The following is a 144179-nucleotide window of genomic DNA, read 5'->3' as shown; positions in this document are numbered from 1 at the left end:
CATTTGCTTTTCTCCTGTTTGGAACAAGTCCCTTTGGTTTGTTCTTTTTCACCCACACTTAAATCCTATTTCTGTCTCCTCACCCATTAAGCACAAATGCCCTTAAAATATTATTCACCAAACAATTGGAGTTTTTTAAAAAGTGCATTTCTTTAATAATATTCATCATCATCATCATGGCTTTCTCCCTGCATGAAACCAGCTGTGGAAGACTTTTACTGGCCTTCTCTCATCTGCTTAATATGCCAACCACTCATGTGTCCATTCCAGGGGTCAGCAAAAAAATTCAGCAGGTGGCCGGTCCACTGTCCCTCAGACCTTGTGGGGGGCCGGACTATATTTTGGAAAAAAATAATGAACGAATTCCTATGCCCCACAAATAACCCAGAGATGCATTTTAAATAAAAGGGCACATTCTACTCATGTAAAAACACACTGATTCCCAGACCATTCGTGGGCCGAATTGAGAAGGCGATTGGGCCGGATCTGGGCCCCAGGACTTAGTTTGCCTACCCATGGTCCAGTCAATGCCTCAAAATCGGCTTCTCAGCAGTGACTACTGGCTTTATTGTAAGACTGTCATCACACATGTACTTATTTGTAACTAAATTTACGTGGCAAACGAGTGTAAATCACTAGTCTGCTTTGAGTGCCACTTTTTACAAAGTGTGAATATCCATATGAAACACAGATGGTGAAAACACAGGGATGAGTGTACATTTTGCCACACACCGACCTTACAGTTTTACAGTGCCTGTATTAAAAAGGTAATTTGTATGTAGTCCACAGAAAGCTCAAGTTACCATAATGCCTTTTTATTGCACTCATGTGCATACCCTTTAAAAGTTCAAGTACAGTCGTACCTTCCAAGGTGCGGCTTCCGATTGGCTGTAGGAAACTCCTGCAGCCAATCCGAAGCTGCCCCTGATGTTCGGCTTCCAAAGAACATTTGCAAACCAGAACACTCACTTCCGAGTTTGTGGAATTCAGGAGCCAAAACGTACGAGTGCCAAGGCACTTGGCTTCCAAGATAAGGGGTTATCCAATTTTATTCTGACTCTGTGAGGTTAGGCTGAGAATGACTTCCCCCCAGTAATCATGCAACACTCTACAGTGGTACCTCAGGTTACATATGTTTCATGTTACAGACTCCGCTAATCCAGAAATAGTACCTTGGGTTAAGAACTTTGCTTCAGGATGAGAACAGAAATTGTGCTCCAGTGGCGCATCAGCAGCGGGAGGCCCCATTAGCTAAAGTGGTGCTTCAGGTTAAGAACAGTTTCAGGTTAAGTACCGACCTCCGGAACGAATTAAGTACTTAACCCGAGGTACCACTGTACTCACTATAACATACTGCCTCTACTTTATCACTGTTTTGTGGCCAAACATTCAAGTGGAAAGCAAACCAGACAGTTTCATCATATAGTAGTTCACACATTAAATGACTAATTTTCAATGTGTTATCTCTTTGTAATATATTCATCCCTTCACACCTTTCCACTCCCTACAATATAATTTGATAGGGTTTTGATGAACAGCTGCACTGCATTTATAGTGCCACACACTTCAACATGTTTTTTTCTCTATGTCTACTTTTGTTCCTCTTGGCCTGAAATAGGCTGTGTATTTCTCCTCCTATGATTACAATTGGCATAATTAAAACTGGTGTGGTGTTCCTTAGACCTTTAGAACATGGTGACACCCTCTATGCCAGCACTTAGAATAGTTATCTGCCTTGCTCCTCTTACAAGCATACATATGTATGCACTCCTTCTGATTTTCTGCTGGGATGATGCTATAATTTGAAAATTCATTTAAGTGATCAAATCTTTGGAACCACTAGCACCAAGAAAAAAACATGTTTTTAAGAAATTTGATTCTTAAAAGCTAAATCCCACATTGAAGTATTTCAAGTTGTTTGATATTTCATATTTGTTCAGTTAGAATTTTAATCATATGTTAGTTTACCAAAATGGTTTAAGATAACAATTTTGTAACATGGGGTATTCTTCAACCTTGTGATGCACAGCTTAAGAGAAAACATTTTAAAATTGCCTTTTAAAAACTGCCCTTCCCTTGCAAATGCACATTTGTGCAAATTTTAGATCAGGGCTATGCTGAAAGGAAAAATACTTTTTGCAATGAAATTGCATAGGTGCCATGGGGAGACCAAAACTCTGTTGGGCAGAGCCATCCTGTGTAATTGCTCTAATGCTAAAATTATTTCTATTCATATCTTTGCTGTGAAAAAGAACAAGGGGCCCCTCATAAGCTACAGAGCCCAATCAATAGCAAAATGCATAAATAGACAGAGGTGTCAGGGAGGATCATGGCTGCCTAAATGGCTGTGGCCTCTTCATTGTTTATTCTCCAGTGTTTAAATTCACTTCATTTCTGAGTCAAAGGTCAATCTGAAACTCCTTGTATTTATTTTCCCAGTGAATTGGAGTAATCTAAATGCCCTGGTATTTCAAAGTGATGAATTATGTTAATGCACATTTGCAAACAATGTTTTAGACCTTATCAGAGGTGAACTTTGAAGGAATATCCATGTAAAGGTGAGAATATTCTTCCTATAAGGATTAGGATACAGTGGCTGCCATTGAATATTCAGAATCTGAACCATGAAAAAGGGGGAAAGTCGTATGCAAATCGTTCCTAGTTGACCCAGGGATAGGACCAGCTAATGCCATTTTGACACCCTAGGTGCAGTTTATATATATTTAAAAATATCTGCTTCCCTCCTTAGCATTGTCATATCTGGGCACATAGCATGTGCTGTCACAGCCTCCCACATATCATAATCCAGTCCAAGCCACAAGTGTAGTTTGTAATCAGAGAATGGGAAATAACCTCCAAGCACAGCAATCAGCTCTAGAGAGTGAGCCAAGCCACAGATCACTGGAGAAGTCACAGATAATGCAATTCCCATCACTACTGGCCATTGTACATTGTACATCTGACTGGATATTGACTCAAGCAACATCTGGAGGGCACCAGGTTGGGGACAGCTGCTTTAAAAAGACTGGCCAAAAGCTTTTTTGAAGCCTGCCTCTAAAAGGATGTTGTCACATAGCAGCTTCCCCTTATTGTGCGTGGTGCTGTCATCTAAACTATTCCAAATCTGATCCTGCCAACGACGCAGGGAAGCTGGGCTATCGGTTTCAGCAAATCCCATCACTCCACCAAGCTCTTTCTCTTCTTGTTTTGCATTTCCTTGGCATTGAAGCTGATTTGATGATGATGATGATTATTATTATTATTAAAATTTATATATCACTCTACACCCAAAGGTCTGCTGGGGCATCAGTGCAAAGGCTACTTCCCCACCCCTCCAGTCCAGACATCTCTGTAGCCAAATAATGTGTGCTTTAAATTAAATACGTTCATCATCTAAATTTACCAAGTGTTTGCATTGCACCCATCTATAGAAATGTTGATCCAGACAGAGCTTTGGGTTTTAGCCTCCCATATGAGCTGGGGGGCGGGCAGGGGGCTGCGTAGACTAGGGCCTCCACGTTATATAAATAGGAAGTGCCACGGAACAAGTTTATGCCAATCATTTGGAGAGGATTCATAAATATAGAGCCCTTTTTCTGTGATAAATATAAGCACTCTCAGTTAAACAATTACCCAAGTGTCAGGCAAAAATGAGTAAATTGTCGATCAATCTTCTTAGAAGCCCTCATCCCTCTGGGCACAAGGGGGGGGGAGCCAAAATTGTCTGTGAGGGGCTCCCAGCTAAATATGCCACATTCCACTAACTTTTATGTTCTACAAATAACGTGTCAAAAACAGCTCTGGGACCAAACGAGAGCAGGAGACAGCAGAGGAAGGAGACCACAAATGTTAGAACTTGGTGACAGCCCAAAACTGAAGCCAAGTATAGGTCTGTTAACTGCTGCAGCCCTCTCAAACACAGGGCCCTGGGGGTGTATTACAAGGCGCGGGTCTCCCTTTATGTGGCTGGAGCGACAGTTAGGTTTCTGGCATTGACTTCAAGTCAAAGAGCATCAGCCTGTTATTACATGAGCAGTAAGGTAAGCTATGACTCAAGTGTCTGGACCAACAGGTATTAATCATCTGCATTACACATGGTGAGTAACTGACTCAAAGAAACAACCTGGCTGGGGGTGGGGGGGCATAAAGCTTCAGGAAACCTCACTGGGTCTGGATTCCCAAAGTGGAAACATCTTTTTATGTCTCCTGAAGAAGTTGCTAAATATGGTGCCTGAAGGAAAGTTTGCACAAGAAAGAAAGGTCGACTGGATGTGTTCTCTATGATAATGGGGGTGAATGCAAAGGTGACCCAGTGATCTAACTGTTCGCAGTGGACACGCCGCTGTGTCAGGAGCTGGTTGTTGAAAGTTCCTGCAGAGAATTTTGTCACACATCTGAGCAGAATCTAGAGAAGCAGAGGATTGCTCTCCCACCCTTTTCTACACTGCCTGGTTCTCCAGGGTTGAAGCACCAGCCCATTTTTCCCAGCCCTGCTTGGAGATGGTGAGGATTGAGCATTGCATCTTCAGCAGATGCTCTTCCACTGAGCTACCGTTCTGTTGTGAGAACTGTTCCTGGGACAATCTGTCTCAATGTGGTGCCCTACAGATGTTACTGGACTACAGCTCCCTTCATCCCTGAAGGGATGTGTTTGCTGAAGCAGATGGGACTGGTAGCTCTACATTGGCTATCTCTGATCTACTTGGACACCCACAATATGCCATGCCAATACAAATAATTTCCCCCTCTTCCACAGTGCAGTGATAGAGTAACATGGGAGTAAGGTTAGTAACATATTGAAACGGTCCAGGTGCCCAAGTTCTGTTCAAAGGCAGGACTCCTCTGGCACAATGCTCAGAGCTCACCTTACCACTTTCATCATGGATGTGATGATTCATATCTGATTCATCCAGGGTGGGGCACAACTAATTAACATTTGTAAAATACCTTGTGGAAAAGGTGCTATAGATGAGCACACTATTATTATTTCATTAGTCAGAGCTTTGTCATTTGGCTCCTCCTAGGCAGCCCTGAAACAATTTCATTCCCCACATATCTTCTTCATTTATATCCGGAGACACCTCTTTGCTTGTGGCCTCTGAGGTTTCGCAGTGAGCCTCTAGCTCCACTGCTTCTGCTTGCAGTCTTGACTCGTGGAGCAGCAGCAGCAGCAGCAGCAAGGGATATTAATAGAATCCTGAAGATTCTTAGTGGTAGAACGGCCAACATTCGCTTTGGCATCCCTACAAGTCTCACTTATTTTTCTTAAATAATCAGACCATGGCTTTTCCATGGCTTCATTTTTCTACTCGCATATTCCCCAAAGAAGGAAAGAGGAGGATTCCAGAGCTCTGAATAAGGATGCATCATTAGGACAGGAAAATATTTAACCGTTTATGAATTTTCTGCTCCCCTCTATGGATGTTGAGCTATGCACACCGTGTGGTACAGCTGACTGGACCTGTTTCTGCAGTGTTTTGCCATCCATATCCATATACATATACATATACATACAGTAGGGGGGATGCGGGTGGCGCTGTGGGTCAAACCACAGAGCCTAGGACTTGCCGATCAGAAGGTTGGCAGTTTGAATCCCCATGACGGGGTGAGCTCCTGTTGCTCGGTTCCTGCTCCTGCCAACCTAGCAGTTCGAAGCACATCAAAGTGCAAGTAGATAAATAGGTACTGCTCCAGCAGGAAGGTAAACGGCGTTTCCATGCGCTGCTCTGGTTCGCCAGAAGCGGCTTAGTCATGCTGGCCACATGACCTGGAAGCTGTACGCCGGCTCCCTCAGCCAATAAAGCGAGATGAGCGCCGCAACCCCAGAGTCGGCCACGACTGGACCTAATTGTCAGTGGTCCCTTTACCTTTACATACAGTAGTTCAACAAAACAGAAATGTAATGTTGGCTCGCAAGTGGTCATTCTTCAATCACATTTTGTCTAAATGCTGGAACGAAGGGTTGCTGGCGGCATCTTCCTTTGCTTAGCCCTTGATCCTGGTTTGGTTTGGGCGACTACCTTGCATTACATAGGAGGGCCTCTGTCCCAAGTGTCAGTGAGATTATGTGCACAAGGTGTATGGTGTGGTGGTGTTGGGGGGTTATTTCCAGTGTGCAAGAGTCAGTTCCAAGAGTCATAGGAACATAGGAGTCTGTCTTATACTGAGTCAAATCACTGGTTCATCTAGTTCAACATTATCTACACTGATTGGGTGCTGCTCTCCAGAGTTTCAGGCAGGATCCTGCACCAGCTCTACCTGTAGCCTCCAGCAACTGAACTTGGGACCTTCTGCAGGCACAGCAGATATCCTACTGCCGAGCTATTCGTCAGCTGAGCCACTCATCCTGAAGGGATAGAATTAACCCAGAAGGTTCAGCCATTGTTGCCTTTATTGTTAATTGAAGTGATTAATACCAGAAGATAGTGGATATGCCAGAGTGCTGGTGGATAGTGGCAGAGGTGCCAAATCATTTCAACGATACCATGGACCTGACCCCAATGTCCTATGTCATATTTCATTTCCAGAAAGCAATAATAGCATTCCTTGGAAATGTGTCAAGTACTTTTTTACTGGCCAAGTGATCCAGCTAGCTGACTGTCATGGTTGCCAACAAACCAATGAACAAATTTAGTTCTACAGATTTTTTGGGGGGTGGGGGGGTGTCCAGGACACTACTTGCTAGACAGGAGAGATGAAAGCTAGTTCCCTGACCTCTGCCCAGTTTTCCTGTCCCCAAATATATATTTATTTTGCACATGCTCACTTACTTGGCCTGTGTAGCCTGCGGCTTGGTTTGGCTCACTTTCTTGAATGATCTTCAGATGGCCTTTGGGATTGGATTCAGTGTCAGCTTTCTCCATCTGTAAAACATAGTCAAATTTTGGGCCATGTCTTCTTTGAATTTAATCTTCACAAAGAAGAACATAATAGATGAGTTTGTCGCCTTGTGAGGAAACACCCTGAAAGCACATGGGAATGGTACCTAGAATATTCCTTGTCTGATACAAACAAGTTAATAACAGACTTACTGGCCATATTCCTCTTTGTTTTGCAAGATGGCACTCCCATTTTAATGCTAATTTATATTTTAAGTTTCGTTATATTTTGTAGCATACAGTATTTTTACCTTGTATGTTTTATCCTTTGCATTATATTAAAAGCCCTAAACAGCTTTGGTCCTGTATACTTGAAGGAGCGTCTCCACCCCCATCATTCAGCCTGGACACTGAGGTCCAGTGCTGAGGGCCTTCTGGCGGTTCCCTCGGTGCAATAAATGAGGTTACAGGGAACCAGGCAGAGGGCCTTTTCGGTAGTGGCGCCCGCCCTGTGGAATGCCCTCCTATCAGATGTCAAGGAAATAAATAACTATCTGACTTTTAGAAGACGTCTGTAGGCAGCCCTGTTTAGGGTAGTTTTTAATGTTTGAAGTCTTATTCTGTTTTAGTCCTCTGTTGGGAGCCGCCCAGAGTAGCTGGGAAAACCCAGCCAGATGGGTGGGGTATAAAGAAAATAATTATTATTATTATTATTATTATTATTATTATTATTATTATTATTATTTATTTGTTTCAATGCACATGCTTTTATTCTTCATATGCTTTGTTTTGGTGGGTCTGTGAACATATAATACATGGTGATGATGAACAGGCCAATGTCTTCTAAATGTTTCATCTTTTAGTAAAACGCTGCAAAATGTGCAATTTGTGGGTGTGATTTAATGTGCCTGGACTAATCCGCTTGAGTTATCTGCTTTTTACATACTCCTACCCTTTGGTTTGTGCTTAGAACGATTGCAGGCTGGGTTGCATAGAATTCTTTTGGCCTGGTACCATGTCTGGATGGTATTGCTTAGTGTCTGGGAGCTTGTAAACACATGCAGTCAATGTGCGTCTTAAGATGACTAGAACATGTTCTGTGGGCTCTGCCCTTCATTGCTGGGCCCTACCCTGGACCTGACCCATTTACTTATAGGTCACCTCCCTTTGCTCTACTGGTTTCCACCTCCTTGCCCTACCAGCCTATTGACTATTGTTAACCTTATACATGCATGACCATCGGGTGGCTCTTTTATTTAAAACAACAACGAGATGTCAAAATGCACTCATTCATTTGTATTCATCATACATATTTGCTATTTGAATTCTGAGCCTTTCAGAAGTCTGTTGCTGGGTTTGTCAAAGTCTGCACATGCACAGATACTTGTGACGTCCAGAAATTACCTTAAAAAAATGGATGTGGGGAATGTCTAGTTCCTAAATGAAGAACATATGAACACATGGATCAGACCACAGAATGTCATCCTTACTTGGGCCTCGTGGCAGAAAGACAGTGATGTCTTCCTTACGTGAAAGATACATCAAGGACCAGGATATAGAGATTTCCCATCCAAACATTGCCTTTTCTGCTGCATAGGACTAGGAAATGTACCAGGGACATACGCCTATGCCATGCCCAGGGGGTTCCAAGTAATTTACCAGAAGAAGAAGAAGAAGAAGAAGAAGAAGAAGAAGAAGAAGAAGAAAGAAAGAAAGAAAGAAAGAAAGAAAGAAAGAAAGAAAGATGTTGCCTATGACCCATTTGCAAATTAGAAGAAGAAGAAGAGTTTGGATTTGATATCCCGCTTTATCACTACCCGAAGGAGTCTCAAAGCGGCTAACATTCTCCTTTCCCTTCCTCCCTCACAACAAATACTCTGTGAGGTGAGTGGGGCTGAGAGAAGTGTGACTGGCCCAAGGTCACCCAGCAGCTGCATGTGGAGGAGCAGGGAAGTGAACCCGGTTCACCAGATTACAAGTCCATCGCTCTTAACCACTACACCACACTGGCTCTCAGGGCCCCTGTCTGAGTGCCGCAACCCCAGAGTCGGCCATGACTGGACCTAATGGTCAGGGGTCCCTTTACCCTTACCTGGCCTAATTTAATCTCTCACTTTAAGATGAGAAAAGGGAAGATTAACATTGTGACCCTACTACTGTGATAGTGCTGTCCCACCCAGCAGAGCTTAATTCATTGTCACCTGTGTGACAGACACACACACACACAGAGAGAGAGAGAGAGAGAGAGAGAGAGAGAGAGAAGTGGGGGCTCATACTGGCTCTTGGTTTTACATAAATCTGCCGCTAGAAGGATGCTGTGCTCAATTGAAAACATTTTCATTTTTTTCCCTTTCATTTGATCTTTCTGCAACATACTTTTCATATTAATCTTGGCATTTCTCTCCCATCTGGTTTCAACTTTTGATTAGAAACTTGAAGTTCAACTTTAGCACTTTGAGACAGAGAAATGGGGATCCTAAAACAATTAACCCCTTCAGCAGTTTATTCAACAGTGTTCCCAAAATATTTGACAGGAATATGTGACCATGACGTGTATGTGTGTGCAAAGCCAACTGAAAAGAATAATTTATTGAACACAGAGAAGGGGGGTAGTGATGGCATTGCAACTTATTGACCCCATTGCTGAGGACAGGAACAAAAATAATTGGACAATAATAATTGTGCAACACCATTGCCAGGAGAGAATGTACAGAAAAGTGGCACAAGCAAGTGACATGCATAGCGTGGCTGCCAGATTTTGACAAAAGTGGCATTTGGGGGCACTTCCAGATAGGCTGTTTATAAGCACAAAATGTGGGTGTTATTCTGCACTTTCCAGTGCTATTATCCTGCCACTTTTCTAACCGCAAGAAGTCTGATAAGAAAAGCGATGGAAAATTACCCTGAAAATATGTGATAACAATCACTCGCTGGCAATGTCAAACACATCAGATTGAATGCTCAGTAAACAGGCAACATTGTATAACTTCCATGCACATGTTCTGTGAGCGTATCAGCAAAAATGCTCACAGCCAATCTTGGAAGTAACTTGAGGTGAGTTTGAGGGTCTTGATGAGCAAAACAGCTTAAGAATTTTAAACAAAGATAAAGGAATTGAATAAGTTTAGAGGTCAGGAATAGGCCAAGATGTTTTCTGGCCTGAAGTGGAGTATCAAATGCTTCTCACCTACGCCCACTCCAAGATCAAGGCAGCCCAATTATTTTGACACCTGATGCAGAAAATCCCTACAAGTAAAAGTACAATTTTTAGAAAAACAGTTAAAGGTTTAGCAATTTGTTGCCTTTCATAACACACAAAATCAGCTGCTTGAGGCACCCACTTCACTCTGCCTAACAGTAGGGGCAGCCCTGTTAATGATATTGAGGAAGAGGTGGGTCACATAGATGCAAATTTCGCCTACAGTGAAATTTTTCATTAATTTGGATCCTCCTTTCTTTAGGTGGGAGGAGGATACCCAAAGGAACTTTCAATAGGAGTTAAAGGATTTTCAATGCAAGTAGTGAAATTTTTTAATGGGCTTTCGGACATCTCTGGCATAACACACAAGATGCCATGCTGAAACAAGATGTGCTCTAATAGAAGAGGAGCAGGGAAGAGATATGAGCGCACAAGTCACGTTTGATTACCAGGGTACCATTAATGCTGCTTAACAAAGACAGAGGGCCTTCTCGGTAGTGGCTCCCGCCCTGTGGAATGCCCTCCCATCAGATGTCAAGGAAATGAACAACTATCTGACTTTTAGAAGACATCTGAAGGCAGCCCTGTTTAGGGAGGCTTTCAATGTCTGATGTTGTATTGCTTTTTTTTTTATTAGTATTATAATTAATTCTGTTGAGAGTCACCCAGAGTGACTAGGGAAACCCAGCTAGTTGGGCGGGGTATATATACTGTCATACCTCATGTTACGTTTGCTTCAGGTTGAACGTTTTCAGATTGCATCCCGCAGCGACCCGGAAGTACTGGAAAGGGTTACTTCCGGGTTTTGCCACTCGCGCATGCGCAGACGCACAAAATGACGTCATGTGCATGCACAGAAGTGGTGAATTGCGACCTGCGTGGACGTGCAGACATGGGTTGTGTTCCTTTCAGGTTGCGAACGGGCCTTCGGAACAGATCCCGTTCGCAACCAGAGGTACCACTATAATAAATTATTATTATTATTATCAGCAGCAGCAGCATTTTAGGAGTTGGGGATGCTAGAAACGAAAGCCTACAGCTCTGTGCTCTAGCTGGTGGAAAGTTCTCAAAGGAAATCTACAGAATGGATGGTGGCAGGAGCAAATGTCCAGACTGCCATCTGTAGGAGCCCGCCACTGTTTCCCAGAACCACCCTAAGAATAATGCTATGTGGGGCTATCGTGGCAAAATGGATGAGCAATTCTGATGCCCTGTATAGCTACCCTCCCCTTAGGGATAGGCCATGGTTCAGTGTTAGAGTACCCACATCATCCCTAGGAAGGGCTAGGACAGGGGTAAGCAAACTAAGGGTCGTGGGCAGGATGTGGCCCAATCGCCTTCTCAATCTAGCCCACGGACGGTCTGGAAATCAGCGTGTTTTTACATGAGTAGAATGTGTGCTTTTATTTAAAATGCATCTCTGGGTTATTTGTGGGGCATAGGAATTCATTCATATATTTTTTTCCAAAATATAGTCCGCCCCACCACATGGTCTGAGGGACGGTGGACCGGCCCACGGCTGAAAAAGGTTGCTGACCCCTAGGCTAGGAAAACACAGCTGGAAACCCTGGTAGCCACTGTTATTCCCTATAGACAATGCTGAGCTAGATGGACCAACGGCCTCAGCATACGGCTGCTTCTTTTTATGCCCTTGACATCTGAAAAGCCACCCAAATGCCTCTCCATATTTGGCTCAACCCTACTGTTAACAGTGGCCGCATGTGGTGAGCAGCAGCCAAAATGGCATTTGAGGGGTAGCAAACAACACTACATAGCTCCACACATACAGGCTTGTCATAAGTTCATCTAGCAGGAAGTTCCATCTATTTGGGGTTTCCTGTTCAGGTTGGGACTTTGTCTGGACAACAACTGTATTCCTGGCTCTGGTGCTTTCTGGCTCCCTCCAGCCTTGGGTTGTTACTTCTTCTAGCTTGACCCCAGTGCAATTCCTGGCTCCCAGCCCCTGGCTCCAACATTGACAGCTGCTTACAGCTCACCCATGGCAGCCTTTTCAATCAACATAAATATGAACCGGGGTTCTAGAAACTAAACTGTTGCTCCAGGTGACTCCCAAACTACAGGAGCCAGAAATCCATTGATTGTTTAGGTTTGAGATCAAGTGGGCAGATTCCCCAGGGGCCAAATCCAAGCCTTCCAACAGCAGAAGGTGTCCCAAGGTGAAACATATCAAGCATACCAATGCTGCAAGCCGAAGGCTGCAAGCAAACGAAAAGTATGCTTGAATACTTCCATGTGCACAGATGCAAACCCCGGCACAAAATGTGTGCCCAATTAGCTTCCCTATGCAAAAGAGAATTTGTGGATGTAGCTTGATTTGTGAGGGGGCAGGAGCTCTGCTTATATGGAAGAGACTCTCCATATATGGCTCAAATAATCAGGTGCCCTGAAGGAAAGATTGTTGACAAGAGAAAAAGACTATAAGCATTAGTTAAGCAAACAAGAAAACAAACACAATAAGCCAAAAAGAGACATACAGGGTGCTTCCGGACTGTCACTATTTTCAGATGGAATTAAATCACATTCCAGCAAATTCAGCTTGCATAATTTATGCTGATTTGGGGGTCTTGTGCAACAAACCTACTTCCTCCCTGAAGCCAGACTTCTTTCAATAAGGAAAGTGACTGGAAAGTGTGGGATAACACTTGTTTGGTGTAATTATGCCCTCATCTGCACCATGCATTTAAAGTACAGTGGTACCCAGAGATTTTTTCTTTTAAAAAATGTTTAGGGGTACTCACATTTTTGGAATACTTCCCCTCAATGAGGCCAAACTTAGATTCATAAAATGTTTAGGGGTATGTGTCCCCCCAGAAAAAAGCGCTGGTGGTACCTTGGTTTTCCAATGCAATCCATTCCGGAAGACTGTTCAAGTTCTGAAACATTCGAAAACCGAAAACTCAACAGCCAACAGCTGTTCTTGCCTCAGGATCTTGCACTCAGCAGAAACCACGTGGCATGTTCAACTTCCGAGGTGTGTTCGAAAACCGAAGCATTTACTTCCAGGTTTACAGTGTTTGAAAACCAAAATGTTCGTTAATGGAGACATTCAAAAACCGAGGTACTACAGTACTGCTATACTACTTTTACTGTCATGGCTTCTCGCAAATAATTATGGGACCTGTAGTTTGTTAAGGGGGCAAAGAATTGTTAGGAGACCCCTGTTCCTCTCACAAAGCTACATTTTCCAGAGTGGTTTAACAATCAATCCCTCTTCTCAGAGGATTCTGGGAATTGTAGTCCTGTGAGGTGAACAGGGGTGTCCTAACATCTCTCAACACCCTTAAACTACAGTTCCCAGGATTCTCCAAGAGAAGCCATGGCAGTAATAGTGGTATAATAGTGCTTTACATGTATGGTGCAGATGTGGCCATCATTTAACCTCCCTGCAGACAAATCAGAAGGATGCTCAATAAACAGCCAACATCATCTAACCATAATCTGCAAACTTGTAAAACAAATTGGGATAACTGCTCAACACACAGGTTATGTGGAAGAGGGACCCGGTTTCCACATTATGGTAGGGTACAGTACTGAAAGAGGGAACCACCCTGATACAACCATTAGCACAAATAAACATGAACGCACAATTTAAAAGGAAGTCTGTAGTGACACTTAGTCCCACTGAATCTGGTTGGATTTTCTTCTGAATGAACTTCCATGGGACCGAACTGGACGTCTCACTGATTTCTGTAGGATTTTGTTGGAATCGGTTTTGGGTTTTTTCCAGTGACATGGGGACTTGTCCCTTCGTAAGTCCAAGTGACCCTTTGCTTTCCCCCTCTGTATACATTCTTGTCTGGGTCAGCTGAGTGACGCTTTCTTCAATACGGCTCTTTGAAACTTGTGTTTACTTGCGGCGCTCGCAACATAAAGAACGGAGACACATGTAGGACACATGCGGGAAGTATGCGGCAATAATCTCATGTTTATAATCTTGAGTGAAGGATGGCAAAGCTGAAAGCTGGTTTGATCCAGTTCCAAATCCATTTCCTGCACTCACATTTAAACTAAAGGCAAGGAGGAAAAGGCTTTGGCAGTTTGGGTACTTCCAGAAAAAGCAGGAAATTCTCAATCGTGTGTGTGTTTACAGTAAAATAAATTTAAAAAGTAGAGTTTTTATCCATGCAACATCTCTGGAGGAAGTTTTTTCTTGATCATTGAGCACATTCAGTTTTGATCTCCCCACCTTTAACCCTTCATTTTTAGCTCCCACTTCCACGGCATAAGCATCATGCTCAGGACATCTCTGATAATAAATGTCACCAACAGGTCCCCCTTTGCCTTCCCATGAAGTTTTGCAAAAATAAAATCTATTTTAAAACTTTTTTATGGGGTGGCAGTTCCCATACCGCAACAAGCAAGAGAGCACCAACATTCCCCTTAAAACAGCTGGGGGAGGGAGGACAAACAAAAACCACCCCTTCTCCTATTTCATGGACCTTAATTCACTTGCTTTCTTTGGCTTGATTCAGTCTTTCAGTGTTCCCTTATCATGACTAGTGGGGTGCTCTTCAGATATTTTTGGACTACCATTCCCACCATCCCTGACCACCAGCTGTGTGGGCTGGGGCTGATGAGAATTGTAGTCCAAAACCTCTGGGAGGGCATCAGTTTCAAGAAGATTGTTCTAAAGGTAGCCAAAAACACCACTACCTAGGAGCTGCTGTTTGTTCAGGGACACACACAATAAACCTAAATATACTAATGTCATGTTGATTTGGTAGTAAATAGTACGCAGAAGCTTATGCATTGCAGGTGTGAAATAGCTGTATACCGGCATATGTGTAGGTGCACAGCAATTTCAGTCTAAACCAATTCAGACTCGATTTTCAAAGAGGTTAAAATTGTTCAAGGTGTTAAAATCCTTTTTGTCAAGTCTGGCACTAATGCACAGCTTCCTGTCTTAGCTGAATACCATCTGCTTGTCGGAGGCCTCTGGTGACAATGAATACAAAATGCTGGGCTTGCCCACATTATGAGTTTGCCATGGGTCAGTGCTGAGCCGAGGCCGATTTAACTAGCAGCTGACCTGTGCCATCAATATTGAAAACATCTGGGAATCAGTGTAGGAGTCCTGGGAGGTTGTGGGTCAGTCTGTACCCTTTGAATAGGAATCAAATGTTCCTACTATAAACTTCATATAAATCTGTGGAGTCCTGCACATGAATTAGCCCCATGTCTGGTCTTTCCTCTGATGCCTTTCAGGATCCTGCCTCCTGCTATTTGTAAAGCTTATGACACCCTAGTGTTTTCTCTAAAACTTCGATCTAGGTTCTGATATCTAGCTCTTCATATTCATGGGTTTCCCCTCCCCCTTGCATTTCCTTCCTGCATCAAGATGTCTCCCTTTAAATGGCACTTGTCATGGTCTGATTGGAATCAACCGTGCTCTCCCCTTCACCTCCCGAATACTAAGCTGCTTCCCTCCAAGGTCAGCCTCAACAGGAGGCCTCCACTGCTTTCTTGTTTGCAAACACTGCTTCTCTGGGTTTCTTTTTCCTCCCAAGACTTGCACGTTGACTCAGAAGTCAATCCCACTATTTCAGTGGGGCTTATGGTGCAGACCATTCTAACTTTAGCATCAATATGCCCTCCTGGGGGTAATCACAGTGGCCTCCTCTGACTTTTACCAGAGCTTATCCAACATGGCGGCTTTGTATGTCTCCTGCTCTCCTTCCCTTGACCCCAATTTATGGTTTCTCCGGTTACAATTTTTTTGAGAAGGTTCTAAGGTGGCCATGTGGCCTCATTTTCAGAGGGCTGTCCTCTGTTTGAAGGGTTGTAATGCTGCACACAGCTAAATTCTGTAGACATCAGTGAAATGTAAGCAGCCCAACTTGTGCAATGGGACTTCCAGCTTCTCTCCTTTGCCTTCCAGCTCCTCCATGTGAGGAGGAGCTGCTGAGGGAGACAAAGCCTCATGCAAGAAAAGACACACACACACCCCTGTCGTGCTATAATGCACCTCCTCCATAATCTTACAACCCTTGTTGGAAACAAATCCTTCACATGATACCCACCACCTGTAGAAGAGAGTGCCCAATCCTGTAGACATAGTATTGAATGTTTAAAGAAAATGTAGCAAGTGAGTGTATTGCTCAAATGTGTCATTTTCAGAGCAAAAGAGTTTGGTCAAGAAGTGGGACTTTCCACACAGCTTCAGATTTACGGCCCGATCCTATGTTGGTTGGTAACTCGGTGCTCATCCAGACTTGCCCTGGCCCCACCACTTCCCCCCCAGGGAAACCCTATCATTACCCCTGAATCAGAGAAAACATTATTCGGGTTTTTCTCCAGATTGACATTTGATCCAATTTATTGCTAAACAGCAGGTTTTCCTGGGAGGAATGGAGAGCAAAACTGCTCAGACCTGTGCCTAGAAATAGCAGGACAAGCGGGAAACCACTCAGACCCAAGCTTTCTAGGCACAGGACAAACAGAAGGGTGTATGAGCTCTCTCTTGTAAACTTCACAGAAATCAATGACAATTGTTCCAAGGTTTGTTTGCAGAGCATCACAGCAAATATCTTTGTAAAGGGAGCCTGCAACACACAAATATCATTCAGTGGGACACCTCTTGAATGAAATTCTTATGGTATTGCTTCTGACTTAAGCAAAGAGGCTTATGGTTCCTCTGACCTTTCCAACTGGATGCAACAGAATCCAGAAGAAAGCATCAGTAATGTGTCTGTAAAAATGAGAGAGAGCCTCTCAAACACAGCACAAGAGGCTTCTTACTCTAAGGGTCTGCTAATATATGAGAAGCCATGTAGCAGAATTATTTAATCACATCGACAGAGGAAATGCATATAGAAAAGCATAGCCTGCGGCTCTCTGTCAACGGTTAAAAGTCAGAAGCTGTTAGAGCAAAATCAAACAGTAAATCCTCAGTTAGTTTAGAATAATTATTTTTACCCTGTGCAATGGAATGCTGAGGATTAAGTTAATTGCTTTGACTGCTAATGACAAGAAGCCAAAGGGAGGCCTGCAAAGGCTCTCTACTTAAGAACTTGCATCTAGGGATAGAATTCTCTGAAAAAATTCAACATTGAGCTCATCTGCATGAATTCCTCCCCCCCCCCCCCTAATTCCCATCTCAGTGGTAAGTGAGAGCCCCCACCCCAACCAGCTCCACTAAAAATAAACTTCTATTATATATTCTTTGCATTATTGTGCTTATTAGATGCACATAAACTCCCAATTTCTGAAGTTTCCAGTAAATAAACACACAACAAATACAACAAAGGATATGTGTATAAAAACATGCATGTATTAATGTACTTATATATAGTTATGCTTCAGGAACAGAGCACAGAATGGCACTTGAATCATTTAAGCATATTATACATATAATTTTTTTCAAAGAACCCTGCATATAATTAGTTGGGTGTTTGTTTTTTTAAAAAAAGGAAAAACAGATGATGCACATGTGTTGTTAACAAAAGCAGGTGCTCAGTACAAGAGACGATTGATGGGGAGCACAGCTTAGTAGGGTCAGAACTGCCAAATTCTGTGTATAAATCCATTTAAAATTGTTTCCTCCTCCATCCCTGCTTGGCACAGCAAGAGTATATTCACAATCATTTATCCACAGACTTTGTCTATCTTATCGTTTCTCTTTCTATGCCCCTCACTGAGAAGGCAGCCCCTTCTGGACCTTTTCACATGATATTCACCCATCTTGCAACTTTCTGTCTGGAACTGGGGGCTGGGAAATGTTTTCAAAGCCCACAGTTCTTGCCTAGACAGTCCAGTTCCAGGGATCTGCTTGAGCATTTTGAATCCATGATGCATGGACAACTTCATTATTTCTTTATTTATTATTAAATGCATATTACATCTTAGTTACCATACAATTTCAGCACTATACACAACATACATTATATTATATATACGGATTCCCCACATCTATACCCAACTCACCATTTACCCAAATACCCATGTGACTTCCTTCACCCACATGCATAATATCCTTTTTGTTACCTTAAAACTCTAACATCGTGTTCATAATTGTTCATCTCATTGATCAATCCTCTGTTTTAAAATCATTGCATCTTAGCTTAATGAACTCAATCAGTACTTAACCAGAAATTTCTATTGAAGTAATTTTGTACAATATATTCTTCAACAGACTTCCATTCTTTTCTTAATTTTTGTTTTGATTGTGTTCTAATTGATGTTGTCATCTTGGCTAATTCAATATATTCACAAAATTTAATTTGCCACTCTGCCATTGAGGGAGTCTCCTCACTCTTCCAAGTTTTGGCCACCAGTACTCTAGCTGCCACAGATGCATGGACAACTTCACTTGCCCCTGCCATTCCACACAGCTGATAGGGAGAAGAACAGAAGCTGTACAGGATTTGCCTTTCCCTTGGGCATTTCCCACATGCCTAGCTATGTGCTGCTGCAATGCTGGATGGTGAAGCTGAAAGTATATTTGTATGAAAGAGTTCTGCAACTCAAACCAAGCCTCTGGTGCAGGCAGGCAATCGTTCATTTGGCCAGAATGTGACCTCAGTACTTCTGGCTTCCCTTAACCTCTCCATCTGCCAGAACAGGCCTGGAAAGCCAATATCCTGCAGAACTGTTAATGTAAAGTGCCACTTCCATTAGCAGGAATCACAGGTTTATCCAACATGACTGCTACAACAAGTGCAGGATCAGCCTCCTCCAAATCTGCTTCAACATAACCAAAGGGTCCCTACAACATACAGCACCTGTTTTTCTGCCCAGTGCACTTGTAGCATTTCCAGTTGTTGCTTTTTCTAGGAACAGTTTGACAATTTTTTCCTTTCCAAAGCTCCTCTTGACTCAAATGGGCTGCTTTATGTCATGAGAAGACAGATTCTCCCTCTCATTTGCATGAAGAGGCCTAGCAACTGAACCTCCTACGCTCTTCTTTCTCCTCTGTCTTCTCTGTTACTCCTAGGGCTAGATTAGCAAGTATGTGAGTTAAGTTCCAGAGCAGGATTTCAGCCAAATGGGGCCCATTCAGTGGCACTTTGATCTAGCAGTTTCCCAGCATGGGCCTATCTTGCTCTTTGTTCAAAGCTCCTTTAAAGACTGAGATCATAGTGGACACCTCATCACAGCACAGGGGACCTGCTGCAACAACAAAACTTTGAACACTGGTTCCTTGCCTAACGCATCAAGTCAGAAGATTAAAAAGGCAGGAAATGATTTGGCAGTGGGTATGCATAGCTGCATTAGTATGGGAATATGTCAAAAGACAAAAACTGTGGGTTTTGTGGTTCAGAAACTTCCGAGGGGCCCTGGAATATGGTTTCATTTAGCCCCTTGTCCCATGACCTGTCTTCTGGCCCTGGTTATATTCAAAACAGGTCACACATTTCCTTTGCCTGGCCAAAGGGGGTCATCATCTGCTCTCAGTTTAGCACGTTGCTGCATTGTGTATCATTAGTCAGATTGTGTTTTTTCCCAGGTCTCTGACACGAAACTGCACAATATTTTCTGGCTTACTCTCAGAAAATCCAGCAGTTTGGACTTCCCCTGGAAAATAGTCAAAGGCAATGGAAATCCTGCGAAGTGCAATCTTAGAAATGCAGAAGGGCTGAAGGAACAGCAAGATGGCAGAAGACCAGAGCTGCTACTCACTCATCAAAGATCCCACTTTCCACAGCAACCTTTCCCAACCTGGTGCCCACCACCAATGTTTTAGACTAGAACTCACATCAGACCCATTCAGCTTGTGAATGAAAACATGTACAGGGCACGTGGTTGAGGAAGCCTAGACCACACTCCATTCAGTGTCACGAGACTTTCTGCTGTTTCCTTATAAAAATTGCATACACTAATATACAGGCAAATTTAGAAATAATGGCGGTAAAGGTTAAGGTAAAGGGACAGCTGACCATTAGGTCCAGTTGTGGCCGACTCTGGGGTTGCGGCGCTCATCTTGCTTTATTGGTTGAGGGAGCCGGCATACAGCTTCCGGGTCATGTGGCCAGCATGACTAAGCCGCTTCTGGCAAACTGGAGCAGCGCACGGAAACGCCGTTTACCTTCCAGCTGGAAGGTACTTATTTATCTACTTGCACTTTGACGTGCTTTCGAACTCCTAGGTGGGCAGGAGCAGGGACCGAGCAACGGGAGCTCACCTTGTCACAGGGATTCGAACCGCCGACCTTCTGATCGGCAAGTCCTAGGTCTTACCCACAGCGCCACCCGCGTCCCAATAACAGCTGTGATTTAACTTAAAATGCAATGAATCTCACTATATTGGAAAGGCTGAGACCAGGTGCTCTGTGCTTCTGCTTAGTTTGCTGTGACATTTAGAATAGAAAGGGGCTGATGGGCGAGTGGTATACTCTTGCAGTGGGAAAGTCTGCTACACCCCAAGGTTTTGTTGGAATAAGCAACCATCTTTTATTAAGACCTGCTGAGCTGAAAGAGAAGACAAAGCTGTTAAAGCATTAACGTACCAGTATATAGGAACAGAAAGCTAAGTGGTCTTCCTTAGTTGTGAGTCCTTGCTTCAACTGTCATGAGCAATGGTTGGTATTTCTAGAGCCACATTCACACCATATAGTTAAAGCACTATGATACCACTCTAAACAGTCTTCGCTTCTTCCATAGTGTTGTTAAGGGTATAATGAGCTGGTAGAAGAACCCCTATGCCCCTCCCAAAGCTACAAATACCTGAATGGTTTAGCAATCAATCCCTTTTCACAGGGAACCCTGGAAACTGTAGCTCTGAGAGGGGGACAAGGGTCTACTAACAACTATCAGGACCCTTAAAAAGCTACAACTCCCATAATTCTTTGGGGGATTCTTGACTGCTTTAAGTTATATCATAGTGCTTTAAATATATGGTGAGATTGTGGCCTAAGTAAAGGTCCAGTTCAATCTGTGTCTCTCTTCCTCGAGAGGAAACAAAGAACCTACTCAGCAACAGGTTTCTTGTTCTAAACAAAAGCCACCACCATTCATAGTGAATGGACTCCTGTGAGCAGGACTCTCCTATAAATTGATCAGAAACCTAGGAGCTGAGCTTGTTTGTTTTATAGAGAGCACATAAGAATGAATGTCTCCCCACACCTGGGTTCCAGCATTGTCCCAAGGTGGACAGAGTCAGAAAGCTCACAGGTCTCTCCACTGGGGTGGAGGGAGCCCTCAGCACCCTCTTCTCCACATCCCAGCCTGAGAACATGGTTCTCTTGCCACCATCTGGCTCTAGCATTGATTCTCCAGCAGCTTATCCTGTGCCACAACACAAAAGAGCATATGAGCATTATAAGCTTGTTGGGCCTTTAAAGATTGCAGACAGTTTACCAGAGAGGTGCTGCCACTGGAAGGAATGGCCCTGCCAGCCTTAAGCCTTCTGCTCCTTTGTTGAGATAGCATCTTCCATAGCGGGGCTTTGGTCTGACTCGACCTGACTGAAGCAGCTCCACTTATTGCTTCCGCTTCCTCTACAAGCCCCAGCAGAGGTTCTGACATTCCCATCTCATTGGCAGTTGCCAGAAGTGTTTAACTAGGAGGATACGTAGCCTAAGCCTGCTCTTGGTTTCATGTGATGTATGTTACTTTGAACTGTTTTGAAGAAGTGGTGTAGAAGAATTGTAAAACAAGTAGAGTCCACAGCCTTTGTCCACTAGTAGGTGGGTGTGGGTGGCACTGTGGGTTAAACCACAGAGCCTAGGATTTGCCGATCAGAAGGTCAGAGGTTCGAATCCCTGCGACGGGGTGAGCTCCTGTTGCTCAGTCCCTGCTCCTGCCAACCTAGCAGTTCGAAAGCATGTCAAAGTGCAAGTAGATAAATAGGCACCGCTCCGGTGGGAAGGTAAACGGCATTTCCGTGCGCTGCTCTGGTTCGCCAGAAGCGGCTTAGTCATGCTGGCCACATGACCCAGAAGTTGTACGCCGGCTCCCTCGGCCACTAAAGCGAGATGAGCACCGCAACCCCAGAGTCGACCACAACTGGACCTAATGGTCAGAGGTCCCTTTACCTTTACCTTTAGGTGGCATCCTACAAATGACTATGACTCACTAGGTTGCTTTTGTCTTGGTTTAGCTGGGTGGTGGGGTTTTAAGAATACATCGCTTGATGTCCTGGTAGGAATACCTGCTCATAGGTGCCAACTTTTCTGCCGCAGCAGCTTGCCAGGCGCCTCCCTGAAGCTTCTTGTACTTTCACCTCGGTGGTGTAGAGAGTCTGCCACAATGAGCTCCCACTTGTCATTTCCTCTCTGTGGTCAGTGCCAGCTCAGTGCTCTGCCTGAGTCTTCCCTGCTGCACAGCCTGGCTGTGGCTTCTGGGGGTGATTGCTAGCATTCAATTTTACATTCCATTGGCACAATAATGGATTTCACTGCAAGAACTCACATGACCTGATGAGTTCATCAACCTCTGTGGCCTACAGGGCTTTCCCCTGCTGTTTCCAGATTTACACATCGTGAAAACATAATACTCTTCGCCGCCTTCTCAGGAGAGGATCCTGCAACTGGAAGCATGAATCATTTTTATTTTATTGTATTGCAACATTATCATTCCTCAGACTTTACCTTTTTTTCCCCTAATGAAAGGGAAATTTAGCCAAGTCAGATAATAATTCCAATGGGCTGCATAAATTGTCCCTGATTGTGCCAATTCTGTTTTCTTTATTTCGTGTATCATATTATATGCCCCATCAGATGTGCTATTGATGTCCTAAGTGTTTCAAGCAGCGACATACTGTGTTTTATTGGTGGTCTGATGAACAGAATTTCTCAGCATTGCAAGGAATTGGGATTTACTAACAAGTGTTTGAAATCTAAAAGCATCTGATCTGACATTAATGGAACACTGACCTCAAGTTGGTGCAGCTGCTCTGCAGTGCCCTGTCCCAACACCTTAATAAGATTTTTATTAGAGCAGTAAATTTTAAGCAGCTGCACCAAATTCCACAATCCTCACTTGTAGGAGTGCCATTTTCTGATGAGATAGGAATCTGAAGCCCACAAGACTAATGGTTTACGAGTCCAAAGTACAGCCTGTATCTTTCCTTTTCTTAAATGTGGGTAGTTTGTTGCCTAAAGACTTCTGTATTTTGGACAGCTTCAGAAGTGGCTCCAGTCCTTCCTGGAACTTGCACAAAGAAAGCGACCTCAAATGAGCATGTTCTGAGTTTGATCTCTAAGGGCAAGGCCCTGAGCAGGGTAGAGAGTTCACCTGCTGCTGCTGCATTCCTCAAACTAGAACTCATCATGCAAGGAAATGCCCAAGTTGCTGGCTGTTCTTGCCTTTCTGCAGAACAGAATCCAAGACTGCAAGTCATAACTGGTGAAATATCAGAGGAAGATGGGCTCTGCCAAGGAGCAAACTACTCTGGCCCTTCTTCCAGTTGCCTGTGTTTATCCAGCCCCTCCTAACAGCATGGTGTTTCATGAATCTGTATGAGTGTCTCCTGTTCTTTCCTTGCCCAAAAGTTCTGAAGTGGCCAGTTTACTTCCCAAAATGTGTACAAGCAGGAAAATAGACACCAATACATTCTTCACATATGACAGTTGTACTTGGTTTGTACGCCATTTCCAATACAAAAAAACCCCTGCATGAAGCTATCCTCTAAAGAACCTGCCCACTCCCTGTGAGAGATGGACCAGAGTGCACTGGCAAAGCAAATGTTGTGTTCAGAATCTCCCAGATTTGATCCTTGGCATCTCCAGTCAATAGGATCAAACAGCAGGAGAGGGGAAAGTCCTCTGTCTAGGACCCTGGAGAGCTACTGCCAGGAATTTGGGCTTCCACTCCCATCACCCCTGGCCATTGACCATGCTGGATGGGGCTGATGGGATGTGTAGTTCAAAACATCTGGAGGCACCAAGTTGGGGACGCTAGAGTAGATTATGCTGAGCTAGACGGACAAGTATTCTGAGCTAGTATAAGGCAGCTTCCTATATCTGAGTCCTAGGAGGCACCTATGGCAGTAGCCAGAAAGGCTGAACCAAGGAGTGTTTTCCTAGAGCATGGGTCTTGGAAACATAAAATGCTAACGTGAAAGCCTTATGTCTCATTGTCCAACTGGCAAGCAAAATGGGCAATGAATTAGAAACAGTTGCGGAACACAGGTTTATGTCTGCCATCACGGGAAGGAACATATTATTGGAAAAGGAGCCAGTCCTATGATGCTGTCTGGCTGTAACTTGGGTCCATTCTTCTGTGAAGCTTGCTTTAGTGATGTATTAATATCATCTGTTTGAAATGAATTTTGAATTGTGCTGCATGGTTCCATCTGGCTTCAGCCACTCCTTAACATCATTCTGCAACATCAAAAAAGCCGGGCGCAGGAATGCCAAACAGACACTTCACCGCTGAAGTCCACTCCAAGATTCCAGTGCCTGGGGATAAGGCCCCAGTGCCAACTTTATTCTGAACCCTAAAGGTGCACCAGGCTCAGCCTTCAACTGCAGAAAGATGAGGTCCAGGCCACAAGAAGTTCCATTCAGTCTACCAGATAGCATCTCAAGCTCTGCAAAACCTGTTCCTGCCTTTAGCAGATGGGGGATAATGGCCTATGGGCTCTTTCAAAGAAAAACAGCTACCTAAACAAGAAGAATATAATCACAGAGCTAGATGGGACCACAAAGTGCATCCAATCCAACCCCCTGCCAATGCAGCAAATCTACTGCTTACACAGCATCCCTGTTAGATGTTTTTAAGCAGAGGACAGATGGCCACCTAACAAAGAAGAGCCCACCACTTTCGGGGACAGTTTATTCTAACACAGCTTGTACCACCAGAGAATTTTTGGTAATCTTTCTTGTCATTTGAACCCATTGGTTGCCCTCAGGAGCAACTGAGAACAAATCTTTTCCAATATGGCAGCCCTCTAGATATTTGGAGGTGAGTGACATATTTCCTCTTAATTGTCTTTTCTCCAAACTGAAGATCCAACTCCTTCAGCCTTTCCAGTCAGTATTTTGCAGGAGAGATTCAAGCACTTTGTGCCCCAGTACAACACTTTAAAAGAAATGAGCTTTCAGCAGTTAGGAAGGTGACAGGGAAATACACTGAAAAGTGCCGAATGAATGATCAATGGGAAGACATAAATACCCTGCAAGCAAATCAGATGAATGCCAACTAAATGCTTCTTGCTCTGCAAACAAATCAGAATGAATGCTCAATATTTACAAAAAGTGGTTTTGTTTTATAATATATGTAGCTAACAAAGATCATGATTGAAATACCTCCCCTATCCAATCTATGTTCTCTATGGAAGGATATGTTGTGATAATCTGTAATCATTTTATTGTACTGGAAGCCCAAACTATATTTTACAACCTGGTTACTATTTTAAATTGTGTGATGCAACACTTAGAGATGTATAAATCTCATTATTTTCTGATCAGGGCAATGTCCCTTTTTTGGAAATACCTGTATTACTTTACTAGTCAATCACTAATGTTTGTACATTCTTTTCATTTAAATTTATATATTGTATACAATTTAATGTATGTTATTTCTTCTTATATATTACAAAAAATAATAATAAAATTTTTAAGTAAAAGAATGAATACTCAACATATATTACCTAGCATCCGTGTAAGTTTTGTACAAGCAAATAAGGATAAATGCTCAAACAGTTCCTTGGGAGTTCTTAATACCAAATATCATGTCTCTGAGCAAGATGAAAAGTTCCTTTAGGTAGTACTCATGACATCGTTAAAGGTCATTGGATGTTTGCAGAAATGTTTAAACAAACAAATCCATGCCCAAGCAGAAACCTTATGTATAAGCAGTGAGAATGAAATACCCGCAAAGCATAGAAGCCAATACTACCCACTTATTTTAATTTTTAGGGGGGAAACTGAAGTGGGGCGTTTCTCAGCTTTCATTCTCTCCAACTGTAGCTTAGTCAGTCAAGACAGAATGGTTTGTCCTCCCACTCATTGGGTTAGCAATCTAAACAACATTTGGATGTTGAACATTTGGGAGAATTGCCAGTTTCTTGATTTGATGGGTGTCTCTAAAAATGCAATCCTATACAACTTTACCAGGGAGAAAGTTTGATTCAATGGGACTTACTCTCAGTAGACATGTATAGGATTGTACCACGAGGGAATTTTGCCAAACTGGGAGAAGGATCCTAATTTGGATGCTGAACTCACAATAGGTACTGAATGAAATGTAAATAGCTATTCTTTAAGAAGATAGAATAGAGAGATCCACAGCTAGGGCACAGTATTAGACATGGAATGTAGCACAGCCTCTAAACTTGCTCAGGGTTTTAGTTACAGTTGCTGCAGATTTTCACCTAAAGGGAAACATCACAACCAAGTGAGGAGTCTTATGAGAAAAGCTAAAAGTATTTGCAAATGTTTGCAAATATGAATGTCAAATATCTGCTGAATATTCTGCATGTATATGAATGTCCACAGAACATCTGGTGAATATTTGACATCTAGTTTCACAGGGTAGGTTTGTAAAGAGCCAGCCTTCAAGAGTCTCCTCCAATGCCTCTTATCTGAATACAGCTCAAGTGCCCTCTAGTGGGATTTATCTAAGCATCATTTGCTCATCTTTTTAGAGAGGCAATTGAAATGAGTTTGTGCATTTCTGGAAAATGAGCTAGGCAAATAAAATTAATGTGCCCCAAACCCTCCACAAGAGGATTTCAGAGGAGAGAAAGCACTTGGCAAACCGATCAAACTGTTTACTCTCTGTCCAAGGACCTTACAGCTTAAACATACCTATATTATATAGTTTAAGACAAGGGTGTGCAGAAGGTAGTTTGGAATCTACTGGCGAATCGCTAGGTGATCTGCCATAGATTGGCAAGGGCTTCTGTCTCCCAGTTATTTAAGAACAGCAACAACAAAATAACTCATCCCATCTAACTCAGCTGCTGAAATGAAGAATGCTTACACACGCACAGTTACTTTGCTTCATACAGATTCAAGCTATGCAGGATAAAATTAAAGTGTCCAACTGCCATGTGAATCAATTCAAAGACTCAAAAGATAGCAAGCTTCTATCTATCTAAACACTGGCATACATTAAATAGCTATTGAGTAGCATCTCCCATTCTCCCCTCACTGGAAGACAGATACCTGTACATTTTGACATGCAGATTAAAGCATCTCAGACTTAAAATGAAAATTTGGCCACTTCATCCCCTTTTATGGCATCTCTCACCGCTTGCTTCTTCCTTCAACCTTGTGATAAATTAATTTCTCTCTCCCCTCCCTCCGCCTCTCATACAGTCATGCAGAACGTGCTGGTAGCTTTGTACAGCCAGTTTTTGTACCTGGAGCTCAATGGCAGACAATCGGCCAGGAAAATTTGAAATTGACCTAGGAATAAAAACTATTCATGTCTGCTGACTCTTTAAGAACAAAGGCAAAACTATGTGGCTTTAAAAATAATCAATATATTTCATGTTTAGATGAATATAACCCCAAGGACTCCAAATGGTGTGCCCTCTATTACTGATGGCAGAGGGGAAGATCCTTGCCCCCTCCTGCATCTCTATTGCCTATGCTTTGGGGGGGTGTCGGGGGCGGGGGGGCGGTCTTCCTTCAATTCTAGCATAAGAGCTTTCACAGGCAGTTCCCTTTCCCATCATTCTGAGTATTGTTCATGCAGTACAAATCTTGGATTTTGAGCTGGAAGGCCTCTGTTCAAATTCTGATGGAAAAGTAAATTTGTTTCCATCAAATCATTCCATCTCACCCCATTTCTTCCTCTGCAAGTAGCGATGACCTACTGCACTGGGCTGTTATGAAGACGAATGCACCAGTGTGGTTTTTTCCTGTGGTTACAAATGTTCCAGAATCAATCAATTAAACTGAAAAATATTTTATGCTAGTAACAGTGTTACGTGATACAACTGGGACCTGCAAAAAAATGTTATGGTGTGGAGAGCTCCTGTTCAGGATGCTAGCCAGCCATGCCCTTTTCCAAAATATTCCATCCCTTTCCTACCTCCCAGTTTTCTGATCTCCACCCCTGGCAGTCAGTCCATATTCAGTGCCCAGTGAGTTAGCTCACTCATCACCAAGCTGTTACCTCACCCGCTTTTAGGGTCCCCCCCCCCAGTTTTTCCAAACCTTCACATTTCTCCAAGTCTGCTGACATCTCCTCCTTGAGCATGGATGGGACACTTTTAAGCTTCTTAAGGAGCCACACTTGTAAAATATGCTTGCTATTTGTACATCACCACCACCAGTTATTTATATGCTGCCCATCTGACTGGGTTCCCCAAGCCACTCTGGGTGCCTTCCAACAAATTAACACACATTATGACAACATAAAAAACTTCCCTGAACAGGGCTGCCTTTAGATGTCTTCTATAAGTCAGATAGTTGCATATTTCCTTGACATCTGATGGGAGGGTGCTCCACAGGGTGGGTGCCACTACTAACAAGGCCCTCTGCCTGGTTCCCTGTAACCTCACACCTTTCAGTGAAGGAACTGCCAGAAGGCCCTCAGAGCTAGATCTCAGTGTCCGGGCTGAATAATGGGGGTAGAGATGCTCCTTCATGTATACAGGGCCAAATAGGATTTGTTTTGTGTTTCTGTTGCTAAAGTTTCTCTCATTTAATAAATAATAATATTAATGTGAGGAAGGGAGAGTTGTTGGTTTGTTTTTGCCTTACGTATTTTGTACTGTCATTTTGTATTTTTCTGTTATGAACCACACTGGGATCTTTGGATGAAGGGCAGTATCCAAATTTAGAAGAAGAAGAAGAAGAAGAAGAAGAAGAAGAAGAAGAAGAAGAAGAAACCACCCTTCTGCCTTGAAGTCTTCTTTGGGATGCCTTATAAATGCCTTCTTTTGAAGGCCACAATGTTCAGCTTAATGGCTGATACATTAGAATACTCTTTGCCAATCTGTTGCCTTCCGGAGGTTTTAGGCTACAACTCCTATAAGCTCCAGCTAGGCATGAGGGAGAAATTGAAATTAGTTCACATTTAATATTACCTAATTCAAACTTTCCAACACAATATGTGAAACCCACCATTTGTCAAAACTGGTCTGTAGAAAGGACTCATGTATTGAAAACAGAGACACTGTATGTACTTTTGCTACCCAAGAAAATCTTTTAATAACATTTTAAAAAAAAATCTGCACTTCTTACTTCTGCAGTGCAGTTCTCCAGCCAAATGATGTGTAGAAAAATGCATATATTGGGATTGTGAAAATAGCATACAAAAAGCAAAAATCCCAGACCAAAATGTACATGCAGTATTAGGAGAAATTCACGCTAAAATGCCAATGAGTTTTCTTGAGGACTTTCTTTGAAAAAGTAATCGTTTCAAAGTGAAAGGGAGAACTGAAGAGTGGGAAAATAAGAAGCCAAGTCAAAAACTGTCCAAAACTGACAGATGCAACTATCCCTAGTCCCAGGCAGTGCAGCTGTATGTGCTCATGGAAACTGTAGTCCAAAACATTTTGAGGGCCCCAGGATGTCTAAAGTTGCACTAGAAGTCTTTTAATTTGCCGTTGATGCAGTCCTAGATGATACCTTAGGTGCCTCACCTCTTTGGTCTCTTGCCAAAAATGAGACTATTGTGGAATGGCAACAATAATCTTCTGCTCCCACCCCAACCACATTGCTGTCCCTGCCATCTATGGACTCCCCTTACAATGTGAAGCAGCTCAAAAACATCTCAAAGAACACAGGCTGAGTGTAGCACATGTGTTTCTCTTCTAAAACATTTACATCCAAAAACCCATTTTCCTGAAAACAGTTTTAGTGCAAGTTATTTTTGTGAGGCAAAAGAGTACCTTAACGATTTCAAGAATTACTTCAAAAAGATGCTTGGGCTGGGGTGGGTGAGATTCCAGAACTTTACTATCTTAGATACTCTCTTGCACCTGAATTTAAATTTCTTTCTTTGTTTTAAAAAATGTACATCCCAGCTTTCTTGGGCTCATGAACCACTCCAGGTGACTGACAACAATTTAAAGTGCAGGCTACAAAAAATGCCCATAAAACAAAACAAAATAAATACAATAAAAAATACAGAAGATACAGAACATTAAGAAAGCAATAGAGATAAAAATGATGTTCACAGCTGAAACATAGCAGACAAAAGTCTTTGCCAGCAACATGTTGTTGTTTAGTCGTTTAGTCGTGTCCGACTCCTCGTGACCCCATGGACCAGAGCACGCCAGGCACTCCTGTCTTCCACTGCCTCCTGCAGTTTGGTCAAACTCATGCTGGTAGCTTCGTGAACACTATCCAACCATCTCATCCTCTGTTGTCCCCTTCTCCTTGTGCCCTCCATCTTTCCCAACATCAGGGTCTTTTCCAGGGAGTCTTCTCTTCTCATGAGGTGGGCAAAGTATTGGTGCCTCGGCTTCAGGATCTGTCCTTCCAGTGAGCACTCAGGCTTGATTTCCTTCAGAATGGAGAAGTTTGATCTTCTTGCAGTCCATGGGACTCTCAAGAGTCTCCTCCAGCACCATAATAATCAAATACAAAGCAGGGTTGGCCTGTGCAACATGGTCTGTCATCAGTTGCATATACATGTACAGAGATATGCAGCAACCTTCCCCAAAGTCAGGGCCAGCCCATCAAAGGTAGCCTCACATAGAGCACATTGCTGTAATGCAAGTGGGTGATAACCAGAGGATAAAGTGGCACCTAAAGTAGTTTGTTTCACCCTGTTGCAAGACAGGACTGATTTTGCATTTCCCATGGGAATGAATGCTCAATATTTACAGGGTCAGTGAAGCTCATGCTCGGAACATTGATGGCCCCTGTGAGAACAGGAAGCTCAACTAGATGGGCTACCCTTCTTATGGCCGTGAAGACCAGGAAACAAAACCAGCCAGGAAAGGTATTTATTGCAGCTACAGCTTTGCCCCAAAGTATTCAGGAAGTTTGCCAACTAGGTCTCATTGGCAAAGGATTTCCTTATTTTCAAACCCCATGCCCTCTTCCAGAACATTATCACTCTATAAAACCCTTTTTCCCCCTCCCCAGAACCCTGCAGTTCCACAACACTTATTTCCAAAACTAATCTACCATCCACCAAGAGGAAGCTTCTTTACCAGCCACTATATATATGTACACTATATCTCTGACCAAATTTAACTTACGTGTCTGTAAGCAAGGCAAATGCATGCCATTACAGAGAGTTCCCATGCAAAAGGAAGTCAGTCTCTAAATCACCGACATTAGACTTTCATCTGAAGTCACATTAAGAGTGCAATTGCTTTACACGTTGCCAAAAATACTTGGTTTTGTTGTAGAGTGAGGTCCTTCCAGGGGAAACAGAACAGACATCTTGAACTTCTACAATAACCCACCAAAAGCTGGAGACCATATGCATGTGGGATGAGGAGCGTTTGGGCTGCATCTGGGTTTTTTATGTGCATTTCTCTTTCTTGCCAGTGCCTCTACTTAACAAGGCATATGCCATGGATGACACCATTCCTTTGGAGGGAGGTAGTGTGGTATAGTGGTTAGAGCATTGGACTAGGACCTGGGAGACCAGAGGTCAGAACCCCACTAGGTGACCTTGGGTCAGTCACTGCCTCTCAGCCTAACCTACCTCACAGGGTTGTTGTGGGGATTAAATGAGGAAGGGAGAAAGCCATGTAGGCTCATTGGAGGAAAAAGTATGATGTAAATGCAATAAATAAATAATAGTTGCTATTTAAAAAGTTCTACCTCCAGTTAATATTCCGCCTCCACTGACATCATGCGTCTGAATACCAGTTGCTGGGAATCACAGTAAGCAGAGCAAGTCGAGTGTTGTTGTGCTCATGTCCTGCTTGCGGCTTTCAGACACCACCTGGTTGGCCACTGTGGAACAAGTGGGCCATTGGCCTAATCCCAGCAGGCTTCTGACTGAGAAATCACCAAAGATCTTTGGACACTGTTATGTACTGAGTTGAATAGGATCCAAAATGCAGCAGTCTTATTGGTCCTAGAACAATAGGATTCAGAATGCAGGTGGAAGTAAATCTACAACCTGATTGGCCTACAGGAGAACCCCAGAATTAGCCAATCATGTGTGGTCCATTGTGTAAATAATGTATACAAAGCAGATATTTTGGGGGAACATTCATTCCTCCTCACCACTATGAGCTGAATAAGAGCCTGAAATCCACTCTCGACTCCGAGTATATTTCAGACACCAAGCTGAAGGTTAAGAAATATCCTTCTTAAACCTGAGAAATAGCTCAGTCAATAGAGCATGAGACTTAATCTCAGAGCCGTGGGTTTGAGCCCCATGTTGGGTGAAAGATTCCTGCATTGCAGGGGGATAGATGAGACAATCCTCATGGTCCCTTCCAACTCTAAGATTCTATATATTGTTAGGTGTGTATAAGAATCTATTTTGGCTCACACGTATCTCTTTGATTTGATCAAAGTCAACTAGATGCATATCAGCAAAAATGCGGGAGTTGACCTAGGTTTTTGGAGAGTGAAGGATTCCATAGAATCATAGAGTTGGAAGAGACCACAAGGGCCATCGAGTCCAACCCCCTGCCAAGCAGGAAACACCATCAGAGCACTCCTGACATATGGTTGTCAAGCCTCTGCTTAAAGACCTCCAAAGAAGGAGACTCCACCACACTCCTTGGCAGCAAATTCCACTGTCGAACAGCTCTTACTGTCAGGAAGTTCTTCCTAATGTTTAGGTGGAATCTTCTTTCTTGTAGTTTGGATCCATTGCTCCGTGTCCGCTTCTCTGGAGCAGCAGAAAACAACCTTTCTCCCTCCTCTATATGACATCCTTTTATATATTTGAACATATGCCATAGGCATCCTCCTCCTGTCATTAATTCCTATAAAGCTTGTATTCATGCGTTTTATAAATTCATATATCACTCTCCAGTAACTGATTATCTGGGTAGTTCATAAAATAAAAATAATATAACAAAGCCATCAGTAAAACAGCAAGAGAAAATAGTAGCCATAAAAAATAAAAAAACTCCTCAGATGTTAAAAAGCCAGGCAGAATAAAATGGTCCCAACTGAGGCAGCTTTCCCCATCTTGGTGTCCTCCAGATGTTTTGGACTATAGTTCATATCATAACTGACCACTGGTCACACTGGCTGCAGCTTCACTCCAGCTACATCTGGAGGGCATCAGGTTCAGGAAAGCTGCAAGAGACATTGGCATAGGTGCCAAGTGAGTCTCTCTATTTACTATCAGAGTTACAATGCATCAGTAGGGCAGGGGGGTGGGGGAGAGAGAAATGGAATCTGTTTGGTCTGAAACAGAGGAAATCTGGAAAGGGATTCAAACATTAGTTTCTGGTCTACCCATGCCTTGTCTATACAGTTTCCAGATCTCCCTGCAAGCAGCCTTCCAGGCAATTCCTTCTGCAGCCTTCGTCTAGGGATCGGCCTTAGTAATGAAAGTGCTCAGTGGCACTGAGTCAGACTCTCCACAGTGGAGCAGTTTGTGATGATCCAGGATGACAACACTTGACTTACCAGAACAAGAAGTTTCCCAGAAAATGGGAAAAAATGAGGAATTTACTGTAAGCTCATGAAACTAGGCTATTTGAAAAAATAATATTGGCTTTCACTTTCTCATACACACCTCACTGCTCAATCTCTCTTTTTTTCATTAACCCTCGTGTTTGTGATTTGGCAGGTATATTTACCTGTCAAATCAGGTTAGCCATATATTTGATGAAATGGATTGTAGTCCACTAAAGCTTATGCCATTGTAAATTTTTTAGCTGCCTCAAGACTCCCTGTAAGAGAACCTTGACCAACCATTCCCAAATAGAACCCCTCTCACATTCTTCCCCAAAGCACACAGATTCATAAGAGAATGGAAACAGATGAAGAGAACAATGGTGCTAGAATGGAATCAAATTGTGTCAGGATGTCTCTTTCTTCTCACAAATGCAGTCTTTATTTTCTTTTCTTTTTTTGCCAATAATTTTTATTAATTTTCCAATACAAATTTATAGTCTTTGTTTTCTAAGGGTGCAACAGTTGTCCTTGGGATGCCCTTGCCATGTACCCTTAATCATTTTGGCAAGGGCTCATCAATTTACTTTTAAAGAGACCAGTCTTACTGAAGCACAGGGAGTTGACACAGAGGAAATACAGAAGACATCTAGGAAGGACGAATGACTATGGATCCAGGGATAGACTAAAGGGAGATAGTTCAAATTTGAAGTTGTCAAACAATAGTCAAGGCTACAACCTCACTTTAGGTGTTCCACCATACTTTTAAATACAGAAGCAAAATAAACACTGAACTTGATCAAGGCTAAAGTTGACAAACATTACACATTGGTCACAAAACAGACACACCCGTCGCATTATTAAAATCTGAGTTACGTATGTTGACCAGCCCTCACAATTTTCAAGTCTACAGGGGGAAAAGTTTGAGAATGGCTGATGGGCTTCTGTGTTTTTTCCTTTTTTTGCCATTGGGCACCATGAAGCATGGAACATTTCCTTGACACTATTAAACAAAAGAATGTTTCAGCTAGTTCATACTAGCAGTAGCCTCGGTTGGAAAGGAAGCTGATGATGAATACAAGAAACATGTAACTACAGAAGATGACGGTCATGAACAAGATGCAAAGATATACTGTATTTTTCCATGTATAAGACATGGGGGGGGGGTTAACCAAAAAAAATAGGTTTAAAATTGGGGCTTGCTTTATACCCGGGTAGTGCTGAAGGGTGTTTTCATTTGGAGTCCCCAAAAATAGGGGGCATCTTATACATAGGGGCATCTTATACACGGAAAAATACATAAAAATTGAGCTCAAATTTCAGCCCTACTTTTTACTGAGGCTTAAGGTAGGTTAGACCCAAAGCAGAGCCCTCAAGAACTGTAATTCCTGCATGCAGGCCTATGCAGAGCTTGTCTGAAGCCCAGGGTGGGAGTCTTGTTAAAATGAGCTATAAACTGAAACCAGAAAGAAGCTGGTCCCTGGAGGGGGTGGTCAGCTTAGCCCTCTGAGGCCCAGGGCAAGGATATCAGGCTGTCGCCCACCCTGCACAGGCCTGCATGCATGAGTTACCTTAGGACCTAAACCAAGGATGGGAAACCTGCGGCCCTTCATATGTTGATGGATCTAAACTCCCATTGGTCCCAGGTGGCATGAGCAATGGTCAGGGATGATGGGATTTGTAGTTCAGCAACATCTGGAGGGCCACAGGTTACTCAGACTGCATATGTTTAATACTACCAACACTACTGCAACTAGTCCAGGCACCATGTTCCTTGGCCAAAATGGTCAGCGGTGGATGGTACAAAGACTGTCTCTTTGATAAGGGGTTGTTGTTATTTAGTTGTTTAGTCGTGTCCGACTCTTCGTGACCCCATGGACCAGAGCACGCCAGGCACTCCTGTCTTCCACTGCCTCCCACAGTTTGATCAAACTCATGCTGGTAGCTTCGAGAACACTATCCAACCATCTCATCCTCTGTCGTCCCCTTCTCCTTGTGCCCTCCATCTTTCCCAGCATCAGGGTCTTTTCCAGGGAGTCTTCTCTTCTTATGAGTTGATAAGGGGTAGCCAAGCCAATAGCTAGACTCTGCTGGACTGTTAACCTGTACTTTCCTTCCTACCAGTTCTCAGCCTCTCTCCTGCCTTCTTTTTCAACCCTCCTAAAACTTCTCTCTGCATTTGTAAACCTCCCTGTCTTGGACAAACTCCCTGAAACTCAACCCTGTCCTGAACCCTATAAATAAATAACACTGCTGAGTTGTACAGACTGACACCACCTCTCTAATCAGAGCCATTTCTTGAAGCAATCAACCCCCATGACATTAAAAACCATTTCTAGACACACCTGCACTAAGCACCACACATACACACACTCTTCTGATGAAGTAAACAAGAAATGGTTACTAGTAGCAATGCTCCCCCTCCTTGATCAGGAAATTAAAGACATTCCTTGTACACCTGGCATACCCAGCTCTCCTTCAACCAGGGCCAGCCTGAGGTAGGACTTTGTAGCAAAAACACACTGCCCAGCCCAAAATGTAGCAAGTAGGAAAGTCCTCCTAACCCAAACAATGGCTTGATAGGCACACTTTTGTGCCTCAGAAGCAGGAAACAGTGGAGGAAGAACATCCAACTTGATGCTTTGGAAGGGCAAGGAATGGCCAAACAAGCAAGGAGGATCAGTGGCAGAAGAAAGTGGCAAAGAGATGCCCAAGGACATTCAGGGATGGGTTTATGGCATGGTTAACTGAGCACAGAGCTAGACTAGATGACTCTAGGACTCTAGGAGTCATTTCCAACTCTCTGATTCTATGTTTCTAAGGAGGTTTCTAAGGAGGGCTAGTTGCTCAGCAAGGCCACACCTCCGAGCAATCAGGGTTCAGGGTTGTTGGTCCAAGAGGACAAAGCAGGCAATGTGCTCCTTGCACAGTGGCAGGGCCTCACTGAATTCCAGCTGAGAAGTGACAACAGCAGGAGAGGGCAATCCACATGTCATTTGTAGCTTTTCTTGAAGCACCTGATAGGTGTATGTGTGAGCACAATAGACGTTTGGTTAGATCAAACAGAACTGCCTTTAACTTCTATTACAGCAAGCAATTAGGCAACGGGACTACAATATTGTGTGCATTGGACTGGACCAATCCAATCCAGTGTGTTTGTTCTCCCTCACAGGAAGGCTTCAAGCAGCAGTTGAACAGTCATCTCTTTCCTGTTTTGAGCAGGGGAGTTGGACTAGATGGCACCCTCCAACTCTTAAGTGCCTGCAGTATTGCAAGGGATTCTGGGAAGGAGGTCTTAGCAAGCCACAACACAGCCAAGGAAATGGATGGGTGGAAGAGCAATGAGATGCAACAGCCCCAGAATCCATTGAATTGATGGGCGGATTGGCAATGACCAACTCCAAGATCCAGTGAATGGGCACAACTTAACAATTTTGGTAACGTTGGCGAAAAAATTCAGAGTGTTGGAGGACAAGCCATCTCTCTGTTCAATTGTTTTGCAAAAGATGTGCACCCAATAAAACCTGAGGACTGACCTTTGAGCCCAAGCTTTGAGCCCATGGTTGGGTGTCACAATCTGTAGTTTTTGCCCAAGAGAGCAGATCTCCAGTGGAATTACTCCTCACCACATCACACGTCACCACAGTGTGTTATGTAAATAAAGTGAAAGAAGGGAAAGTATGCCATCCCTTTCCCTGCTGGGTTCTCCCATTACACATTCCAACCTCAGAGCTTTTTTTAAAGACCACAGAAATGCATACTTTAAAACCTGTCTAGTAAACTTCCTTGACACTTTGGATTTAGTCACTTTCTCTCCTCACACTGCCCCTTGGAAGAATTTCTACTCTGGAGAGTACCTCTAGCCTAGACAACGGGTGATTCAAGGTCTTCTGGGGTTGCTATGCTGACAGGATGAAACGAACCCGAACTGGTCACAGGAATAACCCTGTTTGGACTTAAGGAAATGCCTTGGGAGGTATCCAGCATCAGATGGTTCTGCTGTTGAGTAATAAGACTATAATTCTCAACAGATTTGTAGTAAAGGTGCAAATGTGTCCATGACACTAGCTAGTAACCATTAGTGTCTGCTTTTCCACTCATAAATCTCTTAATTGCTGTGTGGAAGTCATAGCTGTTCGCTGGCTTCCAAAAAGGGAAGGACAGATTCTGAATAGTGATTCTTACAAGGCTAGACATAAAGTAGTCAAAGAGCAGTCACAGAACACGCACAGAACCTGGTGTCCTCCAGATGTTGTTGGACTCTAACTCCCATCAGCCTAAACCAGCATGGCCAATGTTCAGGAGTGATGGCAGTTGTAGTCCAAAGCATCAGAAGACATGGGATTGGGAACGCCAATTTATAGCTTATAGTGAGGATGGGCACAATATAGATTGGGATCTACTGGTGGATTTCTGGGCAATCAGCAATAGATCTGCAAGAGTTTGTGGCTCCTAATGGTTTAAACCAGTGGTTCTCAAAGGGTGTGGTGTGCCACACCAGTGTGGCAGGAGAGGATGGCAAGCATGGAGGGACATTTCAGTGTAGCGTAGCATAGCATATGCATATACATATACACATACAGAGAGAGAGAGAACCAGAAGCAGAATCCACACCTCTCTTCAAGAGCATTGGCTATTCTTCTACAGCTCTCCATAACATTGTTGTGAACTGGGATTTTCAACTCAGACAAATATGTAAGATCAGAAAAGAGAAAGGATTATTTGTGCTGGTGAGGAGATGGGAGTTTGTCTCAAATTAGACCTAATAGGTATGAATTACCCAGCAAAAGCAAGCTCACGCATCTCATTGAGTTTGTATACGTACTTAAGGTACATATGTAAGAGGCTCATTTACAATTCCATTTAGGGAATTATTCATGTTTTTATGTAGCTGCATTGCTACATAAATGACTATATTATAAAGTAGTGGTGTTCTATGTTATAAATCAAGCACTGCTAGGAGTTGTTTCTTTTTGTGTTCCAGTGTGTTTCTTATCAATTAAAAATTCAGTGTTACACAAACAAATTTTTATTCTCCCAGAGAACAGAAGTTTGAGAACCACGACTTTAAACAGCAGCAACTCATTTTCTTTCTAAATAAGGCCTCTCAAAATTTTAATTAAGGAAGCTTGGAGGTGAAAACCTGGAGTGGGTTTTTGTAAGAAAACTGACTTTTTGTACTAAAAATAATTCCTGTACTGGGCATGTGCTCAGAGGTATTCTGTTCCGTAATTATCTGTGTTCCAAATCTACTATTTGACACCCACTGGCCTAGCTATTATTTTTTCATTTCTATACTACTTTATATTTATGGACAAAATCTTGAGTGGCTTACAACACACTGAAACATCAAATAAAACAATCCAGAATGAAACATTACTAAACAAAGCCAAATATAAAGTATACATTCTAAGCAACACCATTAACAGGAAATTAAAATATTATCTTGAGCATTTCAAAACAAAACATTACTAAAGGAAGTCAAATATAAAATGCCCATTTCAAACAGCACAATTGTCAGGAGAATAAAATATCTGCTGCTTCTTCTGCCAACCCTGCTCATGGTGGACAATGGCTGTGGAAGCTGAGACTCAATGACCTGGGTCTGCACTTTTGCATGACCTTTTTTAATTGGCAGGTTCTTCTACCAGGGCAGCTGGATTTTATGGTTCAAGTAACAGAAAAAATAGATCCTGGAAGCCTGAAGTCTGCCCTCCTCTGGCCTAGAGGTAATTCCATCCTTTCAATATTGTCATTGCTTTCAATATGCAATAGGCTCCTTACAGAGGTCTTGTTTGCTTTGTGACACAGCAGTGGTGAATCAGCTCATAATAGTCGAGAAGATGACAAACATGTTGTCCTCGTTGTTCCATTGCCCTTTAATGATGGCTAAAATATAATGTTGGCTTGCCACTAAGGACAGTCCAAGCTATTCATGAGTTCCCACAAAGGGAAAAGCTTGCCATTTCTAGCTTCTGTGTGATCTTGATGGCTAGCACTTTGACTAATCACAGTCCGAGTTAATTTTCTTGGCTGAAAATAAAATATGTGGTAAAAAACTTGTACAATCATACATTTCGCCAGAGAAGCCTTCCCCAACCGGGTGACCTCTAGATGCTTTGGACTGTTTGGTGCTGTGCTGGCTGGGGCTGATAGAAATTATAATCCAAAACATCTGGAGGTTGGGGAAGACTGCTCTAGTGAAAACACATTAGAGAAAAGGGCAAAGGTTCTTGGGCATGTTCCAGCATGTGTTATCTGGACTTGATGGCAGTATCTACTGTATCTTTTGGGAAATCGATTGTGCTTCTGTGTGTTTGTTCTCTATGTGTTCAGATGCCTATTGAGAGACCATCACCAAACTCAGCAGAAGGGTTCCCAAGGTGAGGACAGTGGTATTCATAGATGTTTGGATGCTGGATGCCATTTTGAATCGAGATGAAGGACTGAAAAATCACTTTGGCATGACTTCGCCCATTTTCTGACAGGTTCGGCTTGTTTTTTGAAATATCATTGCTAAATTGGGCACGAGGGTTCCTGAGGTGGTGGTCTAGGTCAACATTTGGGTTATAGGTTCCATGATGTACATTAGCTATAGTAACTAGGTGGAACTTCTGGGGGAGGGAATTCAACGTTGCACTATCATGATCATTCCATGAGTACAAACATTTCTGCCTGCCAGATGAAATAATCTCCCAATGAAGGAGAGCCTCTTGCAGAAGTCTGTTCCACTGCTGGAAAGCTCTTGCTATCAAGAAGCTTCTAGTGTTTCTCCACCAAAAGCTGCTTCTTTACAATTCCCACCCATTGGTGCTGGTACTTTACTGTGGAGAAACAGAAAACTTCAGCTCTAAGTTCAGAATTTTAGCAAAAGAGTAGCCCTTCACTATAAGCTGAACTTGGTTATCCAAGGTCCTGAGTTTGTTGTAACATCACTGAGAAAAGCTATCTTGTTCCCTCTTGTTGCTGAGAATTGGCTCAGGAATAAATATTTCTAAACAATGGCTTTGATAACTGCTTTTTTGAGCATTTGCCAGATTCTGCATCTTTGAGGCTCAAATAATCCCATACAAATAAATAAATAAATGAAACAAATAAACAATTCCATGAGGACTTCTGTTTTGTGACCTATTTGGAGCCTTGTACCCTGGTGTTGCATGACAATGCTAAGAGAGAGAGAAAAATCAGTGCAATTTTGAAATCAGTGGTTACAATCAGTACAGTTTCCAATGGTTCAGTCCACCATCTTGATTCAAAAGCACATACAATTTTATCCAAACAGACAGAAACCTGCTCCTTGATCTCAGGAACCAACATGCAAATTTTGGTCACGATACCTTAACAGACATCTAAATACATAACAACCAAGCAAGCTATTAAAATATATAGCAAATAGTTCTGCTGGCCTGAGAAACCAGAATGCATTGGCTCCTGAAGTGATTCATCTTCAAGACTAGTCTGGCCCTTGCTACCTTGCTAGCCAATGGTACTTTGTGCCCATTGTTAGAGAAGGCTAATGCCCCTCCTGGCATCTTCACTGAGGCTATTCCAAATCTGTCATTTCTATCCTATAGAAAACCCTGTCATCCTGGTGCCCTTCATGTGTTTTGGATTACATCTCCCAGCAGTCCTGGGCAGTGCTTAATGAGAGTTGTAGTCCAGGTTGAGAAAGGCTGCTGTATACTAATAGTGAACTCACTCTCTGGGTGCAGATTCTTATATAGCCCAAACTGCACCATCCACACAGGAAAAGAAAAAGCTCAAGGAATCACCAATATTTGCAGATATAACAACAAAACTTTAAGAGAGAAATGAGGACTATGTATCCCCAGTGGGTCCATAATAGTGGTTCTTGGATGGCTGGATTGATAGAGATGGAATGGACTATCCTACAAGTGGGACTGGAAGCCTCAACAAGAGGTAAAGGTAAGGTAAAGGACCCCTAGACGGTTAAGTCCAGTCAAAGGTGACTATGGGGTTGCAGCACTCATCTCGCTTTCAGGCCGAGGGAGCCAGTGTTTGTCCACAGACAGTTTTCCGGGTCATGTGGCCAGCATGACTAAACCCCTACTGGCGCACAGAGGACCGTGACAAGTGCCAGAGCTCACAGAAACACCGTTAACCTTCCCGCCGCAGCGCTACCTATTTATCTACTTGCACTGGCATGCTTTCAAACTGCTAGGCTGGCAAGAACTGGGACAGAGCAACGGGATCTCATCCCGTTGCAGAGATTCGAGCCGCCAACCTTCCGATCAGCAAGCCCAAGAAGCTCAGAGGTTTAGACCACAGTGCCACCCACCACAACAAGAATACTTTGCACAGTAGCACTTTGCTCCAGTTCTAGATTGTTTTACAATCCAAAATCATTTTAAGTTGGCCTCTGGGGGGCTCTGCTGGTTGAGCCAGCCTCCTGCTAGTCACCAACAGAGTAACGCAAGCTGGCAGTGGTGCTGAAAATGGTAGTAGGTCCGCAGGTGGCAACGCTACCAATGGAGCCCAGCAGAAAGCCTCTAAATGGTGCACTCTTAGGATGCGGAGGCAGCAGTCAGTCTCACAGCAATTGGCGGCCAGCATTAGGCTCAATCTGGACCCAATCAGCCTGATTTCCCTGCCATCCCATGCCGTCACCAAGAACAGCTGGGCTGCAGATGCAGCAATGGCTCCACCACTCTGCAGAGCCATGGTGGCAGTGGGAAGTTTAGATTGCACCCTTGATCTCTAAAAACTGTTGAGAAAATGTCACTCAGTGGTGCAACATATTCTTTCCATGCAAATGATCCAAACTTCAATCCCCAGCATTGCCAGAAAGGTCTTGGAAAGACTGGGCTTCATGGGCCAGTGGTCTGACTCAGTATAACAATTCCCCATGTTCTTAAGAAATACAAGGAAGTGTGGAATATCAGAAGGAAAATGGCCCATCTTGCTGGCTCCCTTCAGAACTCAACCAGAGCTCCATATCTCTCAAATCCATCAGTTAACAGAAAAAGTCAAGATAATGGGATTCAGGGTTGACTCATTTGAACATAATCAAGCAGCTTCCAACTGAGTCAGACCAATTTTTTCCATTTAGCCCACCATTCATTTTCTATTCTTCTGCATGCAAGGCATGTGGCACCTCCTCAGGCCGTTGATTGATTGGGGAAGGGTGTGACTCTGAACCAAAATAGTAAAAGGGAGCTGAACTTTCCTTCTGCCCTTAGTGTTCTTCCTCTGCAGTCTATTTCCGCAGCCAAATTCTAATACCAGAAATGGGCTCTGAAAGACTTAGCATGCTTGCAGGCAGGGGCGTTGCTGGGGGGTGATCCAGGGGGCCTCAGCCCCAGGTCTCCTGCCCCTTCCTTTTCAAAAGGTTTGCTAACATGGTGGCTTGGTGCATTGCCATCTGAAATCCTGGAGAGCTCCTGCCAGTCTGAGTAGACAATATGGAGATAGATCAGGCATCCCCAAACTTGGCCCTCCTGCTGTTTTGGGACTACAATGCCCATCATCCCTGACCAGTGGTCCTGTTAGCTAGGGATGATGGGAGTTGTAGTCCCAAAACAGCTGGAGGGCCAAGTTTGGGGGTGCCTGAGATAGATGAACCAATGTTCTAATAAGGCAGCTTCCTATGTTCCTAATTTGTCCAGAGGCACTTTACCCACTTGTACAACTTGGTGCTCCTGCTCGCATGGAGAGGCACTATGGGAAGGTAACAGGTAGGTTTGGCTTCTCTCACCAACATGCCCTTTTGCTCTAAAAATTCCTTTCCTTCTCCCCTTTTATATATACATTAGGGCAGAGCCCAGTTTAAACAAATGAAGGGTCCATAGATAGCTCGGGGGGAGACGCCATGCCTGGTATCAATTGCTGGTATCAGTCCTTTGCCAGATTTCCAAACAGAAGGGCTTGGAAATACCTCTGCTGGAAACCAAGGAGAGCTGCTGCCAGTACTGGGTTAGATCAGGTGTGGGTCACCTATTCCAGCCCCAGGTCAACCTTCCAAGGATCACATACCCTTGGGGCAATAGGCAAAAGTTGATGGAGCAAAAAACCATTGTACAGTAGAGTAGTTTCTACAGTACACACACACACTATCCTCCATCAAGGCAATTCAAAGACACATTCCAGCCAGGCAAAAACACTTGGGATACAAAGTAGGGACCATTAGGGGTGTTGCCGGGGGTGAGTTCTAAGGACCAGTAAGAGGCACCCTATGCTTGAGATTCCCCAACCCAAAGCCTACAGGGCATCTTTGGAGGGCATTTGAGGGCTGGTGCAATAGACTAGTACTGAGAAGTACTCTGCCGCCGCCTCTTCCACTGCTGCTACCTGGCTTAGCTGCTCCCTCCAAGTGTGTAAGGACAGGGACAGAATAAAGGAGCAGAAGGAACAGCCTCCACTTGCCTTGAGGTTTTTTCCTGGACAGCGGCTTGGATTAGGCCCAGAGGGAAAGGGCATGGAAATGGGCAGTGACAAAGAGGGCCCCAAATCTAAAGCCAAAACTGGTGCAATATTCAACAGGGAAATGGTAAAAGGGAATGGAGTAAACTCTCCTCCAATCCAGATTCTCACCTCCCTTACTGGTGCTGTTATTATTTTAAAAGAGAGAGAGAGAGAATCCAAACACAAGATTAAAATAAATGTGAGACTACAGCACTAAGATTTTGCCAACTTCCAAGGGCAGCCAACATGGTGCCCTCCAGATGTTAGACTACAGCCCCCGCCACTATGGTCAACGGTCAAGGATGAGAACAAGAGATTCTGAGAGATATAAAGTTATATCAAGTGCAATATATGAAGATGATGAACCAGGAAATTGAATGGAAAATTAAACAAATGAGACAAAAGACATTTGAATCGGCTAATAAATGTGGAAAATTGTTAGCTTGGCAAATGAAAAAAAGACAAAAGCTCAATACTATCACTAATTTGGAAGTGGAAGGAAAGAACATTCAGAATCCAGTGGAGATTAGAAAATGCTTCCAGAGGTATTTTAAACAGTTACATACACAAGGGCCACAGAAAGAGTTTGATATAGACCAATTTTTAAAAACAAATGGATTACAAAAAATCTCTCAGGAAAACAAGATAATGCTGAACCATAAAATTACAGAACAGGAGGTAGAAGGTGCCATTCAGAATATGCAGTTGGGTAAATCTCCAGGGTCGGATGGTTTAACCTCAAAATATTACAGATCTTTGAAGGATTGGTTAATTCAGCCACTAAAGGAGGTTTGTGACGAAATTTTGGAGGGGGGAAAGCGCCAGAGTCGTGGAAGGAAGCTTACATTACACTTATACCGAAAACTGAGTCGGAAAAGACACAACTTAAGAACTACCGCCCCATATCCCTGCTCAATGTGGATTACAAAATATTTGCTGATATTTTGGCTAATAGATTAAAAAAAGTATTAGTGGAAGAGATACATAAGGACCAAGCTGGCTTTCTCCCAGGTAGGCACTTGTCTGACAACACGAGGAACATAATCAACATTTTGGAGAAGTTGCAAGTGAATATTAATACTAAAGCAGTTTTAATTTTCATAGATGCGGAGAAAGCCTTTGATAATATTTCTTGGAATTTTATGAAGAAAAATCTCCAGGGGGTGGGGGTGGGTCAAGGGTTTGAAAATGGTATAAGTGCAATTTACTCAGAACAAAAGGCTAAGCTAATAGTCAATAATGTGATGACAGAGGAATTTAAGATAGAGAAAGGTACACGACAAGGCTGCCCAATTTCCTCATTGCTTTTTATTTCGGTCCTGGAGGTTTTGCTAAATATGATTAGAAGGGACCATCTGATTAATGGTATCCAGGTCGGAGCCAAACAATACAAATTGAAAGCTTTTGCAGATGACCTAGTTTTGACGTTACAGGAGCCAGAATCTAGTACGAAAAGAGTATTAGAACTGATTCAAGAATTTGGTCATGTGGCAGGATTTAAGCTGAACAAGTCAAAAACTAAAGTTCTTGAGAAAAATTTAACACCGATTGAGAAAGAGAGGTTTCAGAAGAACACGGTTTAACATTAGTTAAGAAAGTAAAATATCTGGGGATTAATATGACTGCTAAGAACTTAAATTTATTTAAAGATAACTATGAGAAATGTTGGACAGAAGTGAAAAAGATTTAGAAATATGGTCAAATTTGAAGCTTTCCTTGTTGGGTCGAATTGCAGCTATAAAGATGAATGTATTGCCAAAAATGTTGTTTCTGTTTCAATCATTGCAAATTTTGGACAAGATGGACTGTTTCAAGAAGTGGCAAAGAGACATTTCTAGATTTGTCTGGCAGGGCAAGAAGCCCAGAATAAAATTTAAAATATTAACTGATGCAAAGGAAAGAGGCGGATTTGCCCTGCCAGACCTTAAACTTTACTATGAATCAGCAGCATTCTGCTGGTTGAAAGACTGGCTGCTTCTTGAGAACACAGACATTTTGGATTTGGAAGGTTTTAATAATGTTTTTGGGTGGCATGCATATTTGTGGTACGACAAGGTTAAAGCACATAAAGCATTTAAAAACCATATTGTCAGGAAAGCATTGTTCAATGTCTGGATAAGATACAAAGACTTATTGGAAAATAAAACCCCAAGGTGGTTGTCACCAATGGAAGCGAAGGCTCAGAAAAAGCTCAATATGGAGGCCAAATGGCCGAAATATTGGGAAATATTGGAACAAGAAGGAGAGAAATTGAAATTGCAGAGTTTTGAGAAATTAAAAGATAAAGTGCGAGACTGGCTTCATTATTATCAAATAAGAGAGGCCTATAATTTGGACAAAAAAATTGGCTTCCAGGTGGAAAAATCAAAATTGGAAACAGAACTGTTAGATCCCAAAACTAAGATACTTTCAAGAATGTATAACTTGCTGTTAAAATGGAACATGCAGGATGAAACGGTTAAATCTGCAATGATTAAATGGGCACAAGATATTGGTCATAACATTATGTTTGCTGACTGGGAACAGTTGTGGACCACCGGTATGAAATTTACAGCATGTAATGCCTTAAGAGAGAATATTATGAAAATGATATATAGGTGGTACATGACACCAGTCAAGCTTGCAAAAATATATCATTTGCCTGATAATAAGTGTTGGAAATGTAAAGAAAATGAAGGTACATTCTTTCACCTTTGGTGGACGTGCCCAAGGATTAAGGCTTTCTGGGAGATGATCTATAATGAAATGAAAAAGATATTTAAATATACCTTCCTGAAGAAACCAGAGGCCTTTCTCCTGGGCATGGTCGGCCAATTGGTGCCAAAGAAGGACAGAACTTTCTTTATGTATGCAACAACAGCAGCAAGAATCCTCATCGCAAAGTATTGGAAGACACAAGATCTACCCACCTTGGAAGAATGGCAGATGAAAGTGATAGACTATATGGAATTGGCGGAAATGACTGGCAGAATCCGAGACCAGGGAGAAGAGTTGGTGGAAGAAGATTAGAAGAAGTTTAAAGACTATTTGCAGAAACATTGTAAAATTAATGAATGCTAAAATGATGTTGGATTGAAATGAAGTGGTTTTAGCAATAAGGTTAAAAAGAGTATGTAAAAATGGACTGATAATTAGATGAAAATATAAAGTTATAATATGTTAAGATATAGAATTAAGATAAATACAAAGAGGGGAAGGATTTGCTGAATTAACTATGTGAATTGGAATACAAAAAAGGGAGGTGTGAGGAGGTCAGGAAACAAGTAATTGAAATATAAGATACGAAAAGATTGATTTGTTTTTTAATTGTTTTTTATTTCTTCATGTATTTTGTATTTTTCTTTGCATTTTTGTATCTTTTTTTTCTTTTTCTTTTTCTTTTCTTATTCTGTAATTCTCTTTTGTCTGTAAAATTTCAATAAATATTTTAAAAAAAAGAGAGAGAACTTTGGTCCAACATCATCTGGCCAGCACCAGACAGGGAATGGTGATTTAAAGAGAAGGAAGATGATCAGGAACCTAGATTCTGGGTCCCAGTTCTATACAGTGGTACCTGGGGTTACGAACATCTTGGGTTACAAACACTTCAGCTTACGAACTCTGCTAACCCGGAAGTAGTACCTCAGGTTAAGAACTTTGCCCCAGGATGAGAACAGAAATCACACGGCGGCGCAGCGGCAGGAGGCCTCATTAGCAGAAGTGGTACCTCAGGTTAAGAACGATTTCAGGTTAAGAATGGACCTCACCTCCGGAATGAATTAACTTCATAACCAGAGGTACTACTATGTGCATTTGTGTAATGTCATCATGGCATTGTGAAATCCACACAGCCCTGGATACAGTGGCAATACACTCTTATATAAGATGACCACCCCATGTGATATAGCAAAGGATAGTTCATAACCCATATGATGTTTTTCCCCCAGCAGCTACTGAACAAACATCATGGTCATATAAAATACATATCTGTCTAAACCAGCCAACAACACAAATCAGAGCAACACAGCAAAACACTGCTACTGCCTATGGAATCTTTTGATGGAAACCTTATATAATGGACAAACATAAAGCACAATGAGCTATATCATCTATGTTTTGACTATGGACACAAAGACATCGTTCTGGTGGCATACCTGCCATCTACAGATGCTGTCAGCAAAGTCTGGAACCACCTTCGGAAAGTATGAAAGGCAAGCTCTGGAAAAAACATTGTGGGCCAGTATCAGAATTCTAAGATACCCTGTTGTTAAATGCTCTCTTGGCCAGAAATGGCCCACCCAGTGGAACGAAACTGCCATGCTAACTTCCTGGCAGCAGAGTCTCTTCTGTTTACCAAAGAGAAGGGGAAGATGTTGGGGAGGGAGGTGCAACAGTGGAGTCAATCTGGTGTTCCCACCCGTACCAACCTCCGCATCACCTCATCCCTTCCACTCCTAGTAAGCAATAGCACCACACCTTCACACCAGTCATGGGTGTTTGCAGAAATAATTCTACCAGGGGCAGGCAAGGTCTATAACTTGTAGCTAAGGGCTCTTGTCTTACAACTGAACCCCACACACTGTTACATGATGCTGAAGGGAAAACAAAAGAAATTATGGCAATTTACTGTATTGCATGGGATTATAGATTTCAGCGCTAACTTCTAACAAATTGCTTTATTTGTCCATTTAACAGCAACAGAGTAAAGCACTAGAAAAACAGACAACTTATTTGTCCACTGAACAACAATACTGTCAGACTCTTAAGCCAAATTAAAAACCCCAAAGCTGAATTTCACACTTTTTTTACGCAACATCAGCCTTGGCAAAGTCTGAAACCAGACTTTTTTTGTTAATGCTTGTCTGTCCATAATATAAGGGGAAAATATAATACAAAGCAGACTTCTTTTTAAGCAAAAACTGGATTCTTCCATGGCCTTGGCCATAACTTCTATAAATTTCTCCATGGGATAGGTCTTCAGCATTTCTCTATGGACACAACACACACAAGCCAGAAGAAGACCTAAATACAGAAATATCTGGTGGCAAACAGGGAAAACTTTGGAAACAAAAACCTCTAAAATTGGTCGCAGCAGCCACAAGAGAAAATATGCTGAAAATCATTTTTAGATGCCATTTCACACAAATCACATTGAGTGATATGAAGAAATCTCTGAGCAAAACATGGAACCGAGTTACACCTTTGATGGAATTGTCCTATTATCCAAAAAACCTAGATCAGTCTTTGTCCTGAACCCATGGCCTACCTGGCAGCAAGTCAGTATGTCAAGTCCCCAGTCCAGGGTCAATCCACGTGTCCAAAGTCCAAAGCAAGCATAGTCCCACAAGGATCCTGAAGCATCCAGCCTGAGGTGCATCAAGATAGGCAGTTGAGCAGACCCAGCACCTCAGCTCTGCTTCCCTTTTGTACTTTGCATGCTGATTGCAGCATCTGGGCTTGATGAGGCAGGTCACCCTCACCTGTTCTAAGCCTATTCCAGCTGAGGAATCACACACCTCCTCACAGAGCTAGCAGGCCTCACCTGGTCAGCTGGGAGTTGGGCTGTGGGCCTTGCCTGTCTCAGCCTCCTAGAGCACCCCTCCCACTTCTCCCTATGTCTCAGATCCTACCGTGTTCATGGAGACCCCTCTGGCTCTGGGTCCTACTGCTCTGGTTCCTGTGTTCTGACCCCCCATCCCCTTATCATCCTCCATCACCCTGTGAGAAGAAGAGGAGGAGGAATTTGGATTTGATATCCCGCTTTATAACTACCCGAAGGAGTCTCAAAGCGGCTAACATTCTCCTTTCCCTTCCTCCCTCACAAAAAACACTCTGTGAGGTGAGTGGGGCTGAGAGACTTCAGAGAAGTGTGACTAGCCCAAGGTCACCCAGCAGCTGCATGTGGAGGAGTGGAGACGCGAACCCGGTTCACCAGATTACGAGTCTACCGCTCTTAACAACTACACCACACTGGCTCTCACCAGTACTTCCTTCCCCACCCCCTGCTCGCCCCAGTGTGTCCCACTCCTGGCTACGCCCCTCGCCAGGATCCTCTTTCTTCTCTCTGTTGCCCTGCCAGTTCATGACAGTCTTGCCCACACCGACTAGCAGGAGCTGTCCAATGTTTCAGGCAGGGATCTCTCCCAGATCTACCTGGATATGTCCTGGATTGAACCTGGAACCTTCTGCACGCTAAGCAAATGCTCTCCCAATGAGTCACAGCCCTTCCCCATATCCCCTGACCACTGGTCATCCTGACTGGGCTTCTTAGACTCAAGGAACATCCGGATTGCCCCAGGTTTCTTACTCCTGGGCTAAGGTAGAAGCAGCCTGTGTACGGGAGCAGAACATCCCACCATGAGATGCAGCAACCCAAAATGGAAGAGAAAACTGGGGATTTTCTAACTAGAAATTACAATGCAGTTGTCAGTTTATGTTTCATTAAAAAAATGCATTTGGGGGAGCAGGGGCAACCCAACTTCTGAACTTCTAATCTTCCAGGAATTTCCCTGGGAACAGCCTGCTTAAAATCTTGCAGCAGTGTGCAGCATGCCTATGGGGCATTGTTGATGCTCTCCCTATTATGGCACCTGTTAACATGAGGTGAGGGGGGCAAGGAGGGGGGGAAGTTGTCGCTCTGGGATTCACTGCGACACAGCAAAGCTTTTGATGGTGCCACGGTTGCATTTGCTTTGGACAAGCCTGGCTTTGTGCTAATTAGGACCCTCTGGGGGATTTCCGGCCCTGCAGGGTGACAGTTTTGTTGCTGTTACCATAACAGAGATCCCAAACTGCAACACTCTAAGGTATTGTGCATGCCAGCATGTTTTACCACCCTCCCCTCAAATCGGGGGGGGGGGCTTTGAAATAGTGAGATCATGGTAAACTGAGTTCTTGTGGTTGCTTTGAAGTTTTTTTCTTTCCTATGAAAGACATGCCTGTAAACTGACTTGTCTAAGTCTCTGTCATCTTGCTACTTTAAAAATTACTCTATGGTGGCAACTACAAGAATTTGTGTGTGTTACTGGCCAGGCCAGTAGATGATGCCAGCATGTGTGTACAAGCTGGATCTACAGGTAGACACATCAAATAAGCATTTTGGTTTAAAGCATTGTAAATTTAAACAGGGAAAACAGGTAGAGAAAAACATGACTCCACCTCGCCATCTGGTGGCACAATGTTATATCACATATACAACGCATATAAATCACTTTTTCTTCACCAGCCTAGCTGAGTCCCATGTCTGCAGAAGAAGCTACAAGCTACCTCAGAAAGCTACCTGTGGACCTAGCTACACATGTTACAGGCAAATACCCATAATAAAGCCCCAAGATATTTCCCCTGCCCACCCCCTACTTTAGTGAAAAAGGAGAATTAGCAGGATGTGATTTTGACTAAACTGTGAAGAGGGACAGGAGGCTGGGGAAAGTATTATTGCCATCTGGAGGGGCACCCTTGTGTTACCAGAACAGGGGCAAACAATACTGAAAGTGGGATTGTGTATAACTGCTCCAATACTATCATAATTACAAATCATCATGAATGCACAATAGAGAGGATAACAGTTCTTCCTTTCTGGCCCCAGCATCTCCCATCCTTGTTTCTCACTCTTAGCTCACCCTCTGTCCTCAGTTCACCAGCCAGCCTATTATTGCCTCAAAAATAAATGTCTGGTTTCACGCAAACTGACATCAACCACTTTCTTGATTCTTTGTTGCTTACCGTCTTGTCACGCTGCTATATTATTTTCATATGTCTGGACTTTCCAGCGTTCAATACTTTTGCCTGTACACTTAGTCTAGTCTAGAAACAGATCATAGACCTGCTTTGGTCAGAATATGCACTGGACCTATTTCTGCAAGGGACTGTGCCACCGCTGCTCATCTTGGACTAAACCCCTGAATTTGGAGTTGCAAAAGCTACTGAACTAGGGGCATTTCTAAGAGGAAAGGGAAATGATAACAAGGACCACTGTGAAGGCAGAGCACAGGCCAGAGAGTCGGGCTGGAAAAGAGCAACAGCAACACATTCCTCGCCAACATTTCGTTCCCTGAAGGTCTTCCACGTGTACATAGTGCAGACATCAGCATCAGGACAAGACTGCAGACCGACTGATCCAGCCAATGCTTGAGTCATTACCCAACAAAAACAGATGAGTGAGGGCCAGTGAGGTGATTTGAGCAGAGAGTCAAAGCAGGAGCCAAAGGCTTCTGCATGATTGCCTGGAATTTGAGATTAAACTGCAGTTCCCAGAAAATTGCTCACTTGATATGCGAAATGTGACTTTTGAGATTGAAGGCTGAAGAAGAAACAATCTGCAGAGGGGAATAATTTTGGGCTTGGCAAAAAGATTGAGGGCGTACAAGGCAGCACCATCAAAACAGGAAACCGGGAGAATTCTCTGAAAATGGTGGGATTCAGGTGCATGCAAAGTTGTGCTCTATATATATCCATATATATATATATGGATAGAGCTAACCACAGAAATGAAAACCAGTTACAAACATAGGCGCACAGTGTGTGGTGGCAGAAAAAGGCCTCCCATCTTACAGCAGCAGGACTCCATCAGTTCAAGGCTGTGTTGAGTTAAGAGCTGTGTATGCACTGCTGCTTACTCTGAATCCAGTGCACTCTCACCACTGGCTTAGGAAGTGGAACACGCATAACATTGGCCATAATCCATATCCACGCAGTATTAATCCAAGAATCGTAGAATTGTGGAGTTGGTAGGGTTCCCAGGGGTCATCTAGTCCAAACCCCTGCTATGCATGAATCAAGACTAAAGCAGTTTGTTGAAGGAGCTGGGTATGTTTAGCCTGGAAAAGAGGAGACTGAGAGGAGATATGATAGCCATCTTCAGAGATCTTAAGGGCTATCACATTGAAGAGGGAGCGTGCTTCAAGTTATAAGAAAGGAGATTCCAATTAAACATTCGGGAGGAAACTTTCTGACACTAAGAGCTGTTTGGCAGTGGAACAGACTCCCACGAAAGGTAGTGAACTCTCCTTCCTTGGAAGTTTTTAAGTAGAGGTTGGCTGGCCACCTGTCATGGATGCTTTAGCTGAGATTCCTGCATTGCAGGGGGTTGGACTAAATGACCCTTGGGTCCCTTCCAACTCTAAGATTCTAGGATCCATGACAGATGGCCATCTAATCTCTGCTTTAAAACCTCCAAGGAAGGAGAGTCCACCACCTCCCAAGGGAGACCATTCCACTGTTGAACAGCTCTTACTGTCAGAAAGTTCTTCCTGATGTTTGGTCAGAATCTTCTTTCTTGTAACTTGAAGCCACTGATTTGGGTCCTACCCTCCAGAGCAGGAGAAAACAAGCTTGCTCCATCTTCCATGTGACAGCCCTTGAAATACTTAAAGATGACTATCATATCTCCTCTCAGTCTCTTCTTTTCCAAACTAAACATACCCAGCTCCTTCAACTGTTCCTCATAAAGCTTGGTTTCCAGACCTTTGATCATCTTGGTCACCCTCCTCCTCCTGTTGCCTGTGAAATGTTGTGTTTTGATATGTGTCCCCCCCAAAAAAAAGTAACAACCCAGCTTTGATCCAAATCAAGAAAAACGACATACCTGCCTTTTAAGCTAGTAGTATATACACAGTCAAAGGCACAGCAGAGAAGTGGAAGTTTCTTACAGATACTCCAGATCCAAAACACTAAAAGTCATTGTAGCCTACAGCCCTGCAAGGCATCAGAGAGAAGACCATGACCCCAACTGGAACATCTGTGCAGTTCCTTCACCCTTCACCCAACTCCACCACCACCCAAGAAAAAAGAGATGGGCCACTCCCCTGGCAAATATGGGAAACCATGTACTAACTTTTTATTTTTTTAAAACTAAAGTCACATCTTTCTTAGCAGGTGGAAGCTGTGTCCACACTCACACAGGTAAATGCTCACAAGTGAGTGTTCGCTGTGGCCTTGTTGGTGACAAGATTCCCCCATGTGCAGGCAAGGTCCCATCAAGCCCAGTGAAAACAAAGAGGTTCAGTGCACTCCACTCTCCTCATTGCCATTTCTGGTCAAACATTCATGGCTCATTCTTCCTTATGAAATCAGAGCTAGGGACCAAGGAGCAAAGCAAACAGAAACAGATATAGTTGGACCAAATTCCTCTCCCACCCCATTTTCACCACACACAATCAGAGCAGCTGTTTGGTTTCGCTGCTTTTGAAAGGGGAATTCACCCCGAAGTTTTCTGGGGAGGCTGCTTAGTTGACCTTATAGCAGATATGGTTGCCAAGGGAGAGACACTTAAAAAAATGTGGCTGCTCTTCCCAATGACAGTGATGCTCTCCTCAGTCCATTTTTCCCTTTACCAGAATGCAGTGTAAACAATTCTACATAGTGTTGCAGTGTCCTCATATAGGCCTGAAGCAATGCAGTACAAGAGACCCAATGGACAATGTTGGGTTTCACTTGGAAATGGGTTTTGTTCAGTGTTCCACTGTGGACCATTTCCTTACCTGTAACACTTTTCTTTCCCTGGACACTCTCGCTATTGGACCATGTTCACATCCTTAGTGCTAGGCAAACAGTCATTATCACCAGTCCTCTTCCCTTGCCTGATTGCTCCCTCTGCAGGTGAGAAGTTGAAGCGCATGCGAGTCCTGCAGAATAACAAAGAGTGTGGCTTTCCTCAACTCCGTACTAGCATGGGGATCCAGCCTTAATTAGGTTTAGGGTGTTACAAACAGTACAGCTGAATCTGGCAACACACACACACACCCTTGGCCAACCTTAATCCTTGGGAATGGGAGAGAGCCAATGCTGCGTAATTACACTTGCTTTCACCATCGTATGTCAGGGAGGTGAGGCCAGATTAGAATCATAGAAATGTAGAGCTGGAAGAGACCCTGAGGATCATCTAGTCCAACCCCCACCAATGCAGGAATATGCAGCTGTCCCATATGGGGACTGAACCTGCAACCCTGGCATTATCAGTACTACGCTCTAACCGACTGAGCTATCCAAGAATGGATTATAGCATGAGCAGACCGCTGAAAGATATCTCAGCCCTTAATTTTCTGGAGTGGGGAGAAGTGAAAGCAACTCCAATCAGCATCAGCTGCCACTACTTGAGTAGGTGTGGTCCTTGCCAGACTGATAGATGCACAAGCAGGCCCCTCCTTTCAAAGCATCAGACCACAGCTTCTTCTCAGCTGCTGATGAGTGGGAAGCATCTTCTAGAATGCTTTTCCCCATCAGCAAATGGACTATAAGTCCTCTCTCTAACCTGCTTACCTGTGGGTGGGACTGCTGAGAGGATGATGTCCAAAACCCAATGGTGAAAATGACCTGGGAAACGTTGCCTTCAGTCCACTTTTATCCTGTTCTGCTATCACTGATTTTTTTTGTTAATGAACATTTTGCATCATTTTAAGGAAACCGCTCAGATTTTTAGCAGTATATAAATCTCACTAACAGAAACAAAATGAAAATAGGGCTGCACAGTTGCTTCTTCTCTTTTTATCACCCACAGATGTATGGAAGGGATTCCTCCCCTTGCAGGAAATGCTGAGAGGAGCCCAAGAAATGGTGTTGCTTCCTCCAATCTTCATCCACGCTAGCATCACTACCAAGGCACCATCCTCAAGTCCACCCTTAAAGATGCCCAATCCTTAAGACCTTAAGACCACCTATCTTCTGTGGCCATTCACATCACTAGATACATATTTCCTTAAGCAATATTCTGCGTATTTTAATGAGGATATAGTGCTCAGTACAAAACTAAATAGTTGTGCTAACACTATGGGATTTGCTCCTCTCCACTCCTCATGCATACCCCATAATGTCCCCAGATCTGCTCTGGAGGATGAGGGGAAACCCCAGAACAGATTTAAGGGGCATGAAGAAGATGACACAATGCTCCATTGCTCAAGGAGAAATCATTGCACTCCCATATAAGTAAACTGTAATAATACCTCATTCATATTGCAGTAAGTGGCATGATCAATAGGGTAACCTACAAATGTCAAACTACTGGCATTTCTCTTTTGACATAAGAAAACATCACAAAGCTATGCTAAATTAGTTGACCTCAATAGGCAGAGAACTGCCAAGCACTAAGTATTTAATATATGTATCAAAAATGTAAGAAAAATACAAATCATTATCATGTTGCATTATTTAATCACATCAAATAATTAAAAATGCCAGGTGATCCAATAGTTGTCCAGAACAGTGGGGTGGGAGGAGCTCAGACATAGGAAACAGCAGTATGAATTTGTTTTCTGCCACAAAATCCTATGCAAGTTGTGTGCTAATAATAATAATAATAATAATAATTTATTCATACCCCGCCCATCAGGCTGGGTTTCCCCAGCCACTCTGGGCAGCTCCCAACTGAATATTAAAAACACAATACAGCATTAAACATTAAAAGAATTTCCCTAAACAGGACTACCTTCAGATGTCTTTTAAAAGTAAGATAGTTGCTTATTTCCTTGACATCTGATGAGAGGGCATTCCACATGGCAGGTGCCACTACCAAGAAGGCCCTCTGCCTGGTTCTCTGTAACCTCACTTCTCGCAATGAGGGACCTGCCAGAAGGCCCTCAGTGCTGGATCGCAGTGTCTGGGCTGAACGGTGGGGGTGGAGACGCTCCTTCAGGTGTACTGGGCCGAGAACTGTGTCCCAAATCGTGTAAAACCACACAGAAAGTGAGGGCATTACTGATGCCATCCAGCAGTGTTGATCTTTTCACACTGTCCTCATGGCCCTTGGGAACTGTAGTTTTCCCCAAAGCCTACCAACTTGCAGGTGAACTAGGATTTCCTCCTGCTATAAGTCCTGGTGGAAATGAGCAGGACTCTGTTGATTCACCTCACAAAATGTATCTCTGCTCAAAGGGCTTGTTGAATAATGTTTCATTCTTTCCTCTGGTCTTTTTCTTCCCTTTTTCTTTCACAAAGTTTTCGGAATGCCGTTCTGTCAGAGAGTAAAAACGCTGGCTGTTAAAAATTATTTAAGCCCTGGCATTGATGATTTTAACACCAGGGGGCACCACCAACTCATGAAACAAGAGGCAAAGGCTTTGTGGGAATAGCTCAGATTTTTACATTTGTTTGATTGTCACATTTGCACAAACAAATGAGCAGCACATCCATATAAGCCAATGGGGAACAGAGGATGGGTTGGGTAGCAGAGGCTTTTTTTTTGAAACAACATGTTTTCCGTCACTGACCCTCAATCCCCTCCCCACCCAACCCCCCACCCATCGGGCAGGGAACGCAGGGAACAGCCATGCACCAAACTGTGAACATTTCCTCTCTCTGGTTTTGTTTCATTTCCTGTTTCCGTACAGGTTTTCAGCACTAGCCCAGTGGAATTAGATGATTTATAAAAGCCAGAAAAATGCTTTCGGCTTCTCCCAAGGGCAGGCCGTCCTTTTCAATGGCACAGAAACAGATTGCTCCCTAGTACTGAGCAGAGAAGAGGTTTGAAGGCTTTGCCAGCTGGAATGGCCTTCAGCAAACAAGTGGCAACCAGGAAATCCGGCTGTTCTGAATTTGTGTATGCAGAAATTTGTTGATTCGCTGCACAAATCAAACACAAGGACACTGAGCCCATCTCTCACGCAAAACAAGGGAGAACCCAAAGCTTGGAACCTGGGAAGAGGCAATTAGGCTATGTACACATTACTGGTTTAAAATGCGTTTAGGTCATTATTATTTTTTCTCAATTCAGATTGAAGCTGGTTTGGGTGGGGGACACATAAAATGCAGTATTTAATCAGAAATCTCAGGGCAAAATCAGTATAGAGACCAATGTGGTGGGAGAGCACTGCACACAGCCTTAGTCTTCGTGCTTTAGAGCAGGCTTCCTCAACCTTGGCCCTCCAGATGTTTTTGGCCTACAACTCCCATGATCCCTAGCCAGCAGGACCAGTGGTCAGGGATGATGGGAATTGTAGTCTCAAAACAGCTGGAGGCCAAGGTTAAGCATGCTTTAGAGCTACGTCCACATGGCACAAGTCCCTCTCTTCTGGCACATCTAGCAATGCTCTTTACAAAATGGCATCTTAAAACACATGCAGATGTCTCTTAAGGATAACCATGTTGAAGTTTATTTAATTAGTAGTGAATACTTTCAGAAAACTTCCAGAAACCAGCTCACCAAAGACAAAAGAATAATGAAACACACACACACACACACACACACACACACACTTGCAAATTGTCTTTGATGGAACTCAGTGGCTGTTTTGCTCCCACAAAAGAGCACGTTAGCACTATGGAGGCATTGCTTTCCCTATGGTTTTCCCAGTAGTGATGTATGGAAGTGAGAGCTGGACCATAAAGAAGGCTGATCGCTGAAGAATTGATGCTTTTGAATTATGGTGCTGGAGGAGACTCTTGAGAGTCCCATGGACTGCAAGAAGATCAAACCTATCCATTCTTAAGGAAATCAGCCCTGAGTGCTCACTGGAAGGACAGATCGTGAAGCTGAGGCTCCAATACTTTGGCCACCTCATGAGAAGAGAAGACTCCCTGGAAAAGACCCTGATGTTGGGAAAGATGGAGGGCACAAGGAGAAGGGGACGACAGAGGACGAGATGGTTGGACAGTGTCCTCGAAGCTACCAGCATGAGTTTGACCAAACTGCGGGAGGCAGTGGAAGACAGGAGTGCCTGGCAGGCTCTGGTCCATGGGGTCATGAAGAGTCGGACACGACTAAACAACAACAAAGGGTTAAAACAGATTCCACATAGCACAATATAGTGCAAATCATCCATCACTGTCTTTGGTCCATCTAAGCTCAGTATTGTCAGACACTGACTGGCAGTCGCTGTCTGGAATTTCAGGCAGGGGTCTCTCCATGCCCTACCTACCTGGAAATACCAGAAGTTAAAATGGGGGGGGGGGGCTTTGGCATGCAAAGCAGATGCTCTACTACACAGCTATGGCTATCACCATTTCTATGCATCTTGAAACTCCCTCTGGAAAATGCTGCCTTCTTTAGATGCTGGGATGATGTCTAAATCAAAGAATATTGCTTCTCTTGGCACAGAGTTTGGATAGGAATATTGGATTATGGGCCTACAGTGGCTACAATCAATTTGGCATATGGCAGCTGCAGGGAAAGCTCAGTCCCTGCTGAGTTCCAGACGCTCTCCGCATGTTTCAAACCAGTGATCTACATGTTCCACTTTGTGTTGGATTCAGTTCTTGGCATACAGATGCACAATTGCATTTAGGGTGGGTTGGAGTGGCACAGGGAACACTGAATTCAGGTTGTGGCGATGGCTGAGCAGTATTGACTGGGATGCTCCTTACAGCTACCACCACATGCAGAATTGATCATAAAAGCAGGCCTTGAAAGCTGCAAATCTACATACTTTTACAAGGGAGTAGGTCTTATTGAACTCAGTGGGCGTGGGGGCATGCTTGGGCTCATGCTGCACATGAGTTATTTCCAAAAAAAAAAAAACCCCGCCAGATTTTGGTCCCAGTGAGAATGCAAATAAGCCACAATAGCTTCACAAGACAACACTAGTGTGGTATTGTCTCCGCACGTTAGTGTCCCTTCTGCAAATTAAAAGGCGAAACAGACTACTCCATGGAGCTGATCTGTAAGAAAATAAGATACAAGACTTCACTGACTTAAAATTCCATTGTTAAAGAAGCAGCATAAGTACCAAAGCTGGTATTTCTCTCTTCTTGCTTGCATCTACCCCACTTCTCACAAAAACCAGGGTTGCTGCTGGTTTTTCTTCTGTGCTTCTTTCCCCTTTTCGCAACTTAATTAGTTCTGCATGTCATTCTGCTGTTATGAAATTACGGCAAATAAACAGAGTAAATAGGAAACTGAGACTGTCATTGGGCCATTTCTCTCGTTCATATTCATTTTCAATTTCACCGTGCTCTCTTGCAGCAAGCATCCTGCTCAAGAGGCCAAATTAATTCCTAGGCTTAGTAAATTATACCGTTTTCACATGTGACACAAGGCTACAATTGTCCAAACACTCACTAAAGAGAGTAAACTTCACTGAACGCATGCATAGGATTGCTGAGGCTGCAATTTTAGGGAAATGTACTAGGGAATAAGCTCTGTTCAGCTCTATTATGCTCAATAGGATTTAATTCTGAGTAAACAGTTTTTGGATTGCACAATTACTCACACCTTTCAGCCTCCTGTATATTATTTGGCTCCAGAAAGAAGCACAACTGGGGTGGGGGAGGTAATATTCTCACCTCAGTTTGCACAAATGTAAAATCTGCGATTATAGTAAAGAACAGAGATTTTTAAAATGCTTGGAGGTAATGTGAACTGATTCAAAATTTACCTTACACATTCACCATTTCCATACGACAACATTTACAGAGAGGTCTGGATTTGTCACAGAAATCCAGGGCTTGATTAAGCTGCGCTATGGAGGGTTTAGGCATGTGAGATTGCAAGAGTGCCTTTTTGATGTTGAAGTTTCTGGGTTAATCTTTGTCACTGTGGGCCGTTTGGTGACTTCCTGCTCTGCAGCTGTAAATATCCTTTTAAGACAGAGAATTTTGCAGAAATGGCCAAAACACTACTCTTCATGAAATGCTTCTGAAAAGAAATAATTGTCAACAGATTACCATAAATCCACATCAGATTATCTCCAATACACCCTACTAATACTGTGTAAAGAGCCGAACATCAAAGATAATGCGCTGCTTTTGACCAAGGCTGTTAACACACCCTTCTGGAAGTGATTGGAATATTAACATAAGACACTTCCTCAGCAGGCACAGCTTAGAGAAGCAGCCACAGAGGGCAGGTTATAGATGAGAGCAATGGATGATGCAGTCATTTTTAAATTTCCACACCTCTTCATCTGGTCCCCTCCTGTCTCTGTCCATTGGTATTGCCTCCCCTTTCTCTCCTGCTCTCCTCAACCTCCGCTCTCTGTAACTGCCTCTTCCCTCTTTGTTTCCCTTCTCTCTGCCTATATTATCCTTGCCTTGCCTTTCTAAGGCTGGGTATAAACAAATAAACCAAAATCCACCACTCTGGATAAAGAAACCTATGGGCTTTTGTTTTACTGCAAACCTGGTTGTGTGTGTGTGTGTTTATTCCATGGTAGCTTTCCTTAACAGAGCCAACTTTAGGCTTGAGAAAGCCTCAGCTGCTTTTGAAGTTGAGTTCCCAATGACCTCACTCTGCTGCAACAGGACTGAACTGGATTCAGATGTGAGCAGGATCCAAATAATTCAGAAATTCAGAACAGCTCAGATTTTGCACAGTTACTGTTCTCATTCAGTAATGTGAGTGCTTTGAAAACCTGAGGTCCTAGTTGAGAATGGATCTTTGGTGACGGCAAAGCCCTGTTATGCTTTCGCAAGCCCTGGCAATTAGCTGACAGGTGGTGTTAGCAGAAGCACAGGGCTTGATCACAGGCTGCTCACCATCTTTGCCACCCTGCTCCGCAGGCATTCATGATTGTTGATATTGCACTTAAACTGCATTATTAATGCTTAAGAGCAGCAGTGCCAAACCTCCAGCCTCCCCATTTAGCTTAAGAGACTATTTCAGCTAAGCCACACCCACCTATGACATCTGGTGTTTGGTCAGGTGTCCTCCTATGACATCATATAGGTGACATTTGGGGTTGGGCAGCGAAATACACAGCTCCCTGGTGAAAGCAAGGTTTGCTGTGAGCCCTATGCTTTTGTAAGCATCACTGATCACCTGAATATCACGCCTGCAAAGGCACCAAGGTCCGAGGAGCATGAGTTACTGCTTAGAATGAAAACTGTGATTTGGATTTCTGTGAAAAAGAATATAGCCCTGGAATCTTTGGCTGGCAATGTTTAAAATTAGACCAGAAGGTCAAGCTTCAGTAAAATGTAGTCTATAAATATCAGACAGAGGAACTCACCAAAGGAACGTGCTAACTGTAAATAGTCTAGTGAGAGGGGAATCTTTTTCCAACTAGTTTTTGCCTCCCACAATATTGCGCGATTTGGTTCTCTGCTTCCTTGTGTCCTGTGTTTGAGTTGGACTGGACTGGCGTTCTCTCCCTTGGAATATGGGAAAACAGCCCAGGCAAAACCTTGGCAAATAACTGCAGAAGGAAAACAAACACTGAGTTGGTTGTCATCAGAGTCCTTTCCTTCACTGAAAGACAGTCTTTCCTTGCACTGGGGAGAAGGAACAACGCAGCCCCCACCACAAACATGCATACTGTTCATTGCCACTTCAGTTGGCCGGATTGAGGCTAAACTCCAAGCCAGTGGAAATATACCCATCAGCCCAGTAGTTTAATATGGCCCAAATGCTCCATCGCACACAAAATACAGCAGTCTTACTTAGCACTGAAACCGTGAATAGGTGGGTGAATAATGCCAAGGCCATTTCTGTTTGCTTCCTGTACCAGCACAAACGAACATTCTATTTCTACTAAGCAAATGTTCATTTTGGTAATCAGGGAGAACCAAATACTAGATTGCTGAATACAGTTGTGTGTGTGTGTGTGTGTGTGTGTGTGTGTGTGTGTGTGTGTGTTCTCCTGCCTTTCTTTGATTCATGGTTACACACACATGCATAGAATCATAGAACTGTAGAGTTGGAAGGGATGCCAAGGGTCACCTAAAGCAGGAATCTCAACTAAAGCATCCATGACAAATGACCATCCAACCTCTGCTTAAAAACCTCCAAGGAAGGAGAGACCACAACCTTCAGTGTTCACCACAACCAGTAAGGTTTAGTGGTTAAGAGTGGTAGATTCGTAATCTGGGGAACCAGGTTCGCGGCTCCGCTCCTCCACATGCAGCTCCTGGGTGACCTTGGGCTAGTCACACTTCTTTGAAGTCTCTCAGCCTCACTCACTTCATAGAGTGTTTTTTGTGGGGGAGGAAGGGAAAGGAGAAGTTAGCTGCTTTGAGACTCCTTTGGGTAGTGATAAAGCGGGATATCAAATCCAAAACTCTTCTTCTTCTTCTTCAGCTAGGTTTGGGAGAGATCCCTGCTTTAAACCCAGAAGAGCCACTGCCAGTCACATGTTGGCAATACTAAGCTAGGTTAAACAATAGTGTGTGACTCAGAATAAGGCAGCTTCCTTTGCTCTCATTTATTTAAAAGCATTTCTAAACAGCTCAATATTTTTAAATCTCCAGGTGGTAGAGATGGTTAGCTATTATTATCACTGTAGTCCCACATTAAATCCAGCTCCCAATATCTGATGGAGACATTCCTCAGCAGCCATCCCTATGACACAGTCTGGCAAGCCATTTGGCTTCTCAGCTCCATCAGCACTGCAGTTCCTCCAAGGCTGCAAGTCTCACACATCCGCTGAGGGCTCCATGTATGACCTGGCAGCTGCTCCAGGACCTTCAGACTCAATGCTGATAAAGGTCAACTTGAAAGGTGTTCGTTCATGGAAAGTTTTCGGTGCAACTATGTTCCACTATATAATCTGTCAGGGAAAGGAACTCTCAGTCCCTCCACTGGGCAAAGCACAGGTTGTGGTGATTTAATTCTTCCAGGCAACTCAGATGATCAGCATTTCCTATGAGCTAGATATTACTAAAAGTCTCTGTGTGTCTCTTTTCATTTAGGTATCAATTTAGATGAAGGACCATTTTCAGCAATATGTGAGAGCTTTTAATTAGTTAAAGGCGTGTTATGTATGCTACAACAGCAGCTAGAATACTTATTGCAAAGTACTGGAAGACACAGGATCTACCCACACTGGAAGAATGGCAGATGAAGGTGATGGACTACATGGGTTTGGCAGAAATGACGAGCAGAATCCGAGACCAGGGAAGAGAAGCGGCGGAAGAGGAATGGAAGAAGTTTAAGGATTACTTAAAGAAATACTATAAAATTAATGACAGTTAGAATGATGTTGGGCTTAAAATAAATGGTTACTATTAGTAATGGTTAAGACAGAGAGAATAAGGATGATTAACATAAATTTATAATAAAATAAGGGAAGATTCGCTGAATAATTGTAAGAACTTGGAATACAGAAACGGGAAGCAAGAGGAAGTCGAGGAAGTAAGGTTTAAGAAATTAGGACATGAAATGGTACTTGTTTTTTGTTCTGTTAATGTTTGTTGTTTGTTTTTGTATGTTTTGTTTGTGTTAATATAAAAATTGTTTAATAAAAAATATTATAAAAAAAAAATTAGTTAAAGGCGTGGCCATCCATTTCAAGACTTTAAATAAAGACATGCGTTCCTTGATTAAAAGATGTACTGAACTCTTCAGGCCATAAGGCAGTTAATCACATCACATGGATTAATTCTGGGCATGTTTACCCTTCCATAGAGCCCTTTGTATACTCAAACTGAGCCTCTTCTTATATGGCTAGTTCTGAATTTGGAGCAAAAGCAGGGCTGGGGCTTGAGCTCTTCAGGGGGAGGGAAATGTTAGGAAACCAGCCTTCCTGCTTCAAAGAGTTGTCCTAAAACTATGCACCTGATTGGCTGGACTTTATATTCAAGGGTACCATTTAGGGAAGACAATGGTGGCTGTCGCACACAGAGATTTCAGATTCTTGTAAGGGCTAATCTACACTTCCTCTGGTCCCGGGGAAAACCACTCTTTCATGCTCAGTCAGAGCAAATGACAATTCAGGTTTTCCCTGGGTTGTCATTTGTTCAGGTCTATCACTAAAGAGCAGGTTCCCTTGGAAAGGAGTGAGGCAAAGGGGAAACTGCTCGGACCCACGCTTTCTAGGCATGGCACAAGCAGAAGTGTGGACGAGCCCTCAGTTGGCATCTGTCCTGGAACTATTTTAAACTTTCTTAATGAATGGATTTGTTTTTAATATAGAATGGGCCTTTTCCGTGGATGCTCTGTGTCTGTGGAATGCTGTCTTCAGGGAAGCACTCCTGGCCCTGTCTCTGTCTGTTTTTAGGGGCCGGGTGAAAACATACTTATCTACCCATGTTTTTAACTGGGAGAGTTGTTATATATTCCTGTGGCCTTTGTTGCACTCATCCTTTTAACTGGGGTGGGTAGGACTTGTTCCTTTAAAATATATTGTCAGGTGATCATTTCAGCTATTGTTTACGGTTATTTTTATCTGATTTCAATGTCTTTGTTGTTGTTGTGTTTCTGTGTTTTTTCTTTATTTTATGCTTTGAGGCACTTGAGTGCAAAATGTGACTAATAATAATATATGGAGCTGTTTTAAATTGTTTTTATCCTTCTCTTATGGTTGTAACTGTTTATGCGTTTTATAATTGTACATTTTGTTCTTGTAACACATCCTGAAACCTAATCTATAAGTAGTGTGTGTGTGTGTGTGTGTGTGTGTGTGTTTCAGGAGAACCTTCATTTCTGACCATCTCACTGGTTCTACGCAACAAGTGACTTTTGTTAAAACTATTCGGGAGGTCCGTATACCAGAAATGGAAACCAAAGTGACGCAGGGGACAGAGCATACATACATTATGCAGGTAGCTCACTTTATGGATCTCATTGTTGCTCCACATGAACTGAATATACACCCTGGAGCTCAACCCAAACCCTTCTACAACCTGTGCATTGTAAACTCTTCTGCTGCTACATATCTTCTCACTAAGGAACACCTGATAAGCTTTGAGGCAATTCCCCAGAAAAGAGTTTGAAAGCCAGAGTATCCCATACCATCCATATTGTAATGTGTCACATGCAGAAGCTGTCAGGGTAACAAGACATGGGGAAGAACATGGCAGAAGAAGCCACAGCTGTGTCCCTGCTAATAGATCAGGGAGGAGGCTATTTGTTCCTTCATTTTGCAATCTTGCAATGCTGGCAGCTATTGGTGAAGGTTGCCTTGCCAGTTTTAAGCAGATAGTTTGGCAACTTCTGGCTCTGTTGTCGAAAGCATGTTTCAGTTATATAAGCAATATCTACATACTGCTTTTCAATGATAACAGATTTCAAAGCAGCCCATAACGATAATCGATCACAGTAATCAGTGCTTTTTGGGGGGGGGACGCAGGGGGGCACATACACCTAAACATTTTGTGAATCTAAGTTTGGCCTCATTGAGAGGCATTATTTCAAAATGAGTAGGAAAATGAGAGTACCCCTAAACATTTTTTTTAGAAAAAAAGCACTGACAGTTATAATACCAATGAACTCAATGAAACAATTCACAACTATTACCAAAGCAAAGTGAAACAGCAGTTACCAGATAATAACAAATATGGTGGCACAGCATTAACACTCCAAGTTTATCAGATAATATCAAACAGGACAGGCATAATGAAGCAGGTATGTTTTCACGCCCTTCTAAACGGGAATGTACGAGGCTGATCTTAAGAGGAAAAGAATTCAACAGTTTTCCTTCAAGGCACAAGGATTTTATTACCGTAATTTCCCTCCCCAAACTCTAATTGTGGGAATAAGAGGTGCTCAATAATCCAACTCCATCCATAGAGATGAGACCCCCATGCATAACTAGGTTTTTCAATTTTTGGTGGTTGTTGTCTGAGAGAATTTGTGTGCCTTTTACAATTGCATGCCAGGTGGGTATTCAAACTGGTGAAGTTTTCCCTTCCATCTTCTCTGCATACAGATCCACCTGCTGAATTTGTGGTTTTTTAGACAGCTGTTGGACACAGAAGCCCTAGCACTAAAGATGTTAGTACAACTCCATGTTTTGTTTTTTTCTAAGGTTGACATCATCCACTTGCTACTATGCCTTTGGGCTTCTTACAGCACTCCCTTTCATCTCAAATTTGAGCCTACAATTCTCTCCCATACTAACTCCCTTAATCCCCACCTTCCCCCAAGCCTACCTACCTCTTAACAGCTTATAGGAAACCTAAGCCTTTGAAGTGGGCTAGGGGACACATGTTCTTGCAGATGGTGTTGGACTCCCAGTGCCATCATCTCTGATCATTGGCTCTGGCCGACTGAGACTGATGGGAATCACTGTACATCGGGAGGACAGCTCAGTACCTTGACACCACCAGGACCCTAATACCAAAAATGCACACTGTGAGTCCATCCCTCATCCCTACAAGCTCTTCTCCACCAAACAGCTACTTACCTCCAGCATCCAAGTAGACTCATGCAAAATGCACTCAGATCAAGAGAAATAAGTGGTGTATTAGACTTCCGGGTTAGCGCCATCGGCAATGGCGGAGTTCCTCTGACCGGGAGGAACCCGCTCTGCAGAAACCGGGTCTTACCGCAGCGGCGAAGGCGGAGACCCTCAAAAAACCCCAGGCGGATGAAGCCTGGGGACGTGGGATTCGGCTGACACCAGGAGCGCCTCCCCCACTCACAGGGAAACCCCTTTTTTGGGGTCCCGAAAAGACGTGGGGTGAGCAGCGCGGTGTCTTGCATCAACCGCTACTTCTGTGGAGTGAAGCCGCATAGCCGTTGCCGGAGAGCGCTGACTTTTTCCTGTGGACAATTGGACTCTAAAATAAGTACCCGTGAGTAGAAACGGAAAATTGGATTAAAAAACAAGTTAATTTGGCATCGAAGCGGGAAGGTATAAAACAGGAAGTCAACCTTTCCGCTTTTTGTAAACAGACTGAAGCAAAAACCTTTCAAGCTAATTAGCCTGGGAAGTCGTGTATAAAGTTCGAGATTCCTATCATTTACAACTATTAAAACTCCCCTGGAAGTGAGAGTAAAGGGGGGTGAATTTTGACTGTCTAAATCTGGAGAGGGAATAAAGAAAATTACATTTTCCACCGTCTCTGACCTGGGAACGGGGTGTCAGAGACAGAAACTATTTGAGACGTTCGTCGACCCTGAATGGAACCTTATGACAGATAGCAAAAGAAGAGAAACAAATTGAATCCAATGTTGCCTTTTGCATTTTAGAGAAACAAAATATTTGAAAGCACTTGAACATTTGGAAAATGAAAGTAACTTCTCTCGGTTGGATTTGCTACAAAAAAATGGATACAAATAGAATTCGTCTCCTCTAGAGGGAGCCTGTTATATTGTTGCGGCAGTTCACTGAGGGACTTCTACAGCTGTCAGATTAAGATCGTGGGAACTGCCCTCTGGCTTTCAATGAAAATGTGCTGGGAGGAAGCGCTGGTGAGTGCTCTCTGCAAAACAAGTGCTTTGTTGGAACAGATGGGACAGATGCATAAGAAGATTGACAGGATGAATGAAATGTCTGATATGATGTATGAAAAGAGGGACTTGGTGACTGTTGTGGCCTGTAAAGATGATTTAACAGAGAATACTGATACAGAAATTAACCAGGGCTTCTCTCAGGAACCTACTCTGCCTACACAAGTGCAAGAGCAGACCACAATGGAAAAAGACTTAATCCAAGAAACTCAAATGGAGGGATTCGAGGCCTTGCAGGAGCACAAACCATTGCTTTCGAAGACATCAGGAGTACGCCAGGGGGACTGGGGAGCTGAGGAGGTCCTTGTCATTGGAGGAACTTTGAAGCATGTTGTAAAATATTTCTTGGATCAGGTTGATGGATGTGGGGAGTGGGACTGGGGGGAGTGGGATGGTCGGGTGAAGGGAGGTGGAGATAATTTTGTGTTGGAACCCCCCAGAGATTTACTCCTCATTGAGAAAGGAAAGAAATTAAGGAAGAGACTAGCAAAGGACAAGGGAAAGTGCAAAAACAAACAGGAAGAAGAAGATTTGCAGAAGGGGCATGGAAGAGACCTAAGAGCCTCGGATGTAAGATTACCAGGTTGATGGACTAGATGGTATGGATACCAAGGACTGACTTATCCCGAGACCAGGGAAAAGGGACGTTGGATGAAAATTGGATAAATGTTTATAAAGGGAAATTTCTATTTTGGGAATTAGGGTTAAATTAATGAATGCTAGGGGAAATGTTGGAATGGAACTATTTGGCTTTAGTAGAAATGATATAAGGAGGTATGTAAATAAGTATTAAGCTAGTAAGTGTTAAGGTACTTTACGGTAAGATAAGGTTAAATAAGTTAAGGTAAACTGAATAACAAAATATGGTGAAAGATGGTAAGGATTTGCTGACTCAATTAATTAAGGCAGATTGTTAAGATAAATTATTCAAAATTGAGAAAGATGGAAAGAATTTGCTGAATCAATTATTGGAACTAGAATACAAAAAGGGAAGTGTGAGGAAGTCAAGGAAATAAGCAGATGAAAGATAAGGTTAGGAAAATAGAGATTTCTCTTTTCTTTTTCTTTTTTATTTTTTCTTTAAATGTTTTTGCTTATAAAATGTTCTTGTTTCTTTTTTCTTTTTTATTGCAATTTTTTATTGTTTGTTCTCCATTTTTCTTGTATTTGTTAAATTTCAATAAATATTTTTTTTAAAAAAAGAAATAAGTGGTGTATTAGTGTGTTTCACAGACCCAAGCAAAGGGTAAAACAATGCATTTATAAATGAGCCAACAGCAAATTGTCATTTTTACTACATGTGGGAGTTAGAAAATGCAGTTTTGCTTAAAAACCCTGACTTACAACCCACAGTCAGATGTTTTCTTTTAGTTCTACACAGCAAAATTTGCTTTTGAAATTCTATTGCCCAAAAATATCATGTGAAAAATCTGGTAAGATGACATTTGATTATTTATACTGTCAGGGGACTGCCATTGGAACAGGGGAGGGAGGCAGGCGGGCCATTGGGATACAGAGAGCCTCCAAAACTCCTGAGGAGCAGTTCCTCTTCCAGCTGTGGGAAAAGCCACACATCCAGTGGAGAAGAGAGGGAAGGGGCCAGCCAAGCAAGGAAAGGGCTTGAGGATGCTACTGAGAGCCCCAGCGCCTCACCTCGCCGGGCTGGCCAGGAGGGACACACGCCACTTCTGTCGCCCAGCAGAGTGGTAAAACGCAAGGAGGGGAGGAGGAGGCTTGGGGTGCCGAAGTTCTTATGTTGGGGGAGAAGCCGGAAGGAGCCACTCCCGGATTCTGCAAGTGACTAAGACTTGCAAGTGACTAAGACTTTGTGGAGCTGCACTGTAAATAGTTTGCACAATAAAACCTGTAAAAGACAGTTTGGAGTCCTGTCTGGTTACTCATGAGCAACCACCATCATCATCTGACATACTATTTATTTTTTGCATCCCACTTTTCTTCCACCATGAAAGCAGAATACATGGGGTTCCTGAGTAGTCTCCCATCCAGGCCCTGACTAGAGCCAGACCTGCTCAACTTTAGCAAGGTGTCTACATCAAATACGCTTAGACCATGCCCTATAATTTAGTCTTAATGCTCACTATAAATCATTGATATTGTTGGGTGGCACCACCAGTCATATTCAGAGGGTACCCACTGGATATAACCCATTATCTTCTGCTTCTTCCCCAGTTCAATACACTCCATCTTCTGCACGAGTGAATATTGAGGGTTTCCTGTTTCAACATGTAAAAGAGCATTAGCAGGTGGTGCCAGGATAAAATGGAAGTTCTTTCTAACAACTACCCTGATGCAACGGCATCTTATTAAATGGTAGCTGAAGCCTTTGCGCTGTAAAGCTGCCATTTGGAGCTATATAAGAGAGTGCAGTTTCCACATCATTTTGTCCTGAGAAGATTTCGCAAAGAGAACCTACCACTCGTGTTCACTGAGGGTTACTCCAAGGTACATACGCATCTTAAATGTAATGGTGTTTTTGGACTAAAACCATCGCTTTTTTTTTTTTTACTGGCCCTGCTCCGGTGCTTTGAAGTACTGCTTAACACAAGAAATGTATCTGCTGGAGTTTCCTCATCCATGCCCCACCTGCTTAACTTTTATTTGGCAGGGAGTCAGCAACCTTGTTTGGGCCAGCTTCTGTTCTTTCCAGAACAATTTTGCTGAGGCTTTACCCTGTGACTCAGAATTATTTGTCTCCCACTCTGGTACACCTTTAATCACCTCCCAAATCTGTCTCTGCAGCAGAGGTGGAGAACCTCAGGCCCAGGAGCAAAAAGTGCAGCCCTCTCTGCCCGACCCTCTAGACACTCCCCCTGCCAGATTCCGCCCTCCACAGTTTTGCATCCATCCCTCTTGCTTGCCTGCAGAGAGGATGGAGAAATGGTGTGCCGAAACCTCTGACTTTTGCAAAGGGAAATGTCCCACCAACCAGTATCTGGCCCTGCCCACCACTGACATATGGCCCCCAGAAGTCCCCCCTCAACAGAATGTGCCCTGAAAAATGTTTCCCACCACTGATTTACAGGCTTCACTTTGCCTTATGGTAAGCCTACTCCTGATTTCAAGTATTATCTGTCTTTAAAGCATAGCAAAAGCAGTTGTTTTTTATCTTTCTTGGTTTAATGCACAGAATATACTTACCCTTCTAGTACCCAATCCCCTTACTTTGCTGTTGCATGCCATGTGAGTCAAATATCCACCCATCCTTAGCAGGAAAAGAAAATTCTGCAAAATTCTAGAGATCAGATCTCAATAGAGACCCATCTCAAAAGTGCTGACAGCAGCCCCAGCACAAGCTGGGAACTGGTGGAGCCTCGGAGTCAAGTTATTTTTCATGCATTAAATGGAAAATAAACATTTGAAACAAATTCAGTATTTCGCTAGTGTGCTCTTCCAAAGTGTCTGCCTCACCTCCGTTTCCTTCCTAGCAGGGCATCCAAAACTGCTCCAGTGTGCTCCTTGTGAAGGCTGATTGAGAACTGGCAAAGGGAGAAGAACAGAGACGCTCTTTCAGACCAACAGTGAGTTCAGAATGGACAGGGCTGTGCTGGCTTTGGGGTAGTGGGATATGGTGGAAGGCAGGGAAGCCCATGATAGGTAGAGTGAGGGCTAATGACAAGCAATGCAGCCCTCTGACTGGTTGTAAGAAAGAGTGTGAGGGCTTGCTGAGAACACACTTTGGTTGGTAGGACAATGCCCCACTTACTGTAATGGACCAGCCTCTACTGCTTCTGGGTCTAATTCAAATTGTTGGCCTTCTAAACCCTAAACATTTTGAAACCAAGGTCCACCTGCACCCAGAGCACTGCAATCAGGCTTGTTTCAGCCTTCTTCATCCAATAAGGCATGTTCCCTATTTGCCAAACTAAGGAGAATTGCAACAGAGTTATATTGCTGTGTGAGCCGGATTCTGTAGTCCACTGAGTGCCCTACAAACTGCCTGCATCTTTTAACTTTCCTGCCAGGGAGCCTAAAAAGTAGCTTTCCAAGAGGGCTTCCGTCCCAGATTCTTAGCTCCCCTGACGACTGGAAAAACAAATTGCAACAGAGTTAACGCAGCCAGCGGCAACCATCTCGCCTTCACGGGTGCTGACAAGTCAGACTGACAACCAGGAGGTTCCCTACCCACAACACAAGCAGTCATTGAGGATGCCCTGGGCTTTCCCAGGAGGTGTGGCTTAGGGCACAGGGCACTTTATTGGCAGTAAGAGAAGCACCTGGGCAGTTCAAACAGAGTCTGGGGCTGAACTGAGTGATAGTTTATAATTTTGAGACATTCTCTAATCTGGGAAACCAGTCAACCCTTCCTCAGAAATTGGGGATTTGTGGACATGCCCTCAAGTCACACAGGACTGCTGGAGCAGAGGAATGCCTGTTGTATAAATTGTTGGCTGAGTGCAGATTACACAACGTGTTTCGTGCCACGCCTCATTCTGTGATTTAGACTAATGGCCTCCGAATCATTACATCTCGCCTGACTCCCAAATACTCCATGATAAGGAGCACAGTTCAGTGGTTGTCTGGTTGACAACATACTTGGCATGTAGAAGGTCATTTTAGGCTCACCTGGAAAGGGAAGAGCTAGGAAAGTCTGCAGTTCAGAATTCTGGAGAGTGTCTGCCAGGCAGCATAGAGCATCTGTGGCTACCCTGCGGCCCTACAAATGTCACTGGACTCCAACTCCTACCAACCCCAGCCAGCATGACCAATGATCAGTGGTGATGGGATTTGCAGTCCAGAAGGCCTCCCCATGTTGCGCCCATGGTGCTGAACTATAGCTCCCACCATTCCTCTCCAATGGTGTACTGGCTGCAGCCCATGGGAGTTGGAGTCCAACAACAGCTGGAAGGTCAAAGGTGGTTTAAACACCTTTTTTCTACATAGTCAACATGGACAGCTCCCCGGGGGCATTCTGCACACAAGCAACAGAATGAAACAGTCGGAAGAGGGGGCAGGGACTGCACCGCTTCCGAAGGCAGATTGCCTTTTCCAAGGCACATATTCTGACAAGGAAGCAATGCGGAAGAAGAACTGGGCTCGTTTTCAGCCCAGCGTGCAAGTTTTCTATTTGCAGGGAGTTGTGCGTTTGTGGGTTTCCACGTGGTTGAAATGTGGTGGTGCTTTTAAAGGGGAGGGGAGGCCGTTCTGCCACCTCGCTCTCTTGCACCTGTAGATCTGGCCGCTGTTGGGATGCGTGAAGGCCTGGATTGGTGCCCAAACTTACTCTGGGGATCTGTTTCCACGAGCGGGGCTGAGCGACGAGGACAGGAAACTGTTGCGAATCCTGTGCTCATTTTGGACAAGAGTGCGAGGCTTCTTCCGGGACAGGGGGCCTGGGGCTGGTCTTCTTCTCCGGGCAGCTGAAGTTCAGGGCGCCTCTTTTCCTGTCCGCTGAGCCCGGGCGAGGGACCCCCGAGGCGTCTCCGGCTCCGCTCCGCGCTGCCCGCCCTGCGCGCGCTCCCTCGGCCCCGCCCGGCACCTGCCTCCTCCTCGCAGGCCCCGCCCTCGCAGCCGGGCAGTCACCGCGGGCGAAGGCGTCTGTTAGCAGCGGCGAGCTGTTGGCGAAGGAGCGTGTGGTGCCGCTGCTGCAGCTGCGAGAGAGACGCCGGCCATGGGGAGAGTGCAAGGAGGGATGCGCTGCGTCAAGTTCCTGCTCTTCATCTTCAACTTCATCTTCTGGGTCAGTGCGGGGCGATCGCGGCCGGGGAGGCGATCGGGGACTACGGGGCTGTGGGAAGCAGTGGTCAAAGAAGCGGGGAGAGATTGAATGGGATTCAGAATGCCCGGGAAAGGCGAGCAGTAAAGTCTGGTGATGGGGCAGAGAGAGGCTGTTTCATAGATCGTGGAGCTGGGACCACGGGGGTCATCTAGTCCAACCCCCTGCGATGCAGGGCTCTTTTGCCCAGCGCGGGGCTCGAACTCACGACCCTGAGATGAAGAGTCTCATTCCCTGCTAACTGAGCTTTCCCGCGCCTCCACTTCATCGGGAAGAGCAAACAGAGTAAGCCTTTTGCTGTCAGCTAAGAATCTTGCTCCTTCAGGCTGCAAACCGACACGCTTACGTACGTGCTGATAAACTGTAGCACAATCCCAGCCAGCCGGTTTCTCTCTCCCCCTTGACCATCCTTCGTTGCACAACCCCCTACTACATGCCACCCTTCACGATCTCTTGAGCCTGCTAGAGCGAAATTGCAATAACATGGGCTGGTGTGCAACCGCTCTGCCCTGCGCATCCCTCTGCTTCTGATCACGGGGAGGCTAACCTAACAGCTGCTAGATATGTGGGATACTTCAGTGGGGAAGGACAGGCTTCCTTTCTCCGTCGGATCCTCTTTTTTGTAGATACTCTCTTTCTGCAATGGCTGTTTTGTGCAATCAATTTATGCAGCTATCAAAGTGGGGAGCAGGCAGGTACAAACTGATCCAAAGGAAATGAAGCTGAGGTGTTCTAGTGCAAAGTGCTGTGTGAAGTTAAGTGTGTTTTGAAGGAAGCAGTGTGTTACGGATCATCTGTCATCCTCATCTAACCCATGATATCTCAGTTACAGTAAAAAAACATATTGAGTGAATCAGTTACCTTTGTTAGAGTGTCTTTTCTGCATACGATCATCTTTTGTCTTTGGGGCAGATGAGATCATCAGGCCGGGAGAAGTGTCTGTCTCTGCAACCCTCTTGTGGGAAAATGCCTATAACTTGCAAATTGTCTGCACCTACGGGCTGGCCATATGGTCACAGGTTCATGAAGCCTAGTGCCACATTAAAAGCAAGTCAAAAAGGCTGGAATCTACAAAAGCACAAATGCTTTTTGCCCCAATAAGCATGTGATTGTGATGGGGTTTAATGTCTTGCTCCCCTCCCCTGTGGGACATCAACCATGAAACCACTAACAAGTTTCTTAAATAACACTGACATGTGAGCATTGGTTAGAATTCTGTGAGCTTTTCTATTTGTGTCTCCGAGATGTGTAAAGCTTTGTGGCTTCTTGAGCCATTTCCCCAGAGATAAAGTGTTACCCCTCGCGTGTGTCGTGGATCCTTCGTACGTTTGGTCAAAAATGTATTTGCAGCATTTGTGAGCATCCACCCTGTGAGCGATGATTAATGCAGGCCTCTCTTATTTGTGGCATGAGTGTGGACGCCACTATGGCTCTGCGTGGAAGACCTCCCTTTGTATCTGTAGAATGCCCAGAATGTTTAAAGCTGGAATTTCCAAGCCAAGTGCAGTATTCTGTGAATACATTTCAATGTCTATCATATTATGGAGCATGACACGATGTGTGGCTGTAGTTGATTAGTAGGGAATCTAGCCTTTCTTGGTTGTGATCTCCTGAACCTGTATACAATAAAGGCATTAATGGTTTGCCAGTCCGCTGCAGCGTGTTCCTTTTGTTCCAGATGTACTGAGGCAAATCACTTTTGCAAATATTAAAAGCAGAGGATATCCAGATAAGCAAGCAAGCTGCTTACCGACTCTTGTGCAGAATAGTGTACAGAGCACAAGTGAAAGGCAATAATTTTTAATATATTCTGACAAGCAATATTACAATATGCACTTTCTTCTGGTGGTTGTCAGAGTTCATGCAAATGTACAGAATCTGCTCCCTCTTATCTTTTGCTATTGTTGATGCATCACGGGAGGCAATTGCACTCCAGTGCTGTGGAGGGGAAGGGTGCAACTTCAGAAGAATTCAGAAAAGCACAAGCAACGGGGTTGAGAGTTTTTGACATTGAGGTCACAATCATGGGGGAAGGGAAGCCTTGTTCTTTTCCACCCCCTATTTTGCTTAAATGGCTGCTAAAGATTCCTTGCTTGAGTGGTACCAGCTGAGAATATTCAACCTCTGAATAATGTATTTAGCTAGAACCATCATCTGAGCAGGAAAGGTAAATTCCCAGAGACTGTCATCTAAAAAGGCCCTAAAACATAGAATCATAGAGTTGGAAGGGGCTCCAAGGGACATCTAGTCCAACCCCCTGCAATACAGGAATCTCAGCTAACGCATCCATGACAGATGACCATCCATCTGTCATGCCATTGGGAAAGGCCTCTATTAAAAATGGCAGACCCTAAGAGATTTGCTGCCCTCCTCGATCATACTTCTGATGTATCCCCTGTGTAACACCAGCAGCAGCCTGCCCACTTCTTCCCCATCACTGACTGGACAGGCTATACGTGAGAGGTCGCCAACTGTTTTAGGCACAGGGACACATTTTTGAGCGAGTGAATAATATAATTGTAGGGTTGGATGGGGCTCCAATGGTCATGTAGTCCAACCCAACCTTGGGCACTGCTCTCTCCTGTCACTTCTTACTCCCTTCCCCTGGATTGGCTCCTCTTCTCACCACTTGAAGACCATGCCAACCTGAAACTTGGATTCAGTTGATTTAATCTGAGCCGTGAAAAGCACATAGAGCTGAAAGACAAAGTTCCTCCTCTTTTCAAGGCAGAAAAGGGTGACCACTCACCAAGAGGGGCAATGAATGGGGATGGGGGACACTCAGAGGCTTCATGGAAACTTGGAAATACCTTCAAGATGCTACTGCACCCAAGATGCCCTTGCATTGGTGACCCCAACCATACATGCTCCCTTGGTGGGCAGGATTGTTGTGGAAGCCTGGCAAGATGAAAGCCAAACAGTGCTTGCAGCCAGCTTTGACCAATACAGCTAGAAATGAGTTGTCTTTTTCACCATAAGGAGAGCCTGTGGACTAATTATGTCTGGTTAGCCAGAAGTTTGTTTAAAATCTGCATTCAAGTTGCTGTTTGGCTGACTGGGCTAATTTATCAATAATTTGCTTTTGAAGATGGCAACAATCTTTAAAAGGTTTGCTTGTTCTGTTGCCTAACATATTATTTGGAGAACTGGGATCTTCTTTCTTAGAAGTAGTTTTCAGTTTCAGCATCTCTGGTCACATGGTGAAAGAAACTATCACTGAGGGTATTGTAGGCCATGTAATGAATACAAGTTTGCTCTTTATCTTGTTAGCCATAACTTCTCATATTTGTGTATTAAGCATACCAGAATTTTGTGCTCTGCTGCACACTGACAAGAGTCTTTCCATTAGTAGAGATGTTTAGCCCTGAATTCCAAAAGAATAACATCACTTTAATTGCTGGTACTCTAGTTTATATCTCATCTAAGACATCTCTTAGATCTGAGTACCAACATCAACCTGCCAGTAGAAGAAAATAGCTCTTCATTGAAACCATAGAAACAGCAAAGGAAATAAACAGCCACAATGGGGCACATTTGTTTATCCTTGACATTGTTTAGCTATCAACACTTTCCCAGAGCTGCGTGGTTCTCTGTGCCCAGGCGGTGCAGTGGGTTGCTAATCTAAAAGGAAGCAAAAAAATAAATAACTCTTAAGGAACAGCTTGGCACTCTTCAATTATGGGCACACTTCCATGATGGCTTAAGAATGTCCATTGTGCATATACACTTCTATAACTTTACATAGACTCAGAGTTTATTTCAGTCCTTCTAAGGGCATCATTCCTTCATTTTGAAGGAGGAATTTGTTAGGTCTGCTTTTCACAGCAGACTGACCAAACTGACACTCCCAGACGTGCTTGTGAACTGGAATGCAACTCCCAGTTGGATTTTGCACTTATCCAGATTTTGTGAAGCGGTTTTGGTATACAAAAAGTGTGCACAAAAATACTTATTTTATGTTCAAAATTCATATTTTCTGGGAAATATGTTCCTATTTTCTGAGAAAGTGCAAAATGTGTACAATTTAAATGTGGATTTATTTATTTTTTGCATTCTTTCCAAAAAGCCCATGCAGTATTGTTTTCAACTTTTTCATGTGGCTTTCATTGTATATTTTTGTTTTTTATTGCTGTAAACCACCATGATTTTTTAATTGCATAGTAATACATAAATATTTTAATGAATAAATAAAATGCAGTAGAATGGACCTGTGACTGCGCATCATTGAAACAAAAATTAGGATATTCAGTCCATCCCTAGCAATGCGGTACACCAGGTGTAGGGAACTGGAACTGACTGGTAGCCTGGATCCATATTTCAAACACCCATGGGTCAAGTTTGATAGTGGGGCCAGTGTTGCCCACCTATCAATCACCTGATGTTTCGCTGCACAGTTTGATTCCAAACTGCATGGGCAAAAAAATTCTGCACAGCACTGGGGAAGCGCTTTGCACAGCATTACTGAAGCAGTGACAATCAGCTGATAGCAAGCACCACAAAGCCCATTTTATCTACCTCCCACTGGGCAGATGGCTATGGCTTGGCCAGAACAAATTTGTAGGCTAATAGGGAGATGTGGTGGACCTAAGTAGATCTGCAAGACAGAGCTTTCCCATCCATGCAGTACACATTAGGGAGATAAGTATCATCCATGTGAAGTTCCAAAGCAGCATACAGTGGTACCTTGGGTTAATACTTAATTTGTTCCGGAGGTCTGTTCTTTACCTGAAACTGTTCTTAACCTGAAGCACCACTTTAGCTAATGGGGCCTCCTGCTGCAGCCGTGCCTCCAGAGCATGATTTCTGTTCTCATCCTGAAGCAAAGTTCTTAACCCGAGGTAATATTTCTGGGTTAGTGGAGTCTGTAACCTAAATATAAATAACCTGGATATAAATAAAATTTATTATTATTATTATTATTATTATTATTATTATTATTATTATTATGCAGCATGACTAGTACATGGGACAAGTGAAAATGATCTTTAAAAAAAAGAGAATCCTACCCCCAGTGCCCATGTGAGAGGGCTAAAAATGACCGACACCCACCAGTCACAAAATAGCAGCGCAAGGGAGGAGATGGTGACAAATGAAGGGGGAGATTAATATAAGCAGCTAGCAGCTGGTGACATTGTTTACTGTTGAGATCTCATCCTTCTTTGAGAATTGCAGAATTCTTTGCCATGGCAATCTCCATTCTGCTTTCCTCAAGCTAAGTATAGCCATTGGATCTAGACATTGCATAACCTCCTCATTTTAGGCAGAATTTGCTTATCCAGAGGTTCTAAGAAAAGCAGAAGCAACTCATCTGTGCCCCCACTGCTGAGAAGCCAACATTGTGGGTCCATTCCACCAAACAAGTGGCTTCTGAAGAACTAAATATGCCTCTCCTATCATTTCTTCCCTTTTCCTTTTGCACTTGACTTTCACCCATGCCCATTCTGACACTGCTAGTTTTTTCCCCTCCCAGATCCTTTTACATTAACTTCTTCTCCTATAAAAACTTTCTTCCCTGTTCTGTTCTGTTATATTATATACACTGTTCTGTTATATATACACTGAGTGGAATTCAACATTGTTCCATGACAAACATTCCATCTGCGCAAGTGTTGGAGTTTGCCAGACTGTACAATCCCCCGTCTCCCCCTTCCCCATGCTCTTCCAGGGGTTCTCCCAAGACCCAGCTAAATTTGGGAAACACAGGGCACACAAGGGGAGGAAAATCCCATTGAACAAGCAGAAGTTCTTGCATAGGGCTTTCCCTGATGGGGTTCAGCAGGGGAATCTCACCCAGTATATTTTCTTTGCCCTTTGAAAATGGGGTGGTTGGGGTTCAAGCCTGCAATGCAAATTGCATCCTGAACATGAGTTACTAAAGCTGATTCTGACATCTCATTCCAAAAAAACTTCGAGAGAAATGGAATCCCAACCGTAGTCCTCAGTTTGCTCAGCTAGTTCTGCAAATTAAGGGTATTTGCATAATTGATTCTGCTTCTGTTAAGGGCACTGAATCCCTGCCCCTTTGTTAGTGGAAGTCCTGCATACTCCTCATGGCTTCTGATGCTCCACCAGGACTGTCCATATTATTTTGATATTATATTTACAGTCATCAGGCCTAGAAACTTGATTTTTGGGAAACAAATTGATAGGCTGAGGTTGCCATCATCAGGGGTAGACTAGGGTGTTTCAGCAGCACTCTGTGTGAGCCCAAAATTTGGCAGCCCCCTCACCTCTTGCTTTCTGTTCTGCTCAGTTCACTAAGTCATAATTGTGACATCCTGCAGCGCCCCCTGTTTGGTGCCCATTTCAGTGGAACCAGTCGCGCTGCCCTAAATCCGCGTCTACCAGCATTCTAGATTGAGCATTCCAGCTTTTGAGCTTGCATGTATGCTGTGGTAAACTGCAGAATTCTCAGTGGCCCATCCTGTTTCTTTCCCTCAGCAAGGCATGCACACATGGCACTGACATCTGACTTTCCAGAGGCCTGCCTGCAGTACTTGCTGGTGGTAAAAAGGGGGCACTTTCTGCCTCCTACTCAGTAATTGCTCCATCCAGCCGTTTCTGTTTCAGGATGTGGTTGGCCTATCATTTCTCTGGCCTTGTTGGATCAGTCAGTTTCATGTTTCCAGTCAGCATGTGCAGGGCCAGTGCAAGACATTTTGGCACCTGAGGCAAACCACAAAATGGCACCCCTCCCCTTTCACCAGGGAAGATGGGGTGAGTGAAGCTCTACATCAGGAACAAGGAAAGAACGAAGAGCCACACCAGGAATGAGGGGCAAATAAAGATCTACATCAGGAACTGGGAGGGCGGAGACCAGTAGTGCCTCCTATTCACCAAGAGGCCACAGTAGAGGCAGCATTTGGGAGGCTGCCGAAGAGAAAGCAGATCTGGCCTCCAAAGAGCATGCCACAGATGCCGCTGGCACCATAGCAAAAACAGCAGGCAACACACTCCTTGAAGGCCAGATCTGCTGCCCCTGAGAATGCTGCTTTCTGAGGTGGTCACCTCACCTTGCCTCATGGGTGGGCCGGCCCTGAACTTTCAACCTGAGATGCTTTCAAGCCACTGCAGTCTCTCCAGTCTACCAACGGTTTCTTTAGGGAAGTTAAGGAGCACTGTATATTAAATGGAAATGACTCTCTGTTAAAAGCACTCAATCTACCTGTCCATCATGCGACTATTTCCAGTGGCATTTCTGTCAAATTAAAAAAGAAACGTGTGGTTGGAGGCTTCTCACCCAATCAACAGCTCTTGAGTTCAATATGTAGAACCTCTTGAGTTCTGTTGTGTTCTCTGCTTGGAAATACAGTCGTACCTCAGGTTAAGTACTTAATTCATTCCGGAGGTCTGTTTTTAACCTGAAACTGTTCTTAACCTGAAGCACCACTTTAGCTAATGGGGCCTGATGCTGCCGCACCGCCGGAGCACAATTTCTGTTCTCATCCTGAAGCAAAGTACTTAACCCGAGGTAATATTTCTGGGTTAGCGGAGTCTGTAACCTGAAGCGTATGTAACCCGAGGTACCACTGTAAATGACTGAAAGAGAAAAATACAGAGCCATCCATAGCACTAATAGGTTCAGTTAAGTTCTAGTTATGGGCAGGAGGAGGGAGAGAGAGGGAAAGAGTAACACACCAGCACTCAGAGGGTGAATTGCTCACCTTGACCTTATTACATCATGGTAGTGCAGATAGAGTGGTGCAGGATGAAACCATTGGCTCGGATATTTGTAGACAGAATGTCACACCAGTGCTGGTGTGGAGATGGAGATCAACCTCAGCTAGGGCTTATGAAAACTAAATTATGCATTCAGACACGAATCACAGCTCTCTGCATGTACATGGAATGGTGGGACTCTAACAGCTATTGTTTTCAATCACAGACAACATGCCTGCTCTTTACCAGCATGACTTAAGGGGGGGGGTGTCAGTGTATAAATGTTTATTTTTAGATACATGGCAGTTAAGAGTTGGCCACTTCATAACCGAACATGATGAAACATCCCTCACACACTCTTCCTTTGTGTTTCTATAGCATCCCTACAAGGCTGAAATGGCATTATTAACTTGCATATTAGGACTGCCGATCAGAAGGTCCCCACAACAGGGTGAATCCCCGCGACAGGGTGAGCTCCCGTTGCTTGGTCCCTGCTCCTGCCAACCTAGCAGTTCGAAAGCACGTCAAAGTGCAAGTAGATAAATAGGTACCGCTCTAGCGGGAAAGCGTGTTCTCCTTCAGGGAGAGCACGTGTTGCGGTGGGGTCTACTGAGCCACCCCCTTTGTTGCTGGGTAAGTTCTCCAAGATGGCCAGGGGGCATTGATTGGATTGCCGAGTTGCTGGGGGAAAAGTTATGTTGCAATTTTGGTGGGAGGGGTAAAAGGTTTAAATACTCTGCATGCAGCCTTCTACTTTCTCTTTTGCTGCATGCAACGGATCACCTGGAGCACTTGGACCGTCTGGAGGACAGTGGAGCGATCTTCTCATTGTCTGGTTACATTTCTTTATTTTCCCCTTCTTTTTAGTCTTCTCTAGTCCCTTAATTAATTTAATTCCCCCCTTTTTTCTGTTTGATTTCCCACCCCACCCCTTACCCTGCCCTTTGGGAAGATTCTCCCTGTAACTGTGAGCGCTGCCTGTGCATAATCCTCCTGGGCTTGCCTTTCCCAATAGGGAGAGAGCCCCCATTAGGGGCTTTCTTTTGCAAAGAGGTTTTCCCCATTTTCGCCTGTTTGATTGTGGGGCTAGTCAGGGCTGTTCCCAGCTTACCTGGAATCACTTTCATTTATAGTATCCCCATAGGTTGGCTTTATTTTGGGTGTGTGCAGTGCTGTTGGCCAAGTTTTAATCTAGCCTTGGGCGGGAGCACTATATTGAGTTCCTTTAATAATGAGACTATAAAAGGCAGAGAGCAGAAGCAGGGAGGCCTTCACGGCCTGCTCGGCCTGCACATATCATTCAAGCCTAGCCTGCTACAGTTAGCAGTACAGCAATTGTTAAGTCACTGTGACATGTGACTCTCTTTCTCTATAAGAATTTATCTGTTTGTTTGCAGGCTCACTTGTTGCTAATGTATATCTTAGGCAGACAGAGTGGAGCCAGAGGCTCTCTGTGCCTCCAATGAGCACTCTTTGTATGCTCTTTAACTAGCTGTTTCTGAACAAGTTTATTTTCTTCAAGTTTGTTTTGCCCTGATAGTGGCGACTGCCGTTTTAGAGACGAGCCATTGTGGCTTAGTGGCTAGAGTGCAGGACTAGGACCTGGGAGACAGGGTTCATATCCCCCACTTAGCCATTGTTATAACAAAGCAAAACAAGCTGCTCCTTTTGGACTATTTTGTTGCTGGGTAGTTTGGCCCATTTGTGATATTGCTCCCAAAAAGAACTTTGGGTTTCTTGAGGAGGTGCTTCCCTCTAAAGGGCAAGCAGGGGTACCTGGACAGGCGGCGGGCTGCCTCTAGTTTGTTATCTCATTGGAAACATTTATGTCTGGCCTAGCAGGTGATCCTAGGGCTTGGCCCGCTTGGCCCTATAATTTGATGGCCTCTGGCAGCATTTCTGGCCTGAATAGCGTCCCCATATGGTGCACAAAGCATTGGTTTCACCTGTTCCTCACATTGTTTAGGTTTTTTCTTTTTGGAGTCTATGACAGGGCCTTTGCAGATGCCTCCAGAGCTTGCCTCTCCTGCAGAGGATGACTTGCTGATGCCCCAGGTGCCTTCTTCCAGAAGGAAGCGTCTTCAGAGGCAGAAAAAAGCGGAGCAGGGATGATGCTTACACCTCCTTGCAGGTAAATCATCCCTGGGCTCTGATGATGATTCAGACATCACCTTGGACCTCTCCAGGGGTCAGGGTGAGGCTGTTCCGGGTCTTTAGGGATCATCCTGGATAGCTCAGCTGGTCAGCGTATGGTGCCGGTAATGCCTAGGTTGCAGGATTGGTCCCTGTTTGGGACAGCTGCATGCTCCCTCATCACTCTACCCGGACACTGAGGTCCAGCGCCGAGGGCCTTTCTGGTGGTTCCCTCACTGTGAGAAGCCAAGTTACAGGGAACCAGGTGGAGAGCCTTCTCGGAAGTGGCACCCGCCATGTGGTACACCCTCCCACCAGATGTCTACTACCAGACTTTTAGAAGACATCTAAGGCAGCCCTGTTTAGGGAAGCTTTTAGTAAACAGCATTTCCGTGCGCAGCTCTGGTTCACCAGAAGTGGCTTAGTCATGCTGGCCACACGACCCGGAAGCTGTCTGCGGACAAACGCCCTCAGCCAGTAAAGCGAGATGAGTGCCACAACCCCAGAGTCGTCCACTACTGGACTTAATGGTCAGGGGTCTCTTTACCTTTACCTAAAGTAAAGCATTAACACTGTTTGGCAACAGTTAGGCCAACAGAGTCACAGTACAGTGGTACCTTGGTTCTCAAATGTAATCCGTTCCAGAAGTCCGTTCCAAAACCAAAGCATTCCCAAACCAAGGCACACTTTCCCATAGAAAGTAATGCAAAATGGATTAATCTGTTCCAGACTTTTAAAAACAACCCCTAAAACAGCAAATTTAACATGAATTTTACTATATAACGAGACCATTGATCCATAAAATGAAAGCAGTAAACAATGTACAGTACTGCAGTCACACAATCAATCAATCAGTAGCTGAACTGGGTTCCACACCATCACAAAAACAAAAAAAAGAGCTGCAAAAACAAAACTGCAAAATAAATAGCAAAAACAGATAGACCTCAGCGTAACACTCAAAATGAAAGTGTGGCACTCAAAACGGAGGTGTGATATTCAAATAGGAAGTGTAACACTCAAAACGGAGCACATTCGGCTTCTGAAAAAAGTTCGCAAACCAGAACACTTACTTCCGGGTTTGAGTTTGGGTTCCAAGTTGTTTGAGTAACAAGGCATTTGATACCACTGTACACTTAACCATAAAGTGTAGTGCAGCAAAGATGACTAGGTAAATTGCAAGTAGCACTAGAGGAGGCTCTTGTTGGGGCAGGGGGTTGGGACAGCCACGGATGTTGCCACAGGGTAGTGCAGACAAGAAGCAAAAAAATCCCCAGATAGCCTTCAGCTAAGATCTTGTTCACAAGTGCAGTAATATTTATTTTTTCTAAATCACTTTCAATTCAAAGACTGTTCAATAGATAACATCATAGTTGGGCCATGCCCTCAGGCTTGCTTACACTCTCAACAGAAATCACTTGACAACTTGCAGGGTCACAGCTCAACTGTCCCACACAGAGTTTCCATGCCACCTCAAAGACAAAACTTTTAAATGGAAGCCATTCATACATTCCACGTCAGCACATCAAAGGGTAAAATATCAATGCATGAGCATGTGTGAGTTGCCCTATTTTCCTCAGTAGTGTAAAGCAAGAGATCATCGGTTGCTTTTATCTCAGTGGTTCCTTTGTTTATTAAGTGTATTTCTTGGATGGATGCCAAACTGCCCCTTTCCCCCCATCCTTTCATGTTCCCCTGCCTTAGAGTTGTCATACTAGTGGCAGAGAATGAGGCTGAATGAGGTGGTAATATAGTAACACTTCAGCCTGCAAGCGAATGTTTCTCTATGTAAACCAAGACACTCTCTGCAAGCAGAAAGCTAGTAAGCAAAGCAAGGGGTAGGCTTGAACTCTGTTCCCCAATCTGTTGGTTTTCTATCAACAGGGAGGTTTTTAGATGAAAGAGCTATACAAAGCGATGATCTCCTACCTGCAATCTGAAGTGGTGCTTCCTCATTCTGCTCTATGTGTAGACTAGGGCTGCTCCTCAAGTGAAGTCATGGTGATGCCTTTCATTGCGCCCATTTTTGTAGACATCCGTATACCTGCTTTTGACATTTTAACAGAGTTCTTCATTGAGAAATAATAGGAAGATTAGCATGTACACATAACCTACAAAATAAAAAACTCTGTCTAGCATAGATATATGCATTTTTGTAGGGGTATTAAAGTACAGTTTTCCTTCAGGAAGGATTTTGCTTTTCTTCAGTGGCATCCAGAACTTATACATTTTTACACAATTATTAATTTTCATATAGGAAGAAGTAACATAGAAGTCTGTCCTGAGAATTTGTGGCTGCTATGAGACCATTGGAGGAAAGTAATAAAATGAATGTGCTATGTGTAGAAACCATCTTAGGTCCGCCCCTTAAATTTCTTAAGAATGTATTGCATCCCTTTATATATTACTGAAGCTTTAGAAATGAAGGCGTAGGTGAAATGCTCTCCCCAGGGAGGTTTGCCTGGCACATTTATTATATACCTTTAGGCGCTTCTTCAACCAGGCCTTGGGCTGACTAGTAAAGGTAAAGGTACCCCTGCCCATACGGGCCAGTCGTGTCCGACTCGCTCAAGAGGCCGGGAGCCAGTGCTGTCCGAAGACACTTCTGGGTCACGTGGCCAGCGTGACTAAGCTGCATCTGGCGAGCCAGCACCAGCGCAGCACACGGAAACGCCGTTTACCTTCCCGCTATAAAGCAGTCCCTATTTATCTACTTGCACTTCGGGGTGCTTTTGAACTGCTAGGTAGGCAGGAGCTGGGACAGAACGACGGGAGCTCACCCCGCCGCAGAGATTCGAACCGCTGACCTTTCAATCAGCAGGTCCTAGGCTCTGTGGTTTAACCCACAGCGCCACCCACGTCCCGCACCCGTGGGAGCATTGGGCTGACTAGCATCCTATTAAATGTGTTGCGAGTGGGAACATTGTTTTGTTCTTGTTTTTTATGTATTTTCTGTTTTTATCTTGTATTTTTCTACCTTGAGATCTAAGGATGAAGAGCGACATACACATTTTATAAATAATAATATAGAAAGTGACCACACTGGGTCCCTTGCCCTCTAGGCTTTGCAATGTAAATGGTAGTTATGCATACCTGGGAATCAAAATGGCGGCTCAGCCTTGTCTGTGGATTGGATGTCTTATTCATTTGTCAACCAATATGAGAAAATGTCCCTTGCCCCTGCTTTTTTCTCTTTCTTAATATTACTGAAGTGCAACACTGCTGTGGAGATTTAAGTGAAGGTTTCTTGGTATTGCCAGCCAATCATCATTGTGCAGAGCAAGCTTGAACTACAGGTATCTTGAGCATTCTCTCTTCCCTAATAGCTGGAAAGGAAAACTGCATTTTAAAAAAATTATGTCTGTCTTCACCCTTAGTGTAGATTTTTAAAATTCATTCATCCCAGAACATTAAAGAAAATGTTTTCTACAAGTGTGCAGCTGTAGAAGGAGGAGGTACCACTGTTAATAACACTGTTTGAAACATTTCCCATAGCTGTCGAACTAAGCTTTTGCCTTCTGGGAACTTATTATTCGTGTGATTAAAATCTCATCTCTTAAGAGTTTCCTCTGCATTTAATACCATTTCCTTGCTACCTAGGGCGGGCACTGCTATGCAGTTCCAGTGATGCGAGGAGACTTTCATTACTCGTTTAAACAATGGCACTAAATCCCATAAAAGGAACATTTTCTGGTGCATGCAGCAGTCAGCAATGGGGTCATGGAAGCGGCTGAAAAAATCAATAGAAGTTGCAGGTTAAAGGGCATTTTCCAAGCTATTCATTTCCCCCCTCTTTTTTGCTAGCAGGACTTTGTACACAGCTTTGACAAATATATCGATCTAGCTAATTCCAGCCTTGCATCACAAAATTTTGCACTTGCTGCAGCCACCATCATCGCCACAGGTGCTCCCAGTGATGTGTTACACCTTTTCTCCTGCTGCAGCCTCTGCCACTAATTGGCACTTTGGCTTGCTTCTGTTTTCCTGTTTATTGCCTTTGGAGATGTGTTGATCCTCCTCTGATTATTTATTGCACAACTTCTGTGCCTTTAACAGATGCATCATAGGAAATAATCACACAGGAGAAGTTTTCTAAAGCATGGAGCAGGCTAAATGTCAAATACCAAATGCCATGCATTTACAGTGGTACCACAGGTTACATACGATTCAGGTTACATACGCTTCAGGTTACAGACTCCACTAACCCAGAAATAGTACCTCGGGTTAAGAACTTTGCTTCAGGATGAGAACAGAAATTGTGCTCTGGTGGCGCGGCGGCAGCAGGAGGCCCCATTAGCTAAAGTGGTGCTTCAGGTTAAGAACAGTTTCAGGTTAAGAACGGACCTCCAGAACGAATTAAGTCATTAACCCGAGGTACCACTGTATGCCTCCTGTCAAAGTATGCCAATAACCTGTGCCAAAGTAAATCTAAAGTGCCTGGGTGAAGCAGGTGGGGGGCTTTGTGGTGCCATTGTTGTTGTTTAGTTGTTTAGTCGTTTCCGACTCTTCGTGACCCCATGAACCAGAGCACGCCATGCACTCCTGTCTTCCACTGCCTCCCACAGTTTGGTCAAACTCATGCTGGTAGCTTCAAGGACACTGTCCAACCATCTCATCCTCTGTCGTCCCCTTCTCCTTGTGCCCTCAGTCTTTCCCAGCATTAGGGTCTTTACCAGGGAGTCTTCTCTTCTCATGAGGTGGCCAAAGTACTGGAGCCTCAGCTTCAGGATTTTGGTGCCATAGACTAACACAAAAGCTATTGGGATTCTGTCCTGTAAAGCAACCTCCCCCAACCTGTTGTAGTCCAGAGGATTTGGAGGGCACCAGGTAGGAGACAGCTAGGCTGTTTTGCTCTTGCTCTTCCCACCAGCATTGCACTTGATGGTCAGAGCAATGTGTCTCTTCTAGAGTCTGGTGGGAAATCACCATCTTAGAAGAGGTTACTAATCATTATGGCAGGATTCCTTAATTGCACTCTCTGATTCCAAGTTCTGATTCTGAGATGGCAAATGGGAATGAACCCTTTTTTCCTTCTCTGGAGGCTTAAGGAAAGTGGGATGTGCAGTCTTGCGATAAATCTTTTATTCATATTTGGAAGGATGTCAAAGTGCAATGTCTGCTCATTCAGTAGTTCCATAATTTTGAGTTTTTAAATAAAGACTAAAAGATCTACGCCCTGGTATTATAGATCTAGTGTAGCCAATGTGCGGCCGCAGCCAGCATAGCCAGTGGACAGAGATTATGGGAGATGCTGTCCAACAACATCTAGAGGAAGGGGCGGACCTTGGTAATATGCTGCCCTTTTGTGAGGCCACTTGACACCCTCCCCCCAGCCCACATCACACCGGCTTAAGCTGGGGTTGGGGAAGAAGGCATGAGGCTCTGGCAGGGTCCTAGAGCCCTCCTACCTCCTTCCCAAGGCCGCTTGTCTAGTTTTGGGAAGAAGGATTCTAGGACCCTGTCAGAGCCCTCACACCAGGCTTTGAAGTGCACCTTCCTTGGCTGCACACCCGGTGTGTCCGCACCACTCACACTACCCTAAATCTGCTTCTGCTAGAAGGCCCCACATCAGCTGTCCTGTTATAGATTGCATCAGAGGACCTAGAAACTAAGGCAGTGGGGTGACCTTTGGGAGGATATGTCCTTTCTGATACACATGTGCATATGATTGTGACTTGTATGGCTAGGTGAATACAGAGGCATAGCGTGGGAGGGGGCTGTGGGGGCCATGGCCCTGGGTGCAATTTTGAGAAGAGGCCAGAAGGAGCTGCGGAGCAATCGATGAAAATTTGATGGATGTTTGTTCCAATTCAGCAAAAATTTGTGGGCTTTCTCAGGGAAAATAGTGGTACAAAAGAAAAAACCTCTCAGACCCATGCCTAGAAATCATGGGTCAAACAAAACTGTGGATGTTCCCTGTCAGAAATGTAAGTAATACATGCCAGGAAGTCAGCACAAAAATAAATGGTTTTGTAGCTTCACCTACAGTTTAGCTGATTCCTCCATTTGTATGGTGGAATGAGGAGACAAGTTGAATTTCTCCCAAGAGATTGCTATGCCTAGATTCCGTTCTAATGGCCCATCAAGCCCATTGCAAATTCTTCCCAATTGCTTTCCATTTTATTTTGTTGCTTAAACGAAACTTTAATGCAGCCCTGAGTCTGGTTACGAAAGCAACTTGCTTTTGAATACCTTTGGATGTTATTCAAAGCAGTGACTCTCTCTGCAGCTTCCCTATTCTGAGTGCATGTGCTTTCCTGTTTGGAATTTGAATATACAAAAGTCTATGGGTGGCCTACGAAATCCTATAGTGCAGGTCAGCTGTAGATCTGGCTTAACTTAAGCTCCACATTTGCTTCCTTCTGTTCCAAGGTTGCCATGTGAGGGATTGCAATGCTGAACTCTCAGAGCCCACATGACACCTTCTCTATGGACTCATTTCAGTATTCCAGCAATAAATTTGGCAGCATAGAGAGCATCCCGGAACCCCCCCCCCACACACACACATTGCCATCTCTGCTCAAGCTATCTGCGCAAAACCTTCAGGGGGGCAGCATGGACCTCAGCGCTGATGCCTCCATGTTTTTTGACTATGGACACTGGATGTGTATTACAGTTCAAGATTTTAAATATGTTTTAGCCCACGCTTCCTCACAAAATGATCCCTGGGTAGGGTACAAATTCTCAATTGGACATGAAGCAGCCTCTCAGCCAAACCTGCCTCACAAGGTTGCTGTGGGGATTAAATGAGGAGGGGGTGGAAACCAGCTCCTTGGAGTAAAAGCTGGGATATAAATGCAATAATTAAATAGAAATCTGATGTGCCATTGTAATGGGGATCTGCCAAGGGTGAAATAGACCATCACTCAAACTCTTAAGGGGCAAAGTAGTGTTGTGAAAAAAAATATTACAAAGACACTTACGGCTTTGTTCACACTTCTGTGCACCCCATGCCTAAAAGCAGTGGGGATTGAGTGGTTTTCCATTTGCCGCATTGCTTTCCCCAAGAAAACCCACTGTTTACTGCTGAATCCACAGCAGCAGCAGCAGCAGCAGCAGCAGAAGAAGAAGAAGAAGAAGAAGAAGAAGAAGAAGAAGAAGACGACAATTGACATTTGTTCCAATTCAGCAGTGAACAGCTGATTTCCCCAGGGGATAGCAGGCGGGAGAAGTGGAAGTGTGGGCAATCCCTAAGTCCTTGGGACACACACACACACACACACACACATCCAGGGGAAATGGAAATCCTGTTTGGGGAAGGGCCATAGCTCAGTGGTAGAGCATCTGCCTTGGTACACTTAAGAACATTTAACATATAATTAAGACCTCAAAATTCCTATCACCCATGCAAGATATCCCAGGTTCAGTCCCCAGCAACTCCAGGTGGGACTGGGAGAGAACCCTGCCTGAAACCCTGGAGAAACCACTGCCAGTCGATGGAGACACTACGGAGCTAAGTGGACCATTGGCTTGTCTTGGGGCTCATCAACACTTCACTAGGCCTGCACCTAGAGAGCACAGGTCTGAGAGGTTTCCCACTTGTCCCCTGCTTTCTAGGCACGAGCCTGAGCAGTTTTCTCTTTGCCCTACCGCTCTGTATCATGGAATCAGAGCAAACAGCAATCCACAGAAAAGTCGATTGTCGTTTGCTCCAATTCAGCAGTAAAGAGTAGGTTTTCCTGGGGGACAGGACAAGTGGGAGTGTGGATGAGCCCTCGGTATAAGGCAGCTTGCTGTGTTCCTAGCTTGCTGTGTTCTTGTCCTCCTGCCCTTGGGAAAGTGGGGGTTGGGTAAGAATAGTTTTCAGTGCAAGGGAGTGTCCGCATAATGGAATGTAGGTGAGTGGGAGGACAATGAAGCCTCCTCTACTAGACAGCATGTACCGAGTGTCTCGTAAAGTAAATTGTTTGCACTGAGTTTCCACTGTTTACTCCTGCATTGAGTGCATGCCCAGAAGATCATTGCCCGCCTGCACGAGGGTTTGGAAGAGGCAGCCTGTCTCTGCAGGAAGCCGTGGGTCTGGTCACTTTTTAGGCTCATTACGAGTGGGTGGTGAAAGAGACGAGATGATGTCCTCGCCGTGCCTTGGACTCAGCCTGCTTCACAAACTCTGCAGCCAGCAAGCTGCATTTGTTGCATCACAATAAAGCAGAGCATCACATCCCTTGAACAATGACTCGGTCCATCTCTTCTGTGTGGAGGAGACTGTGTCACCAGGAACTGTGGGGCTCTTAGTGATTGCTCAACTGCAGCTGTGTGTGTGTGTGTGTTACTGAGAAGGCTGGGAGACAAGAGGGTTTAGAAATCTCACTGGGGAGAGAGGTTAAAAAGAAAGCACTACAAACGATGTTAATGGTTTTTTGGGGGGGAATGCTATTCATTGTTGTAGAACTCATCTCTCTCTCTCTCTCTCTCTCTCTCTCTCTCTCTCTCTCTCTCTCTCTTACACACACACCCCTGGGGACCACCCACTCCAGATCTGACCTCAAATCAATTTGCAGGCAGGGCTAAACCCTACTGAACATCTGGATGGGGAAGGAGACGGAGAGCCAAAGTGTTCAGTCCTGTGGAGGTGCTGCTTCACAGGCTAAGGAACACCCTGCACCCCACAGGATCGAATCCTCCACTCACTAGCTGGTGAGCAGAGGATTCACTCCTTCTGGGGTCTGCTTCCTTTCCTGCCCATGACAGAATAAGATCCACAAGTGGCTACTAAGCCTCTAAAACCCTTTTGCCGTTCCCATCCTTTGTAATATGTGAACTGAAAACCTGATAACAAAAGAACTTTCCTGGGGGAAATGAACTGATTGCCTAAACGCTACAATTCACCTCACTACTGAGGTTTGTTCCTGCCATCACTGAAAAGTTTGTGCAAAACCGACTTTATCTTTGGACTTGTACATGCGGGTGAAGGTGGTTTTACACATACCTATGCAGAGCAACTCTTTGTAGTAGCTGCAGCACTTTTAAGTAATGTACGAGGAAAAAAGCAGCTGCTTCTGAGTAGCATGCTACTTTAAGCAGGTTACAGGAAGTTAGTTAGTCAGACTGTGCACTGAATCTCTTGATGCCAATATCCTGAGTACCGTGATGCAGCATTTTTATGCCTGACAGTACACTTAAATGCTTACAGGCTTAAATTTACTCTTTTATCATTATGATCAAAGAACTGTACAGCTTTGATTTGTACAATTTAAAAGTTACTATTTTCACATTTGTCATTGGAGCGTTCTGCCTCAGAGCTTGCATGCACATTGTTGTTTCTGTGGAGTTGTGCGTGGTAACCTTAAAAGCCCTCTATGCATCAACAGGAGGGGTCTGAATTGTGCATCTTATGCGGCTCCGCTCCCCCTTTATTCTCTCCCAGGGTGGCCCTGCCCTCTGCCTGCCCCTCAGAGTCAGTGCATGAAAATGAGTCCCTCCTGTTCCTTCCAGTTTCATTCTCTATTCCACCTGCACCCGCTTAGTGTGCCCCAGCCATTCATTTGAACAGCAGACAGCAGACAGAGAGGTGCAACAGGAGTCAAACTCCACAGAGATGGAGGTTTTAAGTAGCTCCAGCTTGCTACATTGATGGCTCCTTGCTCCCTGGCTGCACAGTAAACAGCAAGAGAGAATGATCTCCAGTAAACAGCAGAAGGGTGATCTTTCAGGTTGGAAGCCTGGTGAGATCTGATATTTCCTTTTCCCCTTTTTTTAAAAAGAAAGATGATTAAAGTATATGGTGAAGGAAACTGGTTTACTTCAGGTATTGCTTTAATTGAGTAGTTTTTGCCAAACAGGAAACCATGTGGGCATCTAACTTCAAGGGAAGCTATTCTGAATCAGATCTTTGGGTTGTTTTGTCAATAGCAGGTTGCTTGCTTGCTTGCTTGCTTGCTTTATTTATTTATTTATTTGTACCTATTGTGTGGCACAGTGGAACACATGTAATGAAGTGTCTGAGGTGCATTGCATCTGAGGATTTGTGGGAGTTTTATCAGTCAACGGTAGGAGTGATTTAGCCATGTGAAGATGTTGATGTTTTTGTTGGAGGGCTTCTGGGGTTGTTTGTTTGTTTGTTTGTTTCCTGACATGATCACCTTGATCAGTTGAAATCTTTGTTGATCTTCCATGATACTGCTGTAGTTTGGCCAAATCAGAGCCGTAGGTTTCACCACTGACGCTGCTTTAAAAAAAATTAATCCTTTGTGTTGGGCGAGCGGGTGCCGCGGCTTGAGGGAAATGGCCTTACAGGCCAAATTAGGATTCCCGCAGAGCCAAATTATGCCTGCCAGCTGGAGGTTCTGCATGCCTCCCATATAGACTGGTCTCCCTGCTGGCAACACAAATGTACCAGACACTGGAGAAACCTCCAGTATGAAGGCTGTACAACAAGTCTGCAGTTGAAGTAACTGCTGTGTGACTAGCCTATGCCTGCAACAAAAACCAATGGAGGGTATCTGATACCTGCTATTTCTTCCTCCTACCATGGCGATAACTGCCATGCCCTCTCCACCTGAAGTTCAGTTCAGCCATGAACTCATTCAGTAGCTGTCTGTCTCAGCCTCGGCTGCCCTTCTGCAGTTATGAGCATAGCAATACTTCTGGGCCAAATTACAGGGCTGTCGTAAAGATTCCTGGTGCGTGTGAAGCGCTCTAAAGCTCTATATAAATGCTAGATGTTATTATCATTACAAAATGCTGTGGGGTCTGTATCCACTCACCTTGATCTAAATTATGAATTGACCTAATTTGACTGATTGATCAAATGTGTCTTTTCCTCACACCTGAGACAGTCCTGAAGTGAAATCATCAACTGAGCGTTAAAAACAAAGTAATATTTTGTAAATATGCTTATCCCTGTGTATGCCCTGGCATATTTTTCTTTCATAATAATAATAATAATAATAATAATAATAATAATAATAATAATAAATTTATTATTTATATCTGCCCATCTTGCTGGGTTTCCCCAGCCACTCTGGGCGGCTTCCAACAAAACACTAAAATACAATAACTTATTAAACATTAAAAGCTTCCCTAAACAGGGCTGCCTTCAGATGTCTTCTAAAAGTTTGGTAGTTATTTTTCTCTTTGACATCTGGTGGGAGGGCGTTCCACAGAGTGGGTGCCACTACCGAGAAGACCCTGTGCCTGGTTCCCTGTAACTTGGCTTCTCGCAGCAAGTCAACTGCCAGAAGGCTTTCGGCGCTGGATTAGTTGTAGTTTCCGGGTCAGCTTCAAAGGTAGCCCCACACAGAGCACATTGCAGTAGTCCAAGCGAGAGGTAACTAGAGCATGCACCACTCTGGCGAGACAGTCTGCGGGCAGGTAGGGTCTCAGCCTGAGTACCAGATGGAGCTGATAAACAGCTGCCCTGTCCCCCAAAAACTGTACTTCTGTCTTGTCAGGATTCAACCTCAATCTGTTAACCGCCATCCATCCTAACTACTAGTTGTTAGTTTTGGCTAGGATGAGTTTACATCGAGAAAGATTCTATTAGGATAGAGGGGCAGTTTGTTTCTCTGCCTAAAGTGCCCCTGCATTCCTCCATTGTAGCTGAAGGGCATGGGATCAACTTCTCCCTCTCTATCATCTATAGCCCCTTCCGAGCTCGAGAGGAGGGGGGTTGCGGGCCACCCCCTCCCACACACGCGGGGGCTGGTTTTAGCCCCCGCGAGAAGAGGGAATCCCTGGGCGTGTCTGCGACCCGGCCCGCCAATCGGCGGCCAGGGGAGGCGTGTCCTAGCCCTTTTAAGGCCGGCACGCCCGGGGACCGCCCTCTTTGCCCCATTCCAGCTGCCCGGTTTTCCCATGCCACCCACCCTTTAGGCTTAGCTAGCTCTGACCTTGCTATGGACTCTTGGTCGCCGCAAGGGGCCTGGTAGGAATTTTTCCAACTTGGCACACTTCCAGCCTTTTGGTTTTTTCGCCTACCTCATAGCAAACATCACAACTCCTTCGGTATTGGCGGTTAGGCATTGGCAGGGGGAATTGTTATGCAAATGAAGGGGGGAAGGAAGCGCCATCACCTTCCCCCAATGAAAAGGGTAGTCCGGTAGAGGACTCCAGGGGGCGTTGCCCTGTCCGAAACCTAGGGAGGTGAGGGCCCCCGGCACGCCCCCGAGCAGTGACACCCATGGGATCCTAGTTGGCGTACTTCAACAGGACTTCCACGGCTTGTGGACAACCCTTCCCGGTCTCCATGCCGGGTAATCGATAGGAGCCAGTGCCTAAGGCCAATACCTTCCAATTCCTGTAATCAATAAAGTTGTGGCCTTTTTATGCCCATTAACCTTAAATAATGTGTCCAGTGTCTTCATTTCTCTTGGGGAGGGGACTCGCCGCGCAATGGAAGCCCAAAGAGAACTCATATTTTCCACCATCGTAAGGCACCGCTTCCTTCTAAACAGCTTAGTCTTTAGGGCTCGACTGCTCCCAGCTGCCCCCCTCTCATGCCTGCTGCGCACACAGGTCTCTCCTTTGCAGAGCTGCAGAACCGCCCAGCAGGGTCCTCGAAATTGCTCTTGGCAGCAGAGCCTGGCTCCCTGCCAACAACCCAGTCTCTCTGGGAGTGCGCTGTTAGGTGAAACGGCCAAGGGGGGTGTTTATTTCCATTTGGATCTGTGATGATGTAAAGGGATTTCTTTGCCATTGGCAATTTCTGTCTGCTTTAAGCAAGTCGCTTCCTGGAACCACACTGTTTGTTAGCTTGGGTAGATTATTGTTCAAAAAAAAGCCAGGAGGTATTAAGGCTTATCCTACGCAGAGTGCTGCATCGTATTTTATTGCAACCCCTTACTTCTGCTAATAGTTTTGTATATATTCCTTGGAATGGGAAATGCACCCGTGGCAAAGATGCAATAGTGGGTGTGGCAAATTAGGTTACCGGCAAAGGTAAAAGAAGTACTGCTGCACTGTTAAAAGTAAATGTTCCAGATCTCTCCTGAATATTTATCCCATACATAGGGAGCGGAGAAAGAAGCAGTACAATGTGATCATTTAGCAAAGGGCCATGGGTCAGTGGTAAGAGGGGTTCGAGAGGTCCAGGGGGTGGCCACATGAGAACGGGCCTTCTCTGCAGTGGCTCCCCATCTGTGGAATGCTCTCCCCAGGGAAGTTCGCCTGGCGCCTTCATTATACACCTTTAGGTGCCAGGCAAAAACATTCCTTTTTTTTTATCCTTAGAATTTTTTAATTTAAAAAACCACTTTGTCCAAACCCATGTTGCTGAGATGAAATTTCCCGCCACCCCCCCATAAAACCACTCATATATGAAATTTGATTAAAAAAAATAACTGAGGCATTTAACAATGTAGCTACCCATCCCTTCTAAAAACCTAGCTGATTTTTAAAAAGTTATTGACAAATCCAAGTTTCAGAAGAGGATCCATATGGAGAGATAATAGAGCACGGCAGAGTTTGCTGCGTTAACAGATTTGATTGTTTTTGCTTAAAAGAAAAATGAGCAAGGCATGAAAGATGGCTCCCATCCCATTACTCTATTAAAAACAACAACACAAATGTTATGGCAGAGTACTGAGGTTACTGTGTCATGTGTAACGGTACATTCAACTAACCAACTAGAAGCAAGATGGACAAGTACAGAACTGGAGCAACCCAACAGCTGCAAAAGTGGGAGAAGGAGCAGAAAGGGATCCGATTTACATCCTATGCCCTTTTAAAATGTGTTTTTTTGGGGGGGGCAGTTGTTGTTGTTTTTATTAGGTATTTTGTGGTTTTACATCTTGATTTTATTCTGTGAATCGCCCTGAGACCCCAGGGTATACGGCAGTATATAAATTCTAATGATAGTAATAGTAATAGTAGCAGCAGCATCTGCTTTACATGTGAAAGGTCCTGGGTTCAGTTTACAGCATTTGCCAGTAGACAGGGGGAAATCCCCTTTCTAAAAGCCTAGGGAGCCACAGCCAGTCGGTGTATACTGTTGCATACCATCCCAATCTCCGAACAGTGTGAGATTCCAGGGGTTCCAGGTGTTTACCCAAGGTCCGGTTTCCTTGGAATGAGGGACGGTGGAGACGGTGGTGTCTTTATGATATACAGTTTATTTACGCATATATACAATAAGATGGAGGGGCTTGCAGCATTAACACCCCAGCAGGTCTTGCTTCTCCCGTAGCCACAGCTTTGGATCCCAGCAGAAATCAGGCACGGCTCTGCCTCTCAGCTGCCCAGCCTGCTTCTAGCTCTCACACACCTCTTGCTTTTTGTCTTTCTAACAGACAGTTGAGGCACAGAGCCACTTCTGTTGTTGCCATACTTTTCGACCAATTCTTTCAGAGCCATTATGGCCCTTGCCTAGCTCTCTACTCTCTGCATGTTTATCTGGTGTGTGAAGGGGCTGTACTGAATGCAAGTATTGCAAGAGTGTGTACCTGCTGTGTCAACAGCACTGTGTGGCCTCACATCTCCCCCCCCCTTTTTTTTAAAAACATATTTCAGTTCATTGCGGCAGGTGTTCAGTACACTGCCTTGGTATTTCTTATAAATGAAAGGTACCAGTAGTGTAGACATGCTTTTAATAAATGCAAATAAATAGCTACCTGCCCACCTGCCGGCAACGGAGAGCTGGACTTGTGCTTTGAAAGTGAATAGCAGTTTGATACACTGTCTGTTGGTCTCTCGTAATATGACATGGAGCAATAGTTTTTAATAGTCTGATGTTTCAGCTGTGCCTCTACTTATGCTCAGCCTGTATATTTGCAAAGAAATGCAAATTTTACAAAACACCAATAAGCTTCGGTTAACCTCCTTTCCAGTCCTCTGTTTTACCTTTCTTTGTGGTTTCTGGGAAGGAGCAAGAGCTTTCTCCATCTTCCTCAGACTAGGTGGCTGCATTTCCTGTAACTGAAATTTGGTCCGCCCATTCACATACAGTACCTTCCAGTTTTTCAAAGATACAGCAGATGCTTATTTGTGCATATAAGGATGATTCTCACACTGAGGACCACTGCCTAAAAGGTGGGCGAGGGGAGCACACAAACACAAACATGCCTCCTTTTCTGACTCATTGACTCTGCGATTGCTGCTGCTCCTGAAACAGGATGTGTTCATAAACTGACCACAACTGTTTTCTTTTTTCTTCTTTTTCCTTTTTTGAGCTTCAGACTCATTCCCTCTATTTCTGGTCTTCAGTCTGGAAGTCCCATTGCTCAAAATGGCACCACCCACAGACAAGAGGGAGGTATGGGCAGACCTGGGGGAACTCCAAGTTTACCAAGTAGAACAAATATTTAGAGGGGAGATTAAGGGTAGGGGGACCAGACCAATGTGGACTGTGCATGCTCAATGGCTGCAGCACACTGAGTGTGTGGGAGCAGAGAGGAAAATGGGGGCAAGGAGAATGGAATCGAGTGACTGGAATCCTGGACAGCAGCATTCCACTCCATAAAATTTTTGCTACAGGTTTCACTTGTGTTTAACCAAATTTTCAGCCTTACCTCAGATCAGACTGTTTTGGGATGTGTGTGTGTTTAATATCTGCAACATGTTCAGCAATATTTACTAACTGTTTGGGTTGTTCAATAAGGAGAGGATTCGAAGGGATGCAGGGCATCCTTAAGAATTTTAGCAAACATGTGGGCAAGCAGTTTAAAAGTGTTCCCAGCATTTCACAAAAAGACAAACTATCACCACAATGAAAATAGTGTTTTTACCAAGGACAGACAGGTCCCAGAAAATAGTACCTACTGCCCATGGTAACTAGGGACAATTGGAATGTATGAATGCCTGGGAAATGAAGATGCCTTTTCAGCTTTCTAACTATTTTTGGATGGTCTCAGTTTGATTGTATTGACCTGAATCTTTGAGCAAAGAGTCCCCTTCCGCCTGAGCATTCTTGGAAGGAAAGGGCCTTGCTGAAAGCGGGAGAAGGGATCCGTTGTGACTGATGGAGCTGCATCTCAGTGATGGGTTTTGACAGCCAGCCCCACTTAAAGGGACTGCTTGTGTTTGCCTTGCTAGGCTCCTGTGCGGGCTTTTGTTGGTGGAGTAGTTAAGTGAAAGGCAGCTCACACACTCTGAATAAGCCACTCATTCTCCCTGTGAAGTCTGAGGACCTTTTCAGAGGTTTGGCAAAGGCAGAGCTTGTAAGCAACATATTGACAGCATCTCGTCTGCAGCTTTCCATGGCCAGGGTTCCCTGAAAGATAGCATAACTTGCACCTTTGGGGTGTCACTGTCTCTTTTACAATACAGTAGAGCAGTGTCTCAGTGTAGAGTTTGAAAGGACCTTAGTGCAGTGTGACAAACACTGGCACATTGTTAGAAAGAATATTAGTGGAGTGTTACAAATAATAGTGTTTTGAGAGAATTCAGGTTTGCAACCAAGATATTCTGGGTGGCATTCGGAACAGACCAGATGGGTGGTATTCAATGCCACCCTCTTGCAGTTGTTCCATTTTCACAAGCATTGCAGCTTGCCAGATGGAGCGATCCCCCCTCTGTCCCTCTTGTGCTGTTCCAGGGGTTCTCCCAAACCACCCCATTTTTGAGGGAATGGGGGGTGCACAGGGAGGGGGTAACCCTGTTGCTCAAGCAGAAGTCCTTGTGCAGGGCTTCCACTGATTGGACTGTTTAGGTTAATCCCGCCCATCAAAATTAACGAACATGACTTAGGGTGATTAATTTCAGTGGGTCTACTCTAAGGAAAACTTAGTTGAATACCACCCACTGTTCCTATATACGCAAGTGAACTGGGATTTTATTCAGACTGTTTTGGGGAGTTCAGTAATCTGTAGCATCATAGGGGCATAGTAGAAGTCTTGCCTTGAGGCATAGAATCATAGAATCATAGAATCATAGAGTTGGAAGAGACCACAAGGGCCATCGAGTCCAACCCCCTGCCAAGCAGGAAACACCATCAGAGCACTCCTGACATATGGTTGTCAAACCTCTGCTTAAAGACCTCCAAAGAAGGAGACTCCACCACACTCCTTGGCAGCAAATTCCACTGTCGAACAGCTCTTACTGTCAGGAAGTTCTTCCTAATGTTTAGGTGGAATCTTCTTTCTTGTAGTTTGGATCCATTGCTCCGTGTCCGCTTCTCTGGAGCAGCAGAAAACAACCTTTCTCCCTCCTCTATGTGACATCCTTTTATATATTTGAACATGGCTATCATATCACCCCTTAACCTCCTCTTCTCCAGGCTAAACATGCCCAGCTCCCTTAGCCGTTCCTCATAAGGCATCGTTTCCAGGCCTTTGACCATTTTGGTTGCCCTCCTCTGGACACGTTCCAGTTTGTCAGTGTCCTTCTTGAACTGTGGTGCCCAGAACTGGACACAGTACTCCAGGTGAGGTCTGACCAGAGCAGAATACAGTGGCACTATTACTTCCCTTGATCTAGATGCTATACTCCTATTGATGCAGCCCAGAATTGCATTGGCTTTTTTAGCTGCCGCGTCACACTGTTGGCTCATGTCAAGTTTGTGGTTCAGTCACAACAGTTGTCCTGTTGGGTATTCATTTTTGTAGAGAAGGCGGGCGCCTCCATTTTGTGTATCTTTGTGTATCTTTGCTGTGGCTCAGAATAGCCTCCAACCAAAGACAGTTCCTGTAACTACTACAGAACTATGCTTCTGCTGAAAAAAGAGGCTGCCAGAGGATGACACCCTTCTCTCACATGAATGAGGTTCAACTATACTACAGTGCAAATGAGTACAGAGTTGTGAGGCAGGTGTCCCTCAGCTGCAGCTGCAAATCACACAGCAACACAAAGCTCTGTGTTGTGTGGCCTTGCAAAAGTGCTGGCTATTGTCTCTCTCTTCCATGAAGGAAAACAGGGTTGCTTCCTCAGCCTGCACCCTGGCCTCCTCTCCCTTCAGCTTGGTTAGATGAGGCATACTCTTTCTTTCTTTCTCTTTCTTTCTTTCTTTCTTTCTTTCTTTCTTTCTCTCTTTCTTTCTCTCTCTCTCTCTCTCTCTCTCTTTTGACTTTGTGATTGTTTGAGGACTTGAACTTCCCTAGCAAAGAGATTGCCTTCCCTCCACACTGTATGTTTCGTTAGACATTTTCTCCCTCTTAAAGAAGCGATTGACAACTGACTGGCCAGCTGACACCAAAACTCTGGATTGAAGGGAAGCCATCGCCTCCATAGTTAGGGAAACCATCCTGAATTATCTGGCCTGAAATAAGTTATATTCTAGGGTTTTGTTGTTGTTTAGTCGTTTAGTCGTGTCCGACTCTTCATGACCCCAGGGACCAGAGCACGCCAGGGTTAGTACCTGCCTTTTAGGTAATGTGTTTGTGGGTCTGCCATTCTAGTGATGAACTAGAGCAGTTAAGTGTTTGGTAACATCACTTAGTTCAAGATGAGGTGACTTAACTTTTGGTTCCTTGCCCAAGGAAAAAGAGCTTTTCTTGAAAGCAACATGAATGGGATATTTATAAAGCAACGGGCTGATTTAAACATTTTGGAAACAGCTTACAAGCATCATGCAGAGAGACAATCATCTCATGTTCCATGGCCAGAGAAAATGCAACTCCTCACTAAATGGATGTCAAAATATGAGTGCATGTAAAGGAACTGTCAGCTTATTTTCTATGTGTAGCCTAGGGATGTGTACAAACATATATGCATGCAAATCAGAACTTACCACAATTCTTACTTTGACATCTCATGCCTGGATTCCTGCTTCTAAGGTGACAAATTTAACAGGCATACTGGCCAACAACACTGATTTATTTGTCTGCCTTGCCCTTCCTGTGCCAGGTTGTTCAATTTATTTATTTTTAAAGCACTGTGGATACATTTATTGAATTAAATGTACTTTCCCCTGTGTTGTTTTTTTAAAAAAACAAAAAACAAATCATAGAATCATTTCTACATGTTTGAATGCTGCTTTAGGAATAAGGAGGGAGTGGGCTAGGGATGTCACCAGTTTTTAACCAATCGGTATTGTGCACAGCTAGCTTCTGCCATAAACACACACAACTAGTTTCCCCTGAGTTCAGTTAATGAGAAAAGTTTAGATTCTAATTGAAAAAAAGCAAACAAACCAGAGAGCATTTCTGAGGTTATACATCAAAATGTCTGTATTCATCCTTGTTAGCACAGGAATGTTAATAGTTTTGGACAGAGACAAATGTGTGTAAGTGCCAATAGCAATCTTTATACTGTAGTGTAGCATGTGAATTTGGACTCATCTGCTCTGGGAGTTTCCACGGAGAAGTAAGAAGTTGTTTGCAGATTTTCTGTGCTCCCCAACCCTTCCTTTAGCTATTAACCTTTTGAATTTTGTTTTGCTTTTCCAGTTGGCAGGCTCAGCTGTCGTCGCGTTTGGGCTATGGCTGCGGTTTGGAAACGTATTAAGAGATTTAGCGACTGACAAGACCTCTCCGGAATACATTTACATGGGTAAGTTCTGTGTAAATACTGGCTGTGTAAAGATAAGTTTTCTGCAACCTTCAGACCAAGAAACTGGGTACCTGAATGGCATATTCTTCCACAACACACTAGTGGCACCCTCTGACAGTTCGTTCTCTCTCTCTCTCTCTCTCTCTCTCTCTCTCTCTCTCTCTCTCTCCCCTCCCTCTCCTCTTAGTGCACACATTTACATCCTGCTCTCGCTTAGCAGCAGTAGGAAAAGAAGAGGGAAAGGCTGGGAATGTTGGCTCTTTAGGGTTAAGAAACACACATCTGTGCAATGTCAAACACACAGCATAGTAGAAACAATGTTTACGATCACAGGGGTTTTCTATGCTAGCAATCCCTTGCTGGCAGATAAAAAATCCAAATTATATTACTGTAAGTACTACAATTTAGACAGTTTGCAAATGTTTGCTTCAAGCTCTGTGATGTTCATTGTGAAGGGACCCATGGTATTTCTTTTTTTAAAAAAATGCATTTTTATTAAATATTTTCTTGATTTCAACTCTTCTCACTGCTGCCCCCCTCCCCACCATCACCTGAGGAATAGAGGCTGTAGCCTGAAGTGGAACACCAGTGCATGAGGAGAAGGGCTTCTTAACCCTTTCCCTTCACACAATATTTCAATTGAACCTCCCGCCCTGCCCCCCAACTGCTTTTACCCCACAAAATAGAAAATATAGGGGCACTCAATGTGTTTTTTTATATGCCTATAGCTTTCTCTTAGGGCAGGGTGCAGAACTTTTCTCTGCAAGGGCCACACTTCCTTTCAGCAATTTGTCAGGGGCCACACATCAGCACTGGGTGGACCTGAACCCAGTGGTAGGAGGAGCCAAAGCTAAAAGTGGGCAGCCACCCACCTTTGCCACTCACTTCCTGCCATCTCCTTTTCTCTCCCATGCCCATCTGCCTGCCTGTCTAGTGGCCTACTGAGGAACTGAGAGAGACCTCTCCCTTGCTAGAGATCCAGTCTCATTTCTGACAGGAGTTTTTTCACTTCTTCACTTTCCATTGCTCCTTACTTTGTCAGATTTCCCCTCCCATTTTCCCCACATGAAATTAGGCTGTGTAAAATTAGGTCCTCAGTTTCTTACTGCATTTTAGGATTAGCCAAATGTCAGACTCGGGAGGAAGGAACTGTTATCTTTCTCCTCACCCCATTTGTAGCAGATGCTGACTATGGGCTTATCCCCACCTCTGTTCAACCCTCCACTTTCCCCCAGGAAAACCCGTGCTTTAGCGCTGAATCAGAACAATGGGCAATTGGGTTTTCTGTGGATTGCTGTTTGTTCCAGTTTAGCATCAAAGAGCTGGTTTTCTAGGGGGAAGAAGCAGCACAAAGGCAAAACCTCTTGGACCCATGCCTAGAAAGCGGGGGACAAGCAGAAAACCACTTGGGCCTCTGTTTTCTAGGATAAGCAGAAGTGTGGGGCGATTCCTAAGTTGAGCTCTGTTTGACTGAGATTGGAAGGACCTGTTGGAGTTTTTTAAACTTTTAAACAGTTGATTAATTTTTCTATTTAAAAAAACCACAAATAACTTTAAGGAAAAGAATGCCCCTGCTGTGTTCAAGCCAATAAAAGATGGGCAGCTTTTTGAACAGAGCAGAAGGGGAAAGACAAGCTAGTAAACTGCCATTCAGTTTGCTGATTAGCATATCCACCCAATGGGTTGCCAAGGCAAGGGGAATCCATGCAGAGACCCCGTGTCTTACATTGTGGATTTGAATGTGAAGTGATCCACATGAACAACATCCAGAAAGCACAGTCACAATACGTGGGCTTTGCCAAAAAGGCATTTGAATCCAGTTATTTTAGGTTTTTTTCCATTTGATGTGGATCTTGTGACAAAATTTTATTGTTCACGCTTGTTTCATCCTTATCCAGTCCCACATGTGTAGGAAGGAAGGAAAGCACAAGCTTGCTTGCCTGGCTGGCTGTGTTAACTGTCAGGACAAGAGAAATACTGGCAAAGCTGAACTTGTGACAAGGCTGAAGTATCACAGAGCCTCTGTTATTCCTCCCGAGGGCCGACATCTCTCCAGAGAGCTTTAAGTGTATCTCACAGAGTGAGGAGCTGGCCCAGAGCCCAGTGTTTCAAGCACAAAGAACCATCAGACCTGAAGAAGTACACAAGCCAGAATGTAGAGTGATTGGCACCCATTTTGTATCCCCAAGGGGATACAATTGTTCAGCAAGGTTTTAGTCAAAGGGGGAAATAAGAACTGGATTCATTAAAAAATCTTTCTTCATGGAACTCTTAATTCATCCAAGAATCAAAATACCTTCCAAGCTGGACTGTTAATGCAGGAGAGGCCCTGCTTGTGGTTCCATTAGTGGTGGCAGTGAGGTTTGTTGCACACGACAGGGCATTCTTGGTGTTGGCACCTTACCTGTGGAACTTCCGGGTGAAATCAGGTTGTCCCCACTCCAGCTCAACAACACAATTTGAAAACTTGCATGACTGGTGTTGTGACAGTATTATCTGCTGCTATTGTTATTGATGAGTATTTATTTGGTGTTTTGATGCATTGTTTTATGTTGTTAGCCACCCTGTGCTCTTGTTTGGGGAGGAAGTATGGGAAATAAAAGTGACAATCTGAGAAATGCACAAATTAATGTAGGGCTCCTTTTCACCAGGTAGAGGGGAGGCGGGGCACATTGATGCACGGGGCACATTGATACACCAACAATATTTAAATATCGAGAAATGTTATTTGTATCGTGACATCACTAAAACGTGTCTATACATGTGTGAGTACAACAGTTGCAACTGTGCCACCTTTTAGTCGTTGGCGTTTGACGAGAGTAGGTGTGTTTTTAGCATGGCCAGCTAAAAAATTATGTGAAATGTAAAATAGAAGCTAAACGTTAAGTAATTATCTTATTTTTTATAAGTGTTTTGTTTAAATTATTGTTTTTTGACTACCTAATGTGAGTTCTTATACTTTTAAAGTTTTTCCAAAGTGTTTTTTTAAAATGGATAGGTGTTTGAGAAAAGATTAATATAAGTTTTGATGTTTTGTTAAGAAAACCCGCCATAAAGTCTATGATATGTGTGAAACACTGTTGGCTTTGATACGTAATTTAGATTTTAAGTAACAAATTGTAAGGCTGATTATGATCTCTCACAATAAAAAATGGTTTTTCATTAAATTTTTGCAAATAATTACCATTCTCATACAATTTATGCTTTGTATCAAAGTGCCCCGTCCAATGTATCAAAGTAGCCCGTAGGTGGGGGAGAATGATACAAAACCCATTTTTTACTGAAGTCATTATATTCTCATTATCTTCTAACTTTAATGGTTCTTTTGATTGCTATTAAAATATTGATTAGTTACGCCATGCATCAAGCCAAAAATGTTATTATTTGACTCATTTTTGTTACATAAAATATGAGATTGAATTTTTCAGTACCAATCTGCCCCACTTCCCCCTATATAAACGAGTCTAAGGCTTCAATCACATACCCACCTACCTAGGAGTAGGCCCCACTGAACTCCTTGTTACTTGCTTTTGAGCAGACATCTTTAGGGTTATGCTGTTAGCCTGCATTTTTATTGATATTTTGGTCCCACACCCTTATGTATCTATTAGTATATCCCAAATCTGATCTTGATGTGGGGGGGGGGAGCTGTGTTTCAAGTTACATTTGCTGTGGGAATTTGAGGCAGACCATGTTCATTTGAACTAACCTTCAGATAATCCTAGAGGTTCTTATATTTGTCCTATGTCCCATGGATCTGTTAATGTATACAAGTGGATCATTTCCTAGCTTTGCAGCTTGACAATACAGAGAAGCATATTGCAGTTTGAATAAAATTCCCTCCAGTTTCACAGGAGCTTGGCAGTAGCATTCAGTGTGGTACAGTGAATCAGTATTTATGGTATAGTCAAATCTGGTTCAGCTACTGCTGAAATTCTTGCTCAAAAATTATGGTGTACTAGAGGACAAGCAAAACAAGATTCATTTTCAATTATATGGCAAAATATATATATCAATGATTATAACAATTTTCAAATGCCTCCTGTGAAAAATGTTACTATTTGGAATTCTTAAAAACTTGTTAACTTCCACTGACAATGACATAAGACCTTGAGAACAATATCCTGATATTTATAAATAAAACATTTTTTTAATGTTACTAGCCGCTAACACCAATAAGAATATATTTCCAGGGATTGTGAACAACACAACCCAAATTTGTATTTTGTATATGTGTATGTTTCATCTTCATTTCCATTCAGTGTCTTTTCTTTGATACTTTATTGTTGTACGTTATCGAAATATATGCTGTTGCTTAAATAAATAGATATCAAAAGAAAAATAAGTAGGAAAAGATATCCAGGATTGGGGAAGTAACAAACTTGCTATTTTAAGTTTTATCCAATTGGAGGCCTTTAGGTCACAATGTTATCAAGTCGAATGCCCATGTTTCTCAGTTACTATTCCTTATTAAACTACTTTTTTCATGTCTCTCAGTCAGAGACTCTGGAGGTAGCTGAGGACATATTAAAACAACAAAGTGATAAAAATTTAAAACCGGATAAAAGCCCCCCTAAATAATAAAACAGATTTTTATTGCAGCAGTGGCAGTGAAAATCAGCAATAAAATCATATTCCATTAAATGTTAGAGAGGTTTTCAGCTGTCTCCCCAAAGCAGTGAGGGCGGGCGCCTGACAAATTGAAATGGGTAGGCCGTTCCCCAAGGGAGCCTTGCCAGTTCAATTTTGATAAGATTTCTCAGTAGGAAAAGGGAAAGAAAAAAAATTATACAATCTAAAGAGAAACCAGAGTACGGAAAGAGATACAATCTTTTCAGAATTTCTGTTACTTTTGATAGAATACCCATTCCTGAAGGGTATAGATAAGTCGGAGAAGTTAGAAAAAAGAAATACATTTTCCCCTCCAGCAGGGGGACCAACTGGTGCAAGTTATTCAATATTCAATATTGGGGGGGGCAGGTAAGCCCCCGCCGATATGCACACCATTTGAATGGCAATGCCCATTAACATGGGGGGGAGGCCCCCCTCAAGTATTTTATTGGAGGGACCAAAGGGACCTCGGCCTTTTCGAGTTGGCTCCTCTGCCCCCCCTCCCCTCGACCCATTTTTTTGTTAGTCATGTTATATTATTTATATCTGTGCAATTTTGCAACAAGAAAATAAAGATATATTAAAAAACAAAGAATGACGTTTTGATTTATAGAGTGCCCAACTGCCTTTGTAAAGGACTCAGTAGGTAAACAAGCAGTCATGCCTCTCAGATGGGAAATGGTACTTTTCAAATGGGTCTGATATATTTAGTCAGGCACAGAGACAGTAACAGTGTGTCTTATGTGGTAGAGTATCTGCTTCTTGGTCAGATGCCCACACAGTAGAAGTTGCTCCCAGTAACAATCACCACGCAGAAGCAGAGAAAGGTTACAGAAGATAAGACTCAGTAAAACAGTTCTGGAAGTAGATATATACAGCTTGTAGGTTTTTGCAGCTACAGATTTATACAGAAGTACAAAGTATCACCATCACTCTAAATACAGTGGTACCTTGGTTTGCATACGTCTTGGTTTGTATATGTTTTGGATTACAAACACGTCAAACCCAGAAGTGTGTGTCCCGATTTGCAACCTTTTTTAGGATTACAACCCTTTTTTTTTATTTTGGATTACGAACAAATTTTTTTAGAGGCCCCATTGGCGAAACTGCGCCTTGGGTTACAACCTGTTTTGGTTTACAAACGGACCTCTGGAACGGATTATGGTTGTAAACCAAGGTACCACTGTAAGTTCAGATATTCAATAAGTAATGCTGGACAAGTAACAATGACTAACAGTCAGATTAACCAGACTGACAGCACTGAGCTAACATGCATTAACCACAGATATAGTGAGGGCACTAGGCCGTCACCATAGCAACTGGGTTTGCTGAACTTGCACCTGCAATGAGCTCATCCATGGGATGATTTACGCTCATGGAGGAAATTGACCCCTTCTCATTTCCAGGGGTCTCATTTCCAGCACTTTCCAGGTTTGACTCCCATACTCTCTAGGCAGGAGTGGGAAACATTCTCTGAAATGCTGGAGAGTTGCTTCCAGTCAGTGTAGACTCATTGCTTTGACTCAGTATGAGACAGCTTCCTATGAACCTATGTTGTTAGATCCCCATTTAATTGTGCTGTGGAAAATAATAATAATTGGTTTGTAGGATGCTGTTCAATAGCACACCAACTGGTGGACATCATTGCACATGTGAGCAACCTTGGGAACTTTTCTCTGTCAAAAACAATTATGTAAAATTACCCTTGCAATTCCACAGTACAACTATGGCATTCGATGATGATGTTCCTAGATGCCCAGATAAGTGTGGCTGGCCCAAGGCCTTAAAGTAGATTAGATTAGTTTACAATTTAGATTAAAACTTTTGTGCTGGTTATTGATCCTGATCGCTGTTTCTAGAGTTGTCATGTTAACAGTACGGCACCAAGGACAGCTCCGTAACCCATGGGTGGATGAATCCCATGGGAAGGCCATCTACACCGGTGTTACCTCTCTAACTTTGAACTGCTGTTGACATGCTGTACTGTCAAGGATGTTCCAGTAGTCTTAGGCACATTATGTAGGAAAGACAAAGGCTGTAAAAGTGGTTCACTGGATAAAAGTGAAAGCGGAGTGAAGAATCAGATGGGGGGCAGCGCACTTTCCTGGTAAGAGTTTCTTCTCGTGTTCTAACCCTTTGCGTTGCGGCATTGGAAGCCATTCTCCTGGTTTTTGATTCATCAGTACCTTTCACGAAGGCATGCTCCTCTGAAAGAGCTCTGTGTGGTGTTCTCAGGTCCATTAAAGCTGGCAGCTGTAGTTTTCCAGCATGAGAGGTTTTTGTGGTTTTGTGTTTGTTCTCTTCGCCGGGGCAGCTGCTCAGGAGCCTGGCGGAAGAGCGGGATTCAGATAATCAATGTGACAGGGAGATGTAAATCTGTTCAGTTACATTAAATATCCCTCTCCCTCGCTTGTTTACGTTGGCAACCGTACAGATCTTCTTTGGCTTTGGATAGCTAGGCGCCTCCAATGAGATCGGTCCAAAGGCAGTGCTCCATTGCCTTCTTTGGGCATCCATCATCTGTGGGTGGGTGCTGGGCAGCAGAAGAGACACTTGCTTCCAAAGTGCAAGTACCTTCTCTTTCCATTAAGAATACAGCAGAATGCTTTTGTGGGAGATTCTCTTTGCAATGGTGCTGGCTTTCCTGAAACAAACCCCAGAAACTAAGCTCTAATCTGGGACTCAACCTCATGTGAGGTGTAGATTCTGGTTGTGGCCACGTTTTCGGATAAAAAGGAGCTGAAGTTGGAAGCACCTTTGCACAACGTTGCTCTCCGCAACGTGACTTTCAGTTCTGCCCCTTTGATCCAGGGATGGGGAACCTGCAGCCATCGCGGATTCCACCTCCCATCAGCCCCAGCCAGGATGGCCAATAGTCAGGGATGATGGGAGTTGTAGTCCAGCAGTGTCTGGAGGGACCATAAGTTTTCCACCCCTGCTTTAATCCAAAAGGGCAGACATTCTCCAGCAAGAAAATGAGTCCTGTGTTTCCATGTTGAACCAGGACGTTGCCTGGAATCAATATACTTAAAACCTAAGCAGAAGTTTGTAAATTACAGTACGTGGTTAGTCAAGTCTCCTCCAGTTTTACCTAGAGAACCAGGGCTTGTAGCAGAGTCTGGAGCAACATTAATTTCAACTGTACAACTATTTTCTCATTGCACACAGGAATTGATGTGTACTGAATTTGCTAACAGGGCCTATTTTATCAGGAACAATACAGCCTGATTTGCTCAGAAACTGGCTCTCACATGCTGGCTGAATACTGAATGTTGAGATGTGCTATAAATGTGCATTGCAAAACCTTTGCGGGAAACACACATTTTACAGCCAGTATGGAAAAGGCTTGCCCGCTGTTACTATAGTAAAAGCCTTTGTTCGTTTAATATAAGCAGGTTTAGCTATTTGCCTTGAAGGGCATGTTGGGCAGCCCCTGTAAACTGGAGACTGAAAGGTTGGGTTATCCCAGGGAAGGGGGATGCTGCAAGAATCAGGCACGTGGGGTTTAAAATGTGAAGTTAGTTGCTGCTGCCGCTCAGATTGGCCTATCCAGTATTCACATGGCCATTTGGAACTCCTGGCTGGATATCTCTCCTTCCTGTCTACAGCTTGTTTATGGAGGGATTTTCCTGGATCTGCAGTATTTTTGACTTTATAATCATTGGTAATTACAGTCCTGTACTTTCCACTGAGCTGGCTTGCGCCTGTCATGCAGAATCCCAACTCTACCCACAAGCAGGCCTCCCCTGCCCTTTTGGAAGGATCCCTCCCCTGGCCTCCCTCTCAAAGCCAGGTCACTGCTCATCTTTTCCATCCACCAACTCCGTCCCCTCAGCAACAGGCAGGCAGCTGTGCTAACAGCTCCAGCGTGTGACATGGCGCAAGGTGCAGGCCCCAGCCAGGTGGGCTGAAATTCCACATTGCTTTTGTGCGAAATATACAGCGCAGGAGTGAGGCTGGCAGGAAATGCATCTAAGCAGCACCATAGAAACCAAACTATTTGATCCCTGCAGAATCTATCCACCTGCCATCTGGGTATGAGACAAGATGTCAGCAAATATAAACAAACAGCCAGTGGTAAGGAGGGCAAGTAGCCAAAGACTGAACTGGTTATATATAGCCGTGACTCTGGTGTTCGCATGCCTGTCTGCAGAAGTGCCAGCGCCTTTCCCATCTTTCATAACTTTCATGGCTGATCTAAACAGGGGCATACATAGAGTTGCTACCCATTCACAATTCTTGTAGGCTGTTAATGTTTCAGTAGCAACAGAGACTCTCATGATACTTTTGCAGACTTACAGAGTTATGCAGCAATCCTATATACGCTTATCTGCAAATAAGTCCCACTGAGCCTGCAGGATAGCTCCGTCAGTAGAGCGCAAGACTCTAAATCTCATTGTCATGGGTTCAAAACCCATGTTGGGCAAAAAGATTCCTGCATTGCAGTGGGTTGAACTAGTTGAGCCTCATGGTCCCTTCCAACTGAACAGTTCTATGATTCTGTTCTTCTAAATAGGATTGACTTCTGCATGGATGTGCATAGGATTGCACTGTGATCATAGTATAAGGTTTGTTTGTTTGTTTGTTTGTTTGTTTGTGGCCCACTGGTCAGCTGTCTCATTTGGCAGGCCTGCACACACACATGCAGGTACAGACTGGTAGGGAGCCTAGAGAAATAAAACAATAAATTCAAAATGCCAGAAAATCAAGAAGCAGCAGTAGATCTTTCATGTTTCTGTGCACAGCCAAAATGTGTGCAAACGTAACAATAGCCACCCATTCGCTGCCATAGGAACTTTATTTAACATATTCGGAGAGAAACTTCCAATTCTGATGAAGTCCAGATTTAATAATATCAAACCTGCTGATAAACCCCCATAATTAAACAATGCCACCTGATGTCATAGCTATGCTGGTGTTATGGTACAATGAATGGCTGGACTGTCCATAAATTGCAAGGTTAAAAGGTGACAACTCTAGGTTTACAGTGGAAGCTATTTGAGAAGAACAAGGGGGTTCTTATCCTGCTCATATAAGTGCTTGAATAGGTTATCTGGGTTATCTTGTTGCAACTCCATGCTTAGAAATGCTCTGCCCACTAGCATTCAGCAGAAGCCTGTTCTGAATGCCCCTGGTCATCCTCTGTCCCTTATCCTATTATAAATAGATGTGCCGTGTTGTTGTTGTTGTTTAGTCGTTTAGTCGTGTCCGACTCTTCGTGACCCCATGGACCAGAGCACGCCAGGCACTCCTGTCTTCCACTGCCTCCCGCAGTTTGGTCAAACTCATGCTGGTAGCTTTGAGAACTGTCCAACCATCTCATCCTCTGTCGTCCCCTTCTCCTTGTGCCCTCCATCTTTCCCAACATCAGGGTCTTTTCCAGGGAGTCTTCTCTTCTCATGAGGTGGCCAAAGTATTGGAGCCTCAGCTTCAGGATCTGTCCTTCCCGTGAGCACTCAAGGCTGATTTCCTTAAGAATGGATAGGTTTGATCTTCTTGCAGTCCATGGGACTCTCAAGAGTCTCCTCCAGCACCATAATTCAAAAGCATCAATTCTTCGGCGATCAGCCTTCTTTATGGTCCAGCTCTCACTTCCATACATCACTACTGGGAAAACCATAGCTTTAACTATACGGACCTTTGTTGGCAAGGTGATGTCTCTGCTTTTTAAGATGCTGTCTAGGTTTGTCATTGCTTTTCTCCCAAGAAGCAGGCATCTTTTAATTTTGTGGCTGCTGTCACCATCCGTAGGGTGTGCTTAATTGCCGAAATGAGAGAGGTGCCTGGAAGTTATGCCCATTTCTGTAGATTTTCTGTAGGTTAGAGAGAAGCAGCTGTGATTTATTTAGTAGTGAAGAAGGAAAGGGAAGATATTCTGCGCATACCCAGAAGCATCTCCTGTCATATTATTGTTGCATGTGTTTCAGGGTCAAGCACTGGTATGTGAGTTCAGGTGTCTGCCGGTTACCTCATTGGTGCATATAACTGATTTCCAATCTGTTCAGGAAATAGAGTAACCCTGACGGTTACCTTTAACACACAAGAAGCAGGGCATAAAAAGTGCTTAAAGGCAAAGGACAACTTGTGCAAGAAATAGCTTATATAGACAGGAAATCAGCAGAGAAGGGGCATTAGGTAATACAAAGTTGTGTGATGGGATAAACAGTGTCAAATCAGCTCCTAGCATTAATCAAACAAGGGCTGGATTTGAAGATGCTTTTGTTTCAATGTGATTTGCGGCATCTCCTTATCCAAGTGGCAGCCTGCACCTCCCCCCTGCTAAATTAGGATTTCCCCAGTCTCTGAATAATCTGAAGAGGAAAGAAAACCCAATATTAAATTGCATATTGGACACATTGTGTGGCCAGATTTTTTCACATATGTTGTAACATTTCGCTGGGTGCCATTTATCATCATGCCCCTACTTCCATTTTGCATGTTTATGGTATTTATTTATTTATTTTAAAGACTCTTTTATGCAGAACTGCTCTTTTATAAAACAGCTGCATTAAAAATTAAAATAAAATTTGTCCTTGCAGGTACATGAGGTAGGGAAGGAAAATGGGAGGAAAGGAAGCAGCAGCCTTTCATGTGAGTGACTCCAAATCCTTGCCTGGCTTAGAGCAACAAACACATACTTTAATTATTATGTTTGACTGCTCTTTTGTGCAAATATTGAAAAACTTGTATAAAAAATATAAAAGGTGCATACACACAGTAAATTGACCTCAGGTTTCCTGGCTTGGAGTGGCACACACATGTTTAAAAATTACTTTTGACCACTCTTTTGTGCAAAACTGGTCGATTGAAATCTTGTATTTCAAAAATAAAAGAATTTTCTGTGCCTACAATGGAACTCAAGTTTCCAGGACTTATGGTGAGCAAAAAAGCAGTAATTGAAGGGAGGGGGTAGCAAATACATCCCACCATGCACTGCTCACTTGTGTAGCCAGGAAACACTGAGATAGATTTTTGGAGGTCCTGTTTAGAGGAAGGCACACATATAGAAATAATGATCTGTAGATCATGATTACACATCTGTAGATCATGATTACACATTAACGCCCTAGTTAATGTGCAGATTTCCATTGGATGCCAGATTCCACCTCTGATTCTCTTTCTACCTCTTCTCGCTTAACTTTTCTCCCTCTCTCTCTAGTATATCATACAAGACATCTGCCAAAATCCTCTCTCTCATGTGCTGTGGGCAGTACATGAGACCTGCAGTATACTACTACTACTACTACTAATAATAATGATAATAATAATAATAAATGTCTGCTCAGAAGTAAGCCCCAATGAGTTTAGTAGGACATACCCCCAAGTGGTGTGTTTTGTTATAAGGAAGATGTGCTAGCTATAACTGAGGCAAAGAGATCCATCAGTGTAGCAGAGGGATGGGGCAAATAGCCCTGGATGGGTTTGGTGTTCTCCTTATTTTGGCAATGGTACGAGTCATTGAAATGAAAGTTCTGGGCCCATGATCCAGTGTTTCCAGTCTACCTAAACATTCAGTGTCACTGGCATCTAGAGTACTTCCATGAAACCTGGATTGCTGGAGGCGTGGAGAGAGAAGAACGTTTCTGGTCAAGGAGGAGGGAGAAGGCACTATACATAAATCTGAGACCCACTCTACTAAATTCAATACTTTCTGCTATAACTGAAATATAGGGAGCATAAGTGGTTCATCCTCACAATTTTTCTAGCCTCACTTCCTTCCCTCTTTGTGTAGGCCAGGCTTCCTCAACCTCGGCCCTCCAGATGTTTTTGGCCTACAACTCCCATGATCCCTAGCTAGCAGGACCAGTGGTCAGGGATGATGGGAATTGTAGCCTCAAAACATCTGGAGGGCCGAGGTTGAGGAAGCCTGGTGTAGGCTACTCATTTAATGTGGCAGGAGCACTCCTGCTGAACTTTTTTTCCCTTATCATTTGTGGGTGCTGAATTGGCTGTGGCCAGAACATCTGTGAGTGGCGAGCCTGTTGTTTGTTTCAGAGAAGCCCTAATGAGACAGCTTCTGCTTTTCAAGGTATGAAGTCATGTCTGCCCTGGAAGGATACAAGCAGGTTTCCTCCATAGGGTTAGCACAGCACAGTTGCAGCAAGAGCAGGTTGCATCTTGCTCCCTGGTGTCCAGTCCTGCTGCAGCTTTGCCTCGCTGTCAATTTAAGCACTGCTTGTTGAAAGCACCTGCTCAAATCCTGTCCTTGCAAACAGTAAGAGCTGAAGAAAAACTGATGCCCAAGCCAGAAAGAAAGCCAGAACTGATTATTATATAATGTGCACAATTCACTACAATTAGAAAAGGTGGGTCGGGAGAGGGGGGAACGTGCTGCATGATGCGCCACATCAGTTCTAGGATAGAAATAGGCTGGGAGTAAGAAATCACTGCCATGCTAAATACTGTTTTAATAAAAAGGAGGTTGGTGAAGGTAGAACATTGCCAACATGGTTAACAGCCATCGATAACCCTTCCTTCCATGAATTTGTCTTATCTTATTTGAAAGCCATCCAAGTTGGTGGCCATCACTTCTTCTTGTGGCAGTGAGTTCCACTGTTTAACTATTCACTGTGTGAAGAAGTATTTCCTCTTATCTGTCATGAATCTTCCAACATTCAGCCTCACTGGGTGTCCACACGCCTGATGTTATGAGAGAGGGAGAAAAACTTCTCTTTATTGACTTTCTTTGCACCCTTCATAATTTTATAAACTTCTATCATATCACTTCTTACTTGCCTTTGCTGAAAAGTTACAAATACTTTAAAAAAAAATAACAGATGAGAAAAACATAATCATGGAACATGCAGCTTGAGAGAAAAATCCTTCCCTATCCTATAAGACCATTCTGTTTTGGAAAGCTATCATATGAACACATACACTAAGATTCTTAATGATCACAATTTGTGAGACTGCTCCTTAGCCTCAGTTTCCCCCCTGTCTGTCAGATGTGAATAACTGAATTCTAAGGTTGTTTGGGGGACTGAAAACCCCACAAAGTGTCAAAATGCTTCTGTATAGCACATTTAATGTACCACAAAGCGGGTTCTCCTTCATGGAGAGCACGTGTTGCGGTGGGGTCTGCTGAGCCACCCCTCTGTTACCAGGCAGGGTCTCTAAAGATGGCCTGGGGCAGTGATTGGTTCACTGGGTTGCTGGGGTAAAAGTTATGTTGCAATTTTGGTGGGAGGGGTAAAATGTTTAAATACTCTGCAGGCAGCCTGGAGCTTTCTCTTTGCTGTGTGCAACGGATCAACCGCCCACCCGCCCTTGAGTAAGGGGTTGTTGCATTGACCTTGCTATGCCTGTCATGGGGTCGTCTGCCATTGGGACAGGGGCTTGGTAAGAATTTTGTCCATCTGGCTGATTGGCTGGGCCATTTGGTTTTTGCCTACTGCGTAGCAAATCGTCACAACTTGTAAGGTTGCGGTTAGGCACTGGTTATAAATTGGTAGAGGAGGGGTTAGGATAGGCTGGGCCTGCCCCTCCATGGTTGCTGCGGAAAGGGAATTCCGTTAAAGGAATCTTGGGGCTTGCCATCTTTTCGTCCAATCCCTGGAATGGGACTAGGGCCGGCAAGCCTTCGGGGAGCATGCGGATGAGAAGTGAGGGTCTGTGACTCAGCTCCATTTCTCCCCAACTTGCTTTCCCCCGCACTGTCTTTCTGTAGTGCCCGGAAGTCAGTTCTGTCCCCAGGCAGGGGGACAGATAGTCTTAACCAATGCCTAAACAACCACTCACGGTTTTGTATTTAAATAAAGTTGTGGCCAAAATTATGCCAAAAACCTTAAACAAATATTAAGTGTGCGTTGTGAGTTATTTGGGGGGTGGCTTGGGGACCTCGACACGCAATCAATATTCAGGTGGATTTTTGAGCAAAGGGTCGTTGCTGCAGAACGTATGAGATTTGTGCCTAGTTTCCTGTGTCAGTAACTTTGCACCTGTGTAATGTGATCTGCAGTGCAGGAGGTGATAATGGACTAAATTCAAATCTGCCTCTGTGCCTCAGCTTCAGCTTCCATTACTTGTTTTGCACCTGCTTTCAGGAATTCCCCCATGGAATTTACAGGCAAGCGGCACTAAAGGGACGAGCCACTCTGTTGTTTTAGCATTAAGAGCCAGCTGCCTTAGATTTCTGTAGGGAATTGCACAGCTCCAGTAGACAAGTATTTCACATAAACAGAAGCAGCAGCTGAGAATATGGGAATAGCCTGAAATGGGGAGTGGGGGGGGGGCATTGGTCAGGACATGGCTTCAGTTTCATACATTACCTGGGTCTTGATGAGGTTGTCTACACTATAGCCAGTACAAAGCTCCGATTTGTCTTACGCAGGGATTATGAAGTCTCCCATAGACCTTGAAGTTTTATTCTCTTTTTAGTGTTCTGTTGGGAGCTGCCCAGAGTGGCTGGGGAAACCCAGCCAGAAGGGTGGGGTATAAATAATAAAATTATTATTAATATTGTTATTATTATTATTACTCACCAAAGCCTAAGCTAATGCTGTTTTTACATGTACAATGGCTATTCCATACAAAAAGGGGCTTCCAGTTCCAACTGTTCCCTGTGTCTTTGTTGATGATTTCTTCTATTATAGGGTTAGTAATTGGCGTTCTTATTACACCACAGTTTTTATATCTCTATCAAATTACATTTTAATTTGAGCAAAACAGAACACTAATTATTACCACCGCTAAAGAACAAAAACAGGTACGTAAAAGCCAAAAGGCACGTGTGCTTGTGTGCTGGAGGGTTGGGGAGTTGTTGTTGTTTTAGATATTAAAAACACTTTGGCAAGAGTTTGTCACTTTCCTAGGCACATAAAACCCATGAAGAAATGTGTGCATGTTATGCCAAAATGTTACAAAGTAATGAGTGGTTGTAAAACACATAAATACGCACAAACCAGGTGGAAAATAGGTTTGCCCCATCTGCAATAACTTGGGAAGAACAATACAATTGTGGTGGGAGAGGGAGAATCTTTGGTGGTATAACCAGTGTTTTTTTCTGGGGGGATGCAGGGGGATGCATACCCCTAAATATTTTGCGAATCTAAGTTTGGCCTCATTGAGGGGCAGTATTTCAATATGAGTAGGAAACTTAGAACAAGACCTGGTATCCCTGAGACATAGGGACATAGTGATACAAATGAGTAGCTCAGAGTTAAGGGCTGCTTGATGGTCGCTGACCGTAGCAAAACATTAAGAGCGTACACCATACTATCATTTTTTAATATTAAACACGTCAGGATGCTGGGACTGATTTCTTTCATCCAATACAGAACTATGGAAAACAGGGATGGCTCGCCTGTTTTGGCCAAAGGCCACATTCAACCTTGGCCAATGCTGGGGTGTGTTTGGTGGTGGTGGTCCCACCAGCCCACATTGGATGTGACCAAAAATGGGTGTGCCCCCCCCAATCGTACACTCTCCCTTACACACATTCACACTCAGGGCACACAGAAACAGCCAGGCCCTCGCCTCAGCTGATCCACACTGTTCAGTTGAGGAAGGAGCATTATTATCCCCTCTCCTTTCAGCCAATAATGAAGACGATGGCTGGGGAAGGGGGCCATTTGTATTCCCAGCAAAGCATTGGACTCCACTCAATTCTGTGTCTATTCCCTCCATCCCTCTTTCTGCCACTGCTGCCAAAACTTAGGGTGTCAGATTCAGAAGCATTTGCCTGCGGGCCGGTTCAGGCTCATGAGCTTGGAGTTAGTCACTGTGGGTATAAAAGCTCAGCAATACTGAGCACAATATCTTTTAAACGACTACTTGTTTTTTTTGTTTGTTTTGCCATGTAGTAAATTTGGTGCCTTGAATCCTGTTAAATGTAATGGAGAGAAAATGCTGTTAGTGGCCACAAAATCTGTCTGGACTAAATACAGGAAAATGGACTCTTGTGCATCTATTTCTGAGTCATTACGGGGGGGGGGATCATTGACAATGCTGGAATAGATTTTCTTTTTCTTTTCTTTTTAAATAATATTTATTAAGTTTTCCAATTTAACAATCCAATAAAAGCCACATTAAAAACATTCCAAATTATAAAATAACCAAACAGTCCAAATATTATCCCAAATAAATCTTTGTTTGGCTTCCCATGCTCTGAGGTTCTAATTATCTGATAGATATGAATGCCCTTATCATTATGTCATCATTTTCATGAGAGTCGGCCCTTGGCTCCAGTTTCCACTTCTGTTCATTTTTTCACAAGGATGCAAAGGTCGTAATCACACATTTGGAAATAAAGGGATTGCATCTGAAAATACTGGGGATAAAGTGGCTGGTGACCAGCCAGGATTTCTTTAAAAATCCAAAATGGTGAGGGAAATAGATACTTGCAATCAAATATTTGTATGCCATCAGCCTCTTTTGTCCCTACAGAGAAAAGTCACCAAGATTATTTAGATTAAAGGATTTGTGTCAAGTGGCAGATGCCATAATCTTTATACATGACCTGCTTGAAGTTTTTTGCATTTCTGCCTGAGTCGTCTTTCCATCTGGTTTCATTCTGTTAGAAGTCGCTAAATGGTTCAGCTGTGAAAGAGAGCAACAGTGGAAAAAGACAACAGATCAGCCATGTGGCTTTAAAAATCTAAATTCGGAGCTTTTTTCAGTCGAAACTCAGTTCCGACACCTCTCAGGTGGGCGCCATTGCCATTATAGTAGAACAAGGGAGGTGTTCATAGTGAGTTCTGACACCTCTTTTTCTAGAAAAATAGCACTGTCTAAATTCATTCATCAAATTATGTAGAGGGTTTATTAACTGGTATATATAATTTCATTGCATTTCTTGAGGTTTTGCCCAAAGGCAGGGACTTCTAAATCCTTAAACATATCAGACCACTCTTCCCTGGTCCAGGACTTTAGCAGCACCCCTGACTGGGGTCATTACTTTTTGTAATTTTGAGCCAGGACGCCATCCGATTATAAGCCACGCAGAGAACTCGCTTCTGATTTGATGGTGCAAAATAAACTCTGCAAGCACATGGGAAGCTGCTTATACTGAGGCCAGCCATTTGTCCATGTAGCTTAGTACTGTCTGCACCAATTGCATACAGAAATCCAGGGTTCAGTCGAGAGTCTTCCCAATTCTACCTGGAGATGTCAGGGACCCTTGGCATGCCCAGCACATGCTCTGGTACTTAAGTAAGGCCGGCCCCCTTACTTGCTTGCAGTCTGGTTTCTCCACCAATGTAACTTCTGTCTTCCTGGATTCAGTTCCAGCCTGGAAAAGTGTATATTCCACACTCCTTGAAATGCACACAGAAATGTGCATTATGTCTCATGCACACAATGATTAAGCACCATTATAGCTGCCAGTGTCTGTTCTTCTACTTTCCCATAATGGAGAGAAGGGCTTCTTTTCAACCTTCTGCTGTCGTGTGGAGGCCATTCCATGTTGTGTTTATCACCTGGTGACATTTTCATATGAAGCAGCTCACCACAGGGATCATCCAGTTTTTTCCACTAAGTTACTTCATGCATCATAAAAGATTTGTGGCGGCAGGGTGAAATCACCTGCTCTGAGTGTCTTGCTATGCAAATCAGGCCATGTCTTTCTGCACCACATTGAGTAATTTAAATTAAACCAGTCCTCAGTAAGGGCACAAAAGTTCTTCAGAGAACAATAAAGACCCCCCCCAAACCATTTTAATCCTCTGTTTTCTCTAGTTTAGCATACAGTGAAGCATGGTGCCTTCTACAGATACTGCGGTCTGTTTTTTGGAAGCATTGCATTCCAAATCCTAAATCATTTGTTAGGATAAATATACAGCAGTAACAGAGTAAGCATTTGCACAATATTTTATTACGATTGTGGATTATGTTCTGATTCCATAAAAGCTTCCAAATGCTATTGCAGTAAAAATAAGAGAGTGGAAAATTGAATTTCACTGATGAGGAGTTATGAGAAGAGAAAGGAAGGGTGGACAATTGTCTAATTACTGTTTGTAATTATCTTGAACCATTTACTTCCTGAGTTGTAATTCAAATGGGAGGAGACTTAATTCTCCTTAATATCTGGCTAAGTAGACTTGTCACTGGGAACCTTATTTACGGCTCTGAACATGACCAATATTCTTGATAATTAACCCTGAAAAATTACTCAGTAAAAAGAGGAAGTTTGTTGCTGAGACAAATATTCCAAGATACTGGTCACAGTTCTCTATTCTACAGTACTGGCTCCCTGCAAACCTTAGCTTCACGGCACTGCCGTGAAAAAAACACCAATATATAAAATCACAATTAAAACAGGCACAGAACAATCAATATGGTTATGCTGAATCTTTATGGCTGTCTTGATTGTTAGTGTCTATTTTCACTGTACTGTATTGTCATTTTTATTGAGTGATATAATGACAGTTTTACTGAAATTTCTTTGGGGTGGAGCAATCCAAACCCTCCTTCTACCAGTGTGTGTGTTGCATTGCACAGAGGTCTCCCTCCACCCAGCTCTCCCTACAAATCTGACCTCCTGCCAGCTCCATGGAGTCCAAGCTGCCCACCCTCTTGTGGGTGGGGAAGGCATGGTGCTCAGCCTGCCTGGGATCCTAAGCTTGTCTCACTATGGCAGTGGCATCGGGCCTGATCACTGTGCCAACCAGGAGCTGACATCAGTTGGGTCTGGACTGCCCCATCCCACATTCCGCTGTGACCACCATGAGTGGCAGGGCTGTTGCTGTGACCCCATTACTCTGCAAAGCCCCATTGGCAAGGAGGTGGGAACTATATTTCTCATGCTTCCAGGTGCCTAATGGGGTTGAGGGGAAGTCAGAAGAGATTTAAGGGGTGCACAGGGAGAAGAGGTAGAGCTCAGTTGCATGAGTGGAATCCTTGAGCCGACAGAATGAAATACAGTGGTACCTCGGTTTAAGAACAGTCAAGTTTATGAACAATTCAGTTTATGAACTCCACAAAACCAGAAGTAGTTTGTGAACTTTACCTCGGTCTATGAATGGAATCCGAACAGTGGAAGGGCACCAGCAGCGGGAGGCCTCATTAGGGAAAGCGCGCCTCAGTTTAAGAACGGTTTCGGTTTTAGAATGGACTTCCGGAACGGATTATGTTCGTAAACCAAGGTACCACTGTACTTGGAGCTGCATTGGATACAACTCAAAAGTAGCACACAATTAACAAAATGACCATGAGCACATTTAAACTAATGAAACTTACAAGTGTTTTGTTTTTACTTACTCCCAAGTCTAATTTGTGTTGTGTAGATGGAAACTAAGCTTCATTAAAAGTTTCTGTGGATGTTTCCCTCCAAACTTACATAATGATGATACAGTAGATATTTTCAAAATCAGCCTGAACATAAACCACCATAAGCTCCCTGTCTAGCAAAGAATTGTCTGTTCCCAACTTGGGCTCTTTTACAATGGTAGCAGTCACGGACTGTTCTGGAAAGGAGTTACATCATTAGGCAGGGTGTTATTGGTGCTGTGGGGTTTCGAGCGCGTTTCACGCCGGCTGCATAAACAAGTAAACTTCCTCTGAGGTTAATTATGTTGCAGAACACTGGCTGAAGGTTTGCATGTCACCTTAGAGACAGGACCCCGAAGAGGAGAAGGAACAAGCAATGTACAGCTTGCCTTCCTGGAAGAGAGCCAGTTTGTGTCCTCAGCGCACACAACACCCCCACCCAAGTTGCAGCTGCAAAGTCCTCTCTGCCCATAAGCAATGCAGAGAGATGGAATTCTGCATTCACCACATGAGACAAAGACCCTGTTCATTCATGGTCATCGCACACACATAAAGCCCTCTCCCCCCCCCCCTTGTTACTAGGTGCTAAGCCATGTTGTGAGGCTGCTGCTGTCACCTCCACCACCACCATGCTCAGAGGGAGCTCTCTTACTGCTCAGAGCAAAATGGAGGTGAAAGAGCAGCTGCCGCATAGGAGGCAGAACTAAGCAGGCGGATCCCTGGCTAACTCCTTGAAGTGTCTTTTGCATGGTCTAAACCAGAGGTGTCAAACTGGTGCCCTTGAAGCAATTTCCTTTGACCCTGGAGGATTTACCAAGGATGCTTCTGCCCCAGCCATTGCATCGTGAAGGGGTGAGGGCATGTTGACAAGCAGGTGGGACAAAGTGCCAATGCCAGCCATCATCATCATCATTTTATTTGTATGCCGCCTTTCCACAGTTTAAACAGTGCTCAAGGCAGCTTACAATAGGAAACGATTTACATAATTACAAACATAGCAAGATACAGTGGTACCTCGGGTTAAGTACTTAATTCGTTCCGGAGGTCCGTTCTTAACCTGAAACTGTTCTTAACCTGAAGCACCACTTTAGCTAATGGGGCCTCCTGCTGCTGCCGTGCCGCCGGAGCATGATTTTTGTTCTCATTCTGAAGCAAAGTTCTTAACCTGAAGCAATATTTCTGGGTTAGCAGAGTCTGTAACCTGAAGCGTATGTAACCTGAGGTACCACTGTAGTCATAAAAATAAATAAAACACATCAAAAACTACATAACCAAACTGAACAATTTCCACATAAAAATAAAGATACAAAAAAAAAAATCAGTATCAGTAACAGCAGCAAAAACTCCCAACAAAATTTCCCCCCAAATACCCCAGTCCTCCTGGGCAGCAGCAGCAGCAGCAGCAATCCTTAAGAGCCTGTCAGGCCACACCTTAGGCCAGGTGGAGAGAGACAGAGCAGGGACCTCAGGCTCTCAGCAGGTCAGCCAGATGGCTACAGGTGTTCATATCCAATTGGAGGAGGCCGTCAAAAAGTTACCAAGCATCTTGGTGCATGCACAGACACCCTATCCCTTGGCACATGACCAGGATGAGCTGGTCATTCAAGACCATGTCGGAATTCCACCCTCCAATCAGCATTGACCTTGGGGTGTTTTGTTGTTGTTTTTATCTTGCCTATCCTGTACTGTCCAAGGAACGGTACCTTATGAGCTGGTGGGTGGCCACAAATGGGTTCCTTTGGTTCCAAGAGAAAGTAGTCACCCCTGAAAATGAAGGGGTGGGGTTCCCTCAGAGCACTCTGCCATGGGTATCAAGCTGCAGGGGGCAGGAACTCTCTTGGGGGCATGCCTAGCTCACACACACCCTAGAGCTGGCTAGTTCAAGAGCATGTATGAGTCAGGCAAAGGATCCGTCAATGCACTTTGAGTAGTTGTAGGGATGGTGATGCAGAGGCAGTGCCCTGACAGCTTCTGGTTCAGAGCCAGGACAGAGCTTACTCGGAACAGGTCGTCCCTTAATGGAAATCCCCACACTGTAAATTAGCTAGCAAAGTTGTTGCTCCCTGCAGATCCTATTCAATAGTTGATAAAGTTGTAGGCCTTGCTACTTCCCAAAGGTTGCCTCTTGCTTCTTCATTCACTTCTGTGCCCACAAATGTCTGAGCCTGGAGCTTTCCTACAAAGCCGGCTGCTTTCTTTATCTCAATAAGCTATGATGCCTGGAGGCAGGATGCCAGACCCTGGCCACTCCACAGCGCCCTAATTGCTGGGCAATTTGCCCTCGCTTCAGTGGCTTTTAGTGCTTCACTTTGTGTGACTCACTCGGCTGAACTGTCATCTTTGAGCAAAGCTTCCCTTTTAAGGCATGTTAAGGGGAAGCACCTCTAACCTTACTCACTGAATAGACTCCCTTGCGGAAGAGAATGTGTTGCCTGCCCTTTGAAGGGCTTTCCTGGACAAGGGTGAAAAATGAAAAAGCTTCTCACATTTCTCTTTAAGAGGGCTTGGCCTTTGCCTTGCAAAGATCTAGCAGAGCCTGGTACATCCCCACCCCATGCTGACCAGCTGGAAAATATGAATGAGAGAGATTTAAAAGCCCTCATTGACATACGTATGCACTCAACATTACTCAAGCAAGATAAGGTCATCTTGGTTCACGGCTGGTTTTATAATTCATAGCATGTTAAGCCATGGATGGCCAACTCCAGCATTTTCCCTCTAGACAACGTCCCAAGGGCTAGGCCAGGACTGGGGAATTTTTTTTAGCATGGGGGCCATGTTTCCTTCTGGGCAGGCATCTGAGGGCCACATGCCCGTGTTGGGCAGGGACTAGAAGTGAAAGTGGTCAGAGCATCAATGTCAGTTTTACTTTTGTACAATCAGCATTGACATTGGCATGGTTTTCTCCCCCTGCCTATTCTGTACTGAGCAGGCAGAGAGTGGTACCTTATGGGATGGTGGCCACCAATGGATTCGTTTTGGTCACTACAAGAAGGGACATTGTGGACAAAAGAGAGAGCAGGCAAGATGATCAAACAGCCTGGGAATCAAGTATCAAACTTGGGAAGGGAGGGACAGGAGCACTCTTGGGTACATGCATTATTCGCCCACCCAGAGGTAGCTAACTCAGGGGTTGGTGTAAGTCAGGCATGGCATCCCTCAGCAGGGGCTAGTTTCTGCACAGCCTCACAACCCCTCTGCATCCTCCATTCAGCTAAGCAAGAAGCATATCAGAGTTCAAGGATACATTCCAACCAGACAAAAAGATTCAGAGGCTGAAGCAGTGGGGTTTGCAGCTTGGGAAGCAAAGGGGTGACTTGAGGAAAGTCCTGAGGCCCAGACAGAGAGGCTTGGAGGGCCACATTGAACCCCATGCCTGAAGTACTCATGAGTCAACCATATGAATTAGCCTCCCTCTTTCTTCATCATTATTATTATTATTATTATTATTATTATTATTATTATTATTTCATTTATTTCACACACTTCACCAGCAGGTTCCAAGGTGGGTTGCTACAATTTAGAATTGAACAAATTACAGTTAAACTTACAGTCACAGAAACAGGGCCCAATACAAGTACAATGCATGTAATAAGTGGGTTTATTGAGTTTGTGGTGGTCACAATGGCTTTGTTGTTGTTGTTTAGTCGTGTCCGACTCTTTGTGATCCCGTGGACCAGAGCACACCAGGCACTCCTGTCTTCCACTGCCTCCCGCACTTTGGTCAAACTCATGTTTGTAGCTTCGAGAACACTGTCCAACCATCTCGTCCTCTGTCATCCCCTTCTCCTTCTGCCCTCAATCTTTCCCAACATCAGGGTCTTTTCCAGGGAGTCTTCTCTTCTCATGAGGTGGCCAAAGTATTGGAGCCTCAGCTTCAAGAGCTGTCCTTCCAGTGAGCACTCTGGGTTGATTTCCTTAAGAATGGATAGGTTTGATTTTCTTGCAGTCCATCAATTCTTCGGCATCAGCCTTCTTTATGGTCCAGCTCTCACTTCCATACATCACTACTGGGAAAACCATAGCTTTAACTATACAGACCTTTGTCGGCAAGGCTGATGTCTCTGCTTTTTAAGATGCTGTCTAGGTTTGTCATCACTTTCCTCCCAAGAAGCAGGTGTCTTTTAGGGTGTTATTTTATGAAATCATTCTGCGTGTAATAAAAAACCCGGCGTCCAGTCACGCTCCCTGCGTCGCTCTGCTGGAAGCTGACCTGGCCGAAGAGCAGAGTTGCAGCGGTCCTGGGTCCGTGTGAGATAAGGGATAAATCAAGTCCAGAGACAGTTCGGTTCTTATCTCTAGAAGCGTTTATTTACAAGCCATAAAACAGTCACACTCCATCGGAACTCAGTGACATTCTCAGCGGTGCTCCAAAAGCACATCCGCAGCTTCTGCTGCTTAGTGAGAAGTGAAAAACAGTCTGGAAGCAGAGAGACGCTGTGCGTCACTGCTCTGCGACAAGCTCCTCCTCCTCTTCCCAGACACAGGACACCACGGAGTTCTGACCCTGTCAGTTCCAAACTCCACACCCCCTCTTGTCCTGCGTCTGGAGACAGTAGCCAACAATGCTTTCCCCATACACAGACCCTCACAGAACTCCTCGTGCTTCTGGAAGGTTAATGGTTTTGTGAAACCATCAGCGAGGTTCTTGGTTGAGGGACAGTATTTCAGAGCAACTAGCCCCTCATGAACGCTCTGACATACATTCTGGAAACGTATGTCCAAATGTTTGGTCCTCGCCTTGAATTGCCCTGTCTCAGCTAATTTAAGGCAAGGTTGGTTGTCTTCATGCACCACAACGGGCAGACAATTCTCTCCACAGATTTCCTCGACCAAACACACATAGAACTCCAGTTCTCTGCAAACCTCTGATAGCGCACTGAACTCAGCTTCAGTAGATGAAAGCGCTATGAGACTTTGCTTCCGGGACCTCCACCCAATCACTGAGTCCCCAAACTTTACCACTAGGCCTGACACTGATTTGCGGTCCTCAAGGTTAGCCCAATCCGAATCCACCCAGGCGGTCAGCTTAACATCACCCTCAGCTGACATCTTGAGGCAAAAGTCTTTGGTATCTTGCAGGTAACGTAGCACCCGCTTAACACCATTCCAGGCCTGCACACTAGGACTTGAAGCCTCTCTGCTGAGCAGATTGACAGCAAACGCTATGTCTGGTCTGCTCCACTGTGACAGATACAACAGACTACCCAGAGCTGACTGAAAGAGTTCAGTGTTTTCGAACACCACGCGTTCTACTTGCTGACACTCCTTCACGTACCCAGCCTCCATGGGTGATCTGGCACCTGCACAATCAGACATCCTGAACTTCTCAAGCAACTGCTCAATCTTACCTTTCTGGCGAAGCAAAAAGCTTCCATCACTTGCTCTTGTGATCTCTACGCCTAGATAGGACTTGACATCTCCAAGTTGCTTCAGCTTGAACCGCTTACCGAGCTCTTTAGCAAACTTTTCCACCTGTTCACTTGTCCTTGCCATCAACAAGATGTCATCAACAAACACCTGGGCCACTTGCTGTTGCAAGCCTGAATCTCTAATGTAAAGACAACTGTCTGCAAGAGATCTCTTAAAACCTAGCTCTTCTAAGGCTTCATGTAGGCACATATTCCAATTCCTGGCAGATTGGCGCAACCCATAGATGGATTTGTGCAACCGCCACACGACGCCTGGCTCACTGACCTCAAACCCTGGAGGAGGAAGCATGTACAACTCCTCCTGGAGATCTGAGTTCAGGTAGGCGACATCTACATCAAAATGGTTCACCTTCCAACCTCTCTGTGCTGCTATTGCCAAAAGCATTCTCAAAGTCTCCGCCCTTGAGGTCGGCGAATAGACCTCTGTGAAGTGGACACCCCTCCTCTGTGTGAATCCACGAGCCACTAACCTCGCTTTGTACTGTGGCTCTCCAGCTTCTGTGGGTTTAAGTCGGTAAACCCATCTGCAGCCAACAGCTTGCTGGTTAGCCGGCAGCTGTGTGAGTGAGAACACTCCAAGAGACTCCATTGAGTTCATCTCCTTCTGCATCGCCTCATGCCATTTACTGGCTTCTTCCCGAGGCAACTTCTGAACATCCTCAAAGGATTCAGGTTCACATCTAGCCACACCAACCCAGACACTCGTGGCTTCATACCTTTCAGGTGGTTTCCCTTTGGTTGATCTTGCTGACCTCCTCAGCGTGAACTCTGGAACTGCGCCTGATTCACCTGGATCAACCCTCCTATCCTCTGTGTCAGAATCATCCCCCTCTGACCTGCTGCGCCGTTTAGGGCGAACAGCTGGTTCTGCTGGCGAGGATGGTTCACTCCTTGGCTCAGACTTGACAGAGACTTGTGGAGGGGTCCTGGGACTCCCTTTTGGAGAGATACGGAGTCTCTCCCTTGGAGATCCCGGCTCTGGACTCTGTGGCTGTGGACTGTGCACCTCAGCAACAGGTTCAGCCTCACCCTCTTCCTCTTCCTCATCTGAGTCTACCAGAACATCCGGATTTCCGTGAAGACGCTTCCACCCACTCTGCTCGCAAAACTCAGCACTGCCGCTAATAAGCAGCTTGGTCTGGTTGCCAGTAGGGTATGCAAAGCGCCACGCCTTTGAACCCGGCTCATAGCCCACAAAGATCATCTTCCTGGATCTTGGCTCACCTTTTCTGCGCATGGCCTTTGGAATCAGAACCCAAGCTGTAGACCCAAAAGTGCGCAGAAAATGTACTTTGGGCTTTTTTCCATGAAGCAGAAAATACGGTGTGTCTCCTACACTGGAATTGAACACTCTATTCTGCAGGAAGCATGCTGTCCGATAACTTTCGGCCCAAAAGCGCTGTGGCAGACCCGAGTCTGCCAACATAGCATTCGCTGACTCCTGTAGCGTGCGAAACTTTCTCTCTGCAACCCCATTCTGTTGCGGAGAGTGGGGGGCCGTCAGTCGATGACTGATTCCCTTCTGCCTGAAGAACGATTGCAGCACAGAACCTGTAAACTCCCCCCCACGATCAGACTGAAAGGAAACTACTTTAGTAGAGAACCGTAGCTCTACTGCTGTGATCCAATCCCTGATCAGTGCAGCTGCCTCTGATTTCTGTTGCAGCGCAAATATCCACGAATGTTTTGTAAAATCGTCAACCAGAAGCAAAACCCACTTAGATCCAGCTAACGAAGGTGTCGGCATGGGGCCCGACAAATCTGCATGGACAAGTTCAAAGGGTTTACTGGTTTTCCTCTCAGACCTGGGGTATGAGCAAGTCGTGACCTTTGACTGCTTACAGGCTTGACAATCTAGGTATTTGTCACATGCTTTGAACCTGCACCCAATGGTGTTGCCTGCGGCCTTCCTCACATATGACCACCCTGCGTGTCCAAACCTCCGATGCCATAAGTGTAAACAATCATGGTGTGGTGGGATATTAGCACACTGCCCTTGGGCTTCTTCAATGGACTCTCCACTAGCCCCATTTTCCACCAGCCCCATTTTCCCACCAGCCCCATCTTCAATGGGCATCTCTACCAGGAAGAGCGTGCCTTTTCTCTGGACACTGTAGACCTTCTTCCCATCCCTGAAAAAGGAACACACATTGTTAGAAAACAAAACATCAAACCCAGCAGCCATAAGGGCTGGCACACTTAAAAGAGAGTGGGCAAGCTCTGGTACCACAAAAGCTTGCACCCAGTGATCTATGAAAGAACAATACAAATCACCAGATTCAGTCAGTGGTCTTTGAGACCCATCAGCTAAAGTAACATAGCGTCCAGTTTTAACTGTCTTGCAGTTCCTCAAAAGCCCAGCAGAGGTCACAAGACAATGCGACGCGCCTGAATCGATCACGAGAGATAAAGAGTGTCTCTGGCTGTTTTCCAAAGATGCCGTGGCATTTCTCGCACTCCCATCTGTTGCCATGGCCACAGTCTCTCCCGGGCTAGGGCTCTTGCCTTTTCTCAGAGACGCCATCGCAGCTGTGAGGTGATAAGACGCCTTGTCTTTGTTTTTCTCCTGGCCTGCTGCTTTCCCACGTCTTTGCTGGGAACCGGCCCTGGGAACCTGCTTTGTTGACATTCCACGCCGGCCGGTCTCCTTGCCGCCACCCTGCGCCTCTAGCGGACAATTGCGGACCAGATGTGTGTTGCTACCACACCGATAGCAGCTCTTGGAAACAAAGGCTCTTACACAGTCCTCGCCACTCCTGGCTGCTGCCCCCCCACTCCTTCTTGGGGTGCAGCCCGTGCCCTCTTTTACAGCCCTTTGCCTCTTCGATTCTTCGTCAATCAAGCGTCCGCTAATATATTCGATCGTAAGATCCTGAGGCGGCATCGTTTCCATCGTGAGAACCAAGTTCTCATAACTCCTGTCCAAAGAGCTTAAAAGCGTGTAAGCCTTAAGTTCATCTGGGAAGGGCACATTGAGCTGACGCAGCTTACTGAAGATAGTCAGCACCTGAGCAATGTGATCCCTTATCGATTCCCCTGGGGCCAGCCTCTTCTCAAACAGAGAGCGTATCACATGGATCTTTGCCCCAGCAGTGGTCCTCTGATGTACTCTAGTCAGAGCGGACCAAATCTGATGACAAGTACGTAAGCCATCAATATGAGGGAGCTGTGATGCTTCGATCGCCATCACCACATGGGACATTGCTTTCTTGTCTTTCTTTGCCGCCGCTGAGGCCCTCTCCTCCTCTGCGGGAGTCGCATTGGGCGGGGCCGGGACTGGATCGGCCTGCGTGCATTCCCATAGCTGCTTCCCCTCCAGCCAATAAAACATGCGCTTGCTCCAGTCCTCCCAATTGGCCCCATTCAGTCTTTCAAAGGGGATATTGAAGCTCTCATTGCCCTGCTGTGCAGCAGCCATCTTCCTCCCCCAGGGGCTTCAGCGTACTCACAAGTTTGCCAGCGCGCCGGACTCTCGAAGCAGCCGTTCCTCCTGGCTCTTGGCTCCGCTCTCCGGCATCTCCCTTCTGGCAGGAGATCACTGCAAATCACCGCTGGCAGCCTTTTCCCTTCTCACACTTGTCAGGAAACACGTAACTTCCATAACCTCTGCGTGTAATAAAAAACCCGGCGTCCAGTCACGCTCCCTGCGTCGCTCTGCTGGAAGCTGACCTGGCCGAAGAGCAGAGTTGCAGCGGTCCTGGGTCCGTGTGAGATAAGGGATAAATCAAGTCCAGAGACAGTTCGGTTCTTATCTCTAGAAGCGTTTATTTACAAGCCATAAAACAGTCACACTCCATCGGAACTCGGTGACATTCTCAGCGGTGCTCCAAAAGCACATCCGCAGCTTCTGCTGCTTAGTGAGAAGTGAAAAACAGTCTGGAAGCAGAGAGACGCTGTGCGTCACTGCTCTGCGACAAGCTCCTCCTCCTCTTCCCAGACACAGGACACCACGGAGTTCTGACCCTGTCAGTTCCAAACTCCACAATCATTACTCTGGCATTTAGACTACCGAAGAAGGGAGCACATCCTTCTCCCTGGCATTTACCTGGATGGGGATAAGGTAAAGGTACCCCTGCCCGTATGGGCCGGTCTTGCCAGACTCTAGGGTTGTGCGCTCATCTCACTCTATAGGCCGGGAGCCAGCACTGTCCGCAGACACTTCCGGGTCACGTGGCCAGCGTGACAAGCTGCATCTGGCGAGCCAGCGCAGCACACGGAACGCCGTTTACCTTTCCGCTGGTAAGCGGTCCCTGTTTATCTACTTGCACCCGAAGGTGCTTTCGAACTGCTAGGTTGGCAGGCGCTGGGACCGAACGACGGGAGCGCATCCCACCGCGGGGATTCGAACCGCCCACTATGCGATCGGCAAGTCCTAGGCACTGAGGTTTTACCCACAGCGCCACCCGTGTCCCCTACCTGGATGCGGATAGGGCAGGGTAATAGGACAATGAGCCTGGGGGCCAGGCCTGTGTGGGTGCACCAGTGGGGCAATCCAGTGCTCACACTGATGTGTCTGCACAATCATGACCTCTGCCACCCTGCCCCATCCCCATCCAGGCAACCTGCAGTGATGCCAACGACTGCCCCACCACAGATGCACTTCTGAAAATATGTTGCACATTTGCACAGGGTGGCACTACGTCTAATACTGACATAGGAGTGGTATTAGAAGAAAAAAGGCATCTAACTTCTGTGGAGAGGGAGAAAAGAGGTGACTAGCCCAAATCATGTGAATGTGATGATCCTGCCGAAATCACGTTCCTGGAACGGTTAGGAAACCGCAGTGTTCTCAGAAAGGGATCCGTCTTGGTGCTAGAGAATATATCTTGAAGGTTCAGGTTCAAGCAACTTCCTCGCTTGGGGAAACTTTTGTCTAAAATTTCAAAAAGCAGCTGAAATTTCAAAAATCAGGGAACATAGTATACATCAGGTCCCAGGTATATACTGTACATGCTTCTGGAGAAACAGAAAACATGGTGTGCTTTATTTCTAAAACAACCTTTTCGGGTTTTTAACTAAAGAAACATAAAACATTTTTGTATTAAAAGCCTTGAAAATAGTTCCTTAAGGGCAGCATCAAGTGGAGCCTAATGGATGCTTCTGCTGCCCTCTGGTGGAACAGCTTTGGCTTTGCATCTCAGCACTCGAAAGGTCTTGTCTGTGCAGCCACACACACTTCTCAGAGGATGAATATCAGTTGTGGAGCTACAACCTTTACCTGGCCTGATCCAGGGAAATAGCATGAATCCACCCAATGGCTTCATACTGAGCCATATTTTGCAGGGAGGGTGGCAGAGAAGAGCATTATTACACTTCTGGAATTGACTAGCTGAAAGTGAACAATGCTGGCAAACAATAGCACCTGTTCCTAGGCGGTCTGAACGGCATGGTGGTGTGTGGCAGAACACACTGTCATCTTCCAAGTTCCTCCCTGTCCTACCTCATTTGTTTGAGATAACAGCTGATGCTTCTCTTGACTATGGGCATAGAGTTCCAGTTGCTCATCCATAGGAAAAGTTCTATCCTAAATAGAGGTATTTCTCAAACCCAGAACTTAGATTGCAACTCTCAGCAGCCCCAGCCAATGAAGTGTACTGCTGGGGCTGCTTCGAGAGCACCAGGTTGAAGAATGCTGACTTTTAAGGAAATTGGACTGTTTCAAGGCCAGTCTGGATATTGCATTTGCCATATGGAATTCTTTGCAAAAGGACCATAGCAACTCTCCCTATCTGTGACACCTGGAGAAGCTTCACCGGTACCTTGTAGAAGTTTCATTGATACCTTGCGTGAAATCCTTAAACTAGCAAACCCAAACTTCCCTGTAGATGCCCTTCTTCCCTGTAGATGCCCTTCTTCCCTGTAAGATGCCCTTTCAGAGTCCACATTCAAGGCAAGATTCTGGAATTCCACAGCAAAGCTCCTCAATTCTTTAATAAGAAGAATAATGCAAATAAGCTAATGTGACATGTGGGTTAATTTGCATTACTGTTATGAAGCAGCCACCATATAGAATGAGGCTCAAGTGCACACAGATATGTTATGATTGTGATACAGGAAATGATAGAGGAAGAAAACGCAACAGATGCTAGGAAGAACTTTATTGTTAAGGGCTGTTGCCTTCATGTTCTGTTTGTCTTTCTGTTCTAAACACCTTTTTCTTGTACCCCACCCAGATATCTGTATTGACAAAGGGCAAGTTATAAATATTCATAATAAAATAATTAACTGTCCTGATTGTATGTTTCCCATAAGCATTTGGCTGCCACTGTGGGAACAAAATGCTAGACAGGATGGACCTATACACCCAGCTCAAACACAACAATAAATATTCATTTATTATCACATGTCAGAGCATTGGGCTCATGTGCAACTGCTGCTTCTCTCTTCTCCAGCATAGCTCCAAAGAGGTGATTGAAAGTTTCCAGGTCCACTTTTTATTAACCACAGTTGAATGTTGCATCCAATTCCTAAACTGTGGCTAATTTTAACTATGTTTTTTAAATAAAAAACAACAAACAACAACAAAAACAAAAACACAATCCGGCTTCATAAGCTAAGGTTTGGAGTTAGCTTGTTTCAATGACTATAGTTGAGACTAATCACAATGTGTCAGGGTTTCAGACTGCAGTTAGTCTAAAGCAGAAGTGAAACTTCTGAGTTCATCCTTAGACCAAGGAGTGGGCCTATCTATTGTATTTTAAGAGAACCTGCCTTTCATCACAGAGCCCCAGAACAGGTGATAATCATATAATCATGCAGTATTGAAATCCAATTAAACAATTTAAATCAAACTAATAGAGGTCTTACAATTATCAAAGGCTAGGATAAAGAAGTGTGTCTTCAGCAAACAAACAGCAGAAACCATATAATGAAGATGCTTGATGCAGCTCTAGTAACCCAGGACATCATTGGCCTACTTGGTGCCAAAAATGGATTGCATGGAACAGTCCCGTTTGGGGAGGGAGGGGAGGCAGACAAGAACCATCCTAGCACACAGGTAGGAAATGACATGGGGGAGATGTTCCTTGTATTCTTTCTCTGATGATTCTGTCTTCCCCGTAGGACTCTATGTGCTAATAGGAGCAGGCGTGCTGATGATGACCGTGGGGTTTTTTGGGTGCTGTGGAGCTGCGCGAGAATCTCAGTGCCTGCTTGGAGCAGTAAGTAATGAACTTATGCACAACTTGGGTGTGAAATTAGGGCTTTTCAGACATATTTTGTTACCCCTTTCACCTTGTGGCAGAACCAAAACACCTAGTAAGCGTGAGGTCCTCTCTTCTTCCCTCCCTTCATATTCCAGCTTTGACACTTCCAGCCTAGATTTCTTAAAACCCAAGTTCCCTGTTACATCTGAAAAGGGAGGATCTATATTAATGTCAGTTTGCTAGCTAGAATCTTAAACCAAGATAAACTATGATTTAAGATCCTCCATAATTGTCAGATGGCAGTGGTGGTTGCTCGTGAGTAACCTGTCAGGACTCCGACCTGTCTTTTACAGGTTTTATTTTGGTGCAAAACTATTTACAGTGCAGAACCTCAAGTTCATGTCTGCCTCAATCACTAGCAGAATCCAGGAGTGGTCGTTTCCGGGTCCTCCCCCAACATAAGAGCTTAGTCACCCCCAGCCTTTTCCTTCCTTCTTTGTGTTTTACACCTCTGCGCAAGGTGGGTGATGGAAGAGGCATGCTTCCCTCCTGGCCAGCTTGGCCAGGAGCGGTGCTGAGGCTCCCAGCAGCATCCTCTAGCCCTTTCCCCTCCTTTACCTGGGAGGTGTGGTTTTTCCCACCCTCAGACTGACAAGGTACGGCACTGGGGCTCCCAGCAGCATCCTCTGGTCCCTTCCCCTCTTCCCCACTGGAGGTGTGGCTTTCCCCACCACAGGAAGAGGAACTGCTTCTCAAGATTTTTGGAGGTTCCCTGTATCCCAACTGCCCCTCTGCCTCCCTTCCCTGTTCCGATGGCAGTCCCCTGACAATAATAAACCAACATTAAACAGGATTTCCCTGTTTTGGACATACATGGGATGCTATCTTATACTGAGTCAGACCATTGGTCCATAATGCATGGTATTTTCTACACTAACAATGGCTCTTAAGCAGGAGTCCTTCCCAGCCCTCCCTGGAGATGATGGGAACTGAACCTGGGGCCTTCTGCATGCAAAGCAGATGTCACACCCCTTCCCCTTTACCCTGTGGCCTGTGTAATATATTTACTGCAGATCGTCAGGAGAAGGTTGTACAACCTAAGCCTGTAATCCTGTCTCCATCCTTTTGCAGTTCTTTACCTGTTTGCTGGTGATTTTTGCTGCTGAAGTCACTGCAGGAGTTTTTGCTTTTCTTGGCAAGAAAGCGGTGAGTTCAACGTTTGCTGTGCACCACCACATCCCCAGAGTCTCATGCTAACGAGTAGTTTATAAATGTATAAAACAAACAAAAGGTAAATGTGTCTTTGATGATAAACAGAGGAGGTTAGAACCAGATGAACATGTTATGATATAAGGAGCTGTCATGGGTGTAGAAGTCCCATTGATTCCAGCGCATTTGAAGGTTTACACTTAAAAACAAAGTATGAATTAAACAAACACGTGAAGACTTTTCAGGGAGCCACTCAGTGGCAAATTCAAGTTTGCTGCTGGTGGAAACATTTCTTTCTTGCATAAAGCAGACTAAGTAGTTTATTACCCCAAGTACAAAACTACAGTGCCCTGGCAGATTTTTCTTGCCCTTCACCCATTTGCTTAACACGTTTGGTTGTGAATGTGGTGGTGTTCCATATGAGATAGCTCAGTTGGTAGAGCACGAGACTCTTAATCTCAGAGTTGTGGGTTTGAGCTTCACATTGGACAAAAGATTCCTGCATTGCAGGGGGTTGGACAAGATGACCCTTGTGGTCCCTTCCAACTTTACAGTTCTATGATTCTAGGAAATCTGCTAACCCAAGAGGTGGTCAAATTCCTGCCTAGCCTTTCTCCTTTGGTACCTTCTTAGCCAAGTCTAGCCCCCAGGTCATGCTGTGCCTCTGGGTTTTCATTTCTTTAAAGCTATGCAGTAAAGTCAGATTTCTTCCCTTCTGCTTGTCTTTTTTTCACTCATCTCTCCTTCCTGCCAAGTAGTAGAGGGACCAAGAGCCTAGAGGGAAGCCAAGAAACTGCAGAATAGTCCCTCCAATTCTCACCATCATGATCTCATTGAGGCTGTCTGTCTGGTTTACTGCAGGCTGTTGAAGAGGTCCAGCACATCTATGAGGAAGCTTACGAAGACTTTGTGAATAATGTGGGGACAAGCAACAAAACCCTTATCCAGTACCATGAAGCAGTGAGTAACTTCTGAATTCAGATCAAGGCTGCCTTTATGAAGTTTCAAAAGAAGGCTTTAAGTCAGGCATACTGGAATGGAGGTTAAGGCTTGCTTCATCTTCACTGCTCTGACCTGGTGGTGCTCCTTACTTAAAGTACCTGAATTTCACATTCCACAGGAAGTAGGCAAGATTCCCTATGGCATCTGGCTTAAACACCTTTAACAATAAAGACCTTCGGTCTATTTATTTACATTTATTTATTACGCTGTTATCCTGCCCTTTTTCCAACTAGTTCAGGGTGGGGTGCGTAATTTCCTTTTTAAAAAAATCCTCACAATAACCCTGTGAGTTAGGTAAGGATCTGCCGTAAGCCAATGCTGAAAGCTAGATAAAAATGGCCTAATCAAGCAGATATTTCTATTTGCATACAGATTGGAATAGTATGTGAACCCTGACTTCAATAAGTCCTTTAGTTTGCATGGTTGTGCTTGAATTCACTTAGCTTAATTGACTTTGCTAAAAATTGAGCTTAATGAAATACATTCAAATTGTCAGGTTCAGCAGATTTTCAGCACTTCTCTCCCCCCCCCCCACCGCAATACTGTTTAAAAAAATTTTTAACAAGAATATGCTAAACATGTCTGCTTAGAGGTCCAATTAATTTCCCAGTTAAGGAGCCTGTTGGAGACACTACCTTTGGCCTAACCTCTGTTACTGCTGTACCAACTAAGGATGTTGTTAGGAACTAATATTGCCTGCATTTTCAGTGCTACAGAAACCAGTGAGGAAACATCTCAGGGAGATATGGACACATCAGGCCAGTTTCAAATCTCTTTAAACTATCATCATGTCCAGCCTACACCTGTGCTCAGATGAAGGTTTCCCCACTGTTGGTTGCACTAAACCAAGAGTTCAGGGGGTAGTACTCCATCAAAGAGATGCACAACGAACAGGGGGGGGAAACAGTAGTAGAAGGGTAGACTCTGGGCAATATTATTGATGCAAGTATATTTTGGAGCGTATGAAACTTCAGCCTGGAACAAGAGTTTAATGTGAATTTACAAGTTGATGGAGAACACTGTTATGGACTGACTCATAAATATAATAAAGAAATTTATTATTTATGAGGGGGATTTCTTTATTTAAAAAATCTTTCTGGTGTTTGGTGGTTGTTTTTTAACATTTTATCTCTGTCTTTCCAGCTTCAGTGCTGTGGGAGAGGAGGAAATGATGCTGCAGTGAAGCCCACCTGTCCAAAAGACATTGAACAGCCCAGAGTAAGTGGCTCTGATGGACATGTTGCAAAAAATAGCCCTGGGATGTGATAAGACATGTAAGTCAGAGAAGCTGGTGGGAAGCCAGATGAAATGCTCTGGACGAGGGCCATTTGGCACTGGTCTTTTTTCTTTCCATTAGTCATTTGAGATGCTACTGAGGAGTACGCCAGTAGGACTGACTTTCCAGCAGCTGTCGACCGTGCTAACTCTGGGCACCTTTATAGATCTGAACAATACCACTGCAAAGCACAAGCAATGCTTAATGAAGGGAGAGCAAATTCATTGGCAGCCTGCTTGCTTCCCTTATCCTTGATACTTGCTTGCTGATTCACATGTATTCCTGCTCCATGTCACACCGAGAAACAAGGCCAAATTAGGCAACACATGGAATACATTTATCTGTTTTTGTCTGTGCTTCTTCCCAGGGCAAATGGCAGCTTTATGGGAGACAGGATTTTCCCTAGGACCACGGCATTGCAGGAAAGGGTAAACCCATGCAGTGCAGTCCTTAAAGGTCTCTTGACAAACAAGAGGCCTAGCAGAATCTGATGGAACCTGGCTGAATTAAATAAAGGTGCCCAAACTTTCATAGCAGGTTCCACCTAGGTAAGCCATGAATCCTCTTGGAGGTCTTAATTCTGTATTGGGTGAAATTAAGCAGCATACCTTATTCGTAGCATTTGCCGTTGTGGCAGATTATGCAATTTGTGGCACACCGACTCCCTTCCTCTGCACTGTTCCGTTCTCTGCTTCAATTCTTGACACACAAATGCCACACAACTTTGTGAGAAAACCAAACAGGAAACAACTAGGAGAAGCTGCAATAAGGAAAGGAGAGAACGAATGCACCTGGTATGCCCAAGATTGCTTCTTGAATGCTTGTACCTGTCAGAAGGAAGCAGCAGCAAATTTATCCTTGTTTACAGGTTTCACCAAGCAAATTATAAGAAGAGCAACATCAAAATCACAGTGAAACTTTATGGGTGCTATTCAATGCTATTCCTACTCAGAGTTGACCTATTGAAGTTGATGGACATTGCTAACTTAGGCTCATTACTTTCAGTGGGTTTACTCTGAGTAGGCCTTGATTGAATATGTGTATGATCTTAAATGAAGAGTATAGTTTTAATAAATGTCATCAGGGCCCAGGGCTTGGGCATGCTAGAGTGGTGATGTGAGGCCCAGTTGGGCATATAATAAACACAAATATCAAACATTTAGGAGATTATGGTGGTTCAAGCCAGTGCTTCTGTAGTGGTGTGCTGGGTTGTCTCAAAAAGCCAGAATCCCAACCACAGAAAAGGCAAGGAAGGCAAGATGGAGCAGAGAGACAAAGCTGGTGAGATATGGGTGAGAACTGCTGCTGCTGTCAGGGAGCTCCTCAAGCCACTCTTCTCAAGGGTAGCTCAGAGGAAGCAAATGTGGGAAGGCAATTCCTACACCAAACAGGACAGTCAGGGGCAGAAGTTGTGAAGAGGAAAGCGGTTTACTAAGGTAGATTTTCCCCATGGTTGCCGCCAAAAATGTGTCAACTGGTCCTTAGTAGAAACCAGAAGGGCTCTTCAAGACTTCTTTGATGTTTAAAGCATTGTCAACACCTTCATGTCTCTAACAGAGTTGTCTGACTGAAATCGAGACTCTCATTGACACAAATCTTCGTTTAGTTGGCATTGTTGGGATTGGAATTGCTGGGATCACAGTGAGTAATTACCTGATGACAATACTGGTACTGGTGCTTCTGTTGTTGCTAGCCGTGTGTTTGCGAATCCCCCAGGTCCTTCCAAGCCAGTGGAAATCAGGTTGCTGAGGAGCTCAGAGTATGAATGTAGATATCCCATGTGTGGAACTTAGGGCTTGTCCTCACTATTGCTTGTCCTATGCCTTGAAAGTATGGGTCCAAGTGGTCTTCCACTTGACCTGCTCTTTCTTGGCATGGGTCCAAGCACTTTTGCCTTTGCACTGCTTCTTTCTTCCAGAAAACACGCTCTTTGGAGTTAAATCAGAGCAAATGGCAGTCCACGGAAAACATGACAGAGGCAGCCCTGATTATTCACATGTCTGCACCAACCCCTTCATACACTTCTGCTTCAGACACCTTTCTCCCCTGGTCAGCTCTGATATTGGAAGGAACTCCTATTAAAATTAGATCCCCAAGCCACTTGTACACACCCCATTTTGCACATGAGTGGGGCAGACATATGAACAACAAAATGGATGCCCTGTTCATGTCTAGTTGGGCCTGACTCAATGCATTCTGCTGAGAACATTGTTTTCCCTGCTCTGAAGCTGGCTACTTAGCAAGTTGTACCATGTAGCCTCTAGGTGTCAGCATTATATCAATTTGAATGGATTTTATGTCTGTACTGTTGTTTTGAACTCTTTCTCTATGTGTGTGCATATTTGAAAATTGCTTCAGGATGCCTCATAGAAAGCAATTCATAAATGAAATAAGTGAATAAATGAAATTTATTTATTTATGAATAATAATTCATAAATGAAATTATACACAAGACTGACAGTTGTAGCCGATCCTCAGGGCCAGAATAAATGTGGCCTTAATTGCCTTAATGTGGCCTTAATTGGCCTTTCAAATGTAAAAAGGCAATGCAGGGAGAGCCTGAGTAGGACTGAAACATGGCAGATGGAAAATAATAATAATAATAATAATTAATAATAATAATTTTATTATTTGTACCCCGCCCATCTGGATGGGTTTCCCCAGCCACTCTGGGCGGCTTCCACAAAGACCAAAAATACACTAAGATGTCACACATTAAAAACTTCCCTGAAGAGGGCTGCCTTAAGATGTCTTCTGAATGTCAGGTAGTTGCTTATCTTTTTGACATCTGATGGGAGGGCGTTCCACAGGGCGGGTGCCACTACCGGGAAAGCCTGTAGCCTTGCTTCTCGCAATGAGGGAACCGCCAGAAGGCCCTCAGCGTCCGGGCAGAACGATGGGGGTGGAGACGCTCCTTCAGGTATACTGGGTGGTTTAACACCTTCCCCTACACCACAATTTGTATGAAAATTCCTCTCCCCCAAAGCTGCTGCCATGCCTCAGAGGGAAGCCAACAGAGGTTTCCCTCACAGGACTAATAGCAGCTCAAGGAATGGGATAGTTTCATCAGGATTGTGGTATAAATGACAATATTAAGACCCCACCTACCTAGCATGGTTTAACCCCCACCGCCCAGCAGCTATCTGCATTCTTTAAATGTGCATCTTAAATGCTTTCATGCAACTAGCATTGTATTTTAGTTTGGCTCTAAGTCATCAAATGGACAGAAACACACATCAAATGAACAGAAATTTGGATATATGAGCATTGCTCCAAGCGATATCAGCCATGCCCTGCTTCACATTAAGGATTATGCTCCTCTCTGATGACTCGACTGTCCACATCTCCTGAGAGCAATCACTAAAGTTCTCTGAGCTGCCAGACATAGTGACAAAAATCTCCCCGTGTTTCCTGGGCATCCTTTAAAATACGTTCCTTGTGTTCCAGATCTTTGGAATGGTCTTCAGCATGGTCCTCTGCTGCGCAATCCGGAACACAAGAGACATGCTCTAGAACTCTTGCTTCGTAGCATTATCTTCACCCTAGGGACCAGAGACCGGAGGACTTCTGGATGAATCTGCAAGTGCACTTGTCCGCTCAGCTTAACAACTGTAACCATTTTAATTAGTGGCGTTAACCAACTGACAGAGAGAGAGAGAGAGAGAATGAGAGGTAGATGTTTGGGGAGCGTGAGAGTTTTACATTGTTTGCATTTAAATTAAGACGAGGAAATCTGAAGCAAACAAATAGGATGGGCGTAACAATGTCTTCTTCGATGCAGTGGCAGCATTAGAAACAAATTTATTTGAAACATGACTTTGCACATGTGTGCAGGTGATCAGTGCCTATATCTCCATGTTCAAGTACATGTGTTTGTTTGTAGGCACACAGATGCATGTGGTCCAGCTGCACAGATATCTGTATATATGGTACTCCATATGATTGTATGTATGTTTTGTGGGTGGCTGTATTTTTGCATGCACGTTCCTGCAGTATATATACACTTGGGTGCATACCCAGGCTAAAGCCCTTTCCAAGTGTCCTCCTCATTGCTGATAAGCCATCTCGTTTTTATCTAACAGTGTCCAAAGGTGACTACATTTAACCAATTGGATTGGAAGTAAATGATACACGATTGGCTCTGTTCCTGGACATCTCACCTTGGAGAGTTTCGGTAGCTTTCTTTGTCACATGCAGAATTGTCTTTAATCCCTGAAGGCTCCATGGGGAACACAGTGACCTGCACAAAAGAAAGTAGAGGCTTTTCTTAAAAGATGGCAGCATCCAGTCAAATCAATTAATAAGTGTAAAATGGAATTAACTGGGAACATGGGAACTTTTTGTGAGACCTGTGCAGCAATGTTTTTGAAAAGGACCTCTTTCTTTTTTCCTTTTCCAAAACTCAGGTTGTCCTTGATGAGGAGCTTAACCGTGTTCTATATACACTGGGCTTCCTGATTGTTGCTGTTTTCGCTAATAAACACCACTTTGTGCCTTTTGATTTAATTATTTTTAATATCCACAAAAGGAAAGGTCCTTTCTGCACAATTGAAAAGCTGTGCTCCCAACTACATTGGGTACCTAGCATCATAATCACACAAGTTTCTTTAATGTTTATATCACACTTTCCAACTTTTGGCTATATAAACTGTGCCTTTCACAACTGTGCACTAATATTTCCATATTCTGTCACACCCATGCCACACAGTCCTAAACACATTTATTCAGACATTATGTGTCTCTCTGTTCAATATGACTGCAGCCTTCATGAATAAGGATCATAGATTTGCTGCAGGGTATAATCATGCTGCTGTTCACAACTTTTCGTTTGCTGCATGAGCATTTCTGCACTGGCTTAGCACAGAAACAGTTAAAAAAACAGCAGTAGACAAGCACTGAAAGAGCACTGCAGTATTGTAGTAGCACAGCTGATGAGGACACTGAACAGTTTTTTAAATTACATTTAAAATAAATGTTCCCGATATTTTGCAGACATGGAGTGGAGCAGGTGGGCACTGGGTCACTTGGCATTAATGAGATTTCAGACAACAATCAGTTGGTTCCATGAAGCAGTTATGCTGAGAAGCTACTGAGAAGCTACAGGGAAGTTGTTTGAACTCTGTACAACAAACTGATAATAACTGTGGCAAAAGGATTCTCGCTTGCACAATGGGACTTCCCTTCCCGCCCCATGTGTGTCCCACGTCCTCCCCAAATCTGCTCCAGTTGGGCAACCCCCAGAACAGCCTTAAGGGTAGGAGGGAAGAGGAAAGGGGGGAGTCCCATTGCTCATGTGAGAATCCTTGTGTTGACAGGATATTACTTAGCATTCCAGTGAATCCAAGCCTGGACATTTATTTTGCTAAAAAATTGATTGTTTGGAAAGGACTAGAGACAAAAATGAGAAACTCTGGGTGGTTAAAGCACAGCATGCTGTGAGCATCCTTCCATGTCATCTGTAGCACAGTAAGATGTAGCTGCCAAACTAGCCTTTAGAGATTAGTTTTTAAAGTAAATGTCAAATGGTCTGTCTTTGCCTTATCCCTGTTT

The 144179-nt window shown here is 44.1% G+C and overlaps 1 protein-coding gene across 1 annotated transcript; it reads left to right on the top strand.

Moving 5' to 3' along the window:
* Positions 1–73363: 73363 nt before the first annotated feature.
* TSPAN2 (tetraspanin 2) lies at positions 73364–143124 on the top strand. Its single transcript, XM_053393596.1, has 8 exons — positions 73364–73563; positions 102648–102750; positions 135060–135157; positions 136274–136348; positions 137213–137311; positions 138497–138571; positions 140187–140270; positions 142077–143124. The coding sequence occupies exons 1-8, from the start codon at positions 73495–73497 to the stop codon at positions 142140–142142; spliced, it is 669 nt and encodes a 222-aa protein (XP_053249571.1). The 5' UTR covers positions 73364–73494; the 3' UTR covers positions 142143–143124.
* Positions 143125–144179: the final 1055 nt, after the last annotated feature.

This window comes from Podarcis raffonei, chromosome 6, assembly GCF_027172205.1.
Source record: "Podarcis raffonei isolate rPodRaf1 chromosome 6, rPodRaf1.pri, whole genome shotgun sequence".
In the NCBI taxonomy this organism is placed as follows: Eukaryota; Metazoa; Chordata; class Lepidosauria; order Squamata; family Lacertidae; genus Podarcis; species Podarcis raffonei.
The sequence above is the reverse complement of the archived record's forward strand: the minus strand, read 5'-3'. Positions and strand labels throughout refer to the sequence as shown.

What these genes read in the sequence shown, in the direction of transcription:
- TSPAN2 (XM_053393596.1), top strand. Translation starts at nt 73,495, where the DNA reads ATGGGGAGAGTGCAAGGAGGGATGCGCTGCGTCAAGTTCCTGCTCTTC. An exon ending in TCTTCAACTTCATCTTCTGG is followed by an intron (nt 73,564 to 102,647) that starts GTCAGTGCGGGG and finishes TTGCTTTTCCAG; the next exon opens with TTGGCAGGCTCAGCTGTCGT. An exon ending in TCCGGAATACATTTACATGG is followed by an intron (nt 102,751 to 135,059) that starts GTAAGTTCTGTG and finishes TCTTCCCCGTAG; the next exon opens with GACTCTATGTGCTAATAGGA.